General features: G+C 48.2%; 2 protein-coding genes across 11 annotated transcripts; one reads left to right on the plus strand and one right to left on the minus strand.

Moving 5' to 3' along the window:
• Nucleotides 1–32,098: 32,098 nt before the first annotated feature.
• Nucleotides 32,099–103,323, plus strand: PPARA (peroxisome proliferator activated receptor alpha). 8 transcript variants are annotated; one of them, XM_082636730.1, is made up of 8 exons: nt 32,099–32,172; nt 33,232–33,387; nt 85,067–85,316; nt 91,851–92,011; nt 93,399–93,537; nt 94,462–94,664; nt 99,654–100,101; nt 102,988–103,323. In XM_082636730.1, the coding sequence occupies exons 3-8, from the start codon at nt 85,109–85,111 to the stop codon at nt 103,233–103,235; spliced, it is 1,407 nt and encodes a 468-aa protein (XP_082492856.1). In that variant the 5' UTR covers nt 32,099–32,172; nt 33,232–33,387; nt 85,067–85,108; the 3' UTR covers nt 103,236–103,323. The 8 variants fall into 8 exon arrangements, with proteins under 8 accessions (XP_082492856.1, XP_082492858.1, XP_082492855.1 ...); XM_082636732.1 differs by having other exon boundaries at nt 32,120–32,172; nt 33,306–33,387; XM_082636729.1 differs by lacking the exon at nt 32,099–32,172 and adding an exon at nt 32,192–32,984 and having other exon boundaries at nt 33,306–33,387.
• Nucleotides 103,324–110,692: 7,369 nt separating this feature from the next.
• Nucleotides 110,693–115,271, minus strand: CDPF1 (cysteine rich DPF motif domain containing 1). 3 transcript variants are annotated; one of them, XM_082636893.1, is made up of 4 exons: nt 115,253–115,271; nt 112,763–112,875; nt 111,595–111,706; nt 110,693–111,279 (listed from the first exon to the last, which is right to left on the minus strand). In XM_082636893.1, the coding sequence occupies exons 2-4, from the start codon at nt 112,873–112,875 to the stop codon at nt 111,133–111,135; spliced, it is 372 nt and encodes a 123-aa protein (XP_082493019.1). In that variant the 5' UTR covers nt 115,253–115,271; the 3' UTR covers nt 110,693–111,132. The 3 variants fall into 3 exon arrangements, with proteins under 3 accessions (XP_082493019.1, XP_082493017.1, XP_082493018.1); XM_082636891.1 differs by lacking the exon at nt 115,253–115,271 and adding an exon at nt 114,778–115,057; XM_082636892.1 differs by lacking the exon at nt 115,253–115,271 and adding an exon at nt 114,778–115,112 and having other exon boundaries at nt 111,141–111,279; nt 111,591–111,706.
• Between the last annotated feature and the right edge of the window lie 5,955 nt (nt 115,272–121,226).

Here is a 121,226-nt window from a genome sequence, read left to right on the forward strand (position 1 = left end):
GCAGCTTGCAGTTTGCTGGCTGTGTAAGTCATAAAAAAGAGGTCTTTGCAGTGGAGTCCCCATCTTCTCCTCCCCCATCGTCCTCTGGGGCCAAGGCAGGTGACAAACTTGGGCACTGTCCACCTCCTCTTCTTCGCCCTGTGGTCAGTCAGTGGCAGAATCTGGCCCCTTGTGTCCCCTGGACATCATTTCCATCCCTCACGTCTCTCCATCCCCACTCCCACTGCCAGACCTCAGAGCCTCTTGGAGCAGCCCCTCTGCCGTTCTGGGCACAAGGGGGCACTGGGCCCCCTTGTGAGCGGACCTGCCCTCACACCTGTGTACATCCTCACCTGGACCCCTCCCTGCCCCTCCTGCTGATCATGGCTCTGCATGCGCAGCCCCTCTCCTCTGAATGCCCACAGCTCAGCACTGCCTTGGGCCACGGTAGCCCACGTCTATCTGAGCTGACCGTGACCGTTTATACCCCGAGTTCAGCCTTTCCTCTGGCATTCCCACAGTGCCCGGCCCTGTAATCAGGGCTTATGCCTTGGTGGGGAGCAGTCCAGACACACAGCAGCCACTGCCATGGTCAGTGCCATGATGGGGGCCACCCAGGGTCTAGAAGAGCCCCGAGGAGTCCTGGACCCAGCTCTGCAGTCAGGGAGTGGCTTCCTGGAGGAGGTGACACCTGGTTCACCCTGTGACCCTCTCCACCTTCCAGCCAACCAACTTCCAGCCTCTCCTCTGCCACCAACTGGCCGACCCTAGAGACCAACAGGAGCCCAGACATGGGCCCGAGGGGCATGGGGGCAGGGTGCTGCCCATGACCTGGTCACCAGTGACGTGCGGAAGCAGTTTCATCCCAAAACAAACTGGATGAAGTCAGTATGGTCAAAGCAGCTAGTTCGTTTGCAGGGCCCTGCGAGGTGGCAGAAAGGGCCCAGCTTTGGGGGCAGAGGCCTGGGGCAGTTGCTCGACTCACCAAGCCTCTATTTCCCCATCCTACGTCGTAGGGGGCTGTTGTAGTGGTTGAGAGAACTCAGCTGGGGGGCGGCCCTGGGAGGGAACGCGAGAATGGCAGGGGAGCCCTGGCCAGAGGCTGGGCGCCTGGTGCCACCTGCTGCCTAGCCAGGGAGTGGCTCCTGGCCTGGCTTGGGCCCTGGGTCTGGTCAGCAGGTGAGCAGGGTGGAGAGCAGGCTGGGGGGCCCTGAGGGCTCGGCACCCCCAGACTGTGCGCTCCCCAGGCAGGCCAGGACCATGGTCAGAGATGTGGATGAGTCAACTTGAGAGCAGCTCAGCTCAAGGCCAGGGGGCGAGCGAGGGACCAAGACCCTGGAGATGGTCCCTGTCCCCAGGCATGCAGAAGCCGGGCCCCCTCGGCCCCCTCCTAGCTGAGACGGGCCACCGAGGTGCCGTGGGTGTTCTGCAGGAGAGAGGTCTGCATGTTCCTGCTCCTCCTGGAAGGTGACTCGTCAGAGAGTCTCGAGGGGTTTCTGGGGTGTCCAAGGTGGGGCCTTTGATAGGCCATGGGCCTTAAGGTCCACAAGGGCCACCTCTGACTTTGGACCCCCGGGGAGGGATGACAGAGCCAGTCCAGCATCTAGACCCTACAGACCGGGGCTGAGCCAGGGCCCACCTGGCCTTGTGGGCATGGAGTGACCAGGCCGCCACTCAGGGCCAGGACTAGAGTGAGGTTGCAAAGGCCCAGCATCTCAGGGGCCCTCAGTCTCAGGGTGACACGGCACCCCCAGCCTGACCTCAGCACGGTGGGCACAGAGCCAAGACCCACATACTATTAGGGGCCCATGAAGCAGCTTCGCTTCAGTTCCTTTCAAAGTTTGAAGGAAAAATGAAGACAACAATGTTGACTGTATATTATATGTAATATACAATATATGTAGCGAATGTATATAATAATTTGTCCTATATAACATATAGCATCCGTAATAATGAAACTAGCTTGGATTATATTCGTTTTTGCACCACCTGGTCATAAAACATGTTCTGTAATCTGTCTTATGGAAGAAGCGCCCAGGAAGGCAGAGTGCCCCCAACTCCCACCCCACGAATCAGCCGGGGCCCCGCCTACAAACGTGGCCACTGTCCTGCGCCCTGAGAGGCTGAGCGCCTCCTTCAGTTCCGTGTCCTGGGAGCCTCACTGGCCCTGGGCCCAGGCCTGCTCTCATCCCCCTTAGTCCCCCCTTTCCTGGCCAGCCAGCGGGAGGCCTGGGCCACGGCCAGCTGGGCGGCCCCTGCCATCCGACTCTGCGTTTCCCGACAGCGACACCGTGTGGCGGCAGCGGAAGAGGCGGCTGTGAGCTCGGAGCCGCCACCCCTGCCCGCAGCCAGGGCGGTGGAAGGGGATGACCCCTCCCCAGCCGGAAGACTCGGGTTCAAGGTCAGCCCAGGGGAGAGGGCCCCAGGAGCGCTTCCTGCTCCTCTGGTGTGCGGGGCCTGAACTGCAGACTAATAACCGAGCGGCATTTACCTCGCACCCCCTGCCGACTCCTCCACGCTCCGGGTGTACCCCTGCCATGGCCCCAGGTGGCACAGCGGGCAACCTCCTCCTCACTGTCAGCATCGCTGCCCCCCATCAGCGCCCCTTCCCCGTGGCCACACCCACAGCAAACCTATGAGGACCAGGGCCCCTGCCAGGGATTTAGACCCACATCTGTCCCCAGGCACCGCCTGCTGGCCCGAGGCCAGGCTTTCTGCAGGGAGATGGTCCCTGAGCCTGGGAGGATGGGGCACTGGGTGGTCTGGAAACCCCGAGATGGGGGTGGCCCAGGCAGAGGATCCCAAAGGGGAAGCTGGGGCTGCAGCGAAGCCCTCAGACACCAGGCGAAGAAGGCAGGGTCTTGCTTTTGCTGCGGGCCCGTGGCCGCCTGGCAGAGACTTCATGCCCATCAGTGTCATTTAGCAGAGATGGGTCTCCCTGATGTTCTCCCTCCTGGATCAGGCAGGGCCTGAGGGGCCAGGGTGGGCTGGGGGCCTGGGGACCCGGGGGAGTCCCCGTGTCAGCAGGGTAGAGGTGCTGAACTCAGCCTGTTTCTCTCTAGAAGGGGAGGGGGCGGCACCAGGTTACATGTGTCAGACCTGGACAGCTGGAGGACTGAGATGGGCCAGGAGGGGAGGGCCTTCAGGCCTGGCCTGCTCAAGGGGCTCCAATCCCACCATAGCCCCAGCTGTTCCAGAGCCTGAGGCTGTCTCCGACCCTCAGGCTTCCTGCTTGGGGGCCCAACTTCACCGTCCACAATGACAGCAGCAAGTGCCCCTGACCCCAAGGCTCCCGTAGCCTCCTGGGCTGCCCGCTGCAGAGGCGGCCCCAGCTGCTGTGTGTCTACATGGCCACCAGGACTCTGTGGAAGGGGTTACTTTTGCAGGGAGGAGAGCAGAGGGCTGTAGCCATTGGTGTAAATAATCTTGAGTCAGGCCCCCGCTGGGGCGCCCTGTGCCAGGGCGATGTCTCTGGTCCTCAGGGAGGGGCTGCTGTCCTGAGCCCATTTCATAAAGGTGGACATTGAGGCTTGGAGAGACACAGTGACTTTCCCAAGGCCACATAGCAGGCCAGAGCAGGGCTGGCATGGCGACCAGTTTGTCTACTCCAGGGCCTATAGCTGTCCTGCCACCCCCATGGTGTCTTCCTGCCTGTGGTGGGGGAGGGGGAATGGAGGTGCAGAGAAGAGATGAGTTCTGGAATCCCTTCCCTGTAGCCAAGGAAGCAGGCCAGGCCCAGGGCTCTCCCAGGTGTCTCAGCTGCTGGCCTCGCACGTGAGAGTCCACCCTAACAAGAGCAAAGTGGCTGCCTGTGCACCAGACATCTGGTCCCTCAGAAGGAAGCGACTCTCTGTCCCCGCCCACGTGACCTGGACTCAAAGATGGTGGGGCCAGTTCCTGGCGGGCCTAGACCCCAACCCTCCACCTCCTTCCCAAATCCTGGGTGTCTGGTCCTGCCTCTGGCCAAGCCCCAGGCGGGCAGTGCAGCCCAGCGTGGTGAGCAAGGCGTGCTGCCCACCGTGCTCTCCAGGGATGCAACAGGAAAGGGCAGCCTGTCCTGAAGAAGCCCTCAGCCCCTCCCTGCCACCCCTCTCCTTCCCCTCCTCCCCTCGTTGCGCCCTCCACATCATGAGGCCCCCACCTCCACATCTCTCCTGGGTCAGCCGAGAAGTCCCTGTGGCTCCGAGGAGTCCCTGTGGCTCCGCGTGGGTGTTCTGTCCCCGCTCGTGCGGCGGGGAGGCCCGAGCAGCTGGCCTGTGCTGTGAGGGCATCATGGCCCAGGCGGCAGCTGGTGGAAAGGAGGTGAAGACCTGGAGGGGGGAGGAAAGGGGGAGAGAGGAAAGGCGCTTCGGCAGGGAGGGTTTTGGGGGCAGGGTGGGGGGTGTCCTGGGACCCCCTGATGGCCAGGCTGAGGAGGGAGGGCAGGAACCACCTGGGGGGAAGGCACGGGGGAGGAAGGGCCCTGGGGCCAGCCTGGGCGGGTGGGGGCCCTCATGGGAGGAGGAAGCGCCCGCAGGAGGGTGCCCAGCAGCACAGCAGAAGGGGGACTGGGTAGGAGGGGGCAGCCCCCCTTCTCAGTGGCTGGGATGTGCTCAGAGAGGGCGGGGGTGGGGCAAGTGGGGCATGACAGTTCCAGGAGCAAGGAAGCCCCTGTCTGCTGGGGTCTCCAGGGGCCCAGGGACCCCAGCACCCGAGGACCCAGCCAGATGGCCCACCGCGCAGAGGGGGTGCACCCAGCAGGGGGCCCCATGGGGCTGGGGATGGGGGAGGTACCCTGCAGGTGGTCTGTGGTCACCCCCAGATGGAGGCACTCCCCAGGGCCCCACGTGCCACAGCAGGGGGGAAGCTGAGGGTGGCACTGGGGAGGCCCCTGCCACCATGGAGGGGGCCCAGGGTGTGGCAGAAGGAACACAGGATCAGGAGACCACCCGGCAGAAGGGTCCCGACTCAGCCGCACCCCAGCTGTGTGAGCAGGGGCAAGCCCTGGCCCTCTCTGAGCCCACCTCCTCACCCAGGCTGAGGACTAGAAGACTGGCCCTTGCAGGAACTGCGGGGTCCCAGCCAGGCGGGCAGAGCAGGCAGGCTCCGTGGGACGAGGAGATGAGGGTCCAGTGCTGCTCGACGGGACGGAGTCCCCCACTCCTGGCCTCCCCCAGACGTCCAAGAGGTTCCCCAAACCCTCAGGCCAACAGAGCCCACACTTGTTCCCTGTGTCTCTCTGTTCTCTCTCCTCCAACCCACTCTGCTTTTCTCCACTGAGCTGTCATAACCCTCCAGCCATTGGTCTTGGCAACCAGGGAGAACCAGGGGGTGTCTCAACCATAGGTGCGCTGGGCGCTGGGTGGACCTGAGGAGACGACCTTGCTCCAGATCGGATGCTCTCAGAAAGGGGCGTCATAATAAACTTTGCAGGCAGAGGGGAGCCTGGAGCTGGCGGGGGCTGTGATTCACCAGGGAAGCAGTGGTCACTCCTGCAGCCGAGAAGGGGGAGGTCTGAACATTTTTGTGGCCTGGAAGAGGTCCACACTGCCGTCTGTGTTCGCTGATTCCCCGGGGGGTGTTGGTGTTTTGTGAAGCTCTTCATGTCCACAGGAGGACGGCCAGGCCCAGCTGATGTCCCAGGCTGCTCCCAGATGCCAGGGCCCCTTTCCTTCTACCCACCCCCGCTCCCGTGTTCCTTATCTATCCGGGTGTGGTCCATCCCCCACCCCAGGAGGCTCTGAGCTCCAGGGACCTGTGTCATCTCGTTCCTGCAGTATCCCCAGCACCTAGCCCAGTGCCTAGTGCAGCGGGTGTTTAATAAATACACACTGAAATAACCAATGAATTAGAGTGAACACAGAGTCTGGGGGGGTGGAGCCCAGCGCCACGAGGGAAACTGGCAGGAGAGGTAGTACCTGGACACCCTAAGGACTCGGGCCGAGGAGGGGACTGGCTGTCCCTTGAAAAGGTCTTGAGATGCTCTTGGACTCCAGATGAATATGTCCAGAGCTGCTGCCCACAGTGTCCTCTTCTGGAGTCACACTCTGGTGAGCCCATTAAAGGCTCTGACAAGGCCTGCAGACAGGAGACAGACCTCTTGGATTTGGTTTAACTCACTTTCCCAGACAGGCCTGACTACAGCATCCCAGCTGGTCAAGTCACACCAGTGGCCGTCCCACAGAACAGGACATAGCCTGGCAGCTCTGCATTTGCCAGAGGTCCCTCTGGCTGCCATGAGGGGAGAGAACCCCATGGAGGCAAAGCCCTGAGAGCTGCGGGGGCAGGGAGCACCCAAGAACCCAGGCCCACTGGGCCCCAGGACAGGGTTTAGAGCTGGGCAGTGAGCCGCGATGTTCTGAGAAGCCCCGAGGCAGGACAGGAACTGATGCCCCTGGTGTTTCTGTTCTCAGGGAGGGCAAGGCAGGCAGGTGGCCAAGCCAGCTGGGCCTCAGGACTGGGCAATACCAGTCCCATTCACCTGTGGTCACAAGCTAGGGGGTGTTTCCCCCTCCACCTCAGCCAACAGTGGGCTCTGAGAAGGGTGCTGGGGACAGCAGGGTGGGGTCTTGGCTTGGCCGGAGCAGACAGACCGGACCCACTGGCAGGGGCTGCACAATCCCAGCTGTGACTTGAGTCCCTGCGGGCTGGGCCTGGGTCCCCATGTGCCCTAAGCCACTTTAGCCTGGCCACCCTGCCAGGGGCCCTAAACACAACCAGAGAGAAATTGGGCACTGGACTGGCGTCAGGAGCCCTGCCTCCCCGAGGGGCCCACAGAGCTCCTGGCCCCCCGTGAGCCTCAGTTTCCCCATGGGCCTGAACTCAAATGTCCAGACCGCTTTCAGCTGGGTGCTCAGGATGGGTCGGCTCTGGTCCAGCCTCTGAGGTGAGGCCTGGGGTGACCACCAGGTGGCGCCCTGCACCCGACGAAAAGTGCAGCTGTGGCTGGAGAAGGGCGGCCTGTGGAACCCCAGACCCCCCCATCACCCGCCTCGCTGTCACCAGTGGCGGGGCTCCATGAGGCCTGGATGGGGCCCCCGCAGTCCCGAGGCCCAGTAGCCTGTGAGGTCAAGAACGAGGGGGGCGGGCGGCAGATGGGCTCAGCATCAGTCCGCCAACACCGCAGGAGGCCCGGCCTTTTCTCCCCTCGCAACATCCCCCGGGGGATAGAGCGCTCTAGTGGCTATGGGGGGTGGGGTGGAGGACACCCCCCCTTTCGGCCACCAGGAGGACTGCTGTCCCTTGCCCCGTCCAGGCACTGGACAGGGGTCCGATTACTGGGCTGGGGTCTGACCCCACATCTGTCTGCACTCACCCCCGCTGTGGCACTGGACCACATACTTCTTCCTCTCTGAGCCTCAGTTTCCCCATCTGTAAAACAGAGAAGAACCACCTCTCGCCCTCCCTCCCACCCCATGTGCCAGCCCCTGCAGATGGAGGTACCCCAGCAGGGCCGCCCTGTGAAGTGGAGGGTGCCGCCTGTCCCAGGCTGCAGAAAGCTGTGTGGCCAAGGCCACACCAAGCAGGGGCTGGACTGCAGGAGAAGGCCCAGGATGAAAGCCCCAGCTGTCCACCACTTGCCGGGCGGCAGGAGGCCGGGGGGCAGGCGTGGGGAGCGGTGGTTTCATCTGATCCCACACAGGAGCTGAGTCTGGTTTCCCATCCCTGAGCCCTGGACCCAAAGAGATCAGCACCATGTCCAGGGTCACACAGCGGTGTCCCTCGGGGACAGGGGCCTCCCTCACTCGCCGCTGTGTCCTGTGAGCCCAGCCACAGGAGTAGTGGGCAGTAAACACTGACTGGTGTTACCAGCACGGTCACTGCTGAGTGGCCCTGGGCAGTCAGCACTCTCCTAGACCCTCAGGGAGCCCCACCCCCAAGGGAGTCCTGGGAGTATCACTCAGCCGTAAGGAGGTCCCCCAAGGCTCTGGGCTCACAAGGATAGACTAGTGGCCGGGTAGGCAGGGAGCACAGGAAGGGCACGGACAAGTGGGCAGGTACTAGCCCTGGGCAGCGAGCAGGCGCCGTCCCTGGCAGCTGATGGCAGCCGGGCGCATGGAGCACGGGAGCCACGGGCTCTTTAGCTTGGCTGACCCATGACCCCGTGAGGGGGCAGGCGGCCCAGCGGGTGAGATTGCCCCGTTGGTAGAGGGTGGGGACGGCTGCTGGCCTGGCCTCAAGGGAGCCTGGTGGGAGTTGGGCCAGGCCCGGGTTGGTGGCCAGGGCAGTTCTCAGCTAGGCAGGCTTGTCTGGGAGGCCATGGGCCACGCAGCCTTGCTGGGCCTGAGCAAGGTGGTCCTGAGCAGGCCAAGTCCGGGCTGCTGTCCCACCTGGCACAGGGCTGGGCCCTAGATAGGGCCTGCCGCCCAGAGAGAGCAAACTCCTGGGGCCAGACATCTCCCAGTCCTAGCCCCCCGTGAGCCTCCACCACCTGGGTCACAGCCTTGACTTGATCTCCCCCTGCTCTGGGGGGCTCACTCCCAGCAGCAGCAACCCTCTCCCACCAACTTCCTTCCGGCCACCAGAGGCCACTGCCACGTGGAGCACATGGCACCCAGCCGCTTCTCACACTAGGCCTCTGCCTGGGACGCGCTTCCTGCTGTCCCTTCATCCCAGTCACCTCTACTGGGCCTTCCATTACGGCCACCACCCCAGCTTCTGTTAACCGCCAACTATGTGCCTGGCACTGTCTTGTCATCTGATCCTCCTGTGGGTGTTATTTTTTTCCCCTCCATCTCAATGATGAGAAACCTGCCCAAGCCCCCAGAGCCTGGAAGGCACCCATTCAGGAGTGCCCGGGGCCCCAGGCAGACTTGCATAAACCCCAGCACGCCGAGCCTTGCCTCCACCAGCCCTCTCTGGAGGCAGGAGTGCAGCCTCTCTTACCTCTGGGGAACCTTCCTGGCAGCTGTCTTTCCTTTCCGCTCCCACACTTGTACCCAGGCATCCCCAAGTCCTCGCACCTCGGGCACTTGTGGCTAGCTGGCGGTGGAGAGGGAGTGGTTCAGGGTCCAGGGCAGCTTCAACTGCAGACAGGCCAGAATGGAATGCTTGTCACCTTGAGGGATCCACTTGGTGGTGCAGCCCTCAAAACGATCCTTCATTCAATACATTCGAGCCGGTAGACAGACCGGGAATGGGAGGATTAGGTGAATGATGCCCAAGGCTTTGGAGGCACAGCCCAAGAGGGAGGACTGCACAGCAGAGGTGGTGCGTGGGAGAGCTCATGGAGAGCTTCCTGGGACAGGTAAGTCCTGAGTTGGGTTTTGTAGCATGAATAGGAGTTTGCCAGCTACAGAACACGAAAAGGAATGAGAAGCCCCCACATTCACACTCTTGACTGTATGTGTGTGTTGTTGAGTCCTGTGCGAGGTGTGCCACATGGTATACTGGTTGGGTGGGAGGGCCAGGGACTCTGTGGGAGCCGGGGACCCACATGCCCAAAAGGGTAGGTCATTTCTAGAGTCAGTTCCAGAATTAATCAGGAAGCTTTAGTTGCAGGTAACAGAAACCCAAGCCAAACTAGCTTAGGCCCAGAGGGGACTTATCGCCTTATGTAAGAAAAAATCCAGGAATTGGACCAGCGTCAGGCATGGCTGGTTCAAAGGGCGTACTCAGGACTCTGCCCCCACTCCATTTCTGCTGACTGCTTTTCCGTGCTTCCCCAGCCCCAGCAGGCTCCCCCTGGAAAGGTAGAGAAGGCCAGGCCTTGATCCCCTTCCCCAACCCTGCCTCCCCACCCCATGGAAAGCTCTCTCCCCTCTCCAGCAGTGAGTCACGAATGCTCAGTCCTGAGCCACTGGCTGTGCGTGCTCCCGGCCAGGTGCTGCCCAGGGTGGAGCCAGCCCCAAGGCGGAGTGGGGATGGAAGAGGCAGTGGATTCTTGGTGGGCGGAGCCAGCTGCTGCTCCACTGAGATCCATGCCAGGTAGAAATGGGCTTCATGTGGGCTCTTGCAGTGACCTTGACCTGCAGAGGATGGAGGCAGCCCCCAGGGCTGAGTCAGCTGGAACTTCCCATCTGTCCCCCTGAGCCTGTCTGAGTCCTCAGCTCTGCACAGCGACCAGGGGCCAGGGAGCAGCACCCTTGGAGGCCAGGCCAGTGTGGCAGTGGCAGCGACCTCTGGGAGGGCAGGGAGAGGGCGTGGGTGCTGGCTGTCCTGCTTCACTCCAGCCACCTGTGGCTCCGTGGGACCTCCAGCAACGCCCCTGGCAGCCACCAGGTAGGCAGCATTGCTCGCATCTGCTCCATTCTTCAGGCCGGGAGCTGAGTTCTGTGGCCCAAAGGGGCCTGGAGGCCTGTCTTGCGCACAACTTGAGCTGCCCTGTATGACCTGGGCCCTGGCCCTGCTCCCATTCCTAACCCGACCCCACTGCCCTAGCCCCCTCCAGGATGGGGCGAGCCGTTCACTGCGGATGGGCACCTTCTCCAGTGCCCACCCCAGGGACCCAGGGGCAGCATGGTTGAGTGAGCTGTCTGGGGAGGGGGGCTTGGGTGGGCAGCAGAATTAAACCTTGATGCTCAAACCAGGCCCGGGCAGAGGCCCGGGGCATCAGCCCGCACACCTTGCCACCAAGGCGCCCCCTGCTGCCCCGGCCTCCCTCCTCCTATGGGGCCACACTCCCTGCGGGTGCGCTCAGGCCGTGACGTCGCCCACACTCTCTGCTCCGAGCCCGCACCTAGCAGGGACCCGAGTCAAATGTGGGACCCTCCCCCAGCCCCACGGACAAGAGGAAGTCCGTGTCTCACAGGTTCAGAGAGGAAGGTCGTGGGGTGCCCAGAGCCCGGTACAGGGCCCCCCTCACTGCTCAGGACCTGCCCCCGCCCCGCCCTGCGGATCCCTCACCCTCAACTTCAACACCTCAGTGCCACCAAGCCCGGTCACTGCTTCCCTATGACAGGGCCCCTGCCTGTTTCCCCAGCCACCTCGCCTCTGGCTGCACCTCCCCAGCCCCCCGCCGGCGCCTCCTGCTCTTCTCCCCTGGATGGGAACCCAAGCTCCTCTGGGGGCTTCTTCCACTGGTGCCCAAGGTTGGGTGGGCAGCTGCGCATCCTCCCGGGCACTTACATCTGCGGCACCACCGTCTCTGGGAAGCTCCCTGACAGCAAGCCTGGGTCAGGCCCAAAACAGGTGTCAGGAGGCTGGGCACCCCAAGCTGCAGGAGGTCCACCTATGGCCACCGTGGCCACCTGTGACATCCCTGTCCCCCTGACCACAGGCCTGGAAGGCTGTGAGCCGAGGGCAGCTCGCCTCCCAGCCCCCTACGGTTTCCCTGGCCGCAGCACCAGGGTGGGTGGGAATTGCCCTTCCATCTCGAGGGTGAGGGAGAGACAGGGGGTCCTGGCCAGGCCCCACCCACCATGTGCACTGGGGGAGGCCTGACAGGGAGTGACCGGAGCACGCCGGATGCTTTGGCCCAGGCTGGAGCCACAGGACACAGAGGTGCTGAGACTTCACCTTCCTGTCCTGTTCACTGTTCACCCCCGACAGCTTCCCGCTGTGCTGGGACCACCAGGCCCAGCCCTGTGGAGTCCAGACCGTTCCACCTGCCCACTCACCTCGAATGACCCTCCCCCGAGGCTGTGAGGTCACGGGCCCACCCCAGCCAGGCTGTGTGTCCTCAGGGAGGTTGCCCACCCTCTCTGGGCCTCAGCTGTAGTGAGTAGTCACACGGCCTAGAGCGATGCTGGGGCTCAAGAAAGCAGCGATGCCTCAGCAAATGGGGACAAGCCCCTAGTGCCCCTCCCCTGGGAAGTCACTTGGGTTCCCAGGCCCCAGACCACATATATGGTTCCTTCCTCTTCTCCTCGTGGCCCCAGCACCATGTCACTCCACCCCCCTCCTCCCCAGCAGGGATTGGCCTGTCCTGGAATCAGCTGGACCAGAGGTGGCGACTTAGGGCCAAGGCCAGGGCTTGGCATGGTGCTGGGGCCCAGGTGGACTTTGAGGGCCATTTAACTCACTTAGTGGTGAGGGGAAGGGGATGGGAAACTGAGGCACAGGGAATGAAGTACCCAGTCCAGGCCAGTGCTGCCCCCAGGCACAGTGACCCCTGATGGCTAATTTTTTATCCCAAGCTGGCGCCAGCCCCGAGATTCCTGACCAGAACCTGTCACAGCTGGAAGGCTCTTGGCCAGAGCAGGGGCTGGTGCCCAGCTGCCTGAGGTGACCCACAGCTGAAGAGGTGCACCCTCGGCCCCTCCATCATTGCAGGCAGAGGAGAAGGAGGTGCCCCCTCCACTTTATACGACTCAATTCCAGTGCTAAATGCAGAAACATGGCTTGGCCGAGCGCCGAGTTCAGTCCGGGCTGGCTCCCAGGGCAGCAGGGCGGCCCAGCCATGACCCAGGGCCTGGGAACACAGGCAGGACCCAGCCGAGCCGTGGGGCCTCCGAGGGGCAGTCCTCTCAGAAGGCTGGCGACCTTCCCTAGGGTGGACAGCCAGGCAAGGACCATTTCTCCTGACCCCTCGTCCCCTCCCTTCCTGGAAGCCCTCCTTGGGCCAATCTCCTGACCGACCACCCGGCTGGAGCTCCCTGGGTGCACAGGCCCCCAGGCCCCCTGCAGGCCTGGCTCTAATCTCAGGCTCTTCTGTGGTCCCCAGTTCACAAGCAGGAGACAGAGGCTGGACAAGGTCAACTCAAGGTCACACAGCGGTGACTTGACAGAGCTGGGGCTGGACGCATCTGCTGGCCTCAGCCTACACCCTCTCCCATCACACCCCCTGCCGCGTGCTAGGGGGACGGTGCCCTGTTTCACAAATGAGGAAACTGAGGCCTGGGGAGGATCAGCCCCTGAGTTCACACCCTGATAGGGAAGGTCACGCTGTCTGTGGCCTCAAAGCCGGCGCTCCCCACCTGCACCCCGTCCCACCCTGGCTGCAGGGGTGAGTCTCCAGATCCCCCCCAACCCCTGAAGGGAAAGGGTTCCTCTATCTGGGGTGAATCAAGAGCGAGGGTTGTGGGAGGTGTGCCCTCACCAGCTTGGGGGTCAGGAAGGCTTCCTGGAGGAGGTGAGGTGACCACTCACCCAAGTCCTCAGGGACAAGGAGCAGAGACAAGCAAAGGGTGGGGGTGGGGAGGGAAGTGTGTGGTGCCCACGGGTGAGGGAGCACATGCAGGGAGCAGGGCCTGGAGGCAAGAGGCAGGTGGGTGGGTGGGTAGGTGGGCCGCAAAGGGCCTGGGGCACCCTTGGGTCCTCGGAGGCCACAGGGAGCCATGGATGGTTTTAGCCAGTGAGTAACAAGATCAGGTGAGTGCTGTGAAAGTTCACCTGGCTGCCGTGTGGATTCTGGATTAGAGTCCCCACTCCTGCTCCTATGCTGGGTCCACCCTCCGGGTCACCAGTGCTCAGGGGGAGAGGAGGTGGGTTTGGCTCTGGAGGAGCCCGCCCTCCCTGCCCACACCCCTGACCACCCCACGCAGGAACAGCCAGCCGCACCCCGTGTCTCCCTGGGAGGGTACAGGGCAGGGGGCTGCAGGGCCAAGCAAAGGCCCCGGGGCAGGCCCGCCAGGCGGAGGGAGGTAGGTGGGCCCAAGCAGGGGAGCCACTGGGGGCCTGGGGTTTCCCAGACGGAGCTTTGTGCTCAGTGTGGACCCCGGTGGGAGGGGAGGAGCCCTAGGCAGGGAGCGGGGAGGAGGGAGGCTCGGGTGAGGCTCAAGGCCTCATGAGCGCTTGTGAGGGACAGGATGGAGACTCCTGCAGGCCATGGAGGTCACAGGGGCACATGGGGAAGAGTAACCCAGAGCCACGCCTGTCATGGGTTGGGGGGCTTCTCCTGAGCCCACCCTGGGTCCCCAGGCCTATTTTAGGGACTTCGGTGTGGAGCATCACGGGAAGTCCCCAAGTTCATGGAAGAGCACATAAGGGGAAGTTGGGGGATGTGGCTTGAAGACACAGAGGCTTCTAGAAGGAGGAGTGTGGCTCTTGGGGCGAGGTCCCAGCTTGAGGAGGCATGGCCCATGGCAGGTGCTGAAGGAGTGAAGTGGCCCTTGGTGGCCAGGGTGGCCCAGGATGGGGGCCCGTGTCAGGGGCAGCCACATCTGGCTTCTGGGCTCACAACAGGCTGGGTTCATGCCGGCGCCCAGCCCCAGATGAGTCGGGGTGCCGAGTCGGAAGGCCCCCGTCAGCACCTGGGCCGTGTGTGTCCGGCACCCAAGGTCTCAGATGCAGCCACAAGATCCAGACCCCCCGGCAGCCAGGAGGTCCTCAACCGCCACCACTGGACAGTGAGATTTGCACGTCCTCAGGGGTGGCGTCCCAGCCCCAGGTCATCTGTGGGGCTGCATGCAAAGCCCCGGGTTCCCCCCGCCTCAGAGGGGGCTCAGCCCCTTGGTCTGTGGATCTCCCAACAGACCCCACCTGGAATTTCATCTTGTAGTTGACATTTTCTGCGTCTGGTCTGTGCTGGGTGGGGCTGTGGGCAGTGGCCATCTATCGGAGAGCAGCTGGCAGAGGGTCCTGGGGACACTCAGGGTCATGGGGGCATTGGGGTGGGGATGATGTGGGCAGACTGTGGTGGGCACCACTGTTCCCTGGAGCCACCAGGCCAGAGGGCCTCACTCAGTGTCTGTGTGACACGTCCCTTTGTCTGAAGGCCAGGCCAAAGTCCCACCATGGTCAGGACCAGCCGGGGCCAGAAGCTGGGTCTCCACTCCCACGCTGGCCCTCTCCCAGCAGTAGGCCACGGTGTCTGGACGGGGCCAGCATGAGGCCATGGTTTTCTACCATTCTGAGGAAGCTAGCGCAGGCCCAGGCTGTCAGCCGCTGGACTGGGCACCCAGGTGTGGCCAGAATGCTCCAGGCTCCTCCACCTGCATCCAGCAGAGGGGAGCCAGGGGCTGCGGCTCCCGAGGAGCAGCTGCCTGGCAGGCTGGGGTGTCTGAGCACATGGCCCCCAGGGGGAAGGCCTCCTGCCCCACAGACGGCAGCCCCTCCTCAGCCTGGCATCTGGATCGTAGGTCTCTCTGGGCTCTGAGGGCTGGTGGGTGCCAGCCCATCCCTGGGGCCACACTGCTCCAAGGAGGGCTACAGGTGAGCTCCCAGAGGGAGGTCCCGAGGACCGGCTCAGCCCCTGCTCCCCGCCTCCCACTCAGGGGCCCAAACACTGCTGGTGTCTTCAGCCCGGACCTGCCCCTCCATCCTCCTTCCAGGGCCAAGGGCCCGCTGTCCACCCCAGGGCTCTCGCCAGAGCCCCGGCCCATCCTGGGCTCCTCCCCCCATCCCCTCCTCCTGTCCTGTGTCCCCACGCCCCCTAACCCCTCTCTCAGAGCCACCCATGCCTCAGCCCGGGAGGCTGGTCCCTGGAGCCCCTGCCCCCAGCTGTCCCCTCTCCTTCAGGGGCAGGACTGCACAGGGCTTGGGAGCCCAGACTCTGGACCTGCTTCAAATCCCAGTAGCACCAGTCACAGTTCTGTGGCTTCTCTCTGCCTCAGTTTCCTCACCTGCAGAAGGGGATCACCGGTACCCTCCTGTAGGACCAGGTGGGGGTTAAATGCCCTCCATGGAGCCTACCCTGCCCACCCCAACCCCGGCCTTTGCTGGCTGCACTCTGCCTAGAAGGTCCCCCCGACCCGCCAGCCCCTGCAGTCTTCACCTCAGCTCCATAGGCCCACACCTGCCCCTGCCGGGCCAGGCTCCGCTCCCTTATGGTGCCCGCCTTCCCCAGGCCCCCAGGCCTCTGCTCCTGCAGCCCCACGATGCCTTCCCCTCCCCCACCCCTTCCCCCACTTTCGGGACCCCTGGCTTTGGACTGCCCTGCTGACCTTGAGTGCACTCAGCCCCAGACCTGGCGCTCCTGGGGTCAGCGTTACCTCCCTTCCGCTCCCTCCCTCTCCCCTGTACTCGAGCCCCTGAGACCCCCCTGCAGGGTCAGAGGCACATGGGGTCCAAGACTTTCTCCTGCACAGACATGGAAGCTGGGGCACGTTTCAGGCAGCGGAGTGAAAGGCTCAGAGGTGCTTTTAGAGGAGGGGGTGCGAGGGGCAGGGGGCTGCAGTTGGGGCTGCATGGGGAGTGGGGGGAGGGCGAGGAGGGGACGGGGATGGGGAGCTGTGGCTGGAGCTGGTGATGGGTTTGGCGGGGCGGCGGGCGCGGGGTGTGCATCCGCGTCCCGACGCCTGGCTTGGACAAACTGGCCGGCGGGTGGCGCTGTTGGCCAAGATGGGGATCCTGGAGGGGTGTCAGGCTTCGGGGCAACCTGGGGGTTCCTGAGAGGCACCCCGGGGGGCAGCTCAGGAGGGAGGGCCTGGCTGGGGGCAGACCGGGCAGCACTGCCCCCTGTGGGGTCCACGGAGCCAGGGCAGGGTCGGGGCCGGCCCAGCGGAGACGAGGAGGAGGGCTTCGCGGAGCAGAGCCGGGAGCGAGAGGGCGCAGCCTAAGGCCGGCGCAGAGGCCGAGGAGGGCGGCGAGGCGTGCGGAGGGGCGGGGCTGGAGTGGCCGGGCGTCGGCAGAGGGCAAGGAGAGGTCGGCTGCGCCTCGCGACTCGCAGGTGGGCCGTGGGTGGGACTCAAGGGGTGGAACAGGCGCCCCTCGAGGCACTGTGGGGACAGCAGGCACCCTGACCCGCTGGCCACCCACACCGCCTGCCCAGCCTTCTCCCAGAAGCCGCTTCCGAACTCCCAGGCAGCCCATCAGGGAAGGAAAAAAATATATCCTTTGTGCCGCAAAACGGCTGCTCTTTCCCACAAGCCGCCACAATTCTGCCTTTGTTCCCGCTGAAGCAACCGATAGAGAAACCAACACTGTTCGCACGATGGCGGGGGCTTAAAAAGAAGTCCCCCAGAGCCTGGGGAAGGGGGCTCCCAGAGGCTGGCCTGGAGCGGGTGGGCACGTGCAAAGGGAACATGGAACTCCCCCAGGAGGGGCAGCAGCTGGACCTTGGATCGGGCTTGGACCCAGAACACACAGCAAGATGCCCTCGAGTGGGAGAAGTTGAAAAATAAGCAATGGAGCCGGCCAAAGTTGCTGGCAGCTTGGTTCTGGGAGGATCCCGCCCGCGACCTTGGATTTGCTGAGTCCACAGTGCGTGGGTGTCAGGCGGGGCCAGGCCCAGGCCAGCAGCTCTCCCTGGGCCTGTCTTTGCATCCAACTCTGCCGCTACGTTGGATCTCCACGACCCTCTGGATTGCCCGAGAGAGAAAATGAAAAGCTCACATGTGTGCGCACAGAGACACGAACACACACAAACAGGCTCACACATGCGGAAGTGAATGCGCACTCACATAGAAGTGAGCACACACAGAGGTGTGCACATGCATGTACACACGTGCACAGGCACACGTGCACACAGAGACCCGTGCACACAGATGCACACATATACATGCACGAGCATATACTCACGTGCATGCATTTTTGTCCACGGGTGTGCATGTACACGTGCATTCATGCACATACTCAGGTGGCACACAAATGCACACAGTCACACGTATGCACATGCAGACAGAAATGCATACCTGCTCTCACACACCCATACACAAGCATATACACACGTGCGCGGTCCTGCACATGCGTACGTGCTCAAGATGGCAGGCGGGGCTTCCGTTCCACCAGTGACTCAGCTGTGCAGAGTCCAGGGGCTCTCTGACCCTCGTCTTTCTCCTCTACTGGATGAGGAAGTAGAGCCCTGGTCTTGGAGCTCCCCACTCTCCCCTGCAGGCAGCACACACTCTGCTGAAGGTCAGATTCACTCCCTTGGTGCAACTCCTGGGAGGGGCGCAGGGATGAGCAGCTGTGGTCGTGGCTGGCCCCTCCCTAGCTCGGGGCTGGCTGTGCACATCCTGGGTAGAGGGGAGGGATTCACTCAAGGTCAAACAGGCTGCCAAGGCCAGGATCCTTCTATTGTTCTGAAATAAGTACCCCTTACATTATATATATATATATTTTTTTAACATCTTTATTGGAGTATAATTGCTTTACCGTGTTGTGTTAGTTTCTGCTGTATAACAAAGTGAATCAGCCATATGCATATATATATATCCCCATATCCCCTCCCTCTTGCGTCTCCCTCCCACCCTCCCTATCCCACCCCTCTAGGTGGTCACAAAGCACTGAACTGATCTCCCTGTGCTCTGCGGCTGCTTCCCACTAGCTATCTATTTTACATTTGGTAGTGTATATATGTCCATGCCACTCTCTCACTTTGTCACAGCTTACCCTTCCCCCTCTCCGTGTCCTCTAGTCCATTCTCTACGTCTGTGTGTTTTTTCCTGTCCTGTCCCTAGGTTCATCAGAACCATTTTTTTTTTTAGATTCCATATATATGTGTTAGCATACGGTATTTGTTTTTCTCTTTCTGACTTACTTCACTCTGTATGACAGACTCTAGGTCCATCCACCTCACTACAAAAAACTCAATTTCATTTCTTTTTATCGCTAAGTAATATTCCATTGTATATATGTGCCACATCTTCTTTATCCATTCATCTGTCGATGGACACAGGTTGCTTCCATGTCCTGGCTATTGTAAATAGTGCTGCAGTGAACCTTGTGGTACGTGTCTCTTTTTGAATTATTGTTTTCTCAGGGTATATGCCCAGCAGTGGGCTTGCTGGGTCGTATGGTAGTTCTATTTTTAGTTTTTTAAGGAGCCTCCATAGTGTTCTCCATAGTGGCTGTAGCAATTTACATTCCCACCAACAGTGCAAGAGGGTTCCCTTTTCTCCACACATTCTCCAGCATTTATTGTTTGTAGATTTTTTGATGATGGGTGTGGCTGGCACAAAAACAAAAATATAGATCAATGGAACAGGATAGAAAGCCCAGAGATAAACCCACACACTATGGTCACCTTATCTTTGATAAAGGAGGCAAGAATATACAATGGAGAAAAGACAGCCTCTTCAATAAGTGCTGCTGGGAAAACTGGACAGCTACGTGTAAAACAATGAAATTAGAACACTTCCTGGGACTTCCCTGGTGGTACAGTGCTTAGGAATCCACCTGCCAGTGCAGGGGACACAGGTTCAGGCCCTGGTCCGGGAAGATCCCACATGCCATGGAGCAACTAAGACTGTGAGCCACAACTACTGAGCCTGCGCTCTAGAGCCCGCGAGCCGCAACCACTGAGCCTGCGAGCCACAACTACTGAAGCCCACGCGCCTAGAGCCCGCGCTACGCAACAAGAGAAGCCACCGCAATGAGAAGCCCACATACCGCAATGAGTAGCCCTCACTCGCCGCAATTAGAGAAAGCCCACGCACAGCAACAAAGACCCAACACAGCCAAAAATAAATAAATTAAATAATTTTTTAAAAAAGGAACACTTCGTAACACCATACGCAAAAATAAACTCAAAATGGATTAAAGACCTAAATGTAAGGCCAGACACTATAAAACTCTTAGAGGAAAACAAAGGCAGAACGCTGTATGACATAAATCACAGCAAGATCCTTTTTGACCCACCTCGTAGAGAAATGGAAATAAAAACAAAAATAAACAAACGGGACCTAAAGAAACTTGAAAACTTTTGCACAGCAAAGGAAACCATAAACAAGATGAAAAGACAACCCTCAGAATGTGAGAAATTATTTGCAAATGAAGCAACTGACATAGGATTAATCTCCAAAATATACAAGCAGCTCATGCAGCTCAATATCAAGAAAACAAACAACCCAATCCAAAAATGGGCAGAAGGCCTAAAGAGACATTTCTCCAAAGAAGACATACAGATTGGAACAGACACATGAAAGGATGCTCAACATCACAACTCATTAGAGAAATGCAGATACATTATATATTAACAGAGAAAAATGGAGGCTTTGAGCGGGGTGGGGTGGGACGGAGAAATTCTGATTCCGTCTCTTCTCCACCACTCGGCCAATGGATGACTCATGCTCCAAGGGTACACTCAGCGCCCATGACTTCCCAGTGATACGGGAGGACGTGACACTGAAGGAAACTCAAGTCCTTTCATGTAAACGTGTTAAATCCAAGAAAAAGCTGTGTGTGGCCAGGGCGCCCCCAGCCACTCCCTGCCCTCCTGCACCCTCCCAGGGCACGCCTGAGGGTCTTTGAGTGTGGGTGTGACCAGCACTGCCCTTAGGAGGGGATGGACAGATGGATGGGTGATCTCAGGGGGCGGTCCCTCCCCAGCTACATGGGCCGTGGCCACGGGAGGTTCCAGAAACATGGCCACTACCCACATCCCTCGACATTTGCCACAAGGGGTTGTGGAAACAGCAGGAGGCTGGGAGTCAGGAGACCAGTAGCACCTGGGCCACCTTAGCTGGCTCATCCTTCTCTCGTCTCCCCACCTGCACAGTAGGGGGTTGGACCGGGACCCCTCCCTGCGGCCTGCTGCCTGGGTGCCGCCCCCAGGCTCCTCCCCAGCTCCCCGGGAAGCTCCCCCGGATGGAGGTGGGAGAAGGTGGCTGGACCTGCAGGCTCTGGGACACAGATGAGCCTCCCCTCCAGGGCTGCACATTTATCTCTCAGAGCCAACCAGAGCAGCCCAGGAAGGGGGCTGGAGGTCCGCTTGTGCCCTATCAAGACCAGGTTCCTGGGCTGCAGAGGGCATCTGGCCCCTGCCCCAGGCCCACGGCCAGTAAAGTCCAACCCCCCTGTAGCTCTGATGGTCCCACAAGTGCAAACCTCCACCCAGCCCTTGTCGAGTGCCTGGCCTGCCCTGAGGAATGCATGGATATGACTTCACTGACCCTTCCAGCAGCCTGATGGGGTAGGACTGTCATTATCTTCTCTCTACAGATGGGGAAACTGAGGCGTGGAGAGGTGAAATGACTTGTCCAAGGCCCCACAGGCAGCAAATGGCAGAGTCAGTCTGCTCCAGTGGCCACGCTCTTGACCACTGTGGTGACACAATAACGCCCCCCAAGATGTCCACATCCTGATTCCCATAATCTGTGAATATGCTGCCTTCTATGACAAAAGGGACTTTGCAGATGGGATTAGTTAAGAATCTTGAGATGGAGAGATTATCCTGGATTTTCTCTGTATGTCCAAGGTCATCACAAGGGTCATGAGAGAAAGTAGGTCAGAGTCAGAGAGAGATTGGAAGACGCTACCCTGCTGGCTTGGAAACAGAAGGAAGGGGCCACGAGCCAAGGAATGTGGGCACCTCTAAAATCTGAAAAAGGGCAGGAAACGGATTCTCCCCTGGAGCTTCTAGAGGGAACTCAGCCCTGCCCACACCTTGTCATTGGCCCCATGAGACCCACGTCAGACTCTGACCTCGGGACCTGCAAGAGAATAAACCTGGGTTGTTTTCAGCCATTATGTTTGTGGTCATTTGTTATAGCAGCCACAGGCCACTCACACAATGGCTGTGCTCTTGACCTCCGCATGCTTCTCTCATTTTATTTTCTAATACTTAACGACAGTTCACGAATACTTCCTGCGTTTCTCAGAGGCTTCATATTGATATATCCCCCCTCCCAGCGGACGCAAAATCAGCCCTACCATGTTGGGCACGGGGGATGCTCTCTCTTCCATGGTTATGGTCAACCCTGCTGAAGCTCGTCCTCCCATGTGGCCTTAGGAGGGGAGAAGGACTCGGTGTCAGCCTGTCTGGGGGCTTGAGGATTCTCCTAATTGGACTCCTGTCTTCCTGGCAACTCCCCTTCCATGCTGTCTTCCTATCAGGTTTGGGGGCAGTAGTCCTGATTTTCCCCTGAGCTGAGCACACTCCTTCGAACACCGTCCAGGCCACAGGAAGAGTAGACAATGGTGAGGGCTGGGCCTCTGTGAGGTACTAAAGACCATGGGAATCGTGCCCTTTAAGAGCATGAATTTTATGGCATGTGAAGTATACAGCAATAAAGTGTTATATCAAAAAAGAAAAGAAACATCCACTTGCTGAATTTAGGGGCAGTGTCAAAGAATACCCACAATTACCTGAACTCACTATTAAATTACACCACTTCCTCCACCTGCTAGATTTTTTTCACAGACGTCAACAAAAATGACAATTGCAAGAGATTGATTGCAGAAGCAGACGTGAGGATAAATAACAAGGTCCTACTGTAGAGCACAGGGAACTATATTCAATATTCTGTGAGAAACCATAATGGAAAACAATATGAAAAAGAATATGTATATATATAACTGAATCACTTTGCTGTATATTGTAAATCAACTATACTTCGATAACATAAATTTTAAAAAATAGGAGTCATCCAAAAAAAAAAAAAAAAGGAAGAAGCAAATGGAGAATCCAGCTACCTTCTAGTAAACCAGACATTAAGGGGATTTGAAAAAATGTTTTTTAAAATCTGGGGGGGCTTTGAAAATTATAATCATTTTCATAAAATGTTACATATGTTAAGATATGAAGGGCTTATTAGTGTTATTTTTACATGAATTAATAAATACTTAAAGTTTTTTTCAGTTTTATTTTCTAATACCAAAAATATAGACAAGTATAGCCCACAGAAACAAAACGTCTTGGGGTTCTCAATAGCTTTTAAGAGGATAAAGGAGTCATAAAACCAAAATGTTTAAGAATCACTATCTTATACAACCACCATACGATGATTAAAATTAGGAAGTTGACACCGATATGACACTATCTAGAGGACAGACCTCATTCTGATTTCACCAAATGTTCCAAAAATCTCTTTTAGAGCAGCTAAAAATCCTGAATGAGAAATGGGGAGCTACAGTTGAATGGGTCCAGAGTTTTAGTCTGGAAAGATGAAAAAAGTTCTGGATGGTGGTGAAGGCGGCAAACAATGTGAATGTACTTAATGCCATTGAACCATATACTTAAAAATGGTAAATTTTATGTTATGTATATTTTACCACAATTAAAAATTACTATGCGAAAAATAGTTTATTTAACTATAGTGAATACAATATTCATCATATTAAAAACAAACAAAATTATAGAATGCATTTGTGATATATTTCACTATAAAATAACACCGCAGTATGAATAAAAGCAATCACTAGTGAAAGTCTTCTGCACAAAGTAGCTGGGCATTGTTAGATCTGAACATGCAGGATGTAAAATTTTTTTTAAAAATGATTTTTTAAAAGTTCATCATTTCTGTTTCTGTTATTGTTGTTAATAATCTCAGATAAGATCCTAATCCCCAAGAAACTTCCTTCCAATCTAGTGAGGGAGATGGATCAGTAAACAGACTAGTATAACACACAGAGATCAGCAGAGGAACTGGGGCTGAGAGAGCTCAGAAAAGGAACACGGCCCAGAGAGGGGAGATCTGGGAGGTCTTCCTGGAAGAGGTGGTGCATGAAAGGAAAAACAGAAGTGGGAGGAGGAGATGCCCTGCAGAAGTAAAAGCACATTGGACATGGTAGATTGCAAGCAGAGACGCTGGAGAGAGAGGTGGGGATGTCACCTTGGCTGACCCCAGGTGTCAGGCCCAGGGGCTCTGCACAGGCCTGTGAGGCTGCCAGCTGTGCAGGGATATGGGGGGGTGGGGGTGGGGGCGCTGTGCAGGCGGGACAGAGCCTGACGGCTGGAGGATAAGGGAAGTGAGAAATGAGGGCCCAGCAGAAAGGGCAGGACCAGCAGAGTTGGGGGCGGAGTCAGGGGCCTGCAGCCATGCTGACCTTCATTGCCTCTGACCCTGACAGTGACCCTCCAAGGGCAGCCTTAATTCTCCCCACAAAGTAACTGAGGAGTTGAGAGGTGAGGCAACTGGCCAAGTTCACCCAGCAGAGGTGGGATTAGAGCTCAGACTCTTAGCTTGGCCTTGCTCCCTGACCAAAATGGCTGAGGACGACAGGGAGCCTCTCTCAGGGATGGGCCCAGTGTCACCCCCGTGGCTGCCTGAGCCTTCCTTTCAGGGCCTGGGCCTGGACCCAGGGGCACAGCAAGGATTCCATGGGGTCCTGCCCTGAAGGAACCCCCCAGTCCAGAAAGTTCCAGTTGGACCTTAGGCCCTGCCAAGAAGCCCTTCCCCAGCCGACTTCTCTGGCTGCCTTCCAAAAGGGGCAGGAGCTACTGGGTGAGGGGGCCCAGGTCTGACTGGGAGGCAGCCTTCTGTTTCCCTAATATCCTGGTGCATGAGAGGGGAATGCATGGGGCAGCCAGCTGGGGTTCCCGTTGTTCTGTTAATTGGCCAAAGCATGCCCCATCGGGTAACTTCTTCCTCTTACTGACAGGATCTCTCACCTCTACTGTTTCCAACAAGAAGCCAGAGCATATTTTTAGACCAAAGCTGCAGGCAGACCTGGAGGAGTCCCCAGAAGAGGAAGTGGAGGGTAGGAAGGCCCGGTGAGTGTGTCCTCCCTGGTACGGGGTTGGGGTGAGACATGGCACAGTCTGTCTGCTGTGTGTTTACAGAAGCAGAGGTGGGTGACTTTCAGCTGACCAGCCTTGGCCTGTGAGGTTCCAGGCTAAAAAGGAAGCTGATTTCCCCCCAGGCCACAGACTTGGAGGCAGATTCCAGGCCAGGAGGCTGGTCCCAAAAGCATTTCCAAAGCACAGAGCATAAGACGAGTCGCTGATGGTAATTCACACAAGAGCTCAGCCGGAAGAGTCCTGTGTCTGCTTTTCCCCAGCAAGGCAGGAAAAAATGCCTCCCTCTGGGGCCTGGCAGCTGGCCTCTGGGGCCTGGCACGGTCACACCCCTGAGCACAACGCAGAGTCCTGAGCTGGCAGGGGACTTTGAGATCATCCAGCCCTGCCTCTCAGTTTACGGTCGGTTGGGAACAGATGCAGGACGGTCATGGCTATCCAAGGTCACAGAGCCCGGGAGGGAGTAGTAGGCACAGTGGAAAAAGTGAGGACACGTGAGCCAGGCCAACAGGCACCAGGCCCAGGCCTACAGCTCTCAGGTATGAGGCTCAGGGCAATGGGTCAGCCTCTCAGCCTCAGTTTTCACAGTTGGGAGCAGGGAGGAGGGCAGCTGCCTTCAGGGCTGCTTGGGGCTGAGCAGTGCTGAGCACAGAGTGCCCTGTATCCAGTGGGCACATCATCAACATGCTCTCCAGGCAGCCGAGCCAGGGGTAGGCTCTGGGCACCTGATCCTCTGCCCAGGAAGAGAGGCAGTTACCCACCTGCTTTCCTCCGGATCAACAGCACCCTTAAGGGACGTGCTCAAAAACCCCTGATTAGTTGCCATCTCCTCTGTGCCAGGAGAGCTGGGTACACGCAGAGCATGAGGTGGGGACACACAGACCCAGTCTTCGAGCTGTTTAACACCTGAATGGGAAGGTAAATAAATATCACCGACGATTGAAACAATGGTTTAAGCTTCTAGGTCCAGTAATGGCAGGCCAGATTATTTGGACCGACCCTCTGTCTCTAGAAAAACAAGTAAAAATTTTGAATAAAAAAGTCATTTAAAAAATTACGTTATGTCATACTGTGTGAATAAGTCAGACAGAGAAGGACAAATACCGTATGATATCTTTTACATGTGGAATCTAAAAATTGGTACAAACGAACTTATTTACGAAACAGAAATAGAGTCACAGATATAGAAAACAATCTTATGGTTACCAGGGGGAAAACGGGGAGAGTCATAAACTGGGAGGTTGAGATTGACATATACACAGTACTACATATAAGACAATAACTAATAAGGACCTACTGTAGAGCACAGGGAACTCTACTCAATACTCTGTAATGACCTATATGGGAAAAGAATCTAAAAAAGAGTGGATATATGTATATGTATAACTGCTTCGCTTTGCTATACAGCAGAAAGAAACACAACATTGTAAAGCAGCTATACTCCAATAAAAAAAATTTTTAAATACATGTTATTCACCATACAAAAAAAAAAGCCTTGCATACAATTAGAAAAACAAAGATAAAATAAAATTAAACTGGAAATCATGATTTGCAATATATATGGTAAATTAAATGTTTATAATTTAATATGTAAACAAGTCTAACAAATCAATATTGTAACGATCTTATACAAGATAAAAAATGATCAAAAGGACATTTCCTAACTGTATTTATCTTGATAAAAAAATTAAAATTAAAAATTATGCTAAAAGCCTCTAAGAGTGGCCAAGACAGTGGAGAACCTCCAGGCCAAGTCTGGCGAGGTGCAGGAATGGCGTGACGGCGCTGCAGCGGATTTTGCCCCAAGGGCCTTTGCCAGTCTGGAAAGGCTGGGCCTTGACCTTGACAGGAAAGGGACATGTAAGGACAGAAGTCAAGGTAGGAGGCAACTACTCAGGGACTCTCCCTCATATTAAGCTGGAGGCCAGGGAGTCCGGGACAAAGTGGGTACAGCCCACCTTGCTCTCCTGGCAGAAATCAGGGCTGGGGGCGCTGGATGGTGAAATGGGTGTCACGCTTGGAAAGCACCAGCTCAGTCCTTGGCATCTACTTAGCAATCACTAGATCCCTTTGAGGGGAGGGGTTGTTTTCAAATTAAACTCAGCAGTAATGCTTGCCCAGAAAGTTGATTTCATCTAATATTTCAACTTAGAGAAATGAACTGATGGGTCTACAGTCCCCAGTCTGTCTTTTCCACCAGCTAATAAGGACCCTGCCTACCAGGGTGCTGGTCCTGTGTCCTCTGCCCCATGCCACTGGCACCTTCTAGAGTGTTCCCGCATGTAGATTTCAGCTTCCCTCCGGCCTCCGATGAAAGCCCTCCCCTGTACACCTCAGGCTCCCAGGCAGAGGGAACGCTCATCCCCAGGCCTGGCCCCCGCCCCGAGGGTACCCGATGGCGTGTGAGCTGGGGCTCAGAGTGGGTCTGACCCCTGGAGGCTCCCGAGGCAGCTGTCCACACCCTGCTCCCTCACTTTGTCAAAGATCAAAATCAGGCCCTCCCGTAGGATTTTATATTCCCAGCTGCAAGTCTCAACACAAGCCGAGGAGTTGACGTGAAAATAAATATCATAAGTAAATCTGGAAGAGAGAGCTGGGCAAGAAGACTGGAAAAATGTCAGGAGGCCTTTTCAACTTGCTTTGTGTTTATCGGTAAACAGAGGTCACCTGGGCAGGTTCACCGGACTTTGGGCTCACAAAACAACATTTTACACGGCTTTGGGGACAAACATGGGGCTGTCAAGTCAAGACACACCATCCCTGTAAGCTATTATCAGCACCTCACCCGAGACACTTTTAGTATGAAAACGCATTTTCAACAACAGCTAAAAGTGTCAAGGACACACCCAGGGAGAAAGAGCGTATTTCTTTACGGTGACTAGCTTTACAGAAAACTCACCACAAAGTCCCTGGCTCTTTTGCCCATTTTGCCACAGACAGGGAACATTTCGTCAAATGTGGCCTGTCCCTTCGGGGGACTGAGGACCACGGTCCACTTCCATTTTAGTGAAAACCAAGGCCTGGATATGCTGACAGACATGCTGGCCACTCCCTCACACATTATGGGGCCTGGTGGTGTGGGTTCCAGGCCTGTGCTGCACCCAGGGATGAAGGCCTGGGGGAGGGAGCTGGCAGCCAGGGGCAGAGGTCATGCTGCCTCGACTGGTTGTCGGGACTCTTCCGTAAAGTGCAGGTACCAGCATGTATCTGAGCATCACGAGAGGGAGCAAGAAACAGGCACCTCACCTGATGTCGGAGAGGTTCAAGGATTCAGTCGTGTTGGCTATTCTGAGTGGCAAGGCAGGCAGGGAGATAGGCACTGTGAAAACAGTGCTGAACCAGACAAAAGCCATGTGGGAGGTGGTGGCAACACAGGGAAGAGGGCAGCTTTGCGGCTGGGATGATGCCAAGCGGGCTTCCTGGAGGAGGTGACCCTTGGCAGAGCCCTCAAGCAGGTGATCACCAAGTCTCAAATGTGACCCACCTATCAGGTCCTGTCCCTGCACTTCCTACACGCTCCTTCCTAATTCTCACCCCAGGCCCCGGGGAGCTCAGCATCGCTGCCCCATTTTATTGAGGAGGAAGTTCAGACAGGAGGTCAAGTGGTTTGCTTAAGGTTACAGTGCAAGTAAAAGGTAGAGCAAGGATTTGAATCCAGGTCTGTTTGACTTCAAATCCCAGGTTCTGTCTATTAATTTCATGAAGGAATTGGGGGGTGTCCCAGACAGAGGCAGTGATGCCCACAGATACCTGCATTTCTTATGCATTTGTGGGTCAACACACCTGTCTTATCTCTGCACATAACTGCCCCCCGACCTCACCCACCCACCACAGTGCAATTCACAGTTGGGGACCCTCATCCGGGTCAGATAATAGCAAACTCCACCTCCAGCAGAGCAGGGCGCCCTTTATTGACCAAATTCATCTATATATCATCTTTACGGTGAGATTCTCACCTTCCAGGTCATCCAGCTTCTGAAGCTCCAAGCCCAAGCTCTGAACCAAGATATCAATGACCCAGGCTGTCCCAAGGAGCTTAAGCCACCTGGGCTGGAATAGCCTGTGCTGATGAGGAGGGAGGGATGGTGGCAGGTGGGGGAGCATTGCTGCCGGTGAGCTGCCTTGGGCATCTTAAGAACGACAGAGACAGAGACCCACGCCCAGGTGAGGCCTGTAGCAAAGCCAGTCTGTAAACTTTGGCTGGGGACAGGTTAGTTATCAAAGGGGCCTGGTGTCTATGACAGCACCCGTTGCTGGGCCTGAAGAAGGTTCCAGACCCTGTGGACCTCAAGTGAGTGCGTAGATTTACCCACCACCACCTGCTCTGCTTCAGCGATAACACTTGGTTAACATGTATCATTTGTTATTTGTTATTTGTTACTGATCTGATGGAGTCAAGACAAACAACCTACCAGGCTACAGGTCACTGCCCACCTCCTGCTGGCTTGTACCATTTCCAGTCTCCCCTTGCATGTGGCCTCTTTCTCCTGCCACAGGCCTGTGCATTTGCTGCTGCTGCCCGCCCCGCCCCGCCCCCGGAGATCTGGGGCCCAGACTGACCCTTCACAGTATGCTCCCGGGTCTACCAGAGGCAGCCGGGTTATCAGGCCAGGAGAGCGCAGACTTCTGGACCAGACGGCCACGCCCTGGGGTTACCCAGTAGAGTGGGTTTGGAGTCTGAGAGCCAGGTTCTTGCTCCCTCTTGGAGACCTTGGCCAAAGGATGTCGTTCCCTTGGTTTCTACCTCTGCAAAATGAGGATGAACCCAGCTGCTTTGGGGACAATTGTGAGTTCTGTGCCTTCACCTGTGTGGCAAGACTCTGTTGCCTGGACCCCTGAGGTTTTACCATCAATATTAGAATGGCAGCCATGCACACTCCCATGGTTGGTCCTTGCTGAGGTCCAGCCGTGGGCCACAGAGCAGCTCTGGACTTGCCAACAGTGCACTCTCCCTTTCTTAGTCTGTGTCCCCTGTCCCCACTGAGTTCCACCACCTGACCAGAGGGCACGCTTCCAGGAGATCAGAGGCCACTGCCCCGGCCAATGACACCCCAGAAGCACAAACTCCGTCTCATCAGGAGGCTTTGCACATCAGCAAAGGGCAAACAAGTGACCCACAGAGTCTTTGGACAGTTCCTGGAAAAGGGCTTACCTAAACTGCAGGGCAAACAGGCAGACTTCTGTCTGGTGCCTGGACCCAAGACCTGGGGGAGACACTTCGCCCCTGCAGGGGTCAAGGCCAGCTTCTGAACACAGATGGCTGACGTCACCTGCTTGCACATTCAGGGTCTAACCTGCTGCCTGGTGTCTAGTGGCAGGAGCCTCCTCCTGCTATGCCCTTCTCCTCTTCTGAATGTCCCGCTTCCTGATTTCCCCCTGGAGGCCAAGGGAGAGCCTCGGCTGCTCTAGTGGGATTGGGTACATCCGGAAGTGGCTCAGCAGGGCAGGTGTGAGCGGCACAGACCCGTTTCCATTCCTGGGCTCTGCAACTGGCCAGTGTGACCTGGTACAGGGGGCGGGGGGCCTCTGTGCCTCAGTCTCCCTATTGTAATGTGGGCACAAGAATAATTATTTTTCCAAACATCTTCAAGATTAGAAAATGTGAAACAGGACCCAAAACAGCATCAGCACCAAATAAATGGAAGCTATGAACTAAGACGCACGGGCCCCCAAGTGCCCCTAGTACTTACCAAGAAACCTGAGGAACTCAGGTGATGCTCAGATGCATATTGAAAAGCACTGATTTGTCCCTGAAGTTACACGTTTCCGCTCAGCCCCTGCACAGGAGGCTGTCTAGGTTGTTGTACTGCCCACGCTTCATCAGTGCTGAAGGCAGTGACGGGTGGGGGGGACTTCCAGGAGCTGGGGGCAGGGAGGGGGATGTCCTTTGTGACAGTTCCTCCTGGGTGTGACATGTTTTTCACGGCTAACAGAAGTCTGCTCAAGGTAAACAGGAACACATGGTCCCCTGGGGGCAGCATGTATGGAGCCCTTTCATGAATATTCCCATGAGAAAATGTTCTGAGCATCCTTCTCCTTTCTTCCTGGGGAAGGGGAGGCAAGGGACTGGCTGAGAGCATTTGTTCAAAGGTGATAGATTTCGTCACATGCGTGAAAAACAAGTTTTCTCTCCCTAAAACCTTGGGAGCCCCAAGAACCCAAGAACATCATTTCTTTATGTCTGCGGGGAGTACACAGTACTCTGTTGACCCCTATGCAGCTTCCTTTGCCCTTGTTCAAAACAATTTTTACCAGGCCTTTCCAAGTGCCGGATTTAACTGGGTTTATGACAGACCATCGTGGTGCATCTGGGAAAAGAAGTCGACAACCCTTGTTTGCACTCTTGGTTCTTGACAGCATGGGATCTGGGGTATGTCAGGTGACATCTCTGAGACTGGATGCCCTCATGAGGACATGAGCTCGGTAGGGACCCCTAGCTGCATAAATAAATAATACTGTTGCCTGCCCAGCCTATGAGATATCCAGGATATAATGGACACGGATCACTTCGTAAACTCTGAAACAGAATACAAAAATTGTCCATTGCTCTATAGCATGTGCAATAAGAGTTGGGCTTGTCAATGTGTTAGTGGGAAGGTTATGTGAGTGTCTGCTGGGTGGGGCAAAGTTCATCACAGGCATGGGGCCAATCAACAAGGGTGAGCTTAACACATATGTGAAAGGGTCCGGGACGGCCGAGTCTCCAGCGTCTCGGTGTAGTGCGGGGATTTGTTTGGAGCTGTTTCAGGCGCGGAGTAGCTCCTCCTGGGCACTCGCCGCTACAAAGAGAACAGTGGCCGGAGCAGCGGGAGGGCAGGGAGCGGGGCTGGCATAGCACACATTTCGTTCCCGCAGGAGCGGCGTCCTGATGCGCAGGCACCGGGGGCTTTGTGCATTCGGCGCGAGGAGCTCGGGCGTCGCCGCGCAAACAAAGCCGCTTTGCAGCTCTCGCTCTTGCTCTCCGCCATTGGCTGCCGGGCCGCGACCTCCCCCCTGCGCTGGCAGAAGCCCAGCGCCTCGGCTGGGCACAAAGTCAGCCCCTCACCCTTGCCGCATGGGGGGAGGGGCAGGCTCTCTGACAGCCCGGAGTAGGGTGGGCTGGGGGGGTTGGGCGGTTGGTCGGAGTAGACAGCTCCTCCCGGCGCCCGGCCCCTTTGCCCTTCACTCTTCTGGGTCCCCCGCCCGCCGCACTCGCCGCGGCAAGTCCGCCACCTGTTGACGCGTCCTCGCAGCTTGCGTTCCCTTTTTTCTCTTGCATTCTGGGCTTCCCCGGACAAGGTCCTTCCCCGCCCGCCCCCAGCCCCGCGCTCTCCCCAGACTTGAGGGCATCCGCGCTTAGGTGCCCGGTCTAGACCAGCTCATCGCACAGACTGGCAGAGCCGCGCTCCCCGAGGGAGGAGGGGCCTCGCCAGCGTGGCCTGGGCCCCGGACGGGAACCTCCACCCTTCCCGCAGCCTCGCGCCCGCCCCTCCTAGATTTCAGCCCTTCCCAATGCGCGGGGCAGGACGCTCGCCGATCCCCAGCCGCAGGCGGTGTGCCATCGCGGCGCTGTGCCCACCCGCCCGGTGACCTTGGCGGTCCCTCCGCCTCCCCGGCCTCAGTTTCCCCCAGGTGCTGCAGCAGTGGGGCCGGCGGTGGGAGCCCCCGAGGGCGGCCCCGCCCCCGTCCCCGAGGGCATCCAATCGGGCGCCGCCGTCCGGGGGCTGTGTCCCGCGCGGGGCGGGGCTTCCCGGCGGGCCACCCGCGCGAGCCGCCCCAGCGGCCCGGCTGGGGCGGGGGACGAAGGGGCGGCGCGTGCCGCGGGGGCGCGGCTGGCACGGTTGCGGGGAGGCGGCGCCGGGCATGGGCCGGGGACGCGACGGCCCCACGGCGGGGGCAGCGGGCGGCGGGGGCGGAGGCGGCAGCTAGCGCCCCGCCCGGCGCCGCCTCCCTCGGCGCGCTCACCCCGCGGACCGGCAGGCGGCGGACCGGCAGGCGGAGGACCGTGGCCCCAGGTGCCAGGAGGCGGGCGGGCGCGCGCGGGGGCTCGAGGGCTGGGCTCCCCCCACCTCTAGACCCAGAGCGGCGGCGGACTGGGAGGGGCCGGGCGGCGCATGCGCGGGGCCCGGGGCGCGGGGCGAGGGCGCTTGCCGCAGGCTCGTGCGGGGGATCCCGGGGCCCAGGGGGCCGCCCCTTGCTCGGCCTCCCTCCACGCGCCCGTGGCCTGCCGGGAGCCTCGGCGTTCACAGCTGTCGGTGGGGCTGGGACCTGGGCAGAGGTCGAGGCCCGCGACCTCAGAGACACTGGGTCCTCAGGTTGTCCCCCCGGAGAGAAGGCCCACCAGGCGGGGGCATCAGGCGCGCCCTTCTTTCTGCGTGGTCGAGCTTGGGCGTCACCGACTGGGGGCGTTTCCCGAGAACGCCGGGGATCTCCTAGGCCAGGTAGCCGGCGGTCCCGGCAGACTGACCCTCGTGCGCCTGGCGGCCGAGGTCCAACGGGAGAGACTCACACGCGGCTTAGTCCACCTTTGAGGAACTGCCCCACTTTGCGCCTGGCGCAGTCGGGCGACGCAGACGGGCCGGGCCGGGCGAGCCCAGGGCAGTCTCCGCCGCGGGACGTCCTCCCGATCCCGGGGCCCGCGGGTCTGGCGCGGGGCGTCCGCGCCCGGGTCTCCCCGAGTCCCCGGCCGCGCAGGGCGGTGTTGGCGGAAGTCCGGAGGGTCGGTTCTGCCCGCACGGCCTCCCCAGACTAACAGGGAACAACTGCGCGCCCGTGCTTTCCTCGCCTTTTTAAGTTTAAAGGCTGGAGCCGTGCCCCGAATGTCAAGGTTCTTTCTAAGAAAAGTCCATGGTTGTATAATGCCTTGGATTTCGCGGGGCGCTCTGGGACGTTCGGGGCTGCATGCCTACCCCCATCCCAGCCACCCTTCCCCAAACCAGGGAGCCCCTCCTCCCCCAAGGCTGCTTGGGAAGGGGTGCGTGGGGCCGGGAGGGGGTGCAGGGTTTTCCTGGGGACGACCCTGCCACACCGTAGCCGTTGAAGACGCAGGGTCACGGTGACTTTCCTCTTTCAAGGTGGTGGAGAGTTGGGGAGAATCCAGAGGACATATCGTTGTAATCATTTCGTCCTTTACCTTCTTACTGCCAAGGCTGCTGTGAAAGGCCCTGCCTCTGCTGTGAAGTAACAGTTTGTGGCCAGACAAGTCCAGAACCACGACGTTGTCATCACAGGTAAATAGAAGGTTTGATTTACTTATTTTTCCAGACTGAAATAGTTAAGTCTTTACTTCCATTGCCCTACAGACTAGCAATTTGGGGGTTAATTATTACCTTGTGATGCAACGGGTTAGATCTATTTTCATTTCTTTGAAAGTAAGATAAATGTGGATAGATTCCCTTTTAAGTTCTGAAAACTTTATTCTGTCAGTTTTACTGGGAACTTCCTTTCTTTATGGCAGGCAGGTTCCACGTAATTTAAAACTAGGTAATAAAACTGTGAGAAATGTTTTCACTTAACAGACACTTAAGTTACAGATGCTGACAAATAAAGAGCACCATGCCTTCTCTTAGCTGTTTTAATTCCAATTTGAATATCAAGCAGATGGCTTGCTGAGCTAGTTGGCCAGGTCTAGAACTGCGATCAGCCAGGACAGTGATACCCTGGAGAAGTGGGCCTATGATATAGATTGAGTGGTCACTGTGTGTGAGGGACCAGACAGTGAGCTTGACAAACTTCTATACAACTCTGAAGCAATAGAAAATTAATTGACCATAGAAAAAATGTTTTCCCTCTTCTCACACCTTGAATGTGTAAAAGTTATTCCATAATCATAAAATAATTCTTGTTGCTAGCTCATGTTTGTCCAACTTGTACACAGATTTTTTTTGCGGGGGGGCTGCATTGGGTCTTCGTTGCGGCGAGCGGGGGCTACTCTTCATTGCGGTGCGTGGGCTTCTCGTTGAGGTGGCTTCTCTTGTTGCGGAGCACGGGCTCTAGGCGCACGGGCTTCAGTAGTTGTGGCACACGGGCTCAGTAGTTGTGGCTCGCGGGCTCTAGGTGCACAGGCTTCAGTAGTTGTGGCGCACAGGCTTAGTCGCTCCGCGGCGTGTGGGATCTTCCGGGACCAGGTCTCAAACCCGTGTCTCCTGCATTGGCAGGTGGATTCTTAACCACTGCGCCACCAGGGAAGTCCCTGTACACAGATTTTTAAACATAGTATGTGTATGCGGGAGAATGAGAAAGAGAGGAGAGAAAAAAAGATCTTTCTTCTATATAAACTATTTTGTAATCTGCTTTATTAACCATTAGGTTATGAAAAATCTTTCCATGTGAATAAATGTGTTTGCACTTTATCATTTTAAATGTTTATATCATATTTCATTGTGTTTAGATACAATAATTATTAAGCCAGTCCTTTAACATATGTATATTTTAAAATTCTTTTAGTCTGTCAATGTTTACTGAGTTTTCACCTGCTCAGTATTGAGCAAGGCAACTGGGGATCTGCTCATGAAGCTGACTCTTAACGCCAGAATATAAGAAGGGAGCTGAAAGTGGATGAAACTGGGGCGCAGAAAGGGAGACTTTGCTGCAGCACCTCGTGGTTTAGGGATTGGTGACCAGTGGTCTTTTCCTTGTGTGTTGTTCTATGGACATCTGTGTTTTTATAATAAGGATTCTTTAAGTAATCTTCTTTAAAAAACTTTTATTAAAATGTTTCTTTGCTTACTGTAAACAGATTTTAAACATGCCACGTTTCTCTCTTCCCTCTCTCAGTCTGTGTGTGAATGGATATATTCTTTTTTAATAGTTTTTATTTATTTTTAAAATTTATTTATTTTATTTATTAATTATTTATGGCTGCGTTGGGTCTTTGTTGCACTTTTCTCTAGTTGCGGTGAGTGGGGGCTACTCTTCATTGCGGTGCACTGGCTTCTCATTGCAGTGGCTTCTCTTGTTGGGAGCACGGGCTCTAGGCACGCGGGCTTCAGTAGTTGTGGCATGCAGGCTCAGTAGTTGTGGCTCGCGGGCTCTAGAGCGCAGGCTCAGTAGTTGTGGCGCACGGGCTTAGTCGCTCCGCGGCATGTGGGATCTTCCAGGACCAGGTCTCAAACCCGTGTCCCCTGCACTGGCAGGCGGATTCTTAACCACTGCGCCACCAGGGAAACCCCTGGATGTATTCTTAATGGCAAATAGGATGAGTGTCTTAACTTCCAAGTGGCCAGTGTTTGGGGTGAATGTTTGTACTAATTTTGTTGCATCGCAGTTAGAGGATGTGACTTTTTGGGAATTTGAGGGCCTCTGTTTTTATTTCTGGTTTTGGTGGCTTGGTATAGGCTTCATAGACACTTCAAATAAAGCCATAGTTTCTGTCTTCAGGATAGACATTTGCTGTGTCTGTTATTTCTGCCTTCGTAGTTACATAGAACCAGCTAGTTCATGTCTAAGGCCATGTGGTTAGGGAAAATTAGGCAAAGGATTTTAATTTCCAACTTGGTGTGAAGATAGGTTTAAGGTAAGAACCAAACAGGAAAAGCCCTAGATGTCCCAGTGGACCTGATTTAAAAGAACTTGTTTCTTCTTCCAAGTATTTCTGTCACTTGCATGCAGTGATACGTACTGTGGGTAACAGGCATCACCTAGTCTGGTTTGCTTGTTGTTTGGAGGTGTGTTCATTCTTTGCTTCTAGAGTATTTAATTAGGATCTTGTTGTAGCAATATTGTGGAAGGGTTTTTGCATTTCAAAAGGTATAGCGGGGGCTTCCCTGGTGGCGCAGTGGTTGAGAGTCCGCCTGCCGATGCAGGGGACACGAGTTCGTGCCCCGGTCCGGGGAGATCCTACATGCCGCGGAGCGGCTGGGCCCGTGAGCCATGGCCACTGAGCCTGCGCGTCCGGAGCCTGTGCTCCGCAATGGGAGAGGCCACAACAGTGAGAAGCCCGCGTGCCGCAAAAAAAAAAAAAAAAAGGTGAAGCGATTACTCCTTACTAAGTCAGACCCATTATTAGTTATTTTGGTAGTTGAGCTGCATTTGTTCTGAGGTCGGCATATAGTACCAGAAAAAGTACTTGAGAATTTTGGTTTGCATCAGGGATGCAGCTCGACATAGTGGAAGAGGTGTTAGGACATCCCCAGGTTTGATTCTCATCCCTACGAGGTGGCCTGTCGGGCCTGGGGATCTCTGTTCACCTCTTTAAATGCTGTTTTCTCATCACAAAACGGAGTTCCTCTCCTTTGCACCTCTTTGAAGGGTTGGGAGTCTCAAAAGTGGTGGCTTGGGCTTCCCTGGTGGTGCAGTGGTTGAGAGTCTGCCTGCCAATGCAGGGGACATGGGTTCGAGCCCTGGTCTGGGAAGATCCCACATGCCGCGGAGCAACTAGGCCCGTGAGCCACAACTACTGAGCCTGCGCATCTGGAGCCTGTGCTCCGCAACAAGAGAGGCCACGATAGTGAGAGGCCCGCGCACCGCGATGAAGAGTGGCCCCCACTTGCCGCAACTAGAGAAAGCCCTCGCACAGAAACGAAGACCCAACACAGCCAAAAAAAAAAAAAAAAAAAAAGTGGTGGCTTATGTGAAGATTCTTTGTAACAAGTAAAAAGGCATACTTAGCCCAGGCAGTGTCTTAAAGAAGCACACCTTGTACTGCCTGCCTCTCCCTGAGCCGGATCTGGTAACTGTGTTACTTTTGCTCTGACCGTTTGATGATTTTTCAAAGGCTTTTGGAAAGAAGCATATCCCCCACCCCGAATATATACTTCTTCTTTTCATTTTTGAGTAGGTAATTGAGAGTCCTACACCAGTAAGAACAAAACTGTCCTGAATGGTTTTTGTTTTCTCTGCACATGGATATGCCCTCAGGTTTGTTTGTTTGTTTATTTATTTATTTATGGCTGCATTGGGTCTTTGTTGCTGCGCACGGGCTTTCTCTAGTTGCGGCGAGCGGGGGCTACTCTTCATTGCGGTGCGTGGGCTTCTCACTGTGGTGGCTTCTCTTGTTGTGGAGCATGGGCTCTAGGCACTCGGGCTCAGTAGTTGTGGCACGCGGGCTCTAGAGCGCAGGCTCAGTAGTTGTGGCGCACGGGCTTAGTTGCTCTGCGGCACGCGGGATCTTCCTGGACCAGGACTCGAACCCATGTCCCCTGCATTGGCAGGCAGGTTCTTAACCACTGCGCCACCTGGGAAGTCCCTGCCCTCAGGTTTTGATGGTGATATAGTTTGCATTTTTCCTTACTCCGGTGTCCCCAGACCATGAAAACAACTGTTCCTCATCCTTGGAGGGTCTGCGGAGATGCAGGCTGGGTGAAATCTTCCCCCACCAGGGCTGCTCCTGGGTGCTACTCTACCTCACTTTCCCCGCTGAGTCTACCTTGATGAGAACGGAGTATGTGTTAATCAGTTCTGCCCAGTTGGTCCTATATACTGAGTAGGCCCTCCACATCTGCAAGTTCTGTGTCCACCAGTTCAACCAACCGTGGATTGAAAATATTCGGGAAAAAAAATTCCAGAAAGTTCCAGAAAACAAAACTTGAGTTTACCACGTGCCATAAGTATTTACATAGCATTTACATTGTATTCACAACTATTTACATTGCATGTATGTTGTATTAGTTATTATAAGTAATCTAGAGATGATTTAAAGTACACAAAGGTTGTGCATAGGTTATGTGCAAACACTACACCTTTTTATATAAAGGACTTGAGCCTCTACAAATTTTGGTATCCCCAGGGGATCCTAGAACCAGTCCCCTGAGGATGCTGAGGGAGGACTCTGAATGTTCACTGAACAAATAAGAGATGAACAGAATTTAATTCAACAAGAATTTATCGATTTTTTTTTCTTTTTACAGTACTCAGATATGGGTGGGAGCTGGCTGGGGGGGACTTAGAAGTACAGCAGGGGGCCTACCCACCGCAAGAGGGTTTCCGCTTGGCATTTTGCAGTTTCCCTCAAACCTTGGATGGCAAGAGCCCATCCTTCCATCAGCACTAGACCGGTGTGTTCCTGTACGCCATGCTGGACTCCCACATGTGGTTCCATGGCATAGGTGTTATAAAGGTGGCAGCTGCAGTTCAAATTATTCTATTTATAATTATCACTAGATTTGGGGTATGTTAAACATAAAATAGACTTTTTATGAGATGGCCTGAGCATCTAATTAAATAAAATGCTCTTTCTTTCTGCAAGATCATGGATTCTAATTCCAAACAACTGACTCAGAAGGAAAGAGGTGTGTTTAAATATTTGGGAGTTGGGAAGTGTTTCTATTTAACGGGGCAAGGGTCCTGCTGGCCCTCCAGTTGTGGAGATAAGATAGGCACAGGAGAAGTTAGTGAAAGCATTGGAGAGGTTTAAGTCTTCTGTGTTCCAGACGCAGCACTCATCTGACTGCTTTTAATTTTTTTTAATTTTTAAAAAATGTTATTGAAGTCTAGTTGATTTACAATATTGTATTAATTTCTGCTGTACAGAAAAGTGACTCAGTTATATGCGTATATATTCTTTTTCATGTTATTTTCCATCATGGTTTATCACAGGATATTGCATATAGTTCCCATCTGACTGCTTTTATTTTGCTCTATTTAAAGAGGTTTGCAAAGAAAGAGGAGTGGCTGTTTCTGTTCTGATCCGCTTGCTTTTACACTTTTACCTCGGAGGTCACAAGTACACCTTTGAAAAAGGATCACCTGAATAGTAAGAGTTAGGAAAGCAAAGGTAGAATGAATTGTCTCAAAGCTTATGAAGCTTCACATGAAAGATTGGAAATGATAATACAGTTAAGTAAACAGTATACTGTAGGGTGGGACGGAGGGAGACGCAAGAGGGAAGAGATATGGGAACATATCTATATGTATAACTGATTCACTTTGTTATAAAGCAGAAACTAACACAACACTGTAAAGCAATTATACTCCAATAAAGATGTAAAAAAAAGAAGATGTGGCACATATATATAACTGAGTATTACTCAGTCATAAAAAGGAACAAAATTGAGTTATTTGTAGTGAGGTGGTTGGACCTAGAGTCTGTCATACAGAGTGAAGTAAGTCAGAAACAGAAAAACAAATACCGTACGCTAACACACATATATGGAATCTAGAAAAATGGTACTGACGAACCTAGTGACAGGGCTGGAATAAAGACACAGATGTAGAGAACGGACTTAAGGACACAGGGGGGAAGGTGAGACAGGGATGTAGTGAGAGAGTAGTACTGACATATATACACGACCAAATGTAAAAGAGCGAGTGGTAAGCTGTGGCATAGCACAGGGAGATCAGCTCGGTGCTTTATGTCCCCCAGAGGGGTGGGATAGGGAGGGTGGGAGGGAGGCTCAAGAGGGGGGGATATGGGGATATATATATACATATAGCTGATTCACTTTGTTGTAAAGCAGAAACTAATAAATGTTATAAAGCAATTATACTTCAACAAACGTGTTTAAAAAAAAAACAAAAAAAACCAGTGTACTGTAGTTCCTTCCCCCCCAACCCCGACCACTTTTAAGAGTGACTGAGGCACCAAGCTCCCTGCAGCCATTTGTAACTGAATAAGTCTGTGGTTATGTGATAACCACACTGGGGTGACAAATTGCCAAGTTCTAGTAAAAGAGATGCAGTTATTTAGAAGCTGACATGTGGCTGCCTCCCTCCCTTTCTGAAACAGTCTAAGAAATTGTTAGCCTGACATGTGTATTTAAGTGCATATTTACGATGAAGCAATAAGGCTTGTAAAACACAGGATTGCAGAATCAAGTGACAATCAAATCTTGATCTGAAATCAAGTTTTCTTCTATTACCTAGCTGTTAAATGGGATTTTTTTTTTTTTTTACCAGCAGAATTTTTAGAAGCATTTTCAGGCAGTGTTCCTTCTTGCACAAGTTGACATCTATTAGGCTGCCAGCATGAAGAGTATTTTCCCCTCTGTCTAGGATTATGAATAAATTTGATAAATTCTAGGCAGTAGTCTCATTTTGGCTCATTTTGTGGGACAGCTTGATAAGTGGGTTAGTGTCTTATTTATTCACTGTCCACTCACTTTATTTCTGGTTTTCTAACTGTGTGTTGGGGATGGGATTAACAGGACTGATGTGTAAAAGGAAAATTGTTCCGAGAAATTTGAAATTTGCTTTCAATAGAAGCATCTCTTGGTGTGTGGAAGTTATTTATAACACAAACAAAAGGGTAGTATTTGATGTGTTTACGACATCCTTGGATTTTAGGGTTCGTGGAGGGAGTATTTTGCTTGAGTATTACAATCATCTTTTTTGCCTTTTTTGAAACCTGCTGCAGAATCTGTCACCAGCTCTAGGCAAGGGGACTCCTGCCCCATCTCTGCAGAGCCCTCCCGATGGTTCACAGCAAGCGGTCCAGAGCGCATGGAGGTTCAGAAAATGACCTTCCTTCTTGCCTTTACTAGGAAAGCTCACTTGTTGAGAGCCCTTTCCAGAAAGGAAGTCATTCCATTGCTGTAGTTCTCAAATCATAAAAATAAACCTCATCCATTACGTTCAGTGAGGGGTCCTGAGATAGATGAGTAGTTAAAAAAAAAACCCCACAAAGTTCAATTGTGCAAAAATATTCATGGTGGGAGGTGGACGGGGAGTGATATCCTGAAAAGAAGACTTTGAGAAAGAAAAGAGTCGTGAAGAGAAAGGCTTGAGAATATTGACATGCAGTGAGGGCTGATGTTGCTTGAGAGAAAAGACCAGCACAAACAGGGTTACAAGGATGTGTGGGACAAGGTGACGGAAGATTGTGAGGGTGGAAATGTTGGTGTCTGAGCCAGAGACAGAAGGTTCTGGACCTGGGGAGGGAGGAAAGATCAGGGTGCTTGCCCGCACTCGGGAGGGGGAGAGGGAGGATGAATCTAGATGGATGGATCTTTAGTGGTGGTGGTAGTGTGACCCACCCTCCACCCGAGCAGCCTGGAAACCAAAGATTGTAACCGCCCGCCAGCACAGGGGCAGGAAGTCCCGATCCAGCACTGGTGTGTTGAACCGAAAGGGGAGGGTTCCCTTGATTTCACTTTCAGACTTTTTATCATTAGTGTATAGGAATGCCAGAGATTTCTGTGCATTAATTTTGTACCCTGAAAATTTACCAAATTCATTGATTAGCTCTAGTAGTTTTCTGGTAGCATCTTTAGGATTCTCTATGTATGGTATCATGTCATCTGCAAACAGTGACAGCTTTACTTCTTCTTTTCCGATTTGGATTCCTTTTATTTCCTTTTCTTCTCTGATTGCTGTGGCTAAAACTTACAAAACTATGTTGAATAAGAGTGGTGAGAGTGGGAAACCTTGCCTTGTTCCTGATCTTAGTGGAAATGGTTTCAGTTTTTCACCATTGAGGACGATGTTGGCTGTGGGTTTGACATATATGGCCTTTATTATATTGAGGAAAGTTCCCTCTATGAGTACTTTCTGCAGGGTTTCTATCATAAATGGGTGTTGAATTTTGTTGAAAGCTTTCTCTGCATCTATTGAGATGACCATATGGTTTTTCTCCTTCAATTTGTTAATATGGTATATCACGTTGATTGATTTGCGTATATTGAAGAATCCTTGCATTCCTGGAATAAACCCCACTTGATCATGGCGTATGATCCTTTTAATGTGCTGTTGGATTCTGACACAGACCTACTAGAGAATGGACTTGAGGATATGGGGAGGGGGAAGGGTAAGCTGTGACAAAGTGAGAGAGTGGCATGGACATATATACACTACCAAACATAAATAGATAGCTAGTGGGAAGCAGCCGCACAGCACAGGGAGATCAGCTCGGTGCTTTGTGACCACCTAGAGGGGTGGGATAGGGAGGGTGGGAGGGAGACGCAAGAGGGAAGAGATATGGGAACATATGTATATGTATAACTGATTCACTTTGTTATAAAGCAGAAACTAACACACCACTGTAAAGCAATTATACTCCAATAAAGATGTTTAAAAAAAAAAAAAAAGAAAGGGGAGGGTTCCCATCCTGGCCGAGGGCGACAGCGACTGGCAATGGGAGGAAGGGTTAAAGGTGGGAAGCGTTCAGTGAAGAGTGGAGTAATTCTTTCCAAGTCCCAGCTTCGTGTGTGAATATCGGAACCTAGCAGGACACAATGTTGTGAATCAGTACTTCAATAAAATAAATTTTAAAAGAAGAGTATCTAGCAGGTTATCATTATAAGAAGAGAAAATAGGGTCTTTCACTCTGGAAACCAAAAATTATCGACTGTTTTCCTGCTGCCTTGTCTCCACTTAGATGAGTCTCACAGAGTTAGCTTTTAGTGTCTAGGTCAGAAGTCTAAGTGAGAGTGAGAATCTAACCACATTCAAGGGCGGCCAATACTCTTTAATACTAAGAGGGGCACAAGCCTTAAGAGAAAGAAGATTCTAGAAGGAAAAACAATAGCCAGGAAAGCAGATAAATCCATGGCTGATTCACAGACTGATGGAAGGACACAAAACCTTGGACGGGCTCAGTAACTCTGGAACGAATGAATTCAAATGCAGGCTTTCTTCATCAGATAAATCATTTTCTAGAAAGTGTTTCAGAAAGATTCATGCCCAATTCTGATATCAGATCTGGTACGGTCTCTTTGAGAATGAGACCTCTGAAAGACAAGAGCTCGTAAATAAAATTTAGAAAAGGAATGACTTTTAAGAGATGAAAAGATGAAATTCCAACAGAAGGTATTAACACCTCCATCCAGCTGCCGTCTTCGTATTTGTAGATGTAAAGTTACATTGAACCAGGGCAATGGAAGTTCACCAAAGTTGTACTTTGTGATTGCTGTCATGACCTTGGGCCCCACGTCCACCAGCCTTTCTGACATCACCCGACCCTCCCGGAGACTCACACTCAGACTGTCCGGTTCTGAGCCCCCCCGAGTTTTCCCTCCCTGACCCTGGTCTTCCTCCCCGTCCGGTAAGTGGCCTCCAGGAGGGCAGTGAGGGCAGGACAGGTGCAGGGTCCTGACCCACTTAGCAGCTCTCGGCCACAGACGGACCACTCATCCACGTGCACCTCAGTTTCCTTGTCTACAAATGGGGCAAGTACTAATGCTGTGCGTGGGAGACTGTTGCCTGGTGCAGAGTGAGAAGGCTTTTTACTTTTTCATTTTTTATTTTTTTTGGCCATGCCGCACAGCTTGTGGGATCTTAGTTCCCCAACCAGGGATCCAACCCGGGCCCTCGGCAGTGAAAATGTGGAGTCCTAACCACTGGACCGCCAGGGAATTCCCAAGGCCGCTTTAAAAAACTTTTTTTTAAGTTTATTCAAGTACAATTGATTTACAATGTTGAGTCAATTTCTGCTGTACAGCAAAGTGATTGTTTTATATATATATTCTTTTTCCTGTTCTTCTCCATTATGGTTTATCCCAGGATACTGAACGTAGCTCCCTGTGCTATACAGTAGGACCTTGCTGTTAACGCTTTCATTGTTTCCTTGCTTGTTGTTTACTGTCCAGCCATAACATGGACTTATCCTTCCTCATTTTTCAGCTCCCATGGTGACTGGGAGGGCAGGGCCCTGACTCTCAGGGGCCGATGTTCTTCCTCCATGGCCAGATCCTCGTTTGTGCCTGGGACATTCCCTCACCCTGCCCCTCATCCCCACCTCACCCCCTTACCTCTACCCCCTACCCTGGAGATCTCAGCTGAAAACTTTCTTAGGGAAACCTTCCAGAACTGCCTGCCCGGTCAGGTCTCTCAGATGCAACTCCTGGTGCTTTTCCTGTAAGCTTGCCCATTACATGTTCATCTGCATGGCTCCTTGGTGAAAGTCGCTCTCCCCAATGAGTCACAGACCCCAGGGGGCAGGAAACCACAGCTGCCCCGCTCTCCACCGCCCAGGATGTACTGCCAGCAGGTGCTGCAGGACTGGCTGGGTGAACACGCAGCTCCGGTCAGGCTACACTATGTTTGAGATTCCTTCCAGGCTTAATCAAATGCCACCTCATTCATGAAGCCTTCCTTGATTCCCCCCTGAATGAGAGGCAGGAGTTTTGTCACTCAGACACCCTGTAGCATTTTTTTAAAAAAATAAGTTTATTTATTTATTTATTTTTGGCTGTGTTGTGTCTTCATTGCTGCGCAGGCTTTCTCTAGTTGTGGTGAACGGGGGTTACTCACTGCGGTAGCTTCTCTTGTTGTGGAGCATGAGCTCTAGGCATGCGGGCTTCAGTAGTTGTGGTACGTGGGCTCAGTAGTTGTGGCTTGTGGGCTCTAGAGCGCAGGCTCAGTAGTTGTGGTGCACGGGCTTAGCAGCTCCACAGCATGTGGGATCTTCCCAGACCAGGGCTCGAACCCGTGTCCCCTGCACTGGCAGGTAGATTCTTAACCACTGCGCCACCAGGGAAGTCCACCCTGTAGCATTTGAATCTCTCTGACTGGACATATTCTGCCTTCACTTCAGCAACTATTTATTGAGCACTTTAGTCATTCATTCCAGAGCTCATTCATTTATTCAACACACCTTTCCTGAGCTCCTGCTATGTGCCAGGCAGTGTTCCAAGAGCTGGGGACAGCAGTGGAAAACAGCAGGCACCATTCCCTGCCATCAGGAAGCACTGCATTACATGACAAGCAGGACTCCTAGGTTCAGAGGAGAGGCAGGTACCCAAGCAACATGGTGCCGCGTGGTGAGAACCAGCCTAGAAGGCCTGAGAGGTGAGGCTGCCCTTCCCTGAGCCTCTCGGCGGCCAGGGGAGCAGTGGTGTTCTAACAGTGATCTGCACGTGTGGCTCAAGAAATGTTTGTCCTTAAAATTTCCTTTCAGCTAAAGGAACTAAGTTGGGAGAAAGGAAAAGAGTGAATAAAAATGATCCAAGCAATTGTAGAACCCACCTTAGTTCTCCCGTTGATTATCTTCTTATTTCATGTATCATTACGTGTCAAGTGAAATCCTTTTGAACCACTTAGGTCAGCAGGATTTAAATCTTAGATGCATATTAACTCTCATCTAATGACCTATTTTCAGAGAACACCACACATTTAGTTGCGGTGTCTGCCTTCTCTTTGTCGCTGATAGTTCCGGCATGAAAAGCGGATAAGCCCTCTGAGCAGTGATTCTGTCTTCATCACAGAAGCGTGATAATCACTTCCTGAAAGGAGCAGGAACACGAGGGATCGAGTGTGCTATTAGCTTGTCATCGTTTGGTTTCATAGTCATGAATGAGGTGAATTAGTCCTTAGACACACGCAAGCCCCTTTCCTAGGATAATAGACGGGTGAAGTCTGTGCCTCCAGGGCTTCTGGCTTCTTGCTTTGTGGCTGGGAAGGTGGGGAGAGAGGCAGCTCTATCCTGCCCAGGAGGTTAAGAGCCCAGGTACGTCAGGTGGGAGCAGGGCTGGCTTTTGGAGGTGCCAGAGAAATCCCTCTGGCTGCCCTGCTCCATGGATGTGACGATGCGCTGGGTCACCTTTTAACAGCAGACTCGCCTCTTTGTATCAGGCTCCCTAAAAACCAGGCAGAGGAGATGGGTTTGAGGTCTTCTAAAAGTCAAGTTTACTGAGGTATAATGTACATGCAGTAAAATCCATCCTTTTTGGATGGACAATTCTGTGCATTTTGAAAAACATCTATGGCCCATTTTCTTGCTGGTCGTCAGCCAGAGGTGCCCACGTTTTTTGGCGTGTGGCCCCTTGGTTGTCAAAACCTGCAACGTGGCTCAAGTCCTTCTCATGCTCTGAATCTCCAGGACCGCCCCTTCTGCCTCCTCTCCGCCGGAGAAAATTCTCTGCTTTTTTTTTTTTTTTTTTTTTTTTTTTTTGCGGTATGCGGGCCTCTCCCTGTTGTGGCCTCTCCCGTTGCGGAGCACAGGCTCCCGACGCGCAGGCTCAGCGGCCATGGCTCACGGGCCCAGCCGCTCCGCAGCACGTGGGATCCTCCCAGACCGGGGCACGAACCCGCGTCCCCTGCATCGGCAGGCGGACTCCCAACCACTGCACCACCAGGGAAGCCCAAAATTCTCTGCTTTTAAGGGGTCAAGCGATTCGATTGGGCCCACCTGGATAATCCAGAACACTCTCCCCTCTCAGGCCTGCACCTGTGTCAGTCCCCTGTGGCTGCTGTCATAGAGCACGATCTGGGTGGCTTTAAAGAACAGAAATTTATTCTTGTGCAGTCCTAGGGGCCAGAAGTCTGAACTCACGGTGTCGGCAGGGCCGCCCTCTCTCTGAGACCCTGGGTAGACGCGTTCCTTGCCTCCTCTTTGGTTCTGGTGGTGCCCATCAACCCTTTGCGTTCTTTGGCTTGTGGAAGCATCGCTCCGACCTCCACCTGTCATCGCGTGGCATTCTCACTGTGTGTGTGTGTGTGTGTGTCCAAACTTCCACGTCCTTTTTTGTTGCTGTTGTTGTTGTTTTTGCGGTACGCAGGCCTCCCACTGTTGTGGCCTCTCCCGTTGTGGAGCACAGGCTCCGGACGCGCAGGCTCAGCAGCCGTGGCTCACGGGCCCAGCCGCTCTGCGGCATGTGGGATCTTCCCGGACCGGGGCACGAACCCGCGTCCCCTGCGTCGGCAGGCGGACTCTCAACCACTGCGCCTCCAGGGAAGCTCCAAATTTCCACTTTTTATAAGGACACCAGTCATATTGGATTAAGGATCCACTCCACTCCGGTATAACCTCATCATAACTATATTCGCAAAGAGCCCTATTTCCAGTAAGGTCACGTTCTGAAGTACTGGAGGTTAGGATGTGGACATACCTTTTTGGGGGACACAAGTGAACCAATGATGGTGCCCTCGGTCATATCTGCAGAGCCCCTTCTGCCATGCATGGTGACATAGACATAGGCTCCAGGATTGGAGCATGGACATCTTTGGGGCCATTAACTGGCACCATTCCATGGTCACGCCCTCATGGAACTCACAGTCTACAGGCAACTGACACCCGTTCAAGGAGTTTTGGAGACTTGAGACCCCACTAAACATGTTCTGTTCATATTCGAAGGTGGGTGACCCGTTCAGAGCCTAGCTCTGTCAGTTAGGGACGAATCTATAGCATCAAAGATAAGGAGTCATGATCACAGGTGCCTGGTGTGTTAGGCAGCTTAGGTAGGGCCGGTCCTGTGGACCTCACACAGGGCGGTGGAAGGCTTAGGGGACAGACATGTATGAATCACAGCACCGTGGGTGCAGAGCCTGGTAGCCCCTTTCTTTCCCTCCATCTGGCTGGTGTCAAGGGGAAAACACAAGTGACTGGAGGGGCTAGAGAGGCAGGAGGTGGTGGGGCCCCGTGGGACTCTCCCAGCTCCGTGTCCCTGCTACAGGAGGGAAGGGAACTGTAACTGTGCTCTTTCCCCACGTAGGGAGGCCTTCCCCTTAGTTATAATGGCAGCCTTTCCCCGACCCTATCTCCATCTCACGCAGGATAAGCTTTACTCATCTGTTTCTCATCTGTTTCCCCTAGAATAGCAGCCCCATGAGGGCAGGGGAATTTGTCTGTTTTTGTCTGTTTTCTTTACTGCTGTAACCAAACTGGCTATCACAGGAGGCACCTAAAAATATCTGTCGAGTGAACAAAGCTTTCCGCTCTGCTTAATGATCTATGCCCTTCTGCTTGTTGAAAAGATAACAGTTTTTCTGTTCTACAATTGTATTAGCATATTATTAGAAAGTTATTATTATTTGAGTAATACTGCCTGAATATGAGGAAAACCTTAAGGAACTATAATCATTTTTCAATATTCCAGTCTATGGATTTTATTGAAGAGTACAGAAATACTTCTTTGTAACTCTGGAAGTGAAAAATAAAGAGAAAAATAGCCATTTCAAACTGTGGAGCTGATAAGTATTCAGTGGTTTTAAAATGTTAAGCTGGAGGCTCCATTGATAATGATGGCTTAGCAGTTTGGAAGTCAACTCAGAAAAGGTGGACAGAATCTTTAAACATATGCCAAGGCATTGGCAAGCTCATGAGGTGGTGAGCAGTTGCCAGGCTGAGATCTGGAGAAGGTGGAAACTTGATATTTGGGGTCATTTTGTCCCTGGACTGTTGGCTAATTTATGGAAGAAGCACTTAAGAACCTACATACTTCCATGGGACTAGGAGTCAAAAGTTGAGCTATAAAGGCTCCAAGAAGGGAAGACCCTGGTAAACATCCCAAACTCTGGGTTGGGGCCCAAAAAAGCTGCCCCCTAGGAACACAGGTGACCTGGAAGTCAATCCGTTGCTCCAGGACTAAAGGCCTGTTCTAAGTAATCTCAGTCCTTGAGGTTGGATTAAGGTGCTTCCAGACTACTAGGACCTCTGATGCCTGGCAGAAGCAAAGGAATATCCTCTCTGGAGAACAAAGCATCATCCTCAGCTGCTGTTTCTATCAACAGTTTTTCAAATACAGGCAGTCCTCACTTTGCATATTTCCATTATGCACAAATTCCATTACCACAGTTAATTAAATAACACCAGTCTCCCTACACCAGGGCTCCTATTTCAGTTATCAGGGATTAAGCACTGAGTAGCTGTGAAAACACAGTCTCAGCTACCAGCTCCCCAGTCCACAAATCAGTACATAGATAACCAATGTGCATAGGATCAGTGACCAATCCTGTCACTCCTTTCAGAGTCCTTCTGTGATTGGTCCTTGCGCATCTGTCAGTCAGTTCACCCACAGACAGCAAAGTGTGTCCTGGTGTTGCCTCCTTGTCTCCCAGTGAAAAACCCACGTGACACTTTATTAAAAAAGGATAAGTGAGAGGAATTGGCCAACAAAGATGAAAGTGCAGCAAATAAGTGGAAAATGATAATGCTGGAAGTAAAACTAGAGTCGAACACCAATGGAGTTCTAGAAGAAGTAGTGACTGTGGGAACGTGGGCACTGCTGCCAGTTCAAGAGACTCCAGAAGGGCAGCCAGAGGAATGTAGTAAAAGTGACTTATCGACTTACTTGAGGGATTGCCCTGGTGGCCCAGTGGGTAAGACTCCACACTCTCAATGCAGGGGGCCTGGGTTCCATACCTGGTCGGGGAACTGGATCCCACAAGCATGCCACAACTAAGAGTTTGCATGCCGTGACTAAGGAGCCAGTGAGCCACAACTAAGGAGCCCACGTGCCACAACTAAAGAGCCCACGTGCCTCAACTAAGGAGCCTGCCGGCTGCAACTAAGACCCGGTGCAAACAAATAAATAAATAGAATAGAATAGAATAGAATAAAAGATATTAAAAAAAATACTTGAGGAATATGATTGGAGATGTCACACAGGAAGTGAGCTCAGCCCCAACAAAAATCACATTAAAGTACTCTGTAAGACATTTCATGACATTGAAAGTGCAAAGCATAAAATGTTGGAGGCCCACCCAAACTTAGAAAGGAGTTTGACAATTTGGTGAGGCATAGAAGAGAAGTTTGCTCCGAATTGCAAGTTATACAGTAAGAAGGCAGCAGGCACGGTCCAAACTACTCTTGGTAAGTTTTTTACAACAAAATAAAACATTTTAATTCTCAGTGATTTTAATTTGTAGTGATGCTAACGTCTTACATTACAATCTACTAAATAAATATTAGTTTTACTGTATCTTATATTTTCCTCTGCATTTACAACTGATAATAAGAGATATTTTAATGTTTTGACAATAACTTTAAAGGTCATGGTGCACTTGTTATTTTTACCGTTGATTAGTAAAGTCACTTTGCATAATTTCTGCTTGCATGATGTTTTTTATGGTCTTGCATTACCATGCAAACCAAGCCTGTTTTTTACAGTAATGGCACAAACAAAACCAAGTGTATGAGACAAGTCATGAACCAGCAAAAATAATAAATGATAGAAATAGACCTACATGACTAAATATTAGACTTAAAAGACATAAACTTTAAAATAAACTTGCTTATTATATTCAGGAAGATGAAAGGTAAGATTGGGAATTTTGGTAGAATGCTAGAAATTGTATTTTTATTTTTATTTTTTTTTGATTTTTTTTTTTTTTTTCTTTTTGCGGTATGCGGGCCTCTCACTGTTGTGGCCTCTCCCGTTGCGGAGCACAGGCTCCGGACGCGCAGGCCCAGCGGCCATGGCTCACGGGCCCAGCCGCTCCGCGGCATATGGGATCCTCCCAGACCGGGGCACGAACCCGCATCCCCTGCATCGGCAGGCGGACTCTCAACCACTGCGCCACCAGGGAGGCCCGAAATTGTATTTTTAGAAAGGACATTGATTTGAAAAAAAGTAGGAATCATAAAACTGAAAAAAAAAAAACCCTGAAATTATGTCCTCTGTAGAAAGATATAATAGCAGAGTAGATACAACATCACAACTGATGTGAGAATTGGTGAGTAATAAAACACATCAGAAATAATATCTAAAGTGAAGCACAAAGAGACAAGAGGATGGACTACAAATATAGAGAATATAATGATGAATTCTACCATACATATAATTGAAATCCTAGGAGGACAAGAAAGAGAAATGGGACAGAAACAATATTTGAAAAGATAGTGGCTGAAGTTTTTCCAATACTGATGAAAGACATTAAGTTACAGATTTAAGACTCCTATAGAACTACAAGCAGAGTTAAAAACCAAAAAAAATCCATACCTACACACCCTATAGTGAAACTGCTGAAAAAACAAAGACAAAGCGATAATCTTAAAAGAAGCTAGAGGTTAAAAACAAAAAACAAAACCAAACATTACTTTCAAAGGAGCAGCCAGTCAGAGAGAAATTCTCAACCAAAACGATGCAAGCCAGAAGACAGTGGCAAGACATTTTCAATGTGCTGAAAGTCGAGTTTATTCCAGGAATAAAAGATTAGTTTAACATTTAAAAAGTAGTCAAGCATCAACAAATATGAAATGCTTCTGGATAAAATGCACGACACCTGGAAAGTGAAATCTACCAAACATGGCTGAGAGAAATTTTGAAAGACCTAAATAAATGACAAGTTACAGCATGCTCAGTATTGTTAAGATAGCAGTTCTTCCCAAAATGATCTACAGATTTGAGTGATCAAAATTGAATCTTAGCATGCCTATTTGTAGAATCTGACAAACTGATTCTAAAATTATGTGGAAATGCAATGGACCTAGAGTGGCTAAAACAACTTTGAAAAAGAAGAACACAGATGGAGGACTTGAACTACCGGATTTCAAGAATTATTATAGAGCCACAGTAATTGACAATATAATATTGATATGAAAACAGATAAATAGATGAATGGCACAGAGTAGCAAGTTGAGAAATAGACCCAACTATATGGTCAACTGATTTTGAACAGAGTGAGAAGTCGTTTCAGTGGGAAAAGATAATTTTTCAACAAATAGTGCTGGAACAATTGGATAGCCATATGCAAAAGAACAAACCTCAGTCCTCATCTCACATCATATTAAAAAATAAGAAGAACTTGAAATGGGTCATAGACCTAATTGTAAGAGTTAAAACTATAAAACTTCTGGAAGAAACATAGAATAAGTCTTAGTGATTTGGGATTTGGCAAAGATGTCCTATATGAGTCAAAAAACATGAACTACAAAAGAAAAATTTAATAAATTAGACTTCATCGAAATTATAAACCTTTGCTCATCAAAAAGCATTTAAGAAAACAAAAGGCAAGCCACAGACTTGGAGAAAATATTTGTAAAGCATATATCTGACAAAGGACTATTATCAGGAATATATAAAGAACTCTCACAATTCAATAAGAAGACAACAACCCAATTAAGAATGAAAGCAAAAGTGGGCAAATGATTTGAACAAACACTTCAGCCAAAGGTGTTGGATGGCGAGTAAGCACATGAAAAGATGATTAGCATCATTAGTCATTAGGAAAATGCAAATTATTAGTAGCAGATATTGCTGTTAGTAGTAGAGAGATATTAAACACCAGCCAGAATGGCTAAATTAAGAAGACTGACCAAGCGTCAAGGCCGAGGATGTAGTGTAGCAGGAACTCACCAACACTGATAATGGGAATGTAAAGTGGTACCGCCTCTTTGAAAAACATTTTGGCAAGTGATATCACTGATGTTATTGCCAAAAGTATCATATACCTGAAGGATGCAAACTGAAAAGGCTACAGACTGTATGATTTCAACTCTGTGACATTCTGGAAAAGGCAAAACTATGGCGACAGTAAAAAGATCAGTGATTGCTGGGGGTTGGGGGGAGGAAAGGATGATTAAACAGAGCACAGAGGACTTTTAGGGCAGTGAAGTCATTCTGTATGATACTGTAATAGAGGTACGTATCCTTATACATTTGTCCAAATCTATAGAAAGTACAATACCAAGAGTGAACCCTGATGTAAACTATGGATTTTAGTTAATAATATATTGATATTGGCTCATCAGTGGTAATGATTGTACCAAGATGTTACTAATAGGAAAACTGTGAAGGTACAGGGGAACTCTTTGCACTTTCTGCTCAGTTTTTGTGTAAACCTATAACTCCTCTAAATAGTACAGACTGGTGGTTGCCAAGGGGCAGGGGGTAGAGGGAAGGATGGAGTGGGAGGTTGGGGTCAGCAGATGTAAGCTTTTATGTATAGGATGCATAAACAACAAGGTCCTACTGCACAGCACAGAGAACTATATTCAATATCTTATGATAAACCATAATGGAAAAGAATATTAAAAAAAAAGACTCTCTATATACGTATAACTGAATCACTTTGCTGTGCAGCAGAAATTAACATATTATAAATCAACTATACTTCATTTAAAAAAATTGGAAAAAATAAAACTACTCTAAATAATAAAATCTGTTCATTAAGAATTAAATTAAATTAAAATGTATGTCTCTTATACCTAAGAATAAACCTAAAAAAGGTATGCAAGACCTCTACTGAGAAAACTGATCACACTGTTGACGTTAAATGCAGCCCAAATAAACAGATGGCTGTACCGTGTTCCCGGAAGGGACAACTCAGTCTTGGGAAGGGGTCAGTTCTCTCTGGAAAGGCCTAATGTGCCAAACAAGGGACACTGACCTCTGCCACCAAGTCCACGTGGGCATCTCGACTATGCTCAGCTGAACGGTGTGGACTCTGGGAACGGGTCACAGACACAGGTTATACAACCCTGAAGCCCCTACATGCCCCCCCCCCTACCCAGAATGGCTTAGGATAAGCTTCAGAAACTTCACCATTTTTTTTTCCTTAAACAGATTATTTCTGTTCCCTCAGCATTCTTGTCACTTGAAGTTGCATGAATCCCTAACTCTAAAGAAGAGCATTTGTGCCACGCCCAGCCTTTGCCTTTGAACCCTGCTGGTGTCTTCTGTGTAGACTCCTTTCTTTGGTTCGTTGCTTAAAATGATATGAAGGTTTTTTGTAGGAACAGGACCAACGTCCAGAGTGTAGCACCGATGTTAGATTGAATCAGTCTATATTTATTGAACACCTGCCTTGTATGGCAAGGACGGTAGCAGGTGTGAATTCTGCCTTAAGGAGTTACAGATCAGGTGGATAGTTAGACATCAGTCAGTACCTGTGATGTGAGGGATGGGGTCCTTCCACTTGGGTGAATCCGGAAAGCTTTTGGGAGGAATTGTATTTGAGCTTCCCCTAACATGTGTGGGAATGGGAAGCATTCCAGGCAAAGGAATCAGATAAAGTACAGAGGCTGGAAAGCAGGAGGCGAGTCTGGCAGATGCTGAGTAGTTTATTTTGGCCAGAACACAGGGTTTGCAAAGGGGAATGAAGAGAAGTTTGATCCATTCAGGATAAAACGTCATCAAATGTTTATTAAGCTCCTTCTCTGTGCCAGGCATCATTCTAAGCATTTGGGGATACATAAGCGAGCAAAACCCCCACAAAATCCCTTTTCTTGTAGAGCTGGCTCTCTGGCGGGGAGAGACAGATGATCAGCCCAGTGGCAGAGTCCGTGCTCGGCTTGGTGTGTTGGAAGATGCTACAGGCAGAGGCGGGGGTGGGGTGGGGGGCATGCGTCCAGGGAGGGCCAAGGCGCTGCAAGGATGGCCAAGAGGCCTCACTGAGAAAGTGACGTCTGAGAAAGGACTGGAAGGTGAGAGTCTCAGCAGACTTCAGGAGGGGGGAGCGTCCTGGTGCAGCAGGCAGCTGGAGCCAGGCTCGCGGGGGGAACACAAGCAAGTGTGACTGCAAGAATGTCCCGGGAGGAGGAGGACGTGCAGTCCCAGCGGGAAGGTGGCAGCAGGTCACCGTGGAGGGCCTTGGGGACATTGTAAGGGCCCTGGCTGTGCCCGCTGTGAAAGCAGCCCCTGGGGAGGAGGCTTCTGAGTGGGGGCACGGTGCACTGCAATTCAGCTGCTCCAGCCCCCTCTGGCTGTCGTTAGAGGCCAGGGACAGAAGCTGCAGGTGAGTTGTGAGGCTGGTGGGCCTCACCGAGGGCTGGCAGTGTGCAGCTTGGGCAGCAAGGTGGTATGGCGGGAGGACACTGCACCGCGCATGGGGCAGGAAAACTGACAGTTGAGTAGCCATGTGGCCTTGGATGATGATGATCCTTGGTCTGTTTCCTTTCCTGCAAATCCAGGTATGGAACTGATGCTCCTCAGACGGATGCCTAAAGCAGGGGTGGGGTGATCAGGGCTGGACTTCAGGATGCAACTGGCAGCAATGCGTGAGACCCTTGGAGAGAGGAGTTGGCTGGCTAGGGGGCCAGTTAGGAGGCTGTTGCAGAAGTCCAGGTGGGGCCGGGGGGTGGGGGAGTGATGCTGTGGGCTGGGCAGAGACAGAATGGATGCAAGTAATTAGGAAGAAAACAATCTTTCAAAACAAACAGGAAACAAACCAGATTGTCCAAAAGGGCCTAAGCTGTAACTTGCTGCAGACTTAAAAGACCAAGGTCACATCAGGGCATGTTGGGTAAAGGCATGTCGACAGCTGGTCCCGGCCTCAGACGTGCCCTCTTTTTTTTTTTTTTTCCCCACATCTTTATTGAAGTATAAATGCTTTACAATGTTGTGTTAGTTTCTGCTGTACAACAAAGTGAATCAGCTATATATATACATATACCCCCTATCCTCTCCCTCTTGAGCCTCCCTCCCACCCTCCCTATCCCACCCCTCTAGGTCGTCACAAAGCATTGAGTTGATCTCCTTGTGCTATCAGACATGCCCTCTTGCCGGCAGGGTGGCCGCACAGAGCCTTCTGCATGTCAAGCACTGGTGCTTTGACAGGCACCTCAACCCCTCCCGAATTTGCCCCAGTGGATATACATAATCAGTTACTGCAGAAACATGACCGTCTCCTCGCTAAAATCCCTGGCGCTGGGTCTTATGAATAAACCCTTAGTAGGTTTCCTGGTTCTCTTATTCTTATGCACAGCTTGACTTGATAGCAGTAAATTCATCTTTTTTCCTTAAACAGATTGCTTCTGTTCCCTTAGTGTCCTTGTCACTTTAAGTTGCATTCATCCTTGTTTCTTTAGAAAAGCCATTGTTCTACAATCGGCTATTGTTAGCAACATTCGCGTTGGAATCATGGAGCTGCTGAAAATCGGCGTTAAGTCGATTATTTCGTTTCTGTTCTTTTTGCTGTCTTCTTATTTGGAAATTTACAGAATAATTATGTTTTTAGTTTTCTTTTATTCGTCATGGCGAATAGGAATTGAAGCTATGTAGCTCTGGGAACCTCTAGTTCCAAATAGGAAAGGCTTGCAAACATTTCCAGCTGGCAAACGGACAAAACTGAGGGTGTGAAAGTTGCTAGAGAGGCTAGGAGCCTACTGAAGCACCCAACTCCAGGAGAGGACCTAGGACACCTCAAGTTAGAGGCTCGTAGGAAGTGCTGACTCTTCTCTGCAGATACCTACCTAAAGACAAGCTACTACGAGTAGGAATTAAAGCAGTGTCTACATTCTATTTAAAAACAGGAGGAGTGAAAATGGTATGCCTTTAAAAAGTCGCTGTCATGAAAAGACAAAGAAAAGCTGTGGAAGTGTTTCAGATCAAAAGAGAAATGATGGCAAAATGCCGTATCTGACCCTACGCTAGATCCTGTCCTGGAGGGAATAATATCAAGGACATTATTGGGTCAACTGACAAAATTTGACTTTGAATCATAAAGTATTATATCTCTGTTAAATGTACTGAAATTGATAAGTGTACTGTAGTGTGTAAGAGAATATCCTTATTCATAGAAAATACATACTTCAGTATTGAGGGAGATAGGGTCATGCTTCAAATACACACACACACGCTGTATGGCTACCTAAGTATAAAGACAGAGCAAGTGGGTAGAATGTTAATCATCAGTGAATATGATAAAGGGTACAGGGGTCACAGTGTTCTTTGTTCCGTTTTGCGCACACGTGCAATTATTCTGTAAGTGAAATTACTTCCAAGTGGAAAAAAAAGCGAACGAACAAACCAGAAAGACAGTTTGTAACTTCTGTATCTTAGCTGCATGTATTACCATGTTCGGCGTCTGAAAGCTGCAGATCAGAAAATGTTGAGCTACAGCTCACCTGTTCTGAAGACATCACTCCTAATTTAGCTCCCTTTTAGTACTTTTTTAAAATTAAAAAATCTTTAAATTTGATATAATGTAGATTCACATGCAGTTGTAAGAAATAATACAGAGAGATCCCCAGTACTCTTTACGCCGCTTCCCCAGTGGTAACATCTTGCAAAACAGTAGTGCAGTATCACAGCCAGGATATCGACATGATACTGTCAAGTGAGCATTTTCACCACCTCTGCTTACCCTTTAGAGCCACACTGATCCCTCAAACCCTGACCCCTTCCTTACCCTGCAGTCTGTTCTCCATTTCTATCGTTTTGTCATTTCAAGAGTGTTATATCATGAATCCTATGGCATGTAACTTTTTGGGATTGACTTTTTTGTTTAGCATAATTCCCATCAGATTCATACAGGTTGTTGGGTATATTAATAGTTCATTCCTTTTCTTTGCTGAGCAGTATTCTGTGGAATGAATGTACCAAATTTGTGAAACCATTCACCATCAGAGGACATATGGGTTCTTTCCAGTTATGAGTTATGAACAAAGCTGCTGTACAGGTTTTAAATAGCTCCATTGAGATGTAGTTTACATACCATACACTGATGTGTAACTGGTGTATTTAAACAATGGCTTAAAGTATACAATTCCATGGTTTCCATTATACTTACAGTGTTGTGCAATCATTGCCACGATCTAATTTTAGAACATTTTCATCACCCCTAGAAGAAACCACATACCCACTAACAATCATTCCTCATTCCCTGCACACCCCACCCCAGCCCTAAGCAACCAGTAATCTACTTTCTGTCTCTACAATTTGCCTGTCCTGGACATTTTGTATAAATGGATTTATACAATACATGGTCTTTTGTGACTGGCTTCTTTCACTTAGCATAATGTTTTCAAGGGTTATCCATGTTGTATCACAAATCAATACTTCATTTCTTTTTGTCACCAAGAATATTGTATAGATATAGTACATTTTCTTTATCCATTAATCAATTGGTGGACATGTAATTTCCACTTTTTGGCTGTGATGAATAATGCTGCTATGAACATGTACATGTTTTTGTGTAGATGTATGTTTTCATTTCTCTAGAAGTAGAATTACTGTGTCATATAGTAACTCTATGTTTAACTTTTTTGAGAAACTGACAAAATGTTTTCCAAATGGCTACATCATTTTACAATCTCAATAGCAATATGTGAGGGTTCCAGTTTCTCCACATCTTCACCAACACTTGTTATTGTCTGTCTTTTTGATTGTAGCCATTCTAGTGGATGTGAAGTGGTATCTCATTGTGGTTTTGATTTGAATTTCCCTGACTAATGACACTGAGCATCTTTTCATACACCTGTTGGCCATTTGTATATCTTCTTTGGAGAAATGTCTGTTTAAATCCTTCACGCATTTTTTAATTGGGTATTTGCCATTCTATTGTTGAGTTGTAAGAGCACTTTATATCTTCTGGATACAAGTCTTGTATCAGATATATGATTTTCAAATATTTTCTCCCATTTTGTGAGTTGTCTTTTTACTTTCTTGATGATAGTGTTTATAGCACAAATCTTAAAATTTCAGTGTCCAATTTGTTTTTTTCCTTTGTCACTTGTGCTGTTGGTATGTGTTCAGGTTTTTGTGTGAACATAAGTTTTCATTTCACTGGCATAAATGCCCAAGAGCACCATTGCTGGGTCATATGGTAGTTGTATGTTTAGTTTTATAAGAAACTGACCAACTGTTTTCCACAGTAGTTGTACTGTTTTACATTCCCACCAGCAATGTCTGAGTGATCCTATCTGTCCACATCCTCACCAGCATTTGGTGTTGTTGCTCTTTTTTATTTTAGCCATTCTGATAGGTGTGCAGTGATATCTCATTATGGTTTTCATCTGCAAATCCCTAGTGGATAATGATGTGGAAGATCTTTTTATGTGCTTATTTTACTGTCTGCATATTCTCTTCAGTTAAATGTCTCTTCATGTCTTTTGCTCATTTTCTAATTGAAATTTTGGCTTTTCATTGTTCCGTTTTGAAATTTCTTCATGTATTCAAGATACTTGTCCTTTGTCGGATATGTGATTTACAGATATTTTCACCCAAAGTATACTTGTCTTTTCAACCTCATCATAAGGTTCTTTATAAACCAAACATTTTTAATTTTGATGAGGTCCAGTTTATCAACTTTTCCTTTTAGGGATTGTGCTTCTGGTGTCAAGCCTAAGAACTTTTTACTTAGCTGTAGATCCTGACGCTTTTCTCCTAGTTTTTCTATAAGTTTTTTGGTTTTATATTCTACATGTAAGTCCACGATCCATTAGGAGGTAATTCTTGTGTAAGATGTGAGACTTAGATGGAGGTTCTTTTTTTTTTTTTAATTATGGATATCCAATCGTACCAGCACCATTTGTTGAAAAGGCTGTCTTTCCTCCCTTGAATTGCTTTTTAATTGTCAAAAATCGGTTGGGCATATTTGTATGGGCCTATTTCAGGGTTTTGTGGTCTAATCATTGGTCTATGTGTTGGTTCCTTTGCTAATACCATACTGCATGCTTACTGAGTAGATCTTAGTACTGTTACCAAGTCCAAGCTCATACTACTCACCAAGTGACAGGCCAGTAATTGAGAGATGAGTTGTTGGGGCAAGGAATAGTGACTTTATTTGGAAAGCCAGCAGACTGAGAAGATGGTGGACTAGTTACCCAAAGAGCCATCTTCCCTGAGTTAGAATTCAGGCTTCTTTTATACTAAAAGTGGCAGGTTGTTGCAGACTTTTTGGTGCCAGAATCCATTTTTCTTGCGGCTCTCTGTAGATCTAGTCACAATGTTCCTATAAGCCTCCAACAAAATAATTGTTATTTTCTGTTTTGCAACTTTTTATCTCTGTATGAATAGGAAAGTGTTATACCTTTAAAGGTAGGTATTGCAGAGTCTCGGGTATAGACCCCAAGAGGTAATTAGATTTTGGGATATATTACCAAGAATTTGTAGCAGGATCTCAGGTTTATAACCAAAAAGATGTATCAGCATCTCATATGCCCAAGGAGGCTTAGCAGACTCTCAGAGGAGGGGGTGAATTTTTAAAGTATAGTCTTTAAAAATCATTTACTTTAAAATTTTAAACAATATTAAAGGAGAATCAGAGGTATTTCCATTTATCAGAATGGGACATAGACCTAAAGACATTGAGAGATAGTGGTTGTGACCTTGTAACCAACTTACCCTATGTGTGTAAAAATGATTGGTTCCGTAGCCCAAGATGGAATGGAACTGATTTATTCTCCTGCCAGAGACAACGAGAAATCCAGGCAAATGTATGAAACAATGTTTTTCAAGACACTGGACATCAGGCAATGAATGACACTGATGGTTGTGAGGTGAAAACAAACAAGGTGAGAGATGTGACTTAAGTGAGTTTCCAGGCCGTGGTGCAGGGAGGGAGAACCTGGGCAGACCCTGGAAGGTTCTCTAAGTTGAGGAGATGGAGCTGAGACTCTGGAGAGACCAAAGAATCTAGTGTTCCCAGGGCAGAGTACTAGAGGAGAGAACTCTGGAGATCTGCTAAGTACTGCTTGGTGCAGGCATGTGAGTAAAACTACTTGAGGCCAGGAAAAGAACCATCTGAGAGGATTAGAAGGAACAGTGGCCAGCTCTCAAACTGGGCCAGGAATAGTGCCTGGCACTCAAATGGGACCAGGAACAGTGCCTGTTTTCCACCTGCCAGTCTGGAAAACCCCATACTTTAAGAGGAATTGGATAGATTATTCGGAAAGATCTTGCCTCAGTAGGGGGGAATAATTGCACTAGATTACATACTGCTGTGGTCCTGCCTGACAGATCTCAAAAATAAGATACAAAAGGATCTTTTCCAAGTAATTGTCCAAGTAATTTAACTACATCCCAGAAGAAAGCTCAAGAATATTTATAGGAATACAAAACTACTCAGCACTGAACAAGGTAAAAAATTACAATGTCTGACATCTAATCAAGGATTACTAGACATGCAAAAAAGCAGGAAAAGAGGATCCATAATGAGGGGGGAAATATCAATGAATTGAAACCTACCCAGACTGATTTTATATATATATATATATATATATATATATATATATATATAATGACACACACAGAGTAAACAATTTTTTTTTTTTTTTTTTTTTTTTTTTTTTGCTGTACGCGGGCCTCTCACTGCTGTGGCCTCTCCCGTTGCGGAGCACAGGCTCCGGACACACAGGCTCCGCGGCCATGGCTCGCGGGCCCAGCCGCTCCGCGGCATGCGGGATCCTCCGGGATCGGGGCACGAACCCGCGTCCCCTGCATCGGCAGGCGGACTCTCAACCACTGCGCCACCAGGGAAGCCCCAGAGTAAACAATTTTTAAAAAATAAAAAGAGGGCTTCCCTGGTGGCACAGTGGTTGGGAGTCCGCCTGCCGATGCAGGGGACGCGGGTTCGTGCCCTGGTCCAGGAGGATCCCACATGCCGCGGAGCGGCTAGGGCCGTAAGCCATGGCCGCCGAGCCTCCGTGTCCGGAGCCTGTGCTCCATGGCAGGAGGGGCCGCAGCAGTGAGAGGCCCACGTACCGCAAAAAAATAAAATAAAATAAAAATAAAAAAATAAAAAGAGCATCAGTGAACTGTTGAACAACAGCAGCCTAATATATGTATAATTGGAGACCCTGGGGAAAAAAGTGGGGGACAGAAAAAATATTTGAAGAAGTAATGGGGTCAATTCGTTGGGAAGATTTAACAATTCTAAAAGTTTATGTATCTAATAACAGAGCTTTAAAATACATGAAGTGGGACCTCCCTGGTGCCTCAGTGGTTCAGAATCCGCCTGCCAATGCAGGGGACACGGGTTCTAGCCCTGGTTCAGGAAGATCCCACACGCCGCGGAGCATCTAAGTCCATGCGCCACAACTGCTGAGCCTGCACTCTAGGGCCCACGTGCTACAACTGCTGAGCCCAGGCATCACAACTACTGAAGCCCGTGTGCCTAGAGCCTGTGCTCCGCAACAAGAGAAGCCACCGCAATGAGAAGCCCGCGCACCGCAACGAAGAGTAGCCCCACTGTCCACAACTAGAGAGAACCTGCAAGCAGCAACTTAGGCCCAATGCAGCCAAATAAATAAGTAAATAATAAATTTTAAAAAATAATAAAATACATGAAGCAAAAACTGATAGAACTGCAAGGAGAAACAGACAAATACAAAATTGTAGTCAGAGGTAATTTATTAAACAAATATGGAGAATATCAACAAGGATATGGAAGATTTGAACATTATCAACCAATTTGATCTAATTGACATATAGAACAATATGTAGAACAATCTACCCAACAACAGCAGAATATACATTATTTTCAAGTGCATACAGACGTTTACCAAGGTACATTATATTCTGGGCCTTAAAACAAATTTCAATAAACTTTAAAAGATTCAAGTCACATAAAGTAGATTCTCTGACATAATGGAATTAAATTAGAAATCACTAATATAAACAGGAGTGAAAAATCACCAAATATTTGGAAACTAAATTACATGCTTCTAAATAAGCCATGTGTCAAAAACTAAATCAAAGAAGAAATTAGAAAGTACTTTGAACTGAATGAAAATAAAAACAACATATTGAAATTTGTGGAATCTGCTATAGCAGTACTTAGATGAAAATTTATAACACTAAACACCTATATTAGAAAAGAAGAAAGGGCTCAAATCAATGACCTTAAGAAAAAGAAGAATAAATTAAAGCCACTGTAAGCAGAAAAAAGGAAATAATGAAGATCAGGGTGAAATCGTTGAATAGAAAACCAAACACAGCAGAGAAGATCAATGAAACACAAAGCTGGTTCTTTGAGAAGATAAATAATGTTGATAAACCTCTAGCCTGGCTTATTCAGAAAAAGAAGAAAAGATACAAATTACTAATATCTGCATTGAGAGAGGTGACATCACTACAGATTCTACAGCTATTATAAAGATAACAAGAAAATATTATGAACTTTATGTCAATAAGTTTGACAACTCAGATAAAAAAGACAAATTACTTGAAATACACATATTTCCAAAACTGAACTCAAGAAGAAATAGATCACCTATCTAGCCCTATGTCTCTTAAATAAATAGAATTTTAAAATCCTTTCCACAAAGAAACCTCAGGCTTAGATGGCTTCACTGGTAGGTTCTACCAAATATCTGAAGAATAAACAATTCCATTGTAGGCAAAATCTTCCAAAAAATTGAAGGGGTGGGAGTATTTTGCAATTCATTCCAGGAGGCTAGCATTAATCTGATACCAATATGAGGCAAAGACATTACAAGTAAAGAAAACTAAAGGCCAATATCCCTTTTGGACATAGATGCAAAAATTCTAATTTACAGTTTAAGACGTTGAATCAATGATGTATAAAAAGAATGTCATATCATAGCCAAATGGGTTCAGCCCAAGAATATAAGGATAGTTTAAAAGTCAAAAATTAGTGTAATTCACCAAATTAACAGAAAGAAAAATAAATACTATATAATCATTTCAATAGATATAGAAGAAGCATTTGATAAAATTTCATACTTGCTACTAACAGAAATCACTGTTTTTTACAAAGGTACAGAGGCAGTTCAGTGGAGCAAGAGCAATCTTCTCAACAAATGGTGCTAGCACAATTGGTTATCCATATGCCCCAAATGAACTTTGATCCATTCCTCATACCATATACAAAAATTAACTCAAAATAGATCATAGATCTAAATGTAAAATCTAAAACTATAAAACTTCTAGAAGAAAACACAGGGAAAAAAATCTTTACGACCTTGGGTTAGGCAAAGATTTCATAGATATGACACCAATAAGACAATCCACAAAAGAAAGAAATTGATGAATTGGACTTCATCAAAATGAAAACTTTTGCTCTTCAAAAGACAGTTTTGGGAAAATGAAAACACAGATTACAGACTGCAAAGAAATCTTTGTAAAGCATAAACCTGTTAAAGGGCTTGTAACCAGAATACAGAAAAAGAAAAAACTTTGGAAATTCACCAATAAGAAAATAACCTAGTTTTTAAATGGGCAAGAGATTTGACCTGACACTTCAGCAAAGAAGATATGTGGATAGCCAATAAGCATGAGGAAAATGTTCGACATCATTAGTCATCAGGGCAATGCCAATTAAACCTACAATCCCCATACCAGCGTTCTGCAGCTTTCACAGAGGTGATATGGTACTACTACAGACCCATTAGAATCAAATACCGTATGCTAACACATATATATGGAATCTAAAAAAAACATGGTTCTGATGAACATAAGGGCAGGACAGGAATAAAGACACAGACGTAGAGAATGGACTTGAGGACACAGAGGGGGAAGGGCAGGCTGGGACGAAGTGAGAGAGTAGCATTGACATATATACACCACCAAATGTAAAGTAGATAGCTAGGGGGAAGCAGCCGCATAGCACAGGGAGATCAGCCCAGTGCTCTGTGACCACCCACAGGGGTGGGATAACGAGGGTGGGAGGGACATGTAAGAGGGAGGGGATATGGGGATATATGTATGCATATGGCTGATTCACTTTGTTATACAGCAGAAACTAAAATAACACTGTAAAGCAATTATGCTACAATAAAGATGTTAAAAAAAAATGGGGGAGCTTCCCTGGTGGCGCAGTGGTTGAGAGTCCGCCTGCCGATGCAGGGGACACGGGTTCGTGCCCCAGTCTGGGAAGAACCCACATGCCGCGGAGCGGCTGGGCCCGTGAGCCATGGCCGCTGAGCCTGCGAGTCCAGACCCTGTGCTCCGCAACGGGAGAGGCCACAACAGTAAGAGGACCCCATACCGCAAAAAAAAAAAAAGGGGGGGGGGTACATCTAACTTTACCAGTGAATGTTTGTATAACCCTCATGTAAGACATTTCCAGAAGTGTATTGTTATATTAAATCCAAATCAGTACCTTTTAGTCAATAAAAAGCTTCTCTTAAATTAAAAAAAAAAAAAAAAAAGAATCTGCCTGCCAACGCAGGGGACACGGGTTCAGTCCCTAGTCTGGGAAGATCCCACATCCCGCGAGGCACCTAAGCCCATGAGCCACAGCTACTGAACCTGTGCTCTAGAGCCTGTGTGCCACAGCTACTGAAGCCCACGTGCCTAGGATCCATGCTCCTCAACAAGAGAAGCCACCGCAATGAGAAGCCCGCGCACCACAACGAAGAGTAGCCCCCGCTCGCCGCAGCTAGAGAAAGCCCGCGTGCAGCAACAAACACCCAATGCAGCCAAAAATAAATAAATAAATTTATTTTTTAAAAAAAGTTCGTCCATCATTACCCCCAAGACAAGATAAGTACCAAGTATTATGGGAGGGAGAGAATCCAGAGTCTCAGAATGAGACACAGTTACCGCACTAAAAGAATAAACAGGAGCTTTTCTACCTTCCCATCTGATGGGTGGTCTACCGGGATATTGAGTTACGAGTGGGAGTCACTTTCCTTCCCCGTTGTAAAGGTGTTGAAGCTTTGTAAAGGTGAGAAATCCAAAAGCATTCTGATATTTGATGTTTTGCATGGGGCATGTGTCCTCCCTCTGAGAGCCAGTAGGGTCTGGTGGGCTGTCCTCTTTATCCCAGTGTGTTCTGGAATTTCCCAGTGGCCTGCCTTGATGTGGGTCTGCATTCACGCATTCTGTTGGGAGCCTGGAAGTTCACAGCCTTCATTTCTGAGAACTGTTCTGGAATTCATTTGTGGATAATTGCCTCTGCCCCGTCTCCTCACCTCTGTCCCTCTGGGACATCGTCATTTGGATGAGTCTCACCTCCTGGACTGGTGCTCTCACTTTCTCGTGTGTCTTCCCCCATTTCCATCTCTGTCTTTTCTCTTTACTTTTTGGGAGGTTATGGCCTTTATCCTCCAACCCTTTTGTTAAGTTTGGGATCATGTTTTTAATTCCCAAGAGAGGTTTTTGTTCTCTGAATGCTCCTTTTTATGCCATGCTCTGCTTTTCATGAATGCAATATCTCATCTTTCTGAGGATATTAATAATGTTTCCCCTGGTTATGTAGGTTTCTTCCTCCTGTATATTGTTTCCTCTGAGCTGTTTTTTCTGCGTTTGTTGGTTGGTTGGCTCTCTTTATTTCACGGGAGGGGCCTTCCTCAGAAGTCTGGTATTTGTGGGGGAGGGTTGTCAAATTTTCTTTAAAAGTGAGGAACTAAAAAGCTGATTGAGGCTGTAGACAGAAGGTGGGGATGTTCACTTTAGACATCCTTGTGGAGATCAGGCTGAGACGGGGAGGAATGGGCTCCTGATGGGCTGACTGTTGGTGTCTTTAAGTCTCCCTTCTTAAATGGAAGATATTCCCATAGAAGATATTTCAATCCCCTATTTGGGGTTGAGGGGGAGGGAGGGAAGTAGACCTAGAGTCCCTGGGGTTCCAGAAGGAAGAGGAGAAGCAGGCCGGGGTGTCAGCAATGCCCTGTGCCTGCTTATGCCCTGGTTCACATCCCTGCAGGCATGGCGAGTTGCCATGGAGACAGATGGGGGAGAGGATTTAGGACCACTGCTCAGAGCTTCTGCCCATCCTTCTACTTTCGCCCCAGTTGTACCCATGCCTGGTACCTCCAGTTACTGAGTGCCCGGGGTTCTGCAGGAGGAACCTGGGGTTCCTGCTTTTCCAGGTGCTGGTTTCGTGGTCTCTCCTCCATCCTCCACATCCAGCTCCTTTCCAGCCTCCAGCTGCTCCTGCTGCTGTCTCCTCCTGCTCTTCTCTTCTTCCTGGATTGATCCCTTTTGGTTTTGTTTTCAGTCTTTTCCCTGTGGTTTCAGAGGGGATGCAGAAAAGAATGAAATGACGTGCATATGACTCACCACTTCGTCTCAAGTTCAGCATCTCTCTTGATAGATGGGAAATGGAGGCTTAGGGACTTTGTAGATTAGCTCAAATGTTACACAACTTACACTCAGTGGTGGCAGCTTTGATGACTCCAGAACCCACACTTCCTAATCATTGGGGTAAGATTAAAGTTTTAATTTAAAAAAAGAAGTTCTGGGAATTCCCTGGAGGTCCAGTGGTTAGGACTCCATGCTTCCACTGCTGGGGGCCCGGGTTCAATCCCCAGTCGGGGAACTAAGATCCCGCATGCCACATAGCACGTCCAAAACAAACAAACAAACACACACACACAAAATAAAAATTAAAAAAATTCTGCAAAGCTGAGCTCCTGTTTAATTTTTGAGTGCGGTGATTGGGTTTCTCTCTGAAATCTCTCCCTCTACAATACTCGGTGCCACCTAGTATTCTGTCTTCTGGGGTGATTATCGGTGAACATGTTTTATCTTCCACCATCTCCTGATTACTTGGAGCTCCTTAAGGATAAGAACTGTGTCCTAGTCAGCTGTCTCCTCAAAATGCCTATCACAGGCCATTCACAGACCAATAAAGCTGAAGAGAAACCATTGCTCAGTGACAATAGAAATAAAATTATAATATATGTCCATTGCCTAAGTAGAACTGCTGAAGAGAAGTGTGTTTCTTTTTCCCAATCTCCTTATCCTTGTGGAAGAGGATGAAACCAGTGAAAACATTATATTAATATCCCAGATTTGGGCTTTTTTCTTCCTTTTGTCTCATTTGCTGTAGAGCAAAACACAGACTGAGAATGAGCAAGCATCCATTGTTCAGTCAAGTAGGAGAAGCAGAGACAGAAAACTCTGAAGGACTGACACACCGATTCATTTTGAACCTTAGTGTTATTTATGAAAATGTCCAAAAAATGGTTTTCACCTTGTAGAAAGTTGAACCATGTTGGTAAAGTTTATGTTACTCTGAGTGCATTTATGAAAAGGCTGATGCTAAATTCCCAGATGGTTCTGTGGGCCGAGTGAGCACTGGATATTCAGAGTGTTGCTGGAGGGGCTTTTCTCTCTTAGAAACTTCTGGTATTTACCACTTCTCATTACATTATGAGTAGAGTGAGAAAGGTTTTACTTTGAGTTCCCTTGTTTTAGAATTCTGTGGTCAACCCTGTTCTGCTATTCCACCGCTGCCTCTCGTAAGACTTGAAGAAGTGGGGACATTCAGAACTTATCTGCTCTGGAAAAATACAATACCATTGACCATATCCAAAATGTAAGGGGAGGGGCTTCCCTGGTGGCGCAGTGGTTGGGAGTCCGCCTGCCAATGCAGGGGACGCGGGTTCGTGCCCCGGTCCGGGAGGATCCCACATGCCGTGGAGCGGCTGGAGCCTGTGCTCTACAACGGGAGAGGCCACAGCAGTGATGAGGCCCATGTACAGCAAAAAAAAAAAAAAGAAAAAAAGAAAAAAAAAATACAAAACGTAAGGGGAAAGTTAAAGGAGAAAGATCTAAAAATGGACACATCGCTGCCATTTGCAGCAACATGGTTGGATCTGGAGATGATCATATTAAGTGAAGTAAGTCAGACAGAGAAAGACAAATACCATATGATATTGCTTATATGCAGGATCTAAAAAAATGATACAAAACAGAAGCAGACTCACAGACATAAAAAACAAACTTATGGTTACCAAAGGGGATGGTCGGGGGGAGGGATAAATTAGGAGTTTGGGATTAAACAGCTACACACTACTGTATACAAAATAGATAAACAAGGACCTACTGTGTAGCACAGGGACCTGTATTCAGTGTCTTGTAAAAACGTATACTGGAAAAGAATATGAAAAAGAGTATATATGTATGTGTGTGTGTTGTACGAACAACAACAATACAGCATTGTAAGTTAACTATACTTCAGTGTTTAAAAAATGGTTAAAAACAAAGAAAGAAAAATGGACACGTCTCTTTTATCAACTTCCTGAAATCATAAAACCAAAACTAACCTCCAGCATATATTAGAACTACACCAAAAGTAATTATCTTTCTACTTGGTTACTCTTGGTTTAGATCAAATTTAGATCTCCATCAAGTTGGCCCTGAGAAGTTAAAGATAAAGGGAAAGAGACTTCTGTCTTTCCCTTAAAACCAGTACTGCACCTTTGGGCCTCTAGGCACTACAGGACTGGCAGTAGAAATACATTCATGGGACAACTAACTGCTGAACAATCATCGACAGGAAGACACTGGAACTCACCAAAAAAGATACACCACATCCAACGGCAAAGGAGAAGCCACAGTGAGACGGAAGAGGGGCGCAATCACAGTAAAATCAAATCCCATAACCACTGGGTGTGTGACTCACAAACTGGAGAACACTTACACCACAGAAGTCCACCCACTGGAGTGAAGGTTCTGAGCCCCATGTCAGACTTCCCAACCTGGGGGTCCAGCAAGGGGAGGAGGAATTCCCAGAGAATCAGACTTTGAAGGCTAGAGGGATTTGATTGCAGGACTTTGACAGGACTGGGGGAAACAGAGACTCCACTCTTGGAGGGCACACACAAAGTAGTGTGCCCATCAGGACGTAGGGGGAAGTAGCAATGGCCCCATAGGAGACTGAACCAGACCTACCTGCTAGTGTTGGAGGGTCTCCTGAAGAGGTGGGGGGTGGCTGTGGCTCACCACAGGGACAAGAACACTGGCAGCAGAAGTTCTGGGAAGTACTCCTTGGCATGAGCCCTCCCAGAGTCCGCCATTAGCCCCACCAAAGAGCCAGTAACCTCCAGTGCTGGGTCACCTCAGGCCAAACAACCAACATGGAGGGAACTCAGCCCCACCCATCAGGAGACAAGCAGATTAAAGTTTTACTGAGCTCTGCCCACCAAATCAACACCCAGCTCTACCCACCACCAGTCCCTCCCATCAGGAAGCATGCATAAGCCTCTCACCTGCCAGAGGGCAGACAGCAGAAGCAAGAAGAACTATAATCCTGCAGCCTGTGGAATGAAAACCACATTCACAAAATGACAAGGCAGACAAAATGAAAAGGCAGAGGACTATGTACCAGATGAAGGAACAAGATAAAACCCCAGAAAAAAAAACTAAATGAAGTGGAGATAGGCATCCTTCCAGAAAAAGAATTCAGAATAATGATAGTGAAGATGATCCAGTACCTTGGAAAAAGAATGGAGGCAAAGATCAAGGAGATGCAAGAAACGTTTAACAAAGACCTAGAATTAAAGAACAAACACCTAGGGCTTCCCTGGTGGCGTAGTGGTTGAGAGTCTGCCTGCCAATGCAGGGGACACGGGTTTGTGCCCCGGTCCAGGAGGATCCCACATGCCACGGAGCGGCTGGGCCTGTGAGCCATGGCTGCTGAGCCTGCGCATCTGGAGCCTGTGCTCTGCAACGGGAGAGGCCACAGCAGTGAGAGGCCTGCGTACTGCAAAAAAAAAAAAGAAGAACAAACACCTAGAAGAATTAAAGAACAAACAAACAGAGATGAATAATATAATAACTGAAATGAAAAATACACTAGAAGGAATCAATGGCAGAATAACTGAGGCAGAAGAATGGATAAGTGACCTGGAAGACAAAATGGTGGAATTCCCTGCTGCAGAACAGAATAAAGAAAAAAGAATGAAAAGAAATGAAGACAGCCTAAGAGACCTCTGGGGAAACATTAAACATACCAACATTCACATTATAGGGGTCCCAGAAGGAGAAGAGAGAGAGAAAGGACCTGAGAAAATATTTGAAGAGATGATAGCCAAAAACTTCCCTAATATGGGAAAGGAAATAGCCATCCAAGTCCAGGAAGCACAGAGAGTCCCAGGCAGGATAAACCCAAGAGAAACATGCCGAGATACATAGTAATCAAACTGACAAAAATTAAGGACAAAGAAAAAATTTTAAAAGCAACAAGGGAAAAATGACAAATAACATACAAGGGAACTCCCATAAGGTTAACGGCTGATTTCTTGGCAGAAACTCTACCAGCCAGAAGGGAGTGGCACGATATATTTAAAGTGATGAAAGGGAAGAACCTAAAGCCAAGATTATCCTACCCAGCAAGGATCTCATTCAGATTTGACAGAGAAATCAAAAGCTTTACAGACAAGCAAAAGCTAAGAGAATTCAGCACCACCAAACCAGCTCTACCACAAATGCTAAAGGAACTTCTCTAAGTGGGAAACACAAGAGAAGAAAAGGACCTACAAAAACAAACCCAAAACAATTTAAAAAATGGTCACAGGAACATATATATCAATAATTACCTTAAATGTGAGTGGATTAAATGCTCCAACCAGAAGACACAGGCTCACTGAATGGATACAAAAGCAAGACTCATATATATGCTGTCTACAAGAGACCCACTTCAGACCTAGGGACACATACAGACTGAAAGTGAGGGGATGGAAAAAGAGATTCCATGCAAATGGGAATCAAAAGAAAGCTGGAGCAGCAATTCTCATATCAGATATAATAGACTTTAAAATAAAGAATGTTGCAAGAGACAAGGAAGGACACTACATAATGATCAAGGGATCAATCCAAGAAGAAGATATAACAATTACAAATATATGTGCACCCAACATAGGAGCACCTCAATACATAAGGCAGATGCTAACAGCTATAAAAGAGGAAATTGACAGTAACACAATAATAGTGGGGGACTTTTAACACCTCACCTACACCAATGGACAGATCATCCAGACAGGAAATTAATAAGGAAACACAAGCTTTAAATGACACAATAGACCAGATAGATTTAATTGATATTTATAGAATATTCCATCTGAAGACAGCAGATTACACTTTCTTCTCAAGTGCACCCGGAACATTCTGCAGGATAGATCACGTCTTGGATCACAAGTCAAGCCTCAGTAAATTTTTAAAAAATTGAAATCATATCAAGCATCTTTTCTGACCACAATGCTATGAGATTAGAAATAAATTACAGGGGAAAAAAACCATAAAAAACACAAACACATGGAGGCTAAACAATACGTTACTAAATAACCAAGAGATCACTGAAGAAATCAAAGAGGAAATCAAAAAATACCTAGAGACAAATGACAACAAAAACACAACGATCCAAAACCTATGGGATGCAGCAAAAGCAGTTCTAAGAGGGAAGTTTATAGCAATACAGTCCTACCTCAAGAAACAAGAAAAAGCTCAAATAAACAATCTAACCTTACACCTAAAGCAACTAGAGAAAGAAGAACAGACAAAACCCCAAGTTAGTAGAAGGAAGGAAATCACAAAGATCAGAGTGGAAATAAATGAAATAGAAACAAAACAATAGCAAAGATCAATAAAACTAAAAGCTGGTTCTTTGAGAAGATAAACAAAATTGATAAACCTTTAGCCAGACTCATCAAGAAAAAGAGGGAGAGGACTCAAATCAATAAAATTAGAAATGAAAAAGGAGAAGTTACAACGGACACCGCAGAAATACAAAGCATCCTAAGAGACTACTACAAGCAACTCTATGCCAATAAAATAGACAACCTGGAAGAAATAGACAAATTCTTTGAAATGTATAACCTTCCAAGACTGAACCAGGAAGAAATAGAAAATTTGAACAGACCAATCACAAGTAATGAAATTGAAACTGTGATTAAAAATCTTCCGACAGGGCTTCCCTGGTGGCGCAGTGGTTAAAAATCCACCTGCCAATGCAGGGGACACGGGTTCGATCCCTGGTCTGGGAAGATCCCACGTGCTGTGGAGCAACTAAGCCCGTGTGCCACAACTACTGAGCCCACATGCCACAGCTACTGAAGCCCACGTGCCTTGAGCCTGTGCTCCGCAACATGAAAAGCCACTGCAATGAGAAGCCCACACACCGCAACGAAGAGTAGCCCCCACTCACCACAAATAGAGAAAACCTGCACGCAGCAATGAAGACCCAACGCAGCCAAAATAAATAAATTAAAAAAAAAATCTTCCAACAAAAGTCCAGGACCAGATGGCTTTACAGGTGAATTTTAGCAAACACTTAGAGATGAGCTAACACCCAACCTTCTCAAACTCTTCCAAAAAATTGGAACACTCCCAAATTCATTCTACAAGGCCACCATCACCCTGATACCAAAACCAGACAAAGATACTACAAAAAAAGAAAATTACAGACCAATATCACTGATGAGTGTAGATGCAAAAATCCTCAACAAAATACTAGCAGACAGAATCCAGCAACACATTAAAAGGATCATAGGGCTTCCCTGGTGGCGCAGTGGTTGGGAGTCCGCCTGCCGATGCAGGGGACACGGGTTCGTGCCCCGGTCCAGGAGGATCCCACATGCTGTGGAGCGGCTGGGCCTGTGAGCCATGGCCGCTGAGCCTGCGTGTCCGGAGCCTGTGTTCCATAACAGGAGAGGCCACAACAGTGACAGGCCCATGTACCGCAAAAAGAAAAAAAAAAAGGATCATATACCATGATCAAGTGAGATTTATCCCAGGGATGCAAGGATTCTTCAATATATGCAAATCAACCAATGTGATACATCATATTAACAAACTGAAGAATATGATCATCTCAATAATTGCAGAAAAAGCTTTTGACAAAATTCAGCACCGATTTATGATAAAAACTGTCCAGAAAGTGGGCATAGAGGGAGCCTACCTCAACATAATAAAGGCCATATACAACAAACCCACAGCAAAGGTCATTCTCAATGGTGAAAAACTGAAAGCATTTCCTCTAAGATCAGGAACAAGACAAGGATGTCCACTCCCACCACTATTATTCAACATAGTTTTGGAAGTCCTAGCGATGGCAATCAGAGAAGAAAAAGAAATAAAAGGAATACAAATTGGAAAAGAAGAAGTAAAACAGTCACTGTTTGCAGATGACATGATACTATACATAGATAATCCTAAAGATGCTACCAGAAAAGTACTAGAGCTAATCAGTGAATTTGGTAAGACTGCAGGAAACAAAATTAATACACAGAAATCTCTTGCATTCCTATACACTAATGATGAAAAATCAGAAAGAGAAATTAAGGAAATAGTCCCATTCACCATTGCAACAAAAGTAATAAAATACCTAGGAATTAATGTACCTAAGGAGGCGAAAGACCTGTACTCAGAAAGCTGTAAGACACTGATGAAAGAAATCAAAGATGACACAAACAGATGGAGAGATATACCATGTTCTTGGATTGGAAGAATCAATATTGTGAAAATGACTGTACTACCCAAAGCAATCTACAGATTCAGTGCAATCCCTATCAAATTACCAGTGGCATTTTTTACAGAACTAGAACAAAAAATCTTAAAATATGTATGGAGACACAAAAGACCCCTAATAACCAAAGCAATCTTGAGGGAAAAAACCAGAGCTGGAAGAATCAGACTCCCTGACTTCAGACTATACTACAAAGCTACAGTAATCAAGACAGTACAGTACTGGCACAAAAACAGAAATACGGATCAATAGAACAGGATAGAAAGCCCAGAGATAAACCCATGCACCTATGGTCAACTAATCTATGACAAAGGAGGCAAGGATATACAATGGAGAAAAGACAGTCTCTTCAATAAGTGATGCTGGGAAAACTGGACAGCTACATGTAAAAGAATGAAATTAGAACACTCCCTAACACCATACACAAAAATAAACTCAAAATGGATTAAAGACCTAAATGTAAGACCGGACACTATAAAACTCTTAGAGGAAAACATAGGAAGAACACTCTTTGACATAAATCACAGCAAGATCTTTTTTGACCCACCTCCTAGAGTAATAGAAATAAAAACAAAAATAAGCACATGGGAGCTAATGAAACTTAAAAGCTTTTGCACAGCAAAGGAAACTATAAACAAGACAAAAAGACAACTCTAAGAATGGGAGAAAATATTTGCAAATGAATCAACAGACAAAGGACTAGTCTCCAAAATTATATATATAAACAGCTCGTGCAGCTCAAAATTTAAAAAATGAACAACCCAATCCAAAAATGGGCAGAAGACCTAAATAGACATTTCTCCAAAGAAGACATACAGATGGCCAAGAAGCACATGAAAAGCTGCTCAACATCACTAATTATTAGAGAAATTCAAATCAGAACTACAATGAGGTATCACCTCACTTCGGTTAGAATGGGCATCATCAGAAAATCTACAAATAGCAAATGCTGGAGAGGGTGTGGAGAAAAGGGAACCCTCTTGCACTGTTGGTGGGAATGTAAATTGATACAGCCACTATGGAGAACAGTATGGAGGTTCCTTAAAAAACTAAAAAAATAATTACCATATGATCCAGCAATCCCACTACTGGGTATATACCCAGAGAAAACCATAATTCAGAAAGACACATGCACCCCAATGTTCATTGCAGCACTATTTACAATAGCCAGGATGTGGAAGCAACCTGTGTCCATCGACAGATGAATGGATAAAGACGATGTGGCACATTAATACAATGGAATATTACTCAGCCATAAAAGGAACGAAATTGGGTCATTTGTAGAGACGTGGATGGATCTAGAGACTGTCATACAGAGTGAAGTAAGTCAGAGAAAAACAGATATCGTATGTTAACGCGTATACGTGGAACCTAGGAAAATGGTACAGATGAACCAGTTTGCAGGGCAGAAACTGAGACACAGATGTAGAGAACAGACGTATAGACACCAAGGGGGGAAAGCGGCAGGGGTGGTGGTGGTGCTGTGATGAATTGGGGGATTGGGATTGACGTATATACACTAATATGTATAAAATAGATAACTAATAAGAACCTGCTGTATATAAAAAAAAAGAAAATTCAAAAAAAAAAACACCTAAGTGCATATGACTAAATGAAAGAAGCCAACCTGAAAAGGGTACATACTGTATGATTGCAAATATATGACATTCTAGAAAAGACCAAACTATGGAGACAGTAAAAAGATCAGGGCTTGCCAGGGATTAAGTGGGAAGGAGACGTGAATAGGCAGAGCAGATTTTTAGAGCAGAAACTACTCTGTATGATACTGTAATGGTGGATACGTATCTTTATACATTTGTCAAAAACCATAGAATTCACAACACCAGGCGTGAACCCTAATGTCAACTGTGGATTTTGGGTGAAAATGTTGTGTCAGTACAGATTCATTGATTGTAACAAATGTCCCACTCTGGTGTGGGATGTTGACAGTCGGGGAGGCTCTGCTCATGTCGGGGGAAAGGGGTACATGGGAACTCTCTTGTACCTTCCACTCGGATTTGCTGGGAACCTAAAACTGTTCTTTTTTTTTTTTCCCAATATTTATTTATTTACGTTTGGCTGCACAAGATCTTGGTTGCGGCACACGAGCTTCTTAGTGTCGGCAGGCATGCGGGATCTACTGCCCCAACCAAGGGCTGAACCCGGGTCCCCTGCATTGGGAGCGTGGAGTCTTAACCTCAGCACCGCCAGAGAAGTCCCTTAAAGCTGTTCTTAAAAATAAAGTCCAGTTTTAAAAAAATCTGGATTTGATGACCTGCTTAACAGAGTGAAAAATTTATCGAAGCTGCAAAACAACAGTGCACTTGGTTGTATCTTGTCTTCTGCAGTTTGCAACTCTACCCCCGTGGTTAACTGTACTCTTTTGACTTACCTCTCCCGAAGCTGTTGACCCTGGCTTGGGAAAAAGGATAAGAAACAGAGTCAAAGAGTCTTCAATGTAATACTCTCTGAAATTTGAAGGCTAAGCAATGCAATATATGGAAGAGTGGTGCCCTAGAAAACAAACGTTTCCTTTGTGGCTCAGCTCAGCGCATCCAAGGGGTATTTTGTGCAAGACACGTGCATAAGGCTTGCTCTTGCCTTTGGGGATATTATAGTTTGGGGAAGACCAGCCAGGCAGGAGGAAGGGCGTGATTAAAGGATAAAGGCATGGGTGAGGCCGGGGGAACAGAGTTCCCCAGTAAGGAAGGAGGAAGGAGAGCCACCGAACCCGGAGCTCCACAAACGCAAGGAACACACGCAACGAGCACGTGGATGTTATTAACCTGATTCACAGTTGAAGTGTCCAAGGTCGCCAGGAGCACTGCCCTCGCCCCCGAGGTTGGGACTTCATCCACCCGGCCTGCCTAGATGCTGCTATTGATAAGAGCCCTATGAGGAGAACACTGGTAACATTAGCAGAACTTCCCAGAAGAGGAGATGACGTTTGCAGAGGCCAAGCCTGTGCGTCCCACAGACACCATAACATGCAGTTCGCAACTGAATTCGTCACCTTTCTCCCTTCCGTGACTCTCTCCACCCTGGGAACGCCCTCTTCTCTTTACGATCCGGATTTCGTGGATGTCACCCCATCTGCCCAGTTACCTAAGCCAGAGAGGAGGTTTATCCTAGGCTCTGCCCCAATTCCCTGCTCCGTGCCCTGCCAGCTGTCCGTGTTAGCTCTTCGTCCTCTTCCCGTCCTCCCCTCCTCCCCACATCAGCTCCCGGGGTCATCGTCACCTCTTAGGGGACGGTTACCACAGCCTCCTAAGGAGTCTTGCTGCTTCTCGCCTTATCTGCTTTAAATCTGGATTCCACCCTGCTGCCAGAACAATCCTGATGCAGCTCTTACCAGTGACTCCTTAACTGCTTGTGGGGCAGAGTCCACACTCCTGCGCCTGAGAGCGCTGATGCACCTTGATTGCACGGCCGGCCTCTCCCACCTCTGCAGGCTCCTCTCCCTGCCCCGACCCTGTGCTGCATCAAAACTGGTCCCAGTTTCTCTGAGGCTCCCCCCGCTCAGAGGTGGGGTTCATTTCCCCACCCCTTGGATCTGGGCTCGCCTCGTAACTCGCTTTGACCTGCAGAATGTGGCAGAAGTGATGAAGCATTTACGAGTGAGGTCTCAACGTTTCCGCATTCACTGTTGGAACAGGAAGGCACCCGCAGAAGCCTGTGCTGGCCTCCGTAGGATGGAAGGCCACGTGGTGAGAAGGGCCCGGCCACAGTCACCCACCCCCACCGACCCTCCAGCCACGGCTGCCACCTGACCACAGAAGACCCGGCCAGCCCAGTCCAGCCCAAGTTGCTGAGCCACTGAACTGTGAGCAAATAAAGTGGCGTAGTTCAAGCCACTGAGCTTTGGGGTTGTTTGCTGTGCGGCGATGCGTAGCTGACCCAGCCCCCTCAAAGTGGATTGTCCAGACCTTCTCGGCTACTTACTCTGTGATGTTTTAGGTCATCTCTTCATGTGGACTTTTCTTAGAAATGCCCCTTACCGTTTTTTATTTTTTGCTGCTGCATTCCTTTCTGATCACCTCTTAGGATGCAGCTCGGGTGTCCCCTCCTTTGTAGAGCCTTCCAACCCTCAGGGTGTCCCGTGATGGCACTCGTCACAGTGCCTCTGCAACGATCACTTGTTTATTTCTTTCTCTCTCTTCGCCTACTGGCAGCACAAGTGACTTTCCTCCCCGAGTCTCTGCATTTTCTCCTCTGTCAATGGGACCAGTGCTACCTACCCTGCCCCGGTGCTGGACCCATTAAAAAAAGCAATGCAGTAACTGTTACCGAGGGCCTGGCTCTGGGGTGCTCTGTGCACCTTCCTTGTCGTCCTCCCTGCCCTGTTCCCGGCCCCCACACCCGCTGCCCTGGGCTGGGTGTCCCCCCCAAGGTGTCTCCAGGGAGAAGCACAGTCACCAGCTCAGGGGGACTTACATGGTCCACGAAGTTCATAAAACACAGCCTCCCATCCCAATGGTGACCACCAGCTTGACTCTGAAAGTCAAGGCTCAGCCTTACGTCTGCCTGTCGTCTATGTGATGTATTTCTGCCAAGACCCATCAGGACCTCCTTGTCTGGAACTGTCAAGGGCCTCGGTCCTCCATTGCTTCTCTGTTGTCTGGCTGCTAAAAGCTCAGCATCATCCCCGTTGCTACTGGTTCTGTCTACACTGGGTCAAAACTTTTGGGTGGAAAATGCGAATTTCATTTCCATGGACTTCTGCTGACAATTAAAAAAAATTTTAATTGAAGTATAGTTGATTTACAATGTTGTGTTCATTTCTGCTGGACAGCAAAGTGATTCAGTTATATACATATATATTCTTTTTCATATTCTTTTCCATTATGGTTTATTACAGGATACTGTATATAGTCCCTTGTGCTATACACTAGGACCTTGTTGATCCATTCTATATAGAGTAGTTTGCATCTGCTAATCCCAACCTCCCACTCCATCCCTTCCCCAACCCCCTCCCCCATGGCAACCACAAGTCTGTTCTCTATGTCTGTGAGTCTGTTTCTATTTTGTAGATAAGTTCATTTGTGTCATATTTTAGATTCCACACATAAATGATATCGTATGGTATTTGTCTTTCTTGGTCTGACTTCACTCAGTATGATAATGTCTAGGTCCATCCATGTTGCTGCAAATGGCAGTATTCTTTTTTTATGGCTGAGTAGTATTCCATTGTGTATATGTACCACATCTTCTTTATCCATTCCTCTGTTGATGGACATTTTGGTTGCTTCCATGTCTTGGCTGTTGTGAATAGTGCTACTATGAACATAGGGGTACATGTATCTTTTTGAATTACAGTTTTTTTCTGGTTATATGCCCAGGAGTGGGATTGCTGGATCATATGGCAACTCTATTTTTAGTTTTTTTGAGGAACCTGCATACTGTTTTCCATAGTGGCTGCATCCATTGACTTTTTTTTTTTCCTAAATCTTTTTTTTTTTTTTTTTTAAATTTTTGGCTGCGTTGGGTCTTCACCGTTGCGTGCAGGCTTTCTCTAGTTGTGGCAAGCAGGGGCCACTCTTGGTTGTGGTGCGCAGTCTTCTCACTGAGGTGGCCTCTCTTGTTATGGAGCATGGGCTGTAGGCTTCAGTAGTTGTGGCACACAGGCTTCAGCAGCTCTGGCATGCGGGCTCAGTCGTTGTGGTGCACAGGCCTAGTTGCTCCGCGGCACGTGGGATCCTCCCGGACCAGGGCTCGAACCTGTGTCCCCTGCATTGGCAGGTGGATTCCTAACCACTGTGCCACCAGGGAAGTCCCCATGCATTGACTTTTGATTCTTGTAGTAAGCTGCTCTGCTCACTCAAATTCCACTGCAGCTGACATTAAAGTGTGTCCAAATTGTAGCTTTGCTGTAATTATTTTGATATCACCATCCACAAAAGTAAGATTATATTTAAGAATGGTAACTCCCTTTTCAGGACAATGGGAAAGAGTTGGGTTTGAAGTGGCTAGAGCCACTTCTCTACTATCATAGATGTGATCTTTGTGTAAAACAGTTGGGAACATTCTTTTTGCACCTTTAAAGATAAAGGTGTGGAGGCTCACAGCTACCCTTTATCCCCCATCTTTGCATGCCAAATTCTTTTGATTATAAGATTTCACGCCTTAGGCATTGTTGGGAAAGATCTAGAAAGCTCTAGTTAAATCTCTCTGATGTGCAGACTGTTCATAGTACATTTGATTTAATTCATTAAAATACATAGTCCTTCGTTTCCTTACCATTATTATACTCTGGTCCTTTTTTCTTCTGTTTTACATGTGTTTCCTAGGTATTTTCTATACTTAGTCGTTAATCATTATGCGTGGGCTAATGATTAATCTATTTCAGTGAACTTCTGGTGCGAGGTAAAGGTACAGAGGGCTTTTTAGCATTCTTTTGTTTATTTTGAAATGTTGTTTTCAATCCTAGCCCAACAAATTAAGCCAAAAGGCATCTAAATAGTATCTATAATATCTAAAAAGTATATAGGAAAGTATAAAGAACCCGACAAGGGAGTGAAATAGAAATGGTGAAAAACAGAAAAATTTGTTGTCTGAGAGCTGCTTGTCTGCTACACAAATGGTACTCCTTTGACAAAAATTCCATCTTTTACCTTTAAACCGTTCAATGAAGTCTAATTGGATTTGATTTAGCAAAGGCAAATGTCAATAGATTCCTCTAAGCTGGCATTAATGAGGCATAATAAGTGATCATTTGGGAGGGCTTTACAACCCAGTAAGTTCGAGTCGAGTACAGAAAGGTAAAAGCAGCAAAGTAAGAGACTGATGTTTGTAACTGTTTACTTGGACTCTGTTGAGTCAAATATAAGTTCTGAGTGTGAGAATTCCAGCCCAGTTCCACTTGTTCTTTTTCTTTGAGTATCTATTTTCATAGTCTGTAAACACGTTTCAATAGCTAACTTTTATTTAACGCTTAATTTCAGAGAACGTTTACAAAAGGGGTTCTAGGTCCAAGAAGGTCGGTTAATAATGTACGGGGCAAAAATGGGTGACATACATTAACACCGTTGGGAGCCCACAACCAAGTGATTTCCGCCGAGTCTTTTATTCCATTCAGCTGATGACGCTTCTTTACTCTTTCTTCAAAGCACTGAACTTACTTTATCACTGAACATTTCCCAGGTTCTCTGTCTGTTGCTTCTAAGGTAGAATCAGGCTGGTGAGCTGTTCGTGCCTTTCCTGAGCACTCTGTAATAATGTGTGCCAGTTGGTTGCCCGGGCTGTGGGCACAGTACCTGTTCTCAGGATAAAGGGGTCGATAAGCAACACCTCTTCCCCCTACATCTCTGTTTGAAGCTTGCCCTTTCCTGCCGACTTGGACTTTGTTGTTCACTGTGATGCTTAGATTTGTTTGTTTGTTTGTTTGTTTCCTCTCTCATGCTTAGTTTTTAAGTCTCTACAATGGTTATGATTCACTCTGTAAATTTCTGATCACTTTCCCTAGGTAGTGCCATTCTGACTTCTGTTTCAGACATCCTTACGTTATGTTGTCTTTTGAATACTGGTTGCACGTGCCATTTTGCCGTCTGGGTGACACAGGCTGTGGAGGCAGCTGCAAAGCCGGGGTGGGGCCTCACAGACTTTCACCTGCTGAGTGTGGACTAAGTTCGAGTTCTGTGCCAACCTCGCTAAGCAGTGGGGGTGGAAACGGAACGCCTGCTGCATCGTAGGGATTGTGCTGGAAGTACGGACGCAGAGATTAGCAAAGTGTACCGGTCTAGCGGGAGAAATGAAAACATTTCCAACACTGTCCCTATAATTAGGGCTACATCAGAATTGGGCCCAAGGCGCTGGGGGCACCCTGAGCAGAGTGTGCTGGGCCCTCCTTGTCTTCACAGACTCAGAGCTCATGACGCCACCAGCAACTCATTTTAGCTGATCTTCCCAACAGTCGAGTCATCTGAGAGTTGGTGATAAGGAAAATCCCTTGATGTCAAGGTTAACAATTAGTGTTAAAATTCTTCTGGTGTTTTCACTTGCCCTGTGTTTGGGTGACATAAAGCAATGGTAGGATTCTGTGCCCCCTCCCTCCTTCCCTCCCTCCCTTCCTTCCTTCTTCCTTTCTTTCTTGCCTGTATCTTTTTTTTCCCCAGTGTTCTAGTTTTCCTATACCCTGCTTCGTAATTCTCAAAGCAACATTTTGACTGAAAAGTGTTCTACTAAAAGTAGAATTTCAGCAGTTTACATCTGAGTTTCTGTTCTACTGGATGCAGCTCTAACATGTAAATTGGATGGGAAAGAAAACAAAATGCCTTTAGAAACCAACATGTCTCAGGATTGATTATCCAGGAAGGGGTGATGGGATTATGCATTCACCACATCTTTCCTGGAACTTGGCTTTATTACCTCTTCTCAGCACCCCCTACCCTCTCCCCCATTTCTCCCTGCAAGGGATCCAAGGCCTGTTTGAGTTCCGCTTGCCTCCTCTCCTGGTTTCTTACCTCCTCGGCCACACTGGGAGCTGCTAAGAGGTCGTTTGCTGTGCCTCTTTCTCCCTCCAAAGCCCCAGAGGACCTAGGACATCGGGCACAGGGCACAGTAACTGGTTGCCCGTCGTGACGGACCAGGCAGTGGCTGTGTTCTGTGGATTTGAGAGGCAGGTACTTGCCGTGACCTTCCTGCCCCCCGAGCAGAGGTGACCGCGGCGTGGGGAGAGCAGGGGCAGAGCCTGCCAGGAAGCCGCAGGCCGGCGGAGCGGGCCGCGTGCCATGCAGCCTCAGCTCTACCCGGGGACACGTCCAAAGGGCACTCTCCCTTATCTGCTCTGGCTGGAAGCAGGCAGGGCCAGGGTGTCCAGTGATCTGTGCAAAGGCCAGTCCCCTGGCCGGAGGTCACGGTGTTGCTTCACTCCCCAGGGACCTCGTTTAGCTCTTCTTAGCAGGAACTCCGGTGTTTCTCTACAGAAATCTCAGGTATCCTTTAAAAGCAGCTGATAAGTAAAATGATAAGATCTCAAAACAGTCTAACTCCCTGGATGTCATGACAGGGAGACTAACGTTTAGTCAAAGATCAGTTCCTCCCGTTCTGGACACTCCTGGTTGGAAGATAGAATATTTGCAGGACTAAGAGGCTGCTGTCCATGTGTGTTTTCCTTGCAGCGCTGAGACTATGACAGGGCAGAGGAGGTGGTGGTCATGGCCCCACTGATAACACAGCCTCTGCCCGGCTATCAGATATTCGTTAGGCTGAACTTTGCGGTGAAGGTAGTAAGTTAATGACCGCACTTTGGAGCCTTTTGCTCACGGTGGAAAATATCCTAAGTAACGCTTACACCTTTATCTTACTTTCCATTTGAAGGAATTCAATTGGGATGCAGAATAAAATATGATGGAAAAAATGCACAGATTCACAGCCTGATTTACACTAATAGATGATAAAGTCTTCTAAATCTTATGGAAGTTTAATGATTCTCTTTTCTTTTTCGTTGTGTGTTATTGTCCACTATGACTATTTATTATCAGAATTCCAGGCATGAGAGGCGAGTTTCACAAAAATGTGTGAACTGGACCCATTTTTCATTTCTAAAGGAAGCCGAACCATCCCTTCATCTTTGCACTTAAAGCTACTGTTTACTTTCAGCTGGGCTGAAATGTGCAATGTTTTTACGCAAGTCCGTGCCACACGTTTGCTTTGGCAGTGTGTTCGCACTCCGTCCAAAGAGCCCAGCCTTCTGTGATCGCAGTGAGAGGGCAGCCGCCTCGCGCTGAGCCCTGGCGGTGGTCAGTGGCACGCACCTCCTCTGGTCCCGTCCGCGATGTGAGCCATGGGCTTCCCTGTGACCATTTCAGAAGCTAAATGGCACCTTGTCGGCCTTGTTGGCGAGAAGGGACCCGACGGGGCTCGAGGGTGGACCTGGAGCGGGGCCCGGGGAAGGCAGGGATGGGAGGGGGGTTCAGGCAGGGGGGCTGGGGCCTGGCACAGAGGCGGACAGCACAGGGAGGTCCGGATGAGGCGATGGCCCGGTGCCACTGGTTCCCCTGGGGGTGGGGCATGGTGACCAGGGCAAGATCGGGGGAGACACCGTCACCAGGGCCCACGTCGAGCTAGGAGAACGGACACAAGGCTGACGGTCACAGGAAGTGGTTTCAGAGGCTTGAGCAAGAGCATGAAACCAGCCATCGCGGGAAGGACCGCCTTTTTGACTTTGTACCTGTGCGCATGTGCTTGGCTGCCCTAACAATGGGCCACTGACTGGGGCCCCTAAACAACAGGCATTTATTTCTCACAGTCCTGGAGGCTGGAAGTCCAAGATCAAGGTGTCGGCGGCTTTGGTTTCTCCCGAGGCCTCTCTGCTTGGCTTGCAGGTGGCAGCCTTCCCGCTGGGTCTTCACGTGGTCGCCCCTCTGTGTGTGCACCCCGCTGTCTCTCTTTGTGTGTCCAAATCTCCTCTCCTTATAAGGACACCAGCCAGATTGGATTAGGGCCCCCTCTAAATACCTCATTTTAGTGGAATCCCCTCTTTATTATCTCCAAAGGCAACCACATTCTGAGGTGCTAAGCGTTAGCACCCCCGCAGCGGAATCTGGGGGGACACGGTGCAGCCCGTAGCAGTGCCCACGTGGAGAGCGTTCTTCTGTGTGTGAGTTGAAGCAGCCTAGCGCTGTTGGGGACTGACATGTTTAGATTTTTTTAACTCTACGATATATTTGTTATGACGCACTCGTTCTTTAGGGATACCTACATGACTCCCCCTCCAGGGGTGCAAGGAGAACATATAATACTGCCTCCAGCGTGTGTGCCGACTGCCTGCCTGTCCCACTCCCCCCGGGCTCCCACCTGAGCCAGACTGGCCTGCGCATGCCTGGATGTACCTGTGTACTTCCATCCTGGGGGCTTTCCACTTGCCGCTCCTTTTCCTGGAACATTCTACCCAAAATGTCCGTACAGCTCACTCCCTCATTCCTGCAGGTGTCTGTGCCCCTTTTCTGAGAGGTCCTCCCTGGCCGGTCTTGTAGGGCAGTATCCTTCCCCATCCTCCCCCTGCATCGCTGTATCCCCATCAGACTGTCCAGACATGTCCCCACCAGAAGGTGCATTCCGGGACAGCGGGGACTTTATGTGTGTCCTCTGCTGTTTTCGTCTACCTCGGATACACAGTGTGTGCTCGACAGTGCATGAATGATTCCCGGCCTGCTCGGCTCTGGCTCCTGAGACGTGCTCTCGTTTAGAGGTTTTCACTGTCTTGGGAGTTCCCTGGTGGTCTAGTGGTTAGGATTCAGTGCTTTCACTGCAGGGGTCTGGGTTTAATCCCTGCTCGGGGAACTGAGATCCTGCAAGCTGCTCGGCCAAAATAAAAAAAATAATAAAGATTTTCATTTTCTTAATAAGCTTGTCAAGAGTCAAGCGGAGGTAAGGTGGCCAACAATGTTACTTTTTAGATTATGAATTCAGGTGTGTCTCTGCTGATAAATGATGTCTTTGTTAAAGGAAAACCAGTGTTCTTCTCTGTCCATTTCACCCACGACTTCTCTCTCCTCCCAGGAACGTGGAGCCCGGCAGTGGGACCATCTCCATCCAGTTGAGATGGTGGACACGGAGAGCCCGATTGGTCCCCTCTCCCCACTCGAGGCTGAGGATCTGGAAAGTCCACTCTCTGAAGAATTCCTACAAGAAATGGGAACCATTCAAGATATTTCTCAGTCCATTGGTGAGGACAGTTCTGGAAGCTTCAGTTTTACAGAATACCAGTATTTAGGAAGTGGTCCAGGATCCGATGGCTCCGTTATTACAGGTAAGTGTGCTATTTCCTAGAAAGCTTTATCTGGAAATGTTTTTTTTCCATAGAGAAAGTTGTTCTCTTTACCTGGAGAAGAAGTCACATCTCTCTGCATTAAAACCTTTAGATGTGTAAAAGCACGACATGCAGTGCCACTGGGCCTTGAAACTTTTCAGGTGTGTCTCGCATATCATAGTATGCCTTCTCTTTTTGTTTGTTTTTGGATAAACTTTTTATTGAAGTATAATATACACATAAGAGTGCACACACCATAAATGTGTAGCTCATTTGAATTTTCACATGAAAATATAATTTTTACACTACAGAGTAATCTCTTGCATGTAACTTACCTGAGCAGCCTGTTGTTTGTAATTTTTCACCATGATGAATAGCTCTGTAACAGACCTCCTTGTGGACAAATCTTTGAGTGCATCCTGGGTGACTGATTTTTTTTTTAATTTTAATTTTTTGTCCCTGTTGGTTATTTATGTTAAATACGGTTACCTGGTGGGGAGGGATAGTTAGGGAGTTTGGGATTGACATGTACACACTGCTATATTTAAAATAAATAACCAACAAGTATGCCTTCTTTTTAAAAGCTGCACATAAATCACATAATGCTTGAAATTCAGCAGTCAGCTGCATTTTTTAAATGCTGTGAGTTTATATTTCTTTAAAGCAGAGACTCCTACTGTAATAAAAATCACTCTCTTTTACCTGGAAATGTATATGAACCATCTCCCTACTCCCTTGTAAGCTTTTATATATAGAATGGATGCACAACAAGGTCCTACTGTATAGCACAGAGAACTATATTCAATATCCTATGATAAATCATAATGGAAAAGAATATTTAAAAAAAGAATGTATATATATGTATAACTGAATCACTTTGCTGTATAGCAGAAATTAACACAACATTGTAAATCAACTATACTTCAATAAAAAAATATTAAAACTGAAAAAATAAATTTCAAGATGGTGACAGTAGGGAAAAAAAACTACATCAGGCATCAGCCAAGGCAGATACAAAGAAATAAAACATGGGGTCTGCTCAGGTAACCTCACTGGGAAAAAGGAAATCATTGCCCAGTTCATCTTTCTGAGCAACGGTTAAGCCACCCCAGTATAATGTGGTGTAAATTGTACCTTGACTTAAAGGAAGCCCTGTCTGGGGTGGACTTGACTCGACTGTACTTCTTGGCAGAAGTGGGTTTTGGATCAGACAAACTAGACTTTATTTTTAAATTTTTAAAAAATTTATTTATTTATTTATTTTTGTCTGTGTTGGGTCTTCGTTGCTGCGTGTGGGCTTTCTCTAGTTGCAGCAAGCGGGGGCTACTGTTCTTTGTGGTGCGCGGGCTTCTCATTGTGGTGGCTTCTCTTGTTGCGGAGCATGGGCTCTGGGTGCACGGGCTTCAGTAGCTGTGGCACGCGGCCTCAGTAGTTGTGGCTCGTGGGCTCTAGAGTGCAGGCTTACTAGTTGTGATGCATGGGCTTAGTTGCTCTGCGGCATGTTGGATCTTCCCGGACCAGGGCTCGAACCCGTGTCCCCTGCAATGGCAGGCAGACTCCCAACCACTGTGCCACCAGAGAAGCCCCAAAATAGACTTTAAAATAAAGACTTTTACAGGAGACAAGGAAGGACGCTACATAATGATCAAGGGAACAATCCAAGAAGAAGAAGATATAACAATTGTAAATATATATGCACCCAACATAGGAGCACCTCAATATATGAGGTAAATGCGAACAGCCATAAAAGGGAAAATTGACAGTAACACAGTAATAGTGGGGGACTTTAACATCCCACTTACACCAATGGACAGATCTTCCAGACAGAAAATTAATAAGGAAACACAGGCCTTAAAAGAAGTGGGTCTTGGCTGGGACTGGAGGAGTTGGGTTTGGACTGGCCAGGAGGTATGTGTGTGTGGTTTTGAGCTCCGAGCTCGGACTGTGCAGGCTCTCTTGGGGAATAAAGAAGGTTCCCCCTGCAGCGTCTGGTATAAGGTCTCTATGTTCTTTCCCCTCCGTGGGTCCCCGTGTGTCACGATCTCGGCCTGGAGCATGTTTCCCTGACCATCTGTTCATGTCTTCCCACTCCAGGAAGATGATTTTCACGGCTGTGCACTGACCTGGGTGACGGTGGGAAAGGGAGCATTTGTGCTCCGCTGGCAGCCAAGTTCACTGATAAACCCGTGTGCATGGAGAGAGTGGCTGAAAGTGCACGAGCTCTAAATCCAGCAAGCCCACTGGGGACGGGCACTGTTTAAAAGGGGACATGGACGTGGGTCTGCACTGTGCCGGTGTTTGTGATGGGGTCTGCACTATGGCAAAAAGAAAAAAAAAGGGAACTTACAAAAAGTGACTGCACTGGGTTTCCCTGGTGGCGCAGTGGTTGAGAGTCCACCTGCCGATGCAGGGAGCACAGGTTCGTGCCCCGGTCCGGGAAGATTCCACATGCTGCGGAGCGGCTGAGCCCGTGAGCCATGGCCGCTGAGCCTGCGCGTCCGGAGCCTGTGCTCCGCAACGGGAGAGGCCACAACAGTGAGAGGCCCGCATACCGCAAAAAAAAAAAAAAAAAAGTGACTGCCCTGAAGTGTACTAGACACACATCCTTGACTTTTGGCCCCTGGCCGTTAAGGTGGTGGGTGTGTGATCATCCATTTTTATTTCGCTTCAGTTCCCCTTACTGTGTTTATTAATCCTTTTGGCCGTTTGGAGTCATCTCAAAATTCTTAAAATCTTGCTTTGTCTCCTTTCCAGGCTTTTCATTGTTATTGTTTACAATTGATTTGAGAGATAAAATGATTTCTTATTTGTAAATTAGATTTTTCATCTTTGTATGTAATGGCTCCCTTGGGTGATATTTCTAAGTTATGTAAATTGCAAATACAGGAGGGCCGTCTATAAAACGCATTCAGTTTAAACTTGACTCCTTGGGAGACCAGATGGGTGAGGCTGCTTACTCAGCCCATCTATCTTTCTCACCCCACCCCCCAATTTTTCTTAGCAGCTTTGCTGATATAAAAAGCTTCACATATTTAAAGTGTGCAATTGGATGTACACACACACACACGCACACGCACAAAGACTTGTGAAACCAACAGCACAATCAAATTCCAGACCCCTCACCCCAAAGTTTACTTGTGCCCTTTTGTAATCCCTCTTCCCCACCCTCATGCCTCTCTCCCTCCCCAGGTACCACTGATCTGCTTTCTGTCGTTATCCATCAGTTTGTATTTCCTAGAATTTTATATAAATGGAATCATATAGTATGTACTCTTTTTAGTCTGACTCCTTTCACTCAGCAAAATTATTTTGAGATTCATCTGCGTTGGTAGCATCTATCAACAGTTCATTTTCTAAAATCCACTGTATGGATTTGCCGCAGTTTATCCACGCTATTGATGAACATTCGATTGTTTCCAGGTTTGGCTGTTACAGATAAAGCTGCTGGGAAAGTTCACGTACACACCTCTGTATGGACAGTGCTTTCACTTCTCTTGGGGAGACAGGAGTGGAATGGGTCATGCATTTCTGCTTCTTTGCATGTTTTACAATTTGTTATTAGATACCATACCTTGTGAACTTTGTTGATGATGGAGAATTTTGCATTTACACAAATATTCTTGAGTTTTATTCTGAAATGCAGTTAAGTTACATGGAAAATGTTGATCCTTTCAGGTCCTGTGGTTAAGCTTTGTTAGACGGAACCAGAGCAGTGTTGATTCTAGAAGTAATTTTGCCCCAATTCAGAGGCAAAACCCTTTTGAGTATTTTACCCAGTGCCCCAAGGATTCTGAGATTTTTCTGCCGTGAGTGGTGGTCATGGGACCACCTCTTAACCCTCAGTACTGTTCCCTCTAAGCATTTCAGGTTGCTATTGGAGTATCTTTTTTTTTTTTCTTTTTGGTCGCACCAAGCGGCATGGGGGTCTTAGTTCCCCGACCAGGGATTGAACCCGTGCCCTCGGCGGTGAAAGTGCGGAGTCGTAACCGCTGGACTGCAGGGGAATTCCCTGGAGTATCTTTTCTTTTAGGCTCTCTCAGCTGATAGAGCAGAGACATACATGTGTACATACTAACACACGTATGTACATGTCTGTATTTCTGTATATAGCTGTCTGTCTCAATGTCAGGGTAAACGTGAGTTCAAACAGATGTCTGCACCTCTAATCCACCACCACATGGACCACTTTAGCCTCCTCCTGTCGCTTCATCAATGAGCTCACACTCCAACAGTGAGAGACCTGGCCCACCATCCAGCCATCCATTCAGTCACCATCATTAAATGAACAATTAGTTGTTCATTTCCAGTGCGGTGGCATCAAAACTGCTCACCCAAAGCCCTGTGGAAAACAACTTTATCGGCTGGGGACAGTGTCCAGGTGCAGTTCTTTTGCCTTTGGCCTCACAGACTCCATTCGTTTCCAAGGTCACTTACACGAATATCTTCAGCGAGGTTTCCTACAAATGTTTCTTACATTTGTGATATAGATTGTATCATCACATTCTGTGTGCCATCCTGGAATCTCTGGACCTCCTCAGTTTTTTTTGTTCATTTGCACACGTTTAAAGTTCACTCTGTACTGTAAAATTCTGTGGCTTTTGACAAGTGCATTGTGTCCTGTATTCACCATTACATTTTCATGTGAATAGTTTCACCACGTCCAAAAAGCCACTGGGCTTCACCTACTCAGCCCTGCCTCCCCGACCCCTACTCCAACCGCTGATTTTTTTTTTTTTACCACTGCTCTATTTCTGCCTTTCCACAAATGTCGGATATTATGAATCATATAGTTTGTAGCCTTTGGGGATTGGCCTCACCTATTGAAGCATCTTGGTTGCTTCTGATTTTTGGCAATTAAGAATAATGCTGCTGGGGAATTCCTCCAGCAGTCCAGTGGTTAGGACTCTGTGCTTTCAATGCCGAGGACCTGGGTTCACTCCCTGGTCGGGGAACTAAGATCTCACAGGCCACATGCCACAGCCAAAAAAAAGAATAAAGCTGCTAAAGCACTATTTACAATAGACAAGACATGGAACCAACCTAAATTTCCATTGACGAAGGAATGGATAAAGAAGACATGGTATATATATATATATATATATATATATATATATATATATATATAATGGAATATTACTCAGTCATTAAAAAGAATGAAATAATGCCATTTGCAGCAACATAGATGGACCTAGAGATTATCATACTAAGTGATGTAAGTCAGAGAAAGACAAGTATCATATGATATCACTTATATGTAGAATCTAAAATACGACACAGGGCTTCTCTGGTGACGCAGTGGTTGAGAGTCTGCCTGCTGATGCAGGGGACACGGGTTTGTGCCCCAGTCTGGGAAGATCCCACATGCCGCAGAGCAGCTGGGCCCATGAGCCATGACCGCTGAGCCTGCACGTCCGGAGCCTGTGCTCCGCAACGGGAGAGGCCACAACAGTGAGAGGCCCGCACACCGCAAAAAAAAAAAAAAGAAAGTCCAGCTTCTTTTTTTTTCTTTCATGGATTGTGCTTTTGTGTTGCCCACTCGGATTTTTATTCTATATTCTGATGCCATTTACTGAGTTAACAATTACAAAAGGGCTGGAAGGGAGGACGCAAAGAAAGCAATGAGTTCTGTGTAGGACATGTCGATTTTTGGCAACCAAGAATAATAAAGCTGCTGCAAGGACCTCTGCTAAGTCCTGAATGGCGGGTTTTTCCTCCAGTTCCAGGGCTTGTCACTATACTTATAGTGTATAGTTATACCACCCCCTAGATTGTCTAATTGTTGACTATATTGTGCAGTGTTAAATACATTGCACCCTTACAGCTGTCTGTCCATTTTATCTTTGTGTCAAAAATCTGAGCATGTCGCAGGAGCAACTAAGCCCGTGTGCCACAACTACTGAGCCCACGTACTGCAACTACCAAAGCCCATGTGCCTAGAGCCTGTGCTCCGCAACAGGAGAAGCCACCGTAATAAGAAGCCCGCGCACCGCAACAAAGAGTAGACCTCGTTCGCCGCAACTAGAGAAAGCCTGCGTGCAGCAACAAGACCCAACGTGGCCAAAAATAAATTTATTAAAAAAAAAATCTGAGCATGTGGCTAGCATATACTTGAGCTCATTGTTGGTGACATTTAAATGTTAATAAAATAGTATACCCACCCCCGCCGCCATAAAGAGGAATAAAGCTGCTGTAACCATTTGTGTGAATAAGGCTACTTGCAAAGTGGCCTTTTCTGCAGGGCCATGGTTTAGTCCATTTTGTTTTGTTTTTTATGGATTAAAAAGTAAAGTTGTTTCTTAGTTGGGGAGCCCCTTGGGTAGGAGCCCCAGCGGGGATGCTGGCGACGTGGTCACTGTGGGAGCACAGAGGGTGTGCAAGGGCCAGGCCCGGGTGGATGCAGCATGGGAGCCCTGCCCACCAGCTGATGCCTCACCACTAAATGCCTCACCCGTGAACTCAGATCCTCAGAAAGCTGGTTTCGACATCTGATGGCGAGGCTGTGAATATTCGTAAATCTTCCCCTTGTGTTCCTAGACACCCTCTCACCAGCCTCGAGTCCCTCGTCCATCTCTTACCCTGTGGTTCCTGGCAGCGCCGAGGAATCGTCCAGCGTAGCACTGAACATCGAGTGTAGAATCTGTGGGGACAAAGCCTCAGGCTACCATTACGGAGTTCACGCATGTGAAGGCTGCAAGGTATCGTGGACCCTGGATGGGGAGAAAGGTGGCCTTTCGGGGACTACGTGTGGTTCCTTTTATTTTATACACAAATGTTTGTCACTACTAAGAAAGGTCTGCTTAAGTTGTAGATCAGAAACTGACCCATGTAACACATTCCTTTCTCTCTTTGGAAAGTCTATGGCATATTGCTGGACTGTTCTTTGTAAGTGACGTAGAGAGTGTGTTCTTTAACAGAAAATAAACCACATTAAAGAGGCTCCCTTCATTTGGATGCGAGGTCAGAGAGTTTTGTCCACTTTTTCTCTCCACCCTCATCAGAAGGTCACGGAGGGCAGTGGTTCTCACAACCATCAGAGATGTCAGGATCCTGCAGCACGTGCTGGGCGATGACCAGACCCGTGGCTGTGTCCTCCCCAGCTGCTCAGGGTCCCCCAGCAGTCCCTTCCTGCATGTTGGGGGCCTGGCCACCCGAACCACGAACACCCTTGTGTATATCCTTATTCTTGTGCCAGCTCAGCTGGACCTCTAACCATAGGTGACCCAGGGCCTGCAGTGCAGGGGGTCAGGCCGTGTCCTCCAGCAGAACTATGGAAGGATGACCAGAAAGCAAAGAGGAAAGAGCCCAGTGTAAATATAAACCCTTCACAATTTGCCAGCCACATACCTTGAAAAAACTACTTGCAAAGTGGCCTTTTCTGCAGGACCATGATTAGTCACCTTTGTTTACTTTTGTTTTTTTATGAGCTAAATAGTAAAGTTGGTTCTTTACTAAAGTAAAGTTTAAGATATTTTTGTTTGTTTGTTTTTTGTTTTTGTTTTGTTTTGGTCGCGCCTTACCACGTGGCACATGTGATCTTAGTTCCCCCACCAGGGATGGAACCCATGCCCCCTGCAGTAGAAGCGCTAAGTCCTAACCACTGGACCGCCAGAGAAGTCCCTAAGATACTTTTATAAAGCAAGAAAATTATTCACAACCAGCTGGCTTCCTTTTATTATATAATCTTTGTCGTTTAGAGAGTTAATATTCTCTTATAAAAATTCTTAGAACTTTTTAGTCACAAATATGGATCTGTCCTCTGAGAAGAGAAAGTCACATTTGTATAAATCTTGGCAAGGCAGAGTCACTCTTCAGGAGACCGTAATTGTGTCTTCCCAGGCCAGGTGAGGGCGTGTTGAAATTACTTTGACTTTTGCCTCATTTTATTGTTTTTCTTTTTACATGTAATGAAATTTCAAATTTTCAATTTGCCCCAATTACATCAGACTTTATAGATGAACTGTTTCTCTACATTTCGTTCATTTAAAAAAAGACAATAAATGAGCAACAGGAGATGTGAATAAAGGAATGACACTGATTCCTCAGTGGTCCATATTCTTTAATAAACTGTATATCAATCCGCAGGGTTTCTTTCGGAGAACTATTCGGCTAAAGCTGGCATATGACACATGTGACCGTAGCTGCAAGATTCAGAAAAAGAATCGGAATAAGTGCCAGTATTGTCGTTTTCACAAGTGCCTTTCAGTTGGGATGTCCCATAATGGTAGGTAAGGTTGTCTATCGCATTTTCCCCACCCATGCCTCAGTTTACCCCCCTTATCGGGTTGGAACAGACTGTATTTTGAATGAATGTGCTGCAGCATTTAATACTCAGGTCATTTTGTAACATGATAGCCTAAGAAAAATAAGCCTCAAATGACAGAGATCTAGTAGAACCCTTAGAAATACTGTTAGAAACTTCAAATGGTACAACTTTGATATCAGATTTTGAAACCCATTGGAAACCACTGGGATGTCTCAATGTTCATATCATATGTATGAAGCATGTGCCATTTCAAACATTTTACCATATTATGAATTTAATTATATTCAATCCTACTCTTATTATTATTATTTTTTTGGCCGTGCTGCTCAGCTTTCAGGATCTTAGTTCCCCGACCAGGGATTGAACCTGGGTCCCCTGCAGTGGAAGCTTGGAGTCCTAACCACTGGACCACCAGGGAAGTCCCCATACTCTTATTTTAGAACTTGCCAATTACTACAGGAAAGTGAATTTAAAATAATGTGTTCATAAGAGTTGCATGTCTACCTTCTGGAAAAAGAAAAAGGTATTATGTTAACTCCTTCTAAGGCTCACTTTCATCTCCTTAACCGAAAGGATCAATTATGTACCTAACGACATGAAGTGACCTTAAGCCCATCCTACTGATAAAGTGAGTCATGGTGCTACCTTTAATTTTAAGCTCTTTTAAAAGTCCAGGATATATGGAGTTTGAGGTTTATTTTCATCTCTCCAAGGGAGAAAGCTGAATAGTGCTGAGAAGTGGATTTTAACTTACCCGTGAATGTTTGCTCATAGTTTAACCCGTGGTGTGAACATTTCATCCAGCTGTTAGTCCTTGTTCCATGTTTTGTTGTTCATTTCTTTGTGTTTTCCGTTATTCCGTTTCTCCCCTCCAACCCCCAGCAATTCGTTTCGGACGAATGCCAAGATCTGAAAAAGCAAAATTGAAAGCAGAAATCCTTACATGTGAACATGACCTAGAAAATTCTGAAACCGCAGATCTCAAATCTCTCGCCAAGAGGATTTATGAGGCCTACTTGAAGAACTTCAACATGAACAAGGTCAAGGCCCGGGTCATCCTCGCGGGAAAGGCCAGCAACAATCCGGTAGGTGGCTTTGCTGCTGTTTATTATAGTCTGAAGTGCTCCTTTGGCAACAGGTCAGCTGAGTCAAAGAGGAGGATTGAGGAAATATGTCCTAAATGTTGAGAAAATCATATTTATCCCCAACGCAAACGAGAGACAATGCAATGGAAACATTTCCCTCAGAGACTATAAAACAGCCCAACAGCAACTCCCGTCCCATTTGATCCACCTCAAAGCTCCTAGCAACCATGTTCTTATAATGACTATGTAATTAATGCACTCAAAAAGTCTGGTTAATAGTTTACCAGATTCTAGGGTGGCTTCTTAAGTGATTTTTTTAATCCCTATTTTAATGCCAGAAAATGAAACTATTCACTTCCCACTCAGAGTGTGCTCTCACATCCTTTCCCCTAAAACTACCTTCTCCTCTCCGACCTCCCCCTTCCTACCCCCTGTCCACCTTCTTCTTCTCCAATGAGAAGGAAATGACATCTCGGGGCTTAGAAAGGGTCCTTTGTTTACAGAAACTTTATTGTCTTTTTGGACGGTTCTGGACCTTCTCGGTAGCAACTAAGATTGCCCCTTGTGGACGCCTACACTTCGCCTCCCCTGCCTGATGCCACCCTGTCCCCACCCCACAGTTAGCTAAGCCTTTGTCTCCGTTACAGGCCTAATCTCAGAGCTACCTTCAAAGAGGGGGATGGCCCAAGGTTGACGAATAAAGACGTTTTGCCTTTCTCCTGTGAGAGTGGTGAAACAGGTTTGATTTGTACTAATGAGTAGCTTGAAGCCATCTTTATTGGGAATTACAAGCTGGAATTTTTAGTCACAGGAAAATAAAGCATCTCACGAGCTACTTACTTTCATGAACAAACCAAACCTCTTTTTTACTGAGTCTTTACATTCTTCGGTGAATTCTCCAATTAAATAGGCTGAGGTACTTTAGGAGGGTTCAAGCAAACTCTTGTTAAATCGGTAAAGCCACACCCATGCTGGGCAGCCCCAGAGGCTCGCAGAAACTCCACCCTAACCCTTTCCAGATCACAAGGGTGAAAGCAAAGTAATCTTCTACCTTTGAATTTCCATCCTGGAAATGATTCGTATAGCCCCAAATTAAAGCAACCCAAATTTTTGATCTCTTGGAATCCTTTTAGATCTTGCTGAGTTCTTCTACATCTCCCTTGGGTTTTCAGAATGCAAAGCAAAGCAAACTTAAAAGTCATCTTTACTCAGAACCAAACACTCTTGTTTAATATTAACTTGATTTCCATGGCGTATCCTTTCACACCCCACTGAGATCCACGCGCTCTAAGAAGGAGCCCATCACCCGCGGCCAGAGTTGAAATCTGGACAGTTGAGGACCATCACACAGTTACTCTGGGAGAGGAATCTCTTTTGGTCTTAAGGAAATAAATGATAGACCCATAGTCCAGCACTGGGCTTCACTGGAGAGGAAAAACAGAATTCGGGGTACTGCTGAGAGTCAATTGCTTGCTTCTGCCCACCTCCAAACCGGAGCATCGCGGGTACCAGTTTGAAAGGGAGTGTCCAGGGCCAGCCACTGCCTTTGATGGCACTGTTTGCTCCAAGCTGGATTCACTTCCCACCCCATTTCCTCTATATGTCGAAGCATGGCCCTCCTCCTACCTCCCCGTCCAGCCCAGTGCGCCCCAGAGCTTGGAGCATCCAGCTTGGGGCCACAGTCTCTGCTCCATCTGTGCTGGGTCAGAGACAGAGCTGCCGGGAGGGGCGGCATCCTGGAATGGCAGCCCCCTCACACCACACCGTGGGGTTTGGCCTGCTGTGTTATATTGAAATAGTATACCTATAACTTGTCAGTAGCTTGAAAAACATACTATTTTTTACTATATCTAGAAGTGTGTAGTAAAACCTACCCAAGAGCTTATTAGATCATTTCATCCGAAGCAATTCTACCAATAAGTCACAATTAAATTTCTCCGAAAAGATGCTGCTGCTGAACTTTTCATAGAAAATGCTGTTTCAATGTGTTTTGGAGATGAATTCTTATAAATAACATCATTAACACACATAGAACAGTGTCAGGTGTGAGCGAGGGAAATATATATCAGGGGAGACCTCTGGTCCTGGCGTGGAGTGACGTGGGGGGAAAGTGGGCAGCTTTCTGCCTTGTGCTGTTTAAAAGCTTTACAGTGTGCTTCACTGATTGGAAATGACCACCCGTAACATCAGATGTATTCATATTCAAGCTTGAGGATAAAAAGAATATTCCAAAGTTAAATATAAGCTTCTGGATTTTTAAAATAGTCTAATCAAGAATGTTTCTCAATAAAATCTGGCAAACTTTCAAGGGTGTTACTCTATAATATCTCTTTGGCTGTCATAAACATGATTTTTTAAATGTTAGCACTTGTTTTGAATTCAGATCATTTCTAATTTTGCCTGTTAATGAGGCCTGCCTTTTAAAATCCAGGCGATAATTTTATAAAAATGAAATGAAATATTTATTACCATTGAAGTCTCCATTTATGAGAGAATGTTCCACATAAAAATAGTCCAGGGCCAGCGTCCTGGGCATGTGTCCAGTTTCACAACACCCCTGCTTAGAGGGCCTTGTGCTGACGTTTAATGCTCTGTCGCTGTCTTGAAATTCGTAAGCACTTTCGAATAAGGGACCCCACATGTCATTTTGCACTGGGCCCTGCAAATTGTGTAGCCAGTCTGTGCTAGTCCAAGAGATGTCCTACCAAATAACAACAACAGTATAATAATAATAATAATAAGCGTTCTGCAGTCAAACACTGGGAACCACTGTTTATGCTAATCCCATTCTTAAAGATCCACGGTGTACACTCATGTTAAAGACTCTGGTAGGCTCTAACTTTATTTAACTCAGTGTTTCTCGAGGTTTTTTTTTTTGACAACAGGATTCTTTATTATTATTTTTTTATGTAACACCTTTATTTCTGCTGAATGTACTTTTGAAAAGCCAGTGATTTGAATAAAGTCAAGGTGGCCTTATAATATTTTCTGAAATTGAGGGAGTACTGCCATCTATCCTTTAAAAACATTTTTCTGGTCCATCCTATAAACGTTAATACTTTAAATCCAAGCTCCAACTTCCTGTGAAGCAGAACTGCCCCCAAAACTTTCTCAAAACAGTGGTAAATCTGGCCTGCTTTTAATTTATTTACTTATTTATTTATTTTTGGCTGTGTTGGGTCTTGTTGCTGCACACAGGCTTTCTCTAGTTGCGGCGAGCAGAGGCTACTCTTCCTTGCGGGGCGCGGGCTTCTCATTGTGGTGGCTTCTCTTGTTGCGGAGCATGGGCTCTAGGTGAGTGGGCTTCAGTAGTTGTGGCACGTGGGCTCAGTAGTTGTGGCTCACGGGCTTTAGAGCGCAGGCTCAGCAGTTGTGGCGCATGGGCTTAGTTGCTCCGTGGCATGTGGGATCTTCCTAGACCAGGGCTTGAACCCGTGTCCCCTGCATTGGCAGGTGGATTCTTAACCACTGCGCCACCGGGAAGTCCTGGCCTGCTTTTAAGTCTTTGGAGAGAGACAGTTTTAGTCTTCCATCATCAAACTTGAGATTGTTAGAAATTGGGCTTTGAGTTCTGTATTCAGACTGTTTTCAGTCATTCACAGATAATTTTAAAAATATTCCCTTTCCTCAGATGTGAAATCAGATCTTTTTTTTTTTGTCCAACACTATCTTGCAAATTCTAATTCTGTTTAAACATTTCATAGGCAATGCATCACATTATCCCAACACATCCACCTCTGTGCCAGGTATACCCAGCAGGTACCCGGAAGATGGCTTTGTGCTGTGATTCCTCCTGATGCTCTTGTGAGCCCAGAAATAGGGCACACGATGTGCCGTGGGCACAGAGGCACTATCAGTGATGTGTTTTGCCCACTGGCAGAGTGATTCTTAAAATCACTGGACTTCTTATACACTCAATGTTTATCTAGTGGGGATTGAAAATAATGCCTCAGCCCACTTCATTATTGGTCTGTAGAACACATTAAGAATCAGAGAGATCCCTCAGAGACTGCCATTTCTTCTGCTCCGCACACAGAGCTGGCATAAATTTTGGCCAACAGCAGTATCTGTGCCCATTCTTCTAAGCCCCACCAGATACATCATCACTTCTGAGCATGTTGGCTTCAAATAACATGGCCAACCATCTCTTCCTTCCTCTGCTAGATCTTTATAAAATGGCAGGAACGGTGGGTTTAGATGCACATGGTAAGGCCACATTTAGGGAGCTGCCGTGGGGATTTGGTACTTGTCTCAGAACGTGAAACAGTGGTGGGAAGATTTCAGTCTCCTGTACCGGGAAACGGGGGTCCTTCAAGGCTTTCCGGTTTATCCCCCGAGAGCAAGGGTTTAACAATGCTTTTTTGTTTACTTCCACACAAATGCCAACTTTCTGACTTGTATTTATTTACATGCCAAATTTATTCATTCAACAGTCAGTGTTGGATGATGATTATCTGCGAAGTTCATAAAATGCAAAATTAAGAATTACTGTAATTACTGGCTATTGCAGTAGTATTTGGGAATTCAGAGAATATCATAAAATATTTAAAGTGCTTTGCTAATATTCTCTTTCTTGTTAGCTTTATTGCCAAAATCAGTACTTCACTTTTTTTTTTTGGCCATGCTGCACGGCATACGGGATCTTAGTTCCCCAACCAGGAATCGAACCTGTGTCCCCTACAGTGGAAGCACGGAGTCCTAACCACTGGACCACCAGGGAATTCCCAGAACTTCACTTTCTTAGCAATGAAATCCCCACCCAGTTTTAGGCGATGATGATTATTATCTTACTGATTTATATTGTCCTCTATTAAATGTCTTCTTGTCCTCAACTAATTTTGAGATTGTTTAAGAATGTGGACTGTGTTTTGTACATAATTTGATTCTCGACAGGTGGCTGGAATACTGCAGCTACTCATCAGTTTCTTGATAATTAAGAAGACAGCTTGTCGCCAATTACCTGACTTATTCCAGTGTTTTTCTTGTCAGCCTTTTGTCATACACGACATGGAGACGTTATGTATGGCCGAGAAGACTCTTGTGGCCAAGTTGGTGGCCAATGGCATCCAGAACAAGGAGGCAGAGGTCCGCATCTTCCACTGCTGCCAGTGCACGTCTGTGGAGACAGTCACGGAGCTCACAGAGTTCGCCAAGTCCATCCCGGGGTTCGCAAACTTGGACTTGAACGACCAAGTCACTTTGCTGAAATATGGAGTTTACGAGGCCATATTTGCAATGCTGTCTTCTGTGATGAATAAAGACGGGATGCTGGTAGCATATGGAAATGGTTTTATAACTCGTGAATTCCTAAAAAGCCTAAGAAAACCATTTTGTGATATCATGGAGCCCAAGTTCGATTTTGCAATGAAGTTTAATGCACTGGAGCTGGACGACAGTGATATTTCCCTTTTTGTGGCTGCTATAATTTGCTGTGGAGGTAAGTTATTGATTTCACCAGCTGGTGCTGTGGCAATCACAGCCTCCTACCTAGAGAATTTGGCGGTGGTAAATCCGACGTGAGTGGGGTGGAGCCAACACTGTAGGGGAGGAGGGTGTCCGAGCCCCACACTGCCACTAACCAGAATTCAGTGAGAATGATATCAATATCATATCATACTATAGCATATGTTATTTTTTTCCATTTCAGAGCTTTTATTCTTTATTTTAAAAAATTTTTATTTTATATTGGAGTATAGTTGGTTTACAACGTTGTGTTAGTTTCAGGTGTATAGTAAAGTGATTCAGCTGTATGTATACATATATCTATTCTTTTTCAGATTCTTTTCCCGTTTAGGTTTCTACAGAATACTGAGTAGAGTTCCCTGTGCTAGACAGCAGGTCCATGTTGATTATCTATTTTATATATAGCAGTGTGTATATGTTAATCCCAAACTTCATGTTATTATATATAAACACATTTGTAAAGTATAAATGTTCTATCTGTAATTACATGAATATATATTTATTTAGAATATAATGGAAGATTAGGTATCATTAATAATTATAATGTAATTATATCTATTATATCTAATATCTATTATATATCAGATATAATTGTAATAATATTATAATGTATGGTGTATAATATCATCATATACAGTCGGCCCTCCATATCTGTGGGTTCTGCATTTGCAGATTCAACCAACTGCGGATTGAAAGCATTCAGAAAAAAACATTTCCAGAAAATTCCAAAAACGAAACTTGAATTTACCACACACCAGCAACCATTTACATAGCATTTACGTTGTATTAGGTATTACAAGTAATCTAGAGATCATTTAAAGTGTATGGGAGAATGTGCATAGGTTATATGCCATTTTATATATGGGACTTGAGCATCCGTGGATTTTGGCATCTCGGGGGGTCCTGCAACCAATCCCCCACAGATACCAAGGGACGACAGTGTTTTAATTATGTTATTATCATATTATATCCATATTACAGTATTCTATAAAGTCATACAGATGTTAGTACAGTTGCTGTCTCTATTGGTATATTTATGCTATTTCATAATGAAAAATATCAGTAGCTAACTGTCAGTGACTGCAAAGTGTGCTTTGCCAAAGGAAATGGATCCCAGTGAAGGAGAATCTAGGCCTCTGTACGGGGGAGCTGGCCCTGCAGTCCCCAGGTTTTTGGCTCGGTGTCACGTTCCTTTAAATAGCCCTGTCCTGGGTCTAAGAAGGTCAACCCTCTACTGTAAACTCGGCTGACCCTACCCAGCCTTAGGGGAGACCGAAGGGGCCACTGCCTCCTCAAGCTGCCTGAAGCTGTACTGTCCCCCACGAGTCCCTCACTCGCGGAATTGAGGCTGGCCACAGTTGCCCGGACTCTGGACGTGGAGCTGGGTGAGGGTGGCCCAGCTCCACGAGGTCTGTCCTTCTGACCATCCAGCTGGGCACAGGTGGAGGAAGTCCTGTGCTCTGGCAAAAAGCACAGAATGTAATCTGTCACCGTCCTTTGCACGCTCAAGATGTCGTGTTGTGGGGAGAGCAATGCACAGCTATTTATAAGTAGTATGACAGCTTTATAAAAGAAATTTTAATCATAGATCAGAAAAATGTCTAGTGAGATATACATGAAATCTGTATGATGTGGTTAAAATTATGAGGGGGGGTTCACTTACTATTTTTTTAAATCTCTCTCTTTAAAAATTTAGTAATTATTTTATAACCAAAAAAAAATGAAAAATCCACATCATGAGCAACACTTTTGAAAATTCTAGTAATGCGTGGGACCCTAAAGAGAGCACTGGCAATTGAATACGGATGGTGGGGGCTGATTTTCTGGACCAAGGGCAGGATGCATGGATCTGAGCTGTCCCAGGAAGTCTGGTGTCTGTGTCTGAGGCACACCGGGAGGTCACCTGGTGTCCACATCACCCTTCCTGCACCAAGCCTCAGACCTCCCCTCTCTGGGTCACCTCAGCATCCTCCCGTATCCATCCTCCAATTCATTTCTGGCTCCACCTTCTTTTCAGCTGATTTATATTGGAAGGTACCTATAACGGTGCTTTATACCACAAAACCGAAGTCAAACATAATCACACGCCTTAAATATTGTTGAAACCGAGCACCTAAGAAGACACAGGAAGAAGAATTTCATTTTCCATATTATGCAAAAGCAGTTTGTATGTATAGTTACTCCTCTACATACAGGTTTTCCCCTGACAGGTGGTGATCAGATAAATCCTAAGTGAAGCGGCCACCCTGTAAGGTAGCTAGTCATTTTAAGGTCGTAGAAATATTTAGGAATGAGTATTTGTCCTGTCTGCCCCTATCAGGCCCAGCGACTTGGGAAAAATCTAGTTCTATCTTCTAGGTAGGTTGACAGCATCTAAAGGCAGCTGAGCTTTTGGTAAAAAAAAAAAAGGCCGTGTCCAATCAGAATGTTTGGTTGTTCCAGAATTCCCTGGCAGTCTAGTGATTAGGACTCTGCGCTTCCACTGCAGGGGACGTAGGTTTGATCCCTGGTCGGGGAACTAAGATCCCACATGCTGAGTGGCGTCGCCAAAAAAAGAAAAAAAAAAAAAGGGCTTCCCTGGTGGCACAGTGGTTGAGAGTCCGCCTGCCGATGCAGGGGACACGGGTTCGTGCCCCGGTCTGGGAAGGTCCCACATGCCGCAGAGTGGCTGGGCCCGTGAGCCGTGGCCGCTGAGCCTAAGTGTCCGGAGCCTGTGCTCCGCAACGGGAGAGGCCACAGCAGTGAGAGGCCCGCGTACCGAAAAAAAAAAAAAAAAAGTTTTCTCAAACTGAAAAACAGTTATTAGGTATTAGCATGCTGGTAATTGCACTCAAACATCTCTGCTTTCTTTTGAGGATAGATCGGCCCGGCCTTCTAAATGTGGGACACATTGAAAAAATGCAGGAGGGTATCGTGCACGTGCTCAAACTTCACTTAGAGAGCAACCATCCCGACGACGTCTTTCTCTTCCCAAAACTCCTGCAAAAGATGGCAGATCTGCGGCAGCTGGTCACGGAGCATGCGCAACTGGTGCAGGTGATCAAGAAGACAGAGTCCGACGCCGCCCTGCACCCGCTGCTGCAGGAAATTTACAGGGATATGTACTGATTTCTTGGAAATGCACACAAAAAAGAAACTTTTCAAGCGTTTTTAAAGGCGACAGCACTACAAGTGAGAGATGGGAGCAACGCAACTTTGCACAAATGTCAGCATTTGAACCTGGGACAAAGGAAAGTATAAGCTCTAGGTAACCGGAATCCTGTTCCATGTTTCTTTCTTTTTTTAACCACTGCTTCAAGAAATGCTGGTGATAAACAGCTATTAGTCAGGACTTGGAAAATTACGCAGAATGGGGTTCAGTGGTCTGATTTAATGCACCCGATGTGAATCAATGCAGATTTCTTTGTCACATTAGGAATTTACTGGTGAATTAACCTCAGAATACGTGGTCTGTCTTCCCTTTTCACCACGTTTTGACTGTTGTGCTCCTTTATAATTTTGAAAACTAATCAGCACTTTTTAATTTTTATAATCCTGTAAACCTAGATGTCTCCAAAGGTTAGGTATTTTAAAAGTTTCCTGAATTTGAAGAAAGACAACATGCCGGTTTTGAATTGTAGGATTTAGAATGTCAAAGAATGATTCAATAAGCTATCAAAATGCAGCAATTGTTTTGTTTCAGTTCGCTGTTTTCATGGTGTAACTAATATGTGAAAAAGCCTGTTCCCAGGTTTGTGTAGAAGATCCCGGAAAGCCACGTCTCACGGGCCCTCTGGACTCGATCCTCTGCCTGTTTAAAGCTAGTGTCTGTGGTCAACAGGAACAAGACAGACTCTGAAGCATGTCAGTTTCCCATTCCTCTCACCTCCATTTCCTATCAAATCTGAACCAACCGACTCAGGCTGTTTGGGGGCCATGGTCACGTCTCCAGGGGCAAAGTGACAAGTTATTTGTAAATCTTGCTCTGGGCCCCCTCTGTCAAGGCAGCTCCTTGGTCTTTTTCTGTGTTGCTTTTTTAAACATGCGGCTTAATTTTTATAACTCTTGCTGGTGGTAGCTGCTCCCTGGAGTGGAGAAGACGAGGCACAGGTGACTTTATAGTGTGGCCTGGGGGCAGGGGTCTCATCTGGAGAATGAACGGGGCAGGCTGGGGCGGGGGGTTGGGGTGGATATGAAATGGTGGTTTTACTCATCTCAGGATGCACAACAGGCTGGTGGTTTTTACAAAGATTTTGAGAGTTGTTTCCTTTTCCAACTACGTATGTAAGGTAGTTTTGCCATTATCTGCAATATCTGTTTCAGCCTTAAAGATCAACTTTTCAACCTTGGTCCAGTTAGGAAGGTGGTATGGATTATGGTTTTTGTCTGGAGCACATCGACCTGGAAATACTCTTTTTCTGTCCACCATGGTAGATTAATGGTCCCATCAGAGAACTTCCAGCAGTGCCTCCCCCGAGCCAGACTGGGCCGATACTGCCAGTTCAGCCCCTGGATGCCTCTTGGGCAATAGCATTTACGACCTGGTTGTACCCTTGATGCCCCTCCTCCTCTATCTTTAGGAAATTTGGTTCTATAAGGTCATTATTATTTGCCGTTAAAGAATGGCTAGGATTGAATTTCATAAACTTCCCAAGATCAGCATTATTGTAAATAAAACTGTGAGACTTCAACTAGAAAAAAGCAAAACTTACAATTAGGACATCCTTTTACACATTACACGTTTAGTGGTGTGTTTTATCTTTATTTTTTTTAAAGATCCAATCAGAGGATCTGCTGGAAGCAAATCAAAGCATTTCCACTTCAGAATGTCACCAATCAGGGGTTGCCCTAAGTCAGAAAGGAGTTAAGCTTTGAGTCACAGGGTGCATCCGTGTCCCCATTCTTTCCTGAAATGTGAACTCCCTGGGCTGATGAGCCTGGAGGCCTGTGGCTTGTCCAAGGTCTCGGGGCAGGATCCCGGTGCCAGGTGTATGTGGCCTCTTGCTCTGGTGTCTTGGGACAGATCTATTCAAATGGACACAGCGTCGGAAAGTGAGCCTTGAGACTCAGGCTTTTGGAAGGGTTGTCTGTTCTGTTTAGCTTCTCATACAGCCTGTCTGAAAGAGCTCCTAGCTCACACGTGCCACGGGAACAAGCTGACGGCGGGCCCAGGTTCTGCATCAGCGGCGTTAGTGAGCGTCTGGTCCCCTTGGGGCCCAGCTAGACCACCAGCGATGCCCCTGGCGAAGCCACAGAGGACCTCAGCTTGAAAGCCACTTGACATTGTTCACTTGTTAATAGGAAGAAATTCATTTGAAATAACAGAGTCACTAATTGCCACTCAGAGTATTTGTGGTCACCTAATCAAAGATTTCTCCAAGCACTGATGGTCAAATATAGACGAATTATTCACCAGTTCAATATATGGTAGTTTTTCGAATAGTAGCTATTTAAAGAGCACACTTCTTGCTTGCTAGGTTTCAACAGATGTCAGCATGAGGTCCAATGGAAGCAGGTTCCAGAAGCTTCAAACCACAAGCGTGGAGCTGGCAGCCCAGGTTGCTGGATACAAGACATGGCAGGACCCCCTTTCACAACCTTGACCCGCTCTACAAGCCACTGTTTAAACCTGGTTCTTCCTTTCCTCAACTTATCACAGAAAGTGCCAGACTCCTCAGAGACCACAGATTACCAGGCAGCCTTTGTCTGGGAAGGGGGGACCATGGGGCTCCTCCAGGATACCCTGCTGCCGTCCTGCCAACGCCCCTCCTCTCTGCCTCCTGGGCATCTCCAGTTGGGGGCCCCATGCCCTGCCTTCTGCCCCTGCCACCCTGTGAGAAGCCTGAGGGCTGCACATGCAGGACGCCGCTGCCCTAACGTCCAGTATTGTCAGAAACAGGGCGCCCCAGCCGTCAGAGGAGCATTTTGACTACTGCCAGAGCGCCAGAACCCTTCCTGCTGCCTGCCTGGCCTCCGGTTTCCCTATGACCTTTCTACAGCTCTCTGGTGAGAGGCGTTTCAAGCATCTTCCCAAAGAGGATATATGCACAGATGTAAACAGTGAATGTGAATTGAGGGGAAAGAATTCCAGAATTCCAGAATGTCCGTGAGAGCTGTCCCTGTTAAAGGGAGTCCTTCCTTCTACTTTAAAAGCACAGAACGCACCTTTCCACGGTACTGATGCGTTTCCTACACTGGGCCACGTGAAACTCTAAGGAAACAGACGACCTTGAGGACCATGGACGTTCCAGCAAAGGGCAGCAGCCTAAGATCTGAGCAGAAGCTCAAGGCCCACGTAAGATCCTTTGTTTGATGTATGGTGATAAGTACTATTAATTGAGCAACTACTGTTTCCCCAAACCTACAGCATGACAGCTACCTCAATAGAGCTATCAAAAGATACTGTTAAAATTAAGGTCCACCTAACACTGGGCCTTTTGGTGCAGCTCTAGTCAGACCATCTATTGTTAGGGCTCAGAGGCTGGATGCTCACCTTTGCTGTGTGCACACTGAGAAATGGAAGGTTATGTGGATTTTTAAAGGAATTTTATTGTTTAAAGGGAGCCTTGGGAATTCCCTGGTGGTCCAGTGGTGAGGACTCCACCATTTCACTGCCGAGGGCCTGGGTGACCTGCTCACCCAGGGCCACCTCCTCTTGAGCTACGCCTGCTGGCCATGCATGAGCCTGTTCGCGGGGAAATCCTGGCAGATGAGGGTGGAGAGATGCCTCCGTGCAAGCCTTAGTCACACCGTGGCTTCACGAGGCCTTGCCACGCCCCAGCCCCACCTGTGCCCCTCTGTGCCTGACTCCTTTTCAAGCCACTGTGACACTGTGCACGTTTGACACCTGGTGGCCAGATGCACGATGGAGGGTTTTTGGTTTTTTGTTTTTGTTTTGACCCAATGACCACATCTGTCTCTGGAATGTCTTAAGAAGTCCTGTTTAAATGTAAGTCCATTGTTTCAACCAGGGAGTCCGGCACTCCCAGCTAAGACCAACTTGGTCACCGGCCTGGCCTTTGAGGGGGCTTCCAGGGACCGGGGGAAAACCAGCCACCTTCAAGTGCCTCTTCCACCTGTGTGGCCTTTCAAAGCGCAGATCCCACAAGGAAAACGGTGCCAGGTGCTCACGGCTCCCCACCTGCGCTGTCCATGCAAGTTCCTGCTGTTACCTCCAATCCTCAGCCCCGTCTTCAAGTGGAAACACCAGCTTGGACGAAGGGCCGCCTGGCGGTGCAGGGTTAGCCCCAGGGGTGGCCTGCTTCCTGCACTTCCCGCCCCTGCGTTTAAGACGGGCAAGGGTGCAGCGAGGCGCTCCCTGTGGGTTAGCCCGGTGCCCGGGCTGCACGTGTTCCTGGAGGGGTCACTTGTTCTTCGGTTCACAACGGTGGTGTCGATTCAGGAGATGCAAGGAAATTGTACTGTCCATAGAAGTCGCAAACTAAGACCGATGCCACCAGCGGGGGGCTCAGCGATTATTAAGAAGTGTCCAGGGAGGATTTTTGCCACACTCACTGTTCCCACGGCGTTGGTGGTGCGGGCACTGGACGGTTCCAAAGACAGACTGTCTGTATTTATTCTTCTCGTTTGTAAGCGGCCCAGCTTCTCGTAAGTCTTGGTCCAAGCTGATTTACGGGGCTCCCCCGGGATTATGGATTCTTACCAACCAAGTCTTTGCATGGAGCTGTCAGCTAAGGGGACTCTTGCCTTCCTGACAGCAGTGACTTCCAGGCGGCACAGCAGGAAGGCTCCGCAGACAGCTCGGCTGGGAGGAGCGAATGAAAGGCCGTGACAGTGAATGCTGACAGCGTCCCCACCCCCTGCTAACTGGGCGCTTTCCTCCTCAGTGCAAGGACTTTTCCGGTGGCGTGTTCTCCTCTAGGGACCTTCTGCCCAGAAAGATCTAAGGTTAGGCTCCAAAGGCCTAAAAGTTTTTGCTGAGCTTTGTATCTATTTTTAGGTGCCATTTTAATACAATTCAGGAAAATGGTCGTGGACCCTCACCCCGTGAAACACACGGGAGTGAGAACAAAGGTAGTAAATTTGGTCTGACTCAGAATACAGGAGGCCCATTCTACTTCTGTGGAAACTACAGGACAAACTAAAATGTGACAGTGGAAGTTTTGCAAGGAAAAGAATAAGACAACGCGTCTTCACGCTTTCATTTAAAGAATTATGTAACGCTTTGCATGATGCTGTGTTTGTGGAACACGGCAGGTCCTTAAACTTACCTCAGCAGAGTGGGCTGCTGTGGGTATGGCTGCTTATTAGGGCAGAGAGTGAGAAGCCGCCGCCCGGGGCTCATTTCCAGATGCCCTTTCCCGGCTTGAGGCACCCGGACTCCTCAGATCTAGAGGGGGGCTCTCGACAGACCATCTGCTTCTCAGAATTTCAGTTTGAGACAAGAGAAATGTAACCGTTTATTTCCACCCCCGTGAGAAAAGGGAGCTATGTGCCGTGGTCCAGGGGGAACACATGTAGTCACATATTTCTGGAATCCTTTGCCACATGGAACAAGACCACGCTACATCCACATCAAGGTCACATCTTGACTACAGCAACTGGTAAACATCAAGGACTTCAGGCCCCGCGGCTGTTAAATGCATCATATGAAAAAAATCGAAGAAATATTAATTTTTTACATCACAAATAGCAAATTAAGACCCGGGTCAGGTATTTTTCATTTCAAATGTGTTTGCTAGTTTGGGTGGAATGTGAAAACTTCCATGTTTTTCCCCAGAGAAGGTAATACACCAGCCTCCTCCTCTCTTGCCCTTCTCCCCCCCGCTGTCACCCTCAGCATCTAAAATTCCTTAAGTGATGAACATTACAGCGTCATGCCAGCCAGAGCGCAGACCAGCTCCCCACCACGAGCCCTGGCTCCCCTGACAAGGGGTGGGGGCCACGGAGTCTCCAGGCCCTGAACACAAGTGAGTGGCTCATTTTTTCAAGGTCAAATCATTCACTTTGGGCAAATGTCTTTTCTTTTTAAAGGCACAGGCGGTCTGGTCCTTTCTTCAGGCCTAAAAAAAATGTACCTCACACGAGATGGATACCACTCAGTGCAGTTTTCGGTAAAATTACAGTATTCGGGTTCGAGTATCACTATTTTTTCTACACTGTATGGTAAAAAAAGAACTATGTTAATAGCTATATCTTAAATACTGTGATTTGAGGTTTTTTTTTTTTAAATCCTAATGTAAATATTTTACTCACAATCATGCATCTAATAGCAAACATTGGGATTCTTCTGCAATCAGTGTTAATTGACGTATACTCTCACTAGCCTGGCTCCTGGACTTGTTGGAAACACACAGGAAGCTGAAATATCACAACTGAAATACAACTGCACGCACACACGCACACACACACACACACATCAGAGCTTTCCTTCTCTCCTGAGTCATGTGGAATTCATTTCCCTGTAAACCTGTTCCCTTCCTCATGCTTCACATGCAAGCAGCACGAATGAGTGAGTCTGTTTTATCATTTCTACCAGCAAGGCTGCCTCTGACCCAGGTCAGAAGTCACTGATTTCGCACAGCAGGATCCCGCTGGAGACCATGAACTATTCCTGTGTAGTAAGTAGCTGTCTGTTCTTCAGGGAATTACTACCTGTGGGTTGTTACCAAAGAACTTTGCAATTTGAAAGATGCTGATGGCAGTGATTGGCAATGGCTGGGTCTCTGCAGCCTCCAGAGCCCAACCCAGAGTATAAAGCAGAAGCCACAGAGCCCGTGAGTCTCCCATACGATGTTTTCCATACCTTGGCAGATTTCTTCCTGATGTGTATCTGTACCGCCCCCGGGACCCACAGGTCCGTCACACCCAAACCCAGGGGGAGCCTTTGCCAGACACGTGGCAGAGTGGTGCAGGTTCCCAAAGCCAGGACTGAGCTTGATTCCTTGGTGTGTTTATTGTTACTGTTCTTGGGTGCCTTATACTCTCAAAGTATTGAGGGGCTGACAGACCCTTTGTATTTTATATACTAAACAGGAGCAATTCCAAAGCAGATCTTTTCTGAGCAGGTTCTGACGCCCTCTCCCCAGCTCAGACCCTCCGGGTGTGACTGGTGGGGAATCCAGGGCCGCAGGAAGCCGGGGTGTGCGGAGGAGAGCAAATGGAATCTTCTTAGTCACTTTACTGGCAGTGGTTCCAGGCAATTAGAAAATGGCTATAGAATAACTTTAATTTTTTTTTAATTTTGGGTCTTACTCATTTTCCCTTTAGGAGATTGAACTGATCGTATATATTGATTTCTATCCTGAATTTATGGGAACTTAAATGTCTGGAATGTCCTACTGTAAGACTGATGAATGTAAAGAGTTAATTTCAGGGTACAGTGTTGCCTTAATGGTTTTAAAAAATAAACTATTTTTAAAAATTACCTGGCGAGTTTTCAGTGATGCTATGAGATGAACTGTTTGTTTGGTCTGAAAAAAACCAATCCCCAGCTGTAGGGTCTGCCCTTAACCCGGAACAGTCCCCCAGCCCCACAGCTGACGTGGTCTCTACCTGTAGAGTCCAGTGACAGAGCGGACCTGGGACAGTGTGGCCCCAGAAGACAAAACCCAGCACAAACATCGGTCAGTAAAAGCTCTTTATTCATCCTCTCATCAGACATGTTTCTAACACACTCCAGGCAGCGTGCACTGGTCCTGCGGAAACTACAGAATTGGACAGAGCAGTTCCTGCCCTCTAAGAACTGGCAGGCACATGGCGAGCCCACAGTAAGTGTCTCACCAATTGCTAAGGTGGGGGCCGTGAGGGCAGGGGTGCTGCGGTCTTCGGAGCACCAGGGTCTGGGGTCTGCCTTTTGGGCACCCTCGCTGCGTGGCTCCTGGCCCTGTTGCTGCTGCAGGCAGACCCCAGCTCCCTTTGGCTGCAGACACGGCTCCCGATGGCCCAGAAGCAAGGTCGGTCACGGCGGCTCCCAGCTTGGCCTCATCTCTGAGCCAGGCCACAGAAGCCCGCTGGCCAGGAGCCCCGTGCAGCGCACTGCTGTGGACCTGGTACCTGACTGGACTCATGTTCGAGAACCAGGCTGGCTGGCAGGCCTCTTGGATGGGACTTTCCTTTTCTCCAAGTCTTGCTGAATTTCCTGAGGGAAAGCATCAATGTTCTCCCGGACACAGGGGAGGCAAAATCTCTTGGAGTAGAATAAACTGCATTCCTGAAAGAAGAGGGGGATGGAGGAGCCTGAGTACCATGGGAAGCACACTGCAGCATCTCCCAGAGCCTCCAAGGATCTCTCTTCCTCAAACCCCAATGAGACCCTCTAACTGACCCCAGCTTGCCTGTCCCCTACCCCTCTGTTGGCTGCAGGGACCCACCCATAATGCAGCAGACCAGCTGCGTGACTGTGAGGGCTCCCAGGACCACCAAGGCCAGGAAAGGCTCACGTGTCACCTGTCTCACAGTCACGCACGTGAGGTCCCAGCCACAGGGAGAGAGGGAAGGCGGCCCCGGCCGCACACGGCTTACCCACCGGGCCCACACACACCAGCCTGCCGCATAAGCTGCATCTCGAGCCGAGGATCAGGAATCTGTCCTTGTTGGGGGTGAAGGGGTCCCTCATGACATAGCTCTCCTCCAGGAGGCTGCAGGACAGGAAGTGGTGCCAGTGGGCAGAAGGGCCCAAACCTCTGCTGACGAAAGGTAGCCAGCTGCACGGACCTCCCCGGGGCCCGCTCACCGCGCGTGCTCATCGCAGGGAGGGGTGGCCCCCAGTGCCACCAAGTAGCAGCAGAGAGGCAAGCAGTGGCGCCAGGCTGGGATGAAATGAGACCTGCTCGGGCTCCGTGTCAACCGCAGGGAAAGAAACCACTCCTCCTCGGCCCAAAGAAGGTCTGCTGCAACTCGGCCCCCAGACCCCAGCCTGACTCAGCAGGGCGGTGGGCGGGCACAAGGCCTCCATGCGAGCTCTCCAAGCCCTCCCCTCACCTCCAGATGACACCCGCTCCCAAGCCGCCTGCTTCCACACAGGAAGAACAGGGCGCTTTACACTGGCTACGGTTCTGGCCTCACAGTGCACATCAGAAAGGAGACCAAGAGGATCCGAGGCAACACCCCAGGGTCCTCAGGGCCGGAGGAAAGAAGCCTGGCCCCCGCCGCTTGTCCCACGTAAGGTACTGGTCAGATCCCCACAAGGTGGCCTCTGATGGAGGACAAGTTGAAGGTCAAGAATCAAGCCCCGGGACCCACTGGCTCTCCTCTGGGCCATCCATGGGCAGATGCACAGGAAGCTGGTCCTCAGGGCTCACTCCCACCAGTACAAGAGCCGCAAGGCAGGCAGCTTCCCGCTGAGGTGTCTTCGTAGGAACCAGCGGGACCAGTGACAAGGCCCAGCCCCAGACGCGGTGGCCTCTGCAGCTCCCTGCGTTCCCAGCTGCTGAGCTGTTTCAGCCTGAGCCACGGTGCTTCCACCCCACAGCTGGAGCAGGTGCTGGACTCTGGGCTGAACAGGGACGAAGGGACGGGGAGGTTCTAGGAGAGCTGGATGGCCCTCGAACCTTGCCCTGTGCCTTCTTGGGTCACACCTGAAGTGCCCAGAGCCCGGGCCGGGTGGCCCCAGACACAACACCCAAGCCCTGTGTCAGACTTAGGTCAGCCAGCTCTGGGCGGGCTCCCTGGGGTGCTGGGACCCTGGTACTCACACGACAGACTGGGTGCCGGGGGGCTGCTGCCCCACGTAGCTGTATGGAGCAGTTAAGGCACAGAGCTGGCACTCAAACACACCCAAGGGACGGCGCTCCGCCTCACACGCCATCTGCAAGGTCAAAAGACAGGGCATGTCGCCTACAGAACCAAGAGCTACCCACATCTCAAAGCTCCCCACTGCCTGCTCCTTACCCACAGGTGAGAAGGGCACCGTACAGACAAGGCACCTCAAGTTCAGAGTAAGTGATGAGACCTGCTCAAGGTCACACGTTCTTTTCAAGCGCACTTGAGCTATTCACCAAGATAGACTATATTCTGGGCCATAATATGAGCCTCAAACTTTAAAAGCCTGAAATCATAGAGTACATTCTCCAACCCCATAATAATTAAATTAAAATCAGTAACAAAGAGATACATGGAAAATCTCCAAATATTTGGACATTAAATGATATACTTCCAAATAAACCATAATTCAAAGAAGAAATCACAAGAGAAATTAGAAAATATTTTGAACTAAATGAAAACTAAAATACAAAATGTCAAAATATGTAGAATGCAGCTTAAGCAGTGTTTACAGGGACATTCACTGTTTTAAATGCTTAAATTGGAAAAGAGGGTTTAAAGTAAATCATCTAACTTTCTACCTTAAGAAGCTAGAAAAATGCAAATTAAACTCAACATAAACAGAAAGAAGAAAATAATAAATAACACAAATCAAAGAAACAGAAAATGGACAAACAATAGGAAAAAAAATCGATAAAACCAAAGGTGGTCATTTCAAAATGTCAATAAAGTTGACAACCTCTAATTAGACTGATCAAGAAAAACAGGAAGAAAATACAAATTACCACAATGAGGAATGAAATAGGGGACATCACTAAGACTACAGACATTAAAAGGATAATAAAGCAATGCAGTGACCTTTTTTACCAAATAAATCTGACAGTTTAGATGAAATGGACATATTTCTTGAAAAAACACCATTTATCAGAAGTGACTCAAAATAGAAAACCTGAATAGCCCTTTATCTATTAAGAAAACTGAATTCATAATTTAAAATTTTTCTTTAAAATGAAATAGAACAAAAACAAACAAAAAGAACAACAAAAAAAAAGAAACAGAACACCAGCAAAACTTCACGCCCAGATGTCTTTACCAGCAAATTGTCAAGCATTTAAGGAAGAAGTAATACCAACCTACAGAAACTGTGTCAGAATACAGAGAAAGGAACACTTCCCAAGTGATTTTGAGGCCAATATTACATGGACACCAAAACTGCCAACATTACCCTGATACCACTCATCAGACAAGGCTACTACAGGAAAACTACAGAGTAATATCCTTCACAAGCAAATATGTTTAGCAAAATATTAGCAAACTGAATTCAATAATACATAAGAAGCCTAGGGCGTCACGACAGAATGGATTCAACCCAGGAAGGCAATGTTGGCTCAACATTCGAAAACCAGTGAATGCCAACTCATGAGAGCAACAGAATAAGGAAGAAAAACCACACCACCATTTCAATAGATGCATAAAAAAACATGACAAAATTCAAGGCTTTGGGTGGTGCTTCAGAGCCAAGGGGCTCCCCACCTGACTACAGAATAAATTCCCTTCCTTGGCATTTAAGGCCTCTTTAACTTGGGACTTATCTCCCAATGACTGCCGTCCAGCTCCCACCCCTCCATACAGCAGGCTGCAGTTCAAGCGGCTCCATCACTGTCCTTCAGGTGTTCCCTGCACTTTCTCACACACACACACACCCGCCCCGGCCTTCGCTCCTGCTGTTCCTGCCACCTGGAGGGTTTTCCCCAATGTCTCTACCTATGGAATTGCCCTCTGGCTGCCCTGAAGATTTTCTGTTCACCTTTGGCTATCGACAGTTTGACTATACAACTACTTTTTTTTTTTTTCCTTTTAAACCTATTTATCCTGCTTGGGCTGCTTTAAGCATTTTGAGCTGTGGTTTAGTATCTTTCATGACTTTTGGAAAATCCTTAACCATTACCGCTTCAAATATTTCTTCTGCCCCATTCTTTCTTGTCTCCCGCTGAGATTCCAACCGCAAATACGTTAAACTTTGATGTTGTCCCGCGGTTCTTGGACCCTTTGTTCTGCGTTTGTTTTTTTCTACTCTTTTCTCTCTGTGTTTCATTTGGGTCATTTCTACTGCCCTGTCATCAAGTCCATTGATTTTCCCTTGGTTATGTCGAATCAGCCGACGTGCCCTCGGAAGGCTCCGCGGCACCGCGCAGTCCGGGCGGGACCGGGGATGATCGGGGCACAGGCTCCGGGGATGAGCCGGGGCGCAGGCTCCGCGGCCCGCCCCCAGCGCCGTGGGAGGCCGCTCGGGCCTCCGGCGCTCGGAACCCCGCAGGGCTCCGCGGAGGCGCCCAGGCCGGGCCGGACGCACGAGACGCGCCGGGAGGGACCCGGGCGCAACCGCACACGTCCCCGCCAAGCCGCCAGGCCGCGCCACTCACCGCCGCTACCGCCGCCGCCGCTGCCGCCGCGCGGCCGAGCCCACGGCGCGTGCGCGGTGAGGCGCGGGGCGGGGCCTCGCGGCGGACTTCCGCCTTGCCCTCCGCCTAGCTGCGGTTTCGCGTACCCGATCTCTGGGGATTGGCAGCGGCTGGGCAGCCCCTGGCTAGCTCACGCCGATGTGGCCCGACGTCCTGGCTGCTCCAAGGCTCTCAGCTTCTTTCTGGGTTTCCCACCGGGCTCCACGGAGTCGGTGCCGCCGGTGCGCGGCCCACAGATAACTCGGCCCCAGCCGCATTTCCATCCCCACGTGGTTCCTCTCACCGCGCGCTTCGGACCGAAATGCCCTGGTTTTAGTTCTCATGGTACCCGTCCCCCAACTAGGACGGAAGCCTCCGGGGCCTGGGCCCAGGGCCGCAGGCAGTGGTTACTATGTGCCCTAAGGCAACAGACAGAATGGGTTCAAAATGAGCCCTGTGGCTTCCTGCGACCTTTAAAAGCTGTGTGCAGCCGGGACTTGTCACTGTACTCCTCCAAAACCTTAAAGTGGCCTAAGTGGCCTGCAATGCCCGTCGTCATCTGGGACCACCATCCTTCAACTTCCAGGTCTTCACCTTGGGGCACCAACCACGTCAGCTACCAAAAGTTGCACTGGACCCCAAGCTCCCCGTCCCGAAGCTCAGACAAGGGCTTCCCTAGACCTGCAGTGGCCGTCCCACCCCACTCCTGGCCCCTCTACTCGTGTGTATTCGAGGCACTATTCTACGGGGCTAGGGGATGATTCTGAAGCCAGCAGCCCCGAGGTCTGGGACTTTTAACTTTGGGGAATCGAGAAATAAGGATTATATAAGGTGTCTTAGTAATGCTGGCAACAAGAACTATTTCTGGGCTTGAGCAAGAGCGGCTCCTGCCCTGAGCCTCAAGAATTAGCGAGCCCTTATATTCTGCTACTAGAGCATGTGACCTCAACTGTGCTTACAGCAATGGCACTCTTTAGATCAATTCAAAGATTACATACTGTTGGTTTTTATTTTTGGATCTGCCCAAAGATGGGCCACTTGATAAAGCATTTAAAATTTGACCTAAATCCACTCTGAGATACATGACTGGTTATCCCACGAATGCTGTCAAAGCCATTTAGACAGTTTAGACAAGTTACAAGCTGCACTGGAAGAGTTAAAGTGAAATAATATTCAAAGAGCAAATCATGGTCTTTGTCAGAAAATAAAGTTAATTTTGATTTGAGCTGTCCAGAGTTATTAATATAAGAAAAAGCTTACCAAAAAATCCAAAAGGATTAAAAATATCTAATAAAGCTTTAGAAAAAAATGGTTTCCCAAAAGAAACTGCATGTGAAATAAGCACTAAATCAAGAGAATGAAAAGACAAGCCACAGAATGAGAGAAAGTATTTGCCAAAGGTATATGTGATAAAGGACTGTTATCCAAAATATACAAAGAACTATTAAAACTCAACAGTAATAATACAAACAACCCAATTAAGGAATGGGCCAAAGATCTTAACAGACACCTCACCAAAGAAGATACACAGATGACAAATAAGCATATGAAAAGATGTTCCACATCCTATGTCATCAGGGAAATGCAAGTTAAAACAGCAATAAGATACCACTGCACACCTATTAGAATGGCCAAAATCCAGAACACTGACACCAGCAAATGCTGGTGAGGATGTAGAGCAGCAGGAACTCTCATTCATGGCTGGTGGGAATGCAAAATGGTGCAGGCACTTTGAAAGACAGTTTGGAAGTTTCTTACCAAAACAAACATACTCTTACCATGTGATCCAGCAATCATGCTCCTTGATATTTACCCAAAGGAGTCGAAAGATTATGTCCATATAAAAACCTGCACACATGGTTATTACACCTTTATTCATACTCATAATTGCCAAAACTTGGAAGCAACCAACATGTCCTTCAGTAGGTCAGTGGATAAATAAACTGTGGTCCATCCGGACAATGGAATATTACTCAGCACTAAAAAGAAATGAGCTATCAAGCCATGAAAAGACATGGAGAGAACGTAAGTGCATATGACTTAAGTGAAAGAATCCAATGTGAAAAGGCTACATAGTGTATGATTCCAACTCTATGACAGTCCGGAAAAGGCAGAATATTGGAGATACTAAAATGATCAGGGGTTGGGGGGAGGGAGGGGTGAAAAGGTTGAGGACACAGGATTTTTAGGGCAGTGAAAATACTCTATATGATGCTATAATGGTGGATATATGTCATTATACATTTATTCAAACCCATAGAATGTGTAACACCGAGTGAACCCTAATGTAAACTATGGACTTTGAGTGATTATGGTGTGCCAGTGTGGGTTCATCAATTATAACAGATCTCCCACTCTGGCAGGGGATGTTGATAATGGGGATGCTATGCGTGTGTGTGGGCAGAGAGAGGTACGTGGGAAATCTCTGCAACTTCCTGTCAATTTTGATGTGAACATAAACTGCTCTAAAAAATAAAGTGTGGGCTTCCCTTGTGGCGCAGTGGTTGAGAGTCCGCCTGCTGATGCAGGGGACACGGGTTCGTGCCCTGGTCCGGGAGGATCCCACATGCCGCGGAGTGACTGGGCCTGTGAGCCATGGCCGCTGAGCCTGCGCGTCCAGAGCCTGTGCTCCGCAACGGGAGAGGCCACAACAGTGAGAGGCCCGCGTACCGCAAAAAATAAATAAATAAAGTGCATTTTTGAAAAACCCACTAAAATGACATTCAAATACAACGTAGGGAAGTTAGAACTAGGAAACGGTAACATCTACTGGAGTCTGAAGAAGAGTCGTGCACAAATAATCTCAAAACTAATTTCCATAGAGACTGTTTTCTGACCATTGTGGATCATTATAGTTTCTATCTGACAGTGATTTAAACAAAGTGAGCAACCCACTGCAGTTTTCAGTTTTCTTTATAAAATCCCAGTGCTGAAAAATGTGAAAGGTGAAAAACTTAAAAAATACTGGATGGATCTAGATGTGTTATAAGAAATGATGATAACAGTGAATTAATGATGACATTTATATGCTGAAACGAAAGGAGAATATAATGATGTTTAATATAATGGTAATATAATATAATGATCTTTTTATATGCACCCTCCTTACAGTGTTTAAACATGATATCAATACTCATGGTTCAATTCTAAATTTAAAACTTTCAGAAATTTATTGACAATTCCAGTTGCTACTCCCTCAGCAGAGTGAAGTTTCTCCCAGCTGAAATCATTAAAAACTATCTGCAAACTATTAAGACTCAGGAAAGGTTGTCTAACTTGGCACTATTGTCAATACAACACAGTTATGTGAAAATCTTTGTTATTATCAACACGATGATTTTTCTGAAATGAATTCAAGAAAACTAAACTTTATGGAATACACACACAATAATTTATGGATTATGTATGTTTTTTTACTCATCCAAAGATCAGTGGCCCACCAACAGAACACCCAGAGGTACACAATAGTAATTCAGTTATCTTTGATATTTTGCCCATTTTCATCTATATAAAAACTATAGCTTTGCAAATAATTTTTAATTTTGCCCTTATGAAAGTGTGGGTGTCAAGATAGGTGGCTATAACATACTTTATGTAATGGTTTGTAAACTTGTTTTATAACCTTTAAATATTTAGACATGCAGATATTTGTCATCCTGCCTGGACCCCACGACGTTAGGGGTGGCCTTGCCAGGGAATATAACTACCTAGATGTTGTGGCAGGACTTATAAGACATTGTATAAATGTTGTCTTAAACGATTAAGCTTTTTAAAAATCATGACACTAAACAAGTATTATACATTGCATATTCAAGTGAAGCCTGAGAAAGGAAATTTGAAAATTGAAAAATAAGGAATTGAATGCAGATTAGAATCTAAAGCAAAGCATTGCTAACAGCAATAGAAGGAGGGGGAAACTCTGGAGGATTATTTCCTTACATACCTCATTTCACTGTTAAGTCCAATCTTATTCATCCCTTTGTCCATTTCTGCCAGTAAAGTTAACATCCAAAGGCTGGCACTTTGCTTTTAGTGCTAATGAAATTCCAGAAGCAGGCCTTAGTTTTTTAAGTAAACTCTTAAAAGTGTAACATACATACAGAAAAGTAGATACTTCCTAAGTGTGCGGCAAGATGAATTCTCACAAAGTAAGTACAGCAGTGTAACCAGCACCCAGATGAAGTCTTCCACAACAAGAGACACTGGAGGTTTCTTCTGGCTTAAGGGAAAGGCTGGCCCTCTGTGGAGCGATGGAGGGAGGATGCATGGAGAGACCTGAATTTATTGCCAATGGACAAAGTGCCTTTAACGGTGTATAGCTTTGAAGTAAATATTTAAGAGTATAATATACATACAGAAACAGGCCTTACAAATGCAAGTCTTCATAACTGATAACAGGGTTTGAGGTAGATGAAGGACATGGAGCTTCAGATGGAGCCATCTCTCTGCATCTAAAACTTGTTCTACTACTCTGAGTTAATAAGGGGCTACATGGAGAACAAATCCAAGAACATTTATCTTGTTTTCCTGTGCAGTACAGACTTGGGAGGGTATTCATAACTGTTTCCAACTTGTTCTGGAACATGCCTAGCCTATCCCTGGAAACATGATGGGAACAAAGGCGTCTTAAAAGACTCCTTTAGAAATTGTTGCCATGTCCTGTGAAAATGACCTTCTAAAGAAACCTGAATTTTGATTTGCCTCGTTACTTTGTTTTCCTGATGTTAACCTAAAACAATAAAACAGCCAGTTTTGTTTTCACCAGCGGTTATTTTTACCAGCACCAGCAAAATGGGTTTACTCGGGAGCAGCAAAGAATTGCAATTTGGGACACGTAAGTCTGGTAAAGCAAAGGAGAGGGAACTTTTTTTATAGAGAAGGGGAAGTTGGGCGGGGCTTTTATAAACAAACTGTCCATTGGAGGAAACTGGGAGTAGGAAATCTAGTGTGAGTTGTGACAGTCTCTCATTGGCTGGGCTGTTGCCAGGCGAGGAGAAAACCTTCTTTCCTCCTGCTGCCTAGTAAGAGTAGCATCGCTTCCTGCCGGAGAGGCATGGTACCTCTCTTCCTGTTGGGATCTGTGTTGGCCTGAGTGGCACGTGCATGAGAGCCCCCACTTCTGGCCTCCCGACTCCATTTTAGTGAGGTGTCCCTTTATTAATGTTCACACTGACAATGTTATAATTGGCATCTCTAATATTTCTAAACTGTATAAATACTTGTCATTGCTCTATCATTAGAAGGCCCCTGGCACTCCCCTCTCTCCCAGTATGTGTGGAAACAGCCCTGTGACTCTGCTAGACTTCTCACTGTAGCCACAAGGTCTTGTCTTCTTTGAGGGGCCTGCAGCTGCTGTCCCTGGTCCTCACTCAGCCCACCCCACCCCCCACCCCCTCCTTGTTCCTGGACTGCCCACTTGGGCCCTGCCTTTATGACCCTGTCACTCACAGCTCCGAATCATGAGTTGCTATGCGGGCCTGGGGGCTTTCTTCCAGGGAAGGGAGGCCAATTAGTGTAACCCTGGGCCTCCCACAGCACCAGAGGGGTAGAGACTTCAGCTGATCCTAAATTTGGGAAGAATGTCTGGGTGTACCCAGACACAGAGCACCCGAGTCTGCCTTGTCTGCCTGGGTTTTCGAAGCCTCTAGGGCGAGGCCTGCCCCATGTCGCCTGCACATCACCTGGGGCTTACACTCCCCCGTTCTGCGTTCCATGGGTGACTGCACCTGACCAGACCCCAGGAAAAAGTATACATTTGGCCCCCATGCTTACGCCTTCCCAACCTGGTCAGAAGTCAGGTGGTAATGAGAGGTGCTAACCATGAACGTGCACTTACTTCACTTGGAACCAGCGGCCAGAGCCCAGCCACACCCGAGACGTCCCACCAGGGCAGTTAGAAAACCCAGAACTGACCTTCTGACCCAACCGTGTGGGTGGTCTTGGGTGAGTCACAAAA

The sequence above is a fragment of the Mesoplodon mirus genome (assembly GCF_964341445.2).
Source record: "Mesoplodon mirus genome assembly, chromosome: 11".
Taxonomy (NCBI): Eukaryota; Metazoa; Chordata; class Mammalia; order Artiodactyla; family Ziphiidae; genus Mesoplodon; species Mesoplodon mirus.

What these genes read in the sequence shown, in the direction of transcription:
- PPARA (XM_082636730.1), top strand. Translation starts at nt 85,109, where the DNA reads ATGGTGGACACGGAGAGCCCGATTGGTCCCCTCTCCCCACTCGAGGCT. An exon ending in CGATGGCTCCGTTATTACAG is followed by an intron (nt 85,317 to 91,850) that starts GTAAGTGTGCTA and finishes TTGTGTTCCTAG; the next exon opens with ACACCCTCTCACCAGCCTCG. An exon ending in ACGCATGTGAAGGCTGCAAG is followed by an intron (nt 92,012 to 93,398) that starts GTATCGTGGACC and finishes ATCAATCCGCAG; the next exon opens with GGTTTCTTTCGGAGAACTAT.
- CDPF1 (XM_082636891.1), bottom strand. Translation starts at nt 114,933, where the DNA reads ATGACCCAAATGAAACACAGAGAGAAAAGAGTAGAAAAAAACAAACGC. An exon ending in CAGAAGAAATATTTGAAGCG is followed by an intron (nt 112,876 to 114,777) that starts GTAATGGTTAAG and finishes TTGACCTTGCAG; the next exon opens with ATGGCGTGTGAGGCGGAGCG. An exon ending in CCCGGCACCCAGTCTGTCGT is followed by an intron (nt 111,707 to 112,762) that starts GTGAGTACCAGG and finishes CCTGTCCTGCAG; the next exon opens with CCTCCTGGAGGAGAGCTATG.